General features: G+C 45.7%; 3 protein-coding genes across 3 annotated transcripts in view; 2 read left to right on the top strand and 1 right to left on the bottom strand.

The window, feature by feature from the left end:
• Positions 1-19,736, top strand: part of LOC119464495 (uncharacterized) — a gene marked incomplete at its 5' end in the record, with an annotated part of 143,195 nt that extends 123,459 nt beyond the window's left edge. The window contains 11 exon segments of the mRNA XM_049655445.1: positions 1-110; positions 1,253-1,337; positions 2,937-3,080; positions 4,060-4,137; positions 5,379-5,456; positions 8,297-8,329; positions 11,964-12,111; positions 12,113-12,270; positions 13,156-13,199; positions 13,811-13,968; positions 17,152-19,736. The exon segment at positions 1-110 is cut by the window's left edge and continues 25 nt beyond it. Coding sequence (XP_049511402.1) covers positions 1-110; positions 1,253-1,337; positions 2,937-3,080; positions 4,060-4,137; positions 5,379-5,456; positions 8,297-8,329; positions 11,964-12,111; positions 12,113-12,270; positions 13,156-13,199; positions 13,811-13,968; positions 17,152-17,872 — 1,757 coding nt within the window.
• An 8,337-nt stretch (positions 19,737-28,073) lies between these two features.
• On the bottom strand, positions 28,074-59,902 carry LOC119464494 (calmodulin-lysine N-methyltransferase-like). The gene is made up of 12 exons (XM_037725493.2): positions 59,780-59,902; positions 57,631-57,809; positions 55,803-55,864; positions 49,097-49,157; positions 48,863-48,917; positions 46,981-47,044; positions 42,142-42,202; positions 39,266-39,340; positions 35,715-35,778; positions 32,735-32,863; positions 29,831-29,915; positions 28,074-28,661 (listed from the first exon to the last, which is right to left on the bottom strand). Exons 1-11 carry the CDS (start codon positions 59,876-59,878, stop codon positions 29,832-29,834), a joined length of 933 nt encoding a protein of 310 aa, XP_037581421.1. The 5' UTR covers positions 59,879-59,902; the 3' UTR covers positions 28,074-28,661; position 29,831.
• Positions 59,903-78,001: 18,099 nt separating this feature from the next.
• On the top strand, positions 78,002-132,701 carry LOC119464493 (uncharacterized). The gene is made up of 7 exons (XM_037725492.2): positions 78,002-78,064; positions 82,626-82,727; positions 86,460-86,545; positions 102,102-102,274; positions 108,559-108,638; positions 118,261-118,359; positions 132,464-132,701. The coding sequence occupies exons 2-7, from the start codon at positions 82,688-82,690 to the stop codon at positions 132,598-132,600; spliced, it is 615 nt and encodes a 204-aa protein (XP_037581420.2). The 5' UTR covers positions 78,002-78,064; positions 82,626-82,687; the 3' UTR covers positions 132,601-132,701.
• Positions 132,702-144,179: the final 11,478 nt, after the last annotated feature.

The following is a 144,179-nucleotide window of genomic DNA, read 5'->3' as shown; positions in this document are numbered from 1 at the left end:
GTGCCGACAACGGAGGCGGCACAGTCACTATCCAGGACTTGGAACTGCGTCGAGAAAAGTCTATGGGCATCATGAGTCAGCGCTTTCTCATGCTGTTCTTGACGTCGCCGGTGAGCATTGAGCTCTGTCTGGCGAGGTTCTTTGCGGAGCCCACCAAAGAACCACCAAAGATAAAACGCCTACAGCACTGTCTTTCCGCACATCCTTCAGCAGCTGCACATTACAGACAGCAAACAGTTGCCAGTACCAGTTCTCACGTTTACCTTATAACATACGCCTTTTATTTTTCTGGAAAATGGGTCCTAGGATATCCTACACGTTATAAGTGGATACAAAACCAAAACCTCGTTAGCTGTGTTGGCAGCTGGCTACTGTCAGAGTAAACTTTGCTGCCATTGCTATTACAAGATGGCGACAACATATTTCTAAGTAGTTTCCGGGGTGCAATCCCAGCAAGCACTGCGGGACGCGCGCGCACGACCTGGCCCGATAGTTGCGGTTGCACGTAGTTGACGGAGTTAACTAGTCGAGATGTCGGCAATGAGAAAGGAAGTGCTGCTAGTGCCGAAATCGATGAGCTTTTTTCAAGTTCGTCTGACAGCGAAGACGACATGCTGATCGACCTCGTCCAAAAACAATGTGGCGAAGAGCGGCCGAAAGTGGACAGGTTCGTTGAACGGGTCGTCAGGCGCCTCGGCGACACCGGAGTAAGGATGTTATTTGGCTCCCCATCTTTGTGCTACTAGAACTTGCTGGGAGCGGGCCGCGGAAGCGCACCGCACTGTGTTGCTGACAATACGCTCGACTCCCCGCGCGTGCGTTGCTAAAAACGAATGCTTACTCGCCATAAAATCGTTCATTTCATCCACCGACATCGCCACATTATGTCTTTCGCCATTAATTACAAAATCCATTGGTGTGTGCTTGTAACCAGGTTAGTGACGATGATGCATTATATTCATTACAAAGACTGAATTCTATTTCACATGGTGTAATTTAGCTTCCCATTAGCACATGCAATGTTACAGGTGCAGTGAATGTGCCATCGGTCTCTTCATGTGTGCAATATTTTTTATGTTGTGAGTTGCTGAAATCTTCTGTGAAGTAGCTTGTGCAGTATGTACAGGAAACTGTAGCGATGTGGCTTGCCAGACATGTCATGGTGGCCTACCGGCTTTGTTTTTGGTTTGACAGAACAATGAACATGCCCATTATTCCATTCATGCAGTCATGCATCCCGCTTTCATTACAGCCAAAAACAGTAAGCCTGGACTTGGCGGCCAAGGTACTCATCGGTGACCCAACAGTCGACAAGACGCAGTCCCTAGTCTATAAGAGTGAGTAACACGACTTTTCTGCTCACTTTCTTGTGATCCATGGCTGCTAAGTCCAGAGGTTGCCTTGAAGCTGTTCGCTTGTGGTATCGTCATTGAAGAGTGCTTTATTTTTTTAAATGACAAGCTGCATCCGATGTTACGTGGGGCATAGAACAGTTCGCAATGTGAGCAATGTGTTTACTTATGGTGGTGGATGAAGGCATAGTTTCGATTTAGGTTCATAATGTTTGAGAACTGAGAGATCTTAAGTGGGGTCTGACCCAAAATTATCTTTTGTTTTCTTGTTGGATAGCTGTTCAACCTTAGTATACAGTAAAACCTCGTTGATATGATCCTGTTTTGTACGATTTCCCAGTGCCAACGTTCATGATCAAAAACGCAAAAAATGACTCAATATATATGTACGCTTCTTTTTTACCGGCTATTATGTTCCCGGAAAACACAATGTTTGAGCACCAATGCACTGTATATCGCCAAACTGCGATCGTATGATACGCTTTCTGGCCACTAGATCATGTGTAAACAAGAAATGGTGCGAGGCACGTGCGATCAAAAGCAGTATAAGGGCCCGGAACGGCAACTTCCCTGCAGTACTCGCCTGCCTGTTTCACGCGAAAATGCCGCCACGCACTCGGTTTTCTATTCCGCTGTACCAGCAATATCTCCTCGCGGGTCGTCGCACGCCGCCGTGCACAGCTCTCACCCTCAGCCCGATTGCAATGAGCATCTTCACCTATCTGTCTCACAGTGCATGTGGCATAGAAAGCGTATTGCACGCTTTTAATAGGCAATAAAACGCGCCACCATTACCTGTGGCAGGCAGTGCAAAGCGAGCGTCATGTTTTGCTCGAATCAATGTGGTTCGAAGGAACGCATGAATGAGGTTCTAGTGTAATGAGCACAAATGTAACAATGCTAATCGATAATTCTCACTAATATTATTATTTGTGGAATATATGCTTCTGACAAATATTGGATAAGACTAAATATCAAGTAATGAAGTAAATAAAAAAAATTTCACACCGATATAGGATATAACGAAGGTATTTTCATGTTGACCACGACTTTGTTGTAATGAGGCTTGACTGTCGTGCTTGAATTTGGTGTCGCTGTAAATGCAGCTGCAGGGATCATAAAGTTCAGTTAGTGAACTTTGATACCGTGGAATCTCGTTGATGCGATCTTCACGTTAACCAGAAAATAAAGCGTATCATCTGAAAATCGTATCATCCAACTTATTATCCAACCAAATCGTATTATCGGGAAAAGAAAGAGAAATGTGTTATCCCGAAAAACGTACTATGCAGAATCATATCGACATTCCACTGTATAATGAATCACTGCATATAAACAGTAAATACTGTTGGTCATACATTATTTCAATGAGTATTCTCCTATAACAGTATAACAAAGGTATTTTAGCATCAGCTGTGACAGTTACGACAAACGAGGTTCAGTTTAGTTTGGTTGGCTTTTATTTCCACGAGAATGCGTAATTATTTACTTAACAATACATTGGGCATATTCGTGCACTGCCTTTGTTTTCCTTTGGCAATGTCCTGACTGCCAACTCATATGTGGCTCTTTATTTGTCGACAGCCAAGATTCGACGGCTATACGATATCGCCAACATCCTGACCAGCCTGGGTCTCATCCGCAAAGTCACGGTGACCGAGTCCCGGGGCCGTAAAAGTGCCTTCAAGTACATAGGCCCCGACATTGGCTCAGCCAACACAGACGAAGGTTAGTGTTTCATTTGACAGCACAAGACATTTGGCAGTGCTTCGTCAATGATCTGTGGAGTCGTGTGTCGGCGATTGATTGTTCTCCTCAGCAGTGGAGAGGGTCTGGGAGAGGGTCACAGAAGTAAAGAAAGTGTACAGTTGAGAGAATGTAATTGGTGCTGGTGAATAGCGCGAACCCAGAGGTAGTTTAGGTTTGTTCATGGGTACCGTTGTCACTTTTGCTGCAGATTCGGCTGTAGACAGCCAAGCTTGTCATTAGTACGGGCAGTATTCTGTACTGGGATATTCTGTCAAGTCATCAAGTGGGAGCTGGGAAATGTTGCAAATTGTGGCCGGACCCAGAGGTGGTGTAGGCTAATTTGTGGCCACCTTAGTGCTTTCGCTGCAGATTTGGAAGTGAACAGCCATATTTGCCATTAGTGCCGACACTTTTTTGTATTAGGCACTTCTGACGAGTCGTCGTAGATTCAAAGCATGCACTGAAGGGCGAATGTGGGTGATGCAACAAATAGAAAGCAAAATGGTAGCTCTCGGCTTATGCTAGCACGTGTTGAGACATGCAAGCCGTGTTGGGACGGTAGTACACGAGTCCCTGCATGCTGGGAGCAGCTGAAAATGTAACTGTATGTACTCGGAGAGAGTGAGAGAAAAATGCAGGGGTACGAGTGGAAGCGTTTGGTAACCAAATTACTCGTTAGACTCAGCAGTGTGCTGTCATCATACCAGCATTTCATACAAAGCATTTTGTAGTTAACTGTGCAACTGTGTGCAATAAATGTACACTTGACCACATACTCTAGCCAACCAAAAGAAAAAAAAAGCAGCCTTATTTTTTCCAGGTGCTTGCTAAAAACTGAGACTTCAAAGGGTTAAATGTAGTTCGAGTTTTCTTGAGCACACACGTCTTCCGTTGCCTTGTAATACGAAATCAGCTGTTATAAATTTTCTGCTTTCTTGTTTTCCTTGTTGTGGTGCAGATGTTCAAGTCCTGACGCAGTCACGACACTCTCTTGTCGCCACTGGATTTTCGTTTAAGAAAAATGCCCTGTCAAAAGGTGAGCACCCTGCTGCTACAGAAGCGAGGTTTCCGGCATGCAAAGTTAAAGACCACTTGACTTGTTGAAGGGACACTTAAGTCGAGATTGATTGTAGATTAAGTCGAGCTAGCTACTGTACCGACGCATATTTTTTTACAATTTTCCATGTGTTGTTTGGGAAACTTGCAAATGCAATGAGCATTAGTTTATGAAGTCGCTAAAACTGCTGCATCTCGTGTATTCACTGTGGTATTTTGCCAGCAGTGAATGTGTTGGCTTGTGTTCAAAGCCAACAATCATTTGGTCAGTGGCATAACCATAATCAGTGGCAGCAGCGCTCAACGACTGCTGCTGCCACTTAAAAGGGTGCAGAGTATGGATTCTGCTGTGGACGACATTCAAGCCGAGCTCGGCCGTCATCAGTCGGAAGATCTACTTGCCGAAGTAACTTCTCGGGAGCAGATAGACAAGCAGCGGTGTGCAGTCTCTGGTAGTTCTAAGTACGCTCTAACTTTCAGAAGTTATGTTGGTTGTCTTTACACACCTGTATAGCGATGTAGATTGTAAATGAGTTTTTAGCAAGCTTAAAATTTGTGCACCCAATTCCATGCCTCTATTTAAAAAAAGACAATGGAGCAGTTGCTAGTCGCGAGATGTGCCCAGCCTCAATCGGGGAACTGCCATGAACAGGTGTTCAACAGACTTCCTCAAAAAACGCCTAAGCTGCAACAGCTGTAGAGCCAGCCCAGCCCTGAACATCTAAGGTGTAATGAGTCTGTTGTGCCGCTGTTGTGACCTGTTCGTTGTGCATTTCACCTAAGAAACCAAAGGTTTCTGAACCTAAAACGGTAGTTTAGTATTTCTTTATGCAATTGCAGTATTTTTTTGGCATCTCGTGTTCTATTTTAAGGGGTCTAGGGTTGGTAGGTATGGGCGTAATGTTAAGAGGCACAAAGACAGCAGTGTGTGTTTATAGAGTGAATGGCGGTAAACTCTAAAAAAAAAGGTTTACCCCGTTTGGTTTAAATTCTTGTAGCTGCACAATTTCATGTGCATGCGCAGCCGAGCATAGACGCAGTTTAAATCAACAAAACCATCCGTGACAGAAAGTGACTTAGTACGATACAGGGATTGTACAATAATACAGAGGATTGTGTTTAATAGCATTGCCTAACGGTGAAAAGTTTGCAATTGCATATGGCAGGAAAAACGTGTAGCAGGTTTAAACTGTTGACTGACATCAATTCTCTCTCACACAGACGAGAATTCGATGTCAAGGTCGCCGGGTTCTAATGAATGCTCTGCGCAAGTCCTGCAACTCCTGCAACAGACGCAAGGTTTGTGGCATGCAAATTTTAAAGACTTTGTGACTCATTAAGGACATTACCAAGGCAAACAGATAATGATCCCAACAGGGCTTGATAAAACATGGTGTGTTCACTCGTAAAAGAGGTGGCGCGAGGGTTGTTCTTATGTGTGTAGGCTCCCTATTACCGCGATTTTCTTGGATAATTTTTTTTTTTGCGCGACTAGGAGTAGCCAGCACCACTTTTAAGTTCGATTTCCTTTACATTCATGTAAATTAAGGAAAAAGATTCCTCCAGCCTGCTCATATTATTAATTTGAAAATTCTGGGGCCTTGCGTGCCAAAAACACAGTCTGATAATGTGGCACACCGTAGTGAAGGAGTCCAGATATAGTTTTGGCCACCTGGGGTTCTCTAACATGCACCTAAATTTAACCACACGAGCGTTTTTGCGTTCTGCCCCATCTTGATGCAGCCACCCTGGCTCCGATCGAACCTCTGACCTCGAGCTCAGCAGTCCAATGCATTGTCACTATGCTACGGCGACGGGTAATGATATTTAGCTGCTGGGGTACACTGGATATCTTGCGCTGGGATACAAAGGGTTAATAGGTTGCTCTCAAGTTGGGCCAGTCATGCCATCGCAACCTGCCATGCCATTTGTACACTCATTTCGACTGACCGCTACAGTGTTTTCCTTTGGATCTCTGACCGTATTTTGTAAGGATTCATTTCATTCCCCACTCTTAGCACAGAGTAGTCTCGCATCGCAGAGGTCTCAGCAACAATGGTGGCGCAGTGGGGTTCAAGTGTGGGGTTAAGGAAGAATCGTAAATCAAATGTATCGTTCAGAAAAAATTTGGTGGCTACTAACGATTTATTTTCTGAAGTTGTAGTGGCATCCTAAACAGGGATAACTGGTTTATTGTACTAGGCCTCCTCAGGCGTTTGGCCTTGTGTGTGTCAGCTTTCATCCTTTTCAATGTTAAACCAGAAACGATAAGGTAGACAATTGCGTTGTAACGCAAAGCTAGGTGCAAGGGGCAGTACAATGTCAATTTTCGGATACAGTAGGGTGCGCCTTGCACTGAGCAACAAATCGATATCAGTGACAATCCCATGGAGAAAGGTCACCACCAAAAGCAAAACAATGTATGTGCAATAATGTGTTGAGTGTTTAACTATTTCCTTGCCCCTGCTCTTCGGGAAAACGTATGCTTTGTGGGAGATGTGTTGCTGTGTTTTCAGCAACAAAGAAATGAAGGGGTAGGTGGTAAGGTGCGTGATAGGTAATCCAGCTTACAATTAAGGCATGTATGATGCACATGACGTCAGATTCTTTTACAGGGTTCGCACAGCCCCTTGAAATCCTTGAATATCCTTGATATTGACAGTATAAGTTCAAGGGCCCTTGAAACTACTTGAATACCCGTGGGCTCCTTGTAATCCTTGAAAATCCCGTGGGATTTGTTCCGCTAGAGGAAATTAACGATGTACCTCCGCAAGTCAAGCTGATATTTAAGGCCCTTTCGCTTACGAATGCCCATGAAAACAAGCTGTGTTGACTAAAGGGCAACATCAGGAAGTTTCGGTTTTAAATCTCGCAGCCCCTACGTCGTCTGGCAACTAATCTGCATTGGAAATCCAATCCAATGTGAGACATATCGCTCGCTCGGCTTGCGTATAGTGCCTAGAATATACTCTAGTGTGCCGTCCACCGAGAGTCTCCAACGCGGGACGGTGGCGCGGGCTGTGATGCCTGCCGCCGCGGGCCACCAGACGGCGATGCCTGTCGGCACCATGCTAAATCCTGCGGTGTTCGACTCGCGTTCGTTTGCGATGCGTTGATTGCTACGCGTCGATTGCAATGCTTAGTTCATTTCTCGCCTTGCTGCCGCTTTCGTTGCAGTCTTTTCTTATTGTGAGTGGGTTTTTTGCATCTATGTGTGCACTCGTCTGTCTAAAGAAACTTTGAACAGGTCGCGAAACCGCGATTTCCCAGAGACGCGGAAAGAAACGGCTCATCTCATTACCCAGCGCGTCCGCAGACCCCGAACGTATTGCGGATTGGGACAAGAACATAAGAGGCAGATCGCCGGGCAAATGGGGAGACTCGCGTCGTGTCTTGCCTGAAGTCCGCCCATGTCTCAGCATGGTCCGGCACAGTCTCGAAGTGCAGCGCACCAAGCGGCCGGCGGCGGCAGGCATCACACTCGGTGCTACCGCGACACCCGCTCTCGGCACACTAGTATGTGTCTTTTAGGTACTATAGTCGGGCCGTTTGTCGGCCTCGTGCGCGCCATTTCAGTGAAGTTTGCGTTGTGTGTTTACTTTGACAAGATGGCAGGCGGGAAGTGCAAGTTTCAGCCTGCGTGACTGCAACATACGGGCTATCGTCACTGGATGAGAGCGGAACCAAACGATCCTTATCGAGCAATGTGCGCATTATGTCAGAAGACGGTCGACATTGCAACGATGGGGGAATCTGCCTTGAAGAGCCACCAGAAAGGCGAAAGGCAACGAAGTTTCCGTCGAACAGCCAAAGAAAAAGAAGCGGAGATAACAGCTCTTGAAAGAGAAATTAATGCGAAAATAGGGCTCCTTTCCTAAGTCATGTGAGGAAATAAAATTACGCTAACACTCCTTGAATTCTGCCTTTTTGCATCCTTGAAATCCTTGAAATGTCCTTGAATTTCCAGCCAAATATTGTGTACGAACCCTGCTTTTAGGCGTGGCGGCAGTTGGTGACCCTTCGGATCATGTGGACTACCTGATTAATTTGTTTCTTCAGTAGCGTCAGGGTATATGTCGCCTTGATGTTGGCTTGGACGTGGAGTCCCAGTAACCTTAATTTGTTTACCTTATTTGCAGGTTCACCCTCGATAGACACCGTGATGTCACGCGGTACGTAATGTTTCCTTTGGAGCTTTTTTTCACTATAAGCAGTTCTGACTTTTGAGCTGCGCAAGTAAGTGCATATTGCTGGGTGACATCCGCTGCTGCTTGTAGTGCATCCTGTATTTCACCATCTGAGCCACTGGTGGCCCGAGTGGTGGTATCATCAGCATAAAGCGCATGCCTGATTCCCAGTATGACATCTGGTAGTTGGGGTATTCTGCTCGTAGCTATGTTAAACAGCAGGGGGAAAGCACTGTGACCCCCTGTGTCATGCCTTTTCCTGCAAGAGGGATGGAGTCCGAACGTATAGTTCCTCTACCTATTGCACTGCGATCTTTCAGAAATGCCCAGCCGTAATTGTATAATCGTCGGCCACATTTTGTTGCCGCTAGATTGGTGAGTATGAGGTCATGAGCTATGTTATCAAACGCGCCTTTCAGGTCTAATGCAAGATGGCTTTGGTTTGTTGGGTGCTGACATGGTCAATTGTCTCTTCCTTAATTTGGAGCAGTACGTCTTGAGTGGATAGCCTCGGTCGGAAACCGAACATTGTGTGCAGCAATAAGGCTTGCTCTTCTAGGTACGGCTGAAGCCTAGCCAGGACTACTTTTTAGAATAACTTTCCTATGCATGATGTTAGCGAGATGGGTCTTAGTTGGTTTAGAGAGGGCTGCTTGCCTGGTTTTGTCATCATTGTAGCATCGGCGTGCCGCCATTCTTGCGGCAGCGTGCTCTCTAGCCAGCAGTATTGAAAGTAATCCATAAGTTCTTTTATCGATCTGTCGTCGAAGTTTTTTAAAAGCCGGTACTGTATTCCGTCTGCTCTTGGGGCGGTGTTGCGTGCTATTCGGTGCAGTTGCTGCTCTAACTTCATGTTGTGTGATGCCTTTGGCTGATTCCGAAGGCTCCGCATGCGGATATCTGTGTAAGCTAGTGTGGGGCCTGTACCTATATGTCTTTTAGCTGTTCTATTATGGCCGCTTCATCCCCAGGCATCTGTCTCAAGATTTTTTTAAAGGTTTTGCTGCTGGTTGTTTTGGTTTGATTGGGGTCGATGAGATTTCCAAGCAGCACCCACGTTTTGGCAGTGCCCAAGGTACCCTGCATTTAATTGCATAAGTTTTTCCTATTGTTTCGCTTTAGTTTGGTTGCATAACTTTCCGCCTGGGCTGTTAAGGCGGCTATCCGTTGCCTGAGCTTGCAGTTGTGTTTCTGCTTTTTCCACCTTTTTTTTTTTTGCAGGCAATGGAGAACCTCCTAAAGGTGTATTGGGATATTCTGGTGACATGTCGATTTTCTTTGTCGCACGGAAGTTGTTGTCGCACGATTTTGACCTGTTAGCACGGAGAGAGAATAACTGGAGGTGAAACTATGGGCCGGCACCAGCGCGAGCACTTGTCCTAATGGGCCTGAGGATACGCGCAGCTTCCGACGTGCGATCGCAGGTGGCAAACGTTCGCAAGGCACCCCTTGCAGTGCCGCAGGGAACTACTTCCCTCGCGGTCGGTGCGGACCACCCACGGTCATGGAGTAAAAAAAAAAAATTGCTCTCCGATGGCGCCCGGCGTCGTCTGCTACTGGCCGCTTGCACTGGGTTGTCGGATGCCGCAAAAAGTTTTGCGCCAGCGCTGTTTGCACTCAAGGAATAAAAGACTTGTAGACCGTTTTGGTATAAATATTTTTTTCAAGATTTAAATTTAGGATCGAATGCTTTTTATGCAGCAGTAAGAGCAAGAAAATAGCGCACTTGAAAGATCAGACGATCTGCGATCGTAGCCAGGCGCGTATAGAAAGAGCAGACGATCTGCAACCCTAACAATGCACATATAGAAAACTGCACTTGGTGCCTTTTTCAAATTTTCTGACATAACGAAAAATGAGAATTTGTTCTACTTTAATATCATGCGCCATAAAATGTGCTGATCAGAGTATGCGATAAATTGCTATTGTGCGGGGAAATAAGATATCATTATGTTTCTGCAGTATGTTTGGAGAAACGTGGGCAGACGGAACAGCAGAGTAGAGCAGAGTCTGCCGCTCGCGTCAAACAGTCAGAATCATTCCTTCATGAGATCTGCAGTTCCTCTACTGCTCCTCTACGATGTAAGAAGCCTTTAGTTCGTCCGCGTGAGCTTCACTGTCGATCTGAGTAGCAACTCCCTCGCCGGACATGTCGGGGGCTGCCATGTATGCGTATACTTGGTACTCCTTCCCACAAAGTTGGAGGGCAGTGATTCGTCTGATGCATTCCGCCAGCTCCTCCTTTGGCGTACTCAACACTGCCAGGTTCTGTTCGTTGCGGATTCTTAGCGTGAATGCGTCAGATTCGGTTGCAGTGATGTGGGCAGCCTGACTCACCGCTCGGGTGATGCGATGAGATTGCCATTTACTGAAGTTGAGGCCGTTTCACGGACGGAAGACGATCTTGTAGTTGGACGGTGGAAGTGGTGGGAGTCGTGCTTTTTGTTTGTGTGCCTGGTTGGGCGTGCAGTCTGGTATGGGTTCTCCAGTCGTAGTTGTCGGAAGGCTGGCGCTGCATTGGTGTTTATGGGCCACCGTGTTTAAACCACTCTCCCCCGTTGTCGTCAGTATCGTTGCTTTCACCTTCTGAGGCGATTGCGGCATTGATATTCATTTTTTCTGAGGTTTGGGTGTCTTCGGGGTTTGCGTCAATCAGGGCGGTTGTGATGGAGTCCATTTTGACTTTGCCAAAGGATTATCTCTCAACAGATATTTCTCGGCTACAGCGGGCGGGCAGGCCACACCTTGGATTCTCAAGACACGATAATTTGACATAAAATTGACGCACGGATGTTTTTCGAGTATCGGTGTGATAGTAAGTCAATTGGTATCACTCACAGCACTCAGCGTAGTCTAAATCCAGCGTTGCAGGTCGATACAGCGGGAGCACATGAATCCAGCACGGGTCGTCGTCGTCTTCCATTACGAGAGCCCTGTCTACATTTACCATGTCATTTCCCGCGTACAAGTAAACTATGCTTGTACACGCTGTTTGCAGAAATGAATACGCCACAATCAGTTGGGAAACTGCCTCACAGGAAAGCTAGCTTTAAAATGATGAAATGGGTCTATGCCAAGCGCTCGTTTCATTCTTTCAGACTATGCACGCACATCTAGTGTATCGTCTATGAAAACAGCTCTGGGCCTTGCACCTCTTTTTCCGCGCAAGAAGCTGTTTCGTTTAGTTCTTTTTGATAAAACCTATTGCAATCAACAATAAAAACATGATCTTCTTCCGAAGCCATCCTACCTATCGAATAGATTTGATCATCAATGCAAAGTACATGTTCCTTTCTCCCGTACAAAATTCTTTTATTCCAATTACCTCGAATGACTGGAACCACCTGCCCACATTTATTGCCCAAGTGATTGATGTAATTGCATTTAAAGCTGCAGTTTAATGTTATTTATACTCTTAGCAGCTGCATTGTTTTGTTCTTGTTTCACTGTTTATTGTTCATATATTGTTCACTGTGTATAATTGTTGCCCACTCCCTACTGTAGTGCCTTCGGGCCTTGGAAGTATTGAATAAATAAGTGTCGACGGTACGATTGTTTTCGCCGTCTGGATTCATTATACCGAGTACAGCAACGTCCTCCTTTTTTTTGCGCTTCTCAGAACGCTTCAAACGTGGCTCTTCGCGGCTAATGCGGACGCACAGCGACGACATTTCGGCTCCCACCCGGAAAAGCCGCCGCGGATCCCAGTTGGCCGCGAAGGCGACACCCGCGTCGACTGCAAAGACCCTGGTGCGGCACGCCAGCTTCCACGACATTTGTGAGGTCGCCGAGATGGAGCGGCGGCGCCTGTACTCGGAGGAGGAAGAGAACCAACGGGACTTGTCCTGCCCAGAACTCACCTGTCGGCAACAATATTGGCGTGGCTGGCACTGACAAGTCTCCCGGCGGTGCAGAATTGGGAGTCGGTATGTTCTCTATCTTTCTCACACCGCCCTGCGATGGTTCCTATAGAGTAACGGAAACCAGTCGCGTAGGTCACGTTTCAGTGGACCGTAATTGGCAGAAATGCATCATGGCCGCTGGGTTTGGTAGGAAAACCACCTATTACCACTTGCAAGAGACGGCGTAAAACACAAAATGTTGAGAACCGGCTCATTGCCTGGATATGTCCTCCGAGATTTGTGGTTACCCATGGTGTGGTGAATATCTCGGAAGCCATGTCCTGAGGTTTTGCATTGCATCCGCTGACCAACAGGGGCCTGCGCCATCTGCCTAGGTGCTGTTGAAGAGCGATAAAAAAAAATTCTAGGCCCTGCAGCTTTGCCAAAATAACCAGTTTAAGCAAAGTAAAATTTTGTTGCAGTCTGACTTTAATTCTTGGACTTAAACTTTCAGTTAATTATCGGCCAACAGTGTAGTATTTTGTAGCAGCAGCTTGCTCGGTAGTTGGCACCATATATTTTAGCAATATAAATGCAACAATTTGCAGTGATTACGCACGCACTGCAGAAACTTATTGGCTTTCGTGCTCTTGGAAAAATTTGATTGCTTGAAAGTTGGGAAAATAGAGACCGTAATAAAGCAACAGGAGCATCCGAAGCCGAAAGTACCAAGAATAGACAAATTTGTGTATTACCCATCATTCTCATGGCAGCTGAACAAACGAAACACCAGAGTTCCTGGTGCCCGCTAAGCGCTTTAACACACTTGTAGCATCTTGCATGTGGTCTGATTTATAATTCTTACAACCAACTAACCAGTACGCCTTTTTTTGAACGTTTTTTTATGGCCAACACCAGCAGTGGTAATCTTACTCTTGAGACAGTCTCAACACACTGTTTCCATTTCAGATGGAGCTTCCCCAAGCAAGGTTACTACATCCAATGTTGAACAGGTGAGAGAACCCAACAGGGACCACTCTTTGGAGGTGACTATTAGCTTGCATTTACCAAATAATAATAATAATAATAATAATAATAATAATAATAATAATAATAATAATAATAATAATAATTAGAGAAATAATCATTAAAATGATGAAATTTTAGATGGTATTGTTTAAAAGTAAATTTCTAGTATAAAGTAGCATGCATCTCCTTGTCTGTGGTAGCTCACCATACCATCAACGTAAAATGAAGCACGAGCAGGAAATAGTTGATTACAACGCCTGTTATCCGTAATGACATGGAAGTGCGCCATTTAGGTAATTAATTGCTCTGTAGCCAGTTTTAAGCATGGAGTAGTCCCAAGATGTGCGTCTTAGAGTGTGAATTAAACCACTGCTTCAAATGCAGGTGAACCGAGAAACGAAACGACGTGTTTGAGCAGCTTTGTAATTGTTTGCATTTTTAATTTATGCTGACATTATTTGAATTTTGCATATATAATTGTTCCGTGCGTATAAATAACCTGAACCCCTCATTACAACCCATCAAAAGGACGAGGAAAAGCAACGGCCATCCCATATATAACCAGTGTTGCCGTTTCTTTTTTTTTTTTGCAAAGGCTGAAGCCAAGAAGAGTGAGCCGAATGCCGAGTCCCACGTGATCACCCTGTCCGAAGAGCAGTACACCAGTCTGCTGCAGTCGCTGAATTTGCCGATCCACTCCAAGCCAATCATCAGCATCCAGCAAGAGAAGGCAAAGAAGGCCGAGCCACCCTGGTGAGTCACTGTTTGCTACTACTTTGTTCTGGGTGTTGCATAATTAAAAGTGCCAGGTATGCAAGACTTTTCTAGCTAAACTACTGGCTCGTTTGAGCTGAAATTTCTTGTAGAGGTAGCATATTGCAGTGGGTTCTGTTTAATACCATGTTCGAGTACATTACTTTCATGTTTCACCCGCAGTAAGTCTGAAAGGCAAGTCACTTGTCTGTGGCGACGGCGCCCAATGTATTGATTTTACTGCAATGGCATGGTGGCACCATCTGTTGTAGCTACAAGGAAATGAGTGCCTTTCACCATAACAGTGACAGATTGCACCACCATCTGTTGAGCACATATTAAGACAAAGACAGAAACTGAGACTCATCTTTGTCTTTTCATCTTTGACTTCAACTTGGACTGGTAGAGTAATGTCTGAAAGTTCTATTTGCATTTCCTTAACAAAAAAAAATAAAAATAAGGAGGCTGTTTATTAGTAGAAAAAACAAAGGACTTTGGTGACAAAACTGCAATGCCAAAAACGTCAGTGTAATGTCACCGTTTTGTGCAAGTTCCTTACGACTTTGCATTTTGAATGAATGTGGCTGTGATTTCTTTTTTATAACAAATGCAACTAGCCACGAAAAAGTACTATGAAAATTATGTCTTGGAGTCGGGAGCAGCGTTGCTGCCAATCTTCTGTTTGTGCATTTTTTCTGGCTTAGCATACTTAAACTCCTCTTGCAGCATTTTGTACTCTTTGTGTTATTTTATATGCACTGTCAATAGCATCTCCTCGCTATAGGTCCTCTATTTCTAAAGCTCCCCGTTATCTTAAGGTATGCCAAGAACTGCCTGCTAGCTTTGCTGAGCCTGCTGAGCAGTCGTTTGGTTGTTTGGTGATGTTCAAGTGTGTAGTTGTGTGATTGTGAATATATCACTAGGAACTGCTTGTTTGACTCTGTTAGCCGTCTTAGTGCGAATGAGAGTTGAAAGATTGAGGAGCTTGAGGTTTTGCAAACCTGAAGTTGGGGGACGCAAACCGCTTGGCGTACAAAAGGACGCAAAAGGCGTGCAAAGGGACGCAAGGCAGGGCTTTGAGTATACGCAAGGTAGGGTGCGCTGTGTATTTCTAAACTCTCGAATTTCACCCAAGGAAACTGCATCACGCGACGGGGGCAGCACGCAATTGCGCGTGCAGCGTGATGATGTACTGCTGATCATTGGAGGGTCGACTGCGACTAATTTTACTTGAACGTCGCAAACTATCTTTACTGCGTGACATTCACGGCAAGATTTTATTTGTACAGCCAGCAACTGTGCCATCCTCTATTGAGCTTCTGTGCCGTCGTAGTGCTGTGGCGTGCAGATCAAAAGCTGTCTCTGGAAGCTGGCTTGCCCGCATCAAGAGCTTTTGTGCTTAGCTTTGTTTCAAGGAAGTATTTGCGGTAACCCTGCGATCGATGAGAATAAATGAACAAATGTAATTTGGTGCCTTTCGTGGTTGAGTTGCCCTAGCTACATCGTTCTTGTTGCAACTGCTCACCTGACACCACCAAATAGGGTATTACACTGTACAGCCTCCCGCATTTTCAGCTACATCGCGTGAGCGTCCATCACGCGTCATTTGAGCGCCTTTAAGTGGCGATAATCGGCGAGACCGGCAGAAGTACTCTCAAGTGCACTAAGCACTCTCCTGTGCAAGAGTCGGCTAATGCGATGTTCCCTTCAGGACGACGTACGACCATATTATAGTGTTCTCGCGCGATATAGTTAAAAATGCGGGAGGCTGTACATGTATCACTGAAGTGAAATGCAGCTGCCCTAAGAGCCAGCCATTTCTCACTCTACAGTAGAAACTGGTTAGATGAAAATCGCTTAAACGGAATCGCCGCCTAAACAGAACAACAATCATATTGGTTGGTTTTGTGTGAAGACAATGCAAAAAATAAGTTCGTTAAATGGAACCACATTTTTTCCAACTCCGGGTAAATGGGCCTAAAAATACCGTAAAAACCGGACTGTAGGTCGAACCGGAATATAGGTCGACCCCCCAACTAAGCAATTCTAAAAATGAAAAAAATCTTTTTCAATGGCAAAAGTACCGAAAGACAACCTTACCTTTAAACAAATGCGACTCAGCCGGTTGCACGATTGTGACAGTATTTATTTAAATGCTGCTCCGTGCCATGATGATAAGGTGCTGACAAACACGCGGGTCGATGGTCGCACTGATACGAAGCCCACGGCAACCTGGCGGGTTGCCGTAGGCTTCCGTGTACTCAATCGCCTTTTTCTTGAAGGCGACGGTGAATTGCCGTCGGCTTCCGCTCATTTTGAAACAAAATGTGAAAAGGCAGCCTGAATGCGATGGCGAAGGCAGCTGTTTATTTCATCTGCCCATTGTTGCAAGACTTTCCTAGTTTTTCCGCCAATGTCCGGTATATAAGACGAGGGTTGACTTTTCGCAATGGTTTTTTGAAAAAAAGTTCGACCTATATTCCGATTTTTACGGTATTACTGACAACGAAATTGAGTGGCCAGTCTCAGCAGCAGGCATCACTATTTGCGTCTTTCCTTTTCGGGCTTTCTTGCCGGTTCTCTACATTTTCCCCAAGGTGGCTTTTGCTTGCTTTGTTAGTGCCGTGGCTAGTCTGACTCTACCGTGGTCGTTGACTGTGGTTTCTTTTCGTTGGCAATGTTGGTGAGCTGTGATTTTGCTTAGCAATTCCGATAGGGGCACAGAAAGGGTCGCGCAATGCTCTCAGGTTGGAGACTTTGAGTCATTTGGTGACTTCGAGAGCGGTTTCTTCACTGAAATGGCTATTTTTAGCTAAATGACTGTTTTTCTTGAATTTATCTTTTCTGCTGCTAGCACTAGTTAGCGACTGCGGGCAAATAGAAACGTTGTAGGAAGCCTTGTAATAAGATCTGCAGCTCGCATTACGTGCTGTTGACAATGAAGTATCTGCATCTTTCAAAAGAGCATCTTGCACAACCTTGAGCTCACTCTCTTGGTAAATGGAACTCCTGAGAAACGGAACTTATTTCCCTGGTGCCTTGAGGTTCCGTTTGACGAGAGTCCGCTGTAGTCTTCTGATGATCCAGTTTTCAGTGTCTTCAAGCATATAAGTAACTCATATTTTTATGCAGGTTAAGGCAGTTCATCCATGCATTTAACAGTTTGCACCCCATTTTATGCAGCAAGTGTACGGGCACCCCGCAGCAGCAGCCACAGCACTTGCAGACTACTCAGCAAACGGTGTCACAGCAGACAACTGAGCAGACTACTTCGCAACAGACGGTGGTACAGCAGACGCCGGCGCAGCAGACTACCGTGCTGGCTGCAGCGGAAGTGCCAGCCATCCTGACTCCCACTTTCCGCTGGGTTATCGAGCATGATCAGCGGACGCCATCGGGAGCCAGCTGCTCCGAAGAGATGATCACGACGCTGGCGCTCCCTGCCGCAGCCCGCAAGCTGACGTACGACAGCGTTCCGACGACGCCGGTTTCGTCAGGGGCCGAGCAGGGTCTCGTTCTAAGCATAACAGCTGCGGAAGCAGCAGACGACGCGGCCCTCAAGCTGACGCCGACAACGGCAGCAGGAATGGTAACACCGCTGACGCCTAGCTACTATGCTTGCTTCGTCCGCGGCCCCTCGTCGTCACCGGAAGTGTTGCCGCTGGTCACTACAGCTGCGTCATCCTCATCTTCGCCGCAGATTCCCATCTTCTCGCCATCCAACTGCGTGCTTGCCCTGTCGCCTGTCGTTCTTGGTGCGGCCCACCACGGCCAGGCGGCCATGTCTGCCATCGCGCTTCCGGCGGGAACGAGGTTCTTGACGGCCACCACACCAGCAGCAGCGCCGGCGCCCCCCGAGAAGAAGGCCTCGACGGCTGCGCGTAAGTTGACGCTGACCAAGTGAGGAATGTTTTGAGAAAACGCTGGGTAGACTCAGCAATATCAGCCGGTGAACAATCATGAATTTGTGGTGGTGGCTATGGAAAATTTAACATTGAATGCAAGTATGTGAAAAAGACTTAAAAAAGTGACAGAAAAAAAGAAATATCCCTGGGGTGTAGTGAGGCTTGCATTTCTAAAGCTTTGTTTGTGGGGCCACCTGGTCATTCCAGAAGACTTAAACTTACGATGACTTGCAGAAGTTTGGCGATGACTAGTGGTGTCGACCGGCAGTCATGGCCAAAATGTGTGTCTACAGCACATGTTGTAACTCACGGTGCAATTTCGTCTTCTGCAACTCCGGTGCGAGGAACACCTAGCAAGAGGAGTAATGCAGAACTTCCAGTGTGGCTGGATTGTTTTTCGCTCTGCGTCCAGGCATCATCCAGCCTTCTGAAGGAAAACATGGAGTGCAGAGTGAAGTGATTCATTTGTTCCTCAACTCTTTACGCGACAGTGGGTACGGCGAGGCATCTCCTCGTGTTGTGTGCTACAATGCGTGCGTGCGTGTGCGTGTGTGTGTGCTGTACGACATGACGGATGTTCCCCCGTTCTTCACACACCTTGTGCGGCTGCTGCTGTTTGGAGGTTTGTAAAGACACGCGATTGTGACTGTGTTAGCATTAGGACATTCGACCAAAAGCTTTGCACTTTACTTTTCCATGGTGCAACTGGACGTTAACAAGAACACGCATTACTGCTGTGGGACCTGTACTGTGGTTTGTGAGACGTGAAAAAGTGACATTCTGCAGCATAGTCGCCGTTCGCCAACGTGGTAAAGCCTTTTAAGGTTCAAGGGTCAAGCATGTTCTGCTGGCTTGGCCGCAATACTTCAATCATTTTCTAGTGCCTCCCAGGTTCCCTCCTGCCTGTGTTGCGTGCTGCACGACATCGGAGCGTGACACATTCTGCTCCACAACCATCGTTAGCCCAGGAGCACTGAAGAGCTCTGAAACGCCGAACATTTCAAGATTCAAGTGCAAGAAATTATCAACAAATCCTGCCACAACATTTTCTCCAGTTTCCGACCACTCAAATGTTTTGTGCCACGTGTCAGCTTCCTCCCATTTACTGTTATGTGTAAAGCTAGCTTGCATGCTAGCTGTACTGTTGAGCTTAATTTACTTGTTGCTAGCTTTTTTTTTTTCTGGTAGTGACATTTTCATTTTCTTTCGAGTCATGTTGTCACTTGTTACATGCTTAGTATTGTTTGGGTATTGTTGGAGAGTGAGCTTAAACAAATGAGTAGCCTTAGGCTCGTCTCTTGTTGCCATCCATGACACTTTTTTTTTTTCAGCAGTTAGCGCTCTTATCATCAATCTTGTTCTCATTCATTATGTTTTCATCAAGTTCATCACATCTGGGTTTGAAAGGGTGTTTAGGGTTAATTCGTAGTCACTGTTTGGGCTTGGAAAATGGTTTAGGTTGAGGTGTAAATGCCACATGCTCACTGCCATTTTTTTTTTCTTGTGGTAATGGTTCCGGGATGAATGTGCATTCCCACTGGGCAGCACTTCAGTGTTGGCTTTTATTTATTCACACAGGCACTTGTACATAGTAGGCTTAAGATGCCCAGACGCCAATGTTCCCCCTGCCAACTTTCGTAGCGACGTCGGCGACCTTGTCATCAAAATTTCCTCCTTGCGGACATTTGTTCATAGAGACTATTTAGTTTCACCGTAAAAGGATGGACTGTTTTCATTTTTTCTGGTCGATTGGTCGCCATTGCGAAACGTTGCTCTTATCTTTGATGTAGCTTCGCAAAGAAGCAGTGAATGCAACTAAGAAATAAAGTGCTAGTATAAGTGCCACAGTGCTGGCATGGTGAATGGAAAGTGTGGGCTCTTTATTCGGTGCGAAATTCCAGGCAGGTAAGTGCATTCACCTATTTGCTCGGGGCTGTCAAAGTTAGTTGCTGCTTTTGTTGGCTTCCTTCCGTTTACAGTAGAACCTTGCTGATACAATCCCATTTCATACGAGTTCCTGGCGCCAATGTTTGCGATCGAGAACACAGAAAAGGACCCACTACAGTTGCACTTCTTTTTTTTTGCCGGTTGATGCGTTCCCAGAAAACGTGATCTTTCGGCACCAATGTTCAGTAAATTGCCAAACTGTGATTGTATGATATGTTGTCTGGCCACTATACTCCATTTAAGACATCAGGTCCAGCGCTGTGGAAGCTATGCAAGAAGTGCGCTTACGAAAATTTATCGCTCTGCGTGTTCCGTCCATGCATCGCTGCGTGCCAACAGCGTTTGCTCGCTCGAGCGTGTGTGTGAGGCTACCGCAATGGGCTGCCAATAAAAAACCCCAAAAGAAACTCAACGAAAAACAAATTGATCTAAAACGACGCAGTAGTAACCGTATACCACAGTTTGTTTCTAAGGATTACAAAATCTTTTCGTTCAATGCTGAGCCTATATAAACGACAGATTTGCACAATTCCAATCAAGAATATCGAACTATTTCTAAGGGTGGACGCAGCCACTGAAAGAAGTACCTGATGTCTGAAATTGAGTACAGATCCCACATGAACAAGAAAAGGTGCAAGTTGCCTAGGTAAGGCTGACTAACTTGGTATAGACTACTTAATTCTTTTATTATCGGTTCATTTCACATCTTCAATTATTTATTTTCCTTTAATTTTTATTTCTTATTTATTTCTAAAATAATTTATTTTAAATTTCTATCATAATACCACCCGGTTCGTGGCCTATCCCCCACAGTGGGTTGTGCCATTGATTCACCATGCTACAAACAGCCCTTGCAGTGCCTTCCTGTACCTAGCGTTCCAGCAATGTTATCAACGACAATAAACCTCGTCGCACTATATATAAAATAAAAACGTTTTACAAAAATTTTCAGGAGGATTTTACTGCTGTTTGTTAAACACAAGAATTCGTCATATGTGGGTTCGATATATCCGGGTTTGACTAATAAAATGTAACATTGTCACATTGTATTGTACCTTGTTAGCACATCACATGAAATCATTGTGCCTAATGTCGTGCATCACATGGTGTCGTCGTGCCTAACATCACGTCCATTGACACAAACCTTGTCAGTGTGTCGCATGACATCAGTCATGCCTTACCTGTGTCGCACCGTCACGCTGCATCTTTGTCAGATGGAGTAGCCTTTTGGTACAGTAGAACCTTGGTTGTAAGTTTTGAAAGAAAGAGAAAGTACTAACCAGGAAAATGCAGGATCCGAAGCTACTAAAAACTTGACAGACTCAACTGTAGTTGACAGCTGTGTAATGCGAAGCGTTGTGCAAATCGTTGTGCAAATCGTTGCAGCATGAGACTACGCACGACGAGCTGGTGGGGCCTCTGAGTGGCTCGGGATGCGCACTATCGATTTTGTGGCTTCGGCCAGATCGTGACGCGAGATGCCGATGCGCATCGTGCTAGTAGGGCATGGGCAACGCCATACGTGCTTCGTCGTTTTCCTGTTGCACATTGATGGCAACAGGAAACCGAAACTAAATATCCAATAAGCCTTTGTGCATGCTGTCCACTACAGTGGACAAATTTCGGCAATTCTTGGAGTAAGTTTAGTGCTTCCGAGAAGCTTTGGTGCATAGTGTCAACTTCAGTGGACAACAGAATTTTTCCAACAACGGAGCTGCACGAGGACTGCGTGACCAGGACCACAATAATACGCAGGAGGAGAACAGGGACCGATTACTTGCATATATTGAAGTTACGAAGCATTACTACATGAACAGAAGGGAATTCCCCAATGCCACACTCTAAGCTCATTGGAGCTCAAGCGGCGACTCTGAGATTGTTGCATACAAGAACTTATCCGAGTTCAAGCTTTATTGGTAAGCTATATCCAGAAAGAGAGGTACCAGTCGATTGCAAGAAGTGTAATGGCATCATTACTCTGGATCATATGCTTTGGTAGTGTCCTGTAGCTTTCACGAACTGTGACAAGGAAAGAGACTGGTGGCAACGAGTCCTTCACAGTGGAGTTCTTTTAGATCAAGTACAGGCCGCCCAGAAGGCCCACGACACGGCGGTAAGGTTAAACCTTACTGTCCCGACGTGGGAGCCGCCTGTGTCAACCTAAGGGTCGATCTTCAGGACCTGAATAAAATTCATCATACCATACCATATAGATGCCCTACAAGGTGCCACCAAGCACCGTTTGTACCCTACTCTGCTTCAAAGATAGCGTCCTACTGTTCCTGGGGGGAAGTCATGCGCATCCCCGCACTTATAACTCTGGTGACATTACGGTTTGGTACATATGTCTGCCTACAGAAGATAGAAGCAGCTCTCGGATGCAAGACCTGTAAATATTGTGGCAGAGTGAAGCGGAGTTCTTTATGTGGCACATATTTTCTAAAATGTCCACTGTAGTGGACACTATGCATGCTAACAACAAAACTTGCATGGGAGTATTTTCTGCACAGTGTAGTCCTGGCTCCTCTCACTTTCAATTCGATTGTTTTATTTGTCTCATGGGCTATCCCCGTTTGCTCACTGATCCACACCGCTCTCCTCCTGTCTCTTAACGTTAGGCCTAACATTTTTTGTTCCCTGTATTCGTGAATGCAGCGAGTAACTTCATCCAAAAATAACTGAAAAGCCATCGCTCTTTGTGCGGTCTTTGTTCTCGAGCTTCTAATTCTATTCTAATTGACATTAAGTGAAAAAAATGGAGCTGGGCAGGCCATGTACAATGCGTAGGATGCTGCCATGTACAATGCGCAGGGCAGGAAAGGGTTATGCGGTAGAATGTTTTTTTTTTTTGCCATTCCTTCTGCACGTTCTTGTCCGTCATTTAAGGCCGACTACTACAGCAACACAAACAGTGATTTAGGGGCTCACAGCTCCCAATATTAGGGCCATAGCAAAGGCAGTAGTGAGCGAATGTTGCTCAGCTGGCCTGGTATATCCTCCAGAGAAGGTAAGAATTGCACAACCATGTTGAAATTCCTGCAACAGCAAGTATGTTATTTAGAAGCAGAAGAAATTCCAGGTGTAAATTCTAACTGCATCTTTTTAGCGGCTTGGTGCCGTCACCTTGCATGACTTTGGAATAGCAGTTATACTTGGAATATCTGGACTGAATGAACCTGACAGCTTGTCGTGCACTTGGCAACTGTGCAGCGTGCAGAGGTCAACAATAAGTGTGTAAAACCACACCTTCTCTGTCACATCAGGTTCCAATTCTGAGAACATAGCCATGGATATGCCACTGCTAAAGCAACCATTTCCCCTGTAGGTGATATCACACACCGCTCCCTCAACTCCAGAAATCGGAGGGCAGCAGCCCTGCCTCCCTTTAAACCCCCTCTCATCATCATCATCAGCCTATATTTATGTCCACTGCAGGACGAAGGCCTCTCCCTGCAATCTCCAATTACCCCTGTCTTGCGCTAGCTGATTCCAACTTGCGCCTGCAAATTTCCTAACTTCATCATCCCATCTAGTTTTCTGCCGTCCTCGGCTGTGCTTTCCTTCTCTTCGCATCCGTTCTGTAACTCTAATGGTCCACCTACACATCCATCCTACACATTACATGGCCTGTCCAGCTCCATTTTTTCCGCTTTATGTCAACTAGAATATCGGCTATTCCCGTTCTCTGATCCACACCGCTCTCTACCCGTCTCTTAACGTTAGGCCTAACATTTTTTGTTTCATCGCTCTTTGTGCGGTCCTTAACTTGTTCTCGAGCTTCTTTGTTAACCTCCAAGTTTCTGCCCCATATGTTAGCACCGATAGAATGCAATGATTGTACACTTTTCAACGACAGTGGTAAGCTCCCAGTCAGGATTTGGCAATGCCTGCCGTATGCACCCCAACCCAATTTTATTCTTCTGTAAATTTATTTCTCATGATCAGGGTCCCCTGTGAGTAACTGACCTCACAGGGGACCCTGTGAGGTCACCCCCTCTCAGTCAGTGATTATTGAGGAAAATTGGCGTAGGCAGACTGTCTATTAAATGCATTGTAGTGGAGCAGCTCATGGCAGTTCCTAGGTACTGCCAACAAGCATCATTAAAAGCAGTGAAGCATCACTTGACAGACAAAATTTTGTAATAAACAGGGACACCTAGTGACTTACACAAATGCATTTGAGTGAGTCATACGGATCACCAGTGAGTGCTATTGAACAGCTGCATATTGTTCACTCAAGAGCGGTCAAATTTTGCAAGCAAGCCTGCCGACTGCATACCCGAATGCACAGGAGTGAAAGGGAATTTATCAAGCTATATTTCTTGCCATAGGAATTGCCAAAAAGTGATGTTGAAGAGCAGCTGTGTTCTTAACTCAAAATGGGTCAACTTTTTTACAGCGAAGCTGTTGAGGGCTCACTCTTCGATGGTCGCGTCTGGATGTAGAAAAAAACTCCCATTGGCCGTATGCTGTATGTGCGAGTGAAAGCGCACAATGTCGAAGGACGCACGCTTTCACGGGGAGCGAACGCACGGCGGAGAGCAAACGTGACTTCCCAGTGGAAGGGGAGCGCTGGGCGAGGAGGGCATCGAGGCACCCTAGACTGCGTGTGCATGCCCGCTCTCCCACTGCGGCGCATGTGCGCAGCCCTACCGACCTCTGCCGGCTGTGCCGTGGACTCTGGGCTCTCGCCTGCTCCTCCCCTAACAGTGTCCACAACGGCGTTTAGCCGTTCCGTCAGTCACGTAGACATCGTGCTAGCGCTCTTATCAGTTGCCCTTACAACTCGCCATGGCCCGGCCGCGTGCTGTTCGTTCGGAGGAACATTGCAACGAGCGACGGGGAACTGACGACTCAATCTCCCTTGCGAAAGGAGGACAGCGGGAAGGCAGCGCGGGAGGGAGGGGTTGCGGCTTCTGCTCTGCGAGCAACTTGTACTTTGCGCGGCGCCAGGCGGTCACGCGCACCGTATCTTGAAAGCGATCTGCAACACGGCTTCTACCTTTGTATGCGCTGTGCTTTCGCCGCTCAATTTCCGTTGAAGCGATAGACCCCCATGAACCTTCGACCACTGCTGCTGGCGCGCTTGCTCACGCCAGCGTTTTGACAGCGGTTGTGTGCGGTCACACAAACAACGCGCAGAACTGTTGTCGACGGCGGCGGCGTTTTGCCCGCGTTCGCACCGAACGCACGGGGCGTTGGTGACGTGTTTATGAAGAATGTGGCAACCTTTGTCGTACACCCTATGGCGGTGTACCGTAGCGACCATAAGGCCATGGTCCCTGTGGTCACTAAATAAATGAAAACCACTGGATCATATATATTTCTCATTCTTTAAAAGTTCAAATAACCAATTACACCATCACATCTTAATAGTCATAATTGGAAATACATAATTCCCACCATAGTACAGCTTCGCTGGCCTTCCATCTCCACCCCAGTGGAAGGGCTGACAGTTTTGAAGCGAAAGCTTCATTACGCTACCTCGGGCAGCCATCGGCGACTCAACAATTTTCACCTTGATAGCTAGAGGTCAAACCACAAGAAAGCATTAAGGCGCGTTTATAGCCCATCAGCACGTGGGCGAGCATCATCAGATGCCGGGCACATCGGAGCTCATTGGCCGTGCCAGTACGTCGAACCATCGGTCGAACTATAGCCGCTGTTGTTCTCACCAACATGACATAACGTGTTCGTCCAGTTCACGCTACGTCGGACTATATTTAGGCCTTTACGGAGCCCTGAAAGGAGACATTACCGCCGTTGCCTCGAGTAGTGTTAGGCCTGGCTGCGAGTTGCAACCAAGTCTCACTACTTTACTGATCACCGCAGTGTCTTCATAGGCATAAAAAATGATGAATAAACACTGTATTCATTGCAAACATGTCTGTATATCATTGCGAAACCACACCTCGGCCACAGCTCGACAATGGGCCTAGCCAGGGCAGTGAAGCTTTCGCTATCAACCAGGGTTAACCAAAGCTAAACCACAACAATTTTTTTAAAGTAGCCCCACTCAGTGTCCACCCAAATGCACTGTAATGGAAGGGTGCTCCTCAAGCAGCTTGTCATCGTAGAAACTGCCAGTGAGCATTTTAAAAGTGCAGTGTCTTCTTCAGCCAAGAGGTGGTGCTGTGCGCCCCTTGGGCATCTCTTGAAAGCCAGGGAGGCATAGAGCAAAATTAGTATTTAAGAAAGACTCGGAAACATGGATGAAACGAAATCCATCTAAATTGCACAAATGTCTACTCCTCAAAAGTGTGAAAACAACGGAGAAATGTGTCGTGAAAGTTGGTGACCGAGTATGCAGGGCAATTGCTACAGGGCAACTGCAAATACAAATAGATGAAGAAAAAAATTGAGAGAAACAGAGACGGTAAATTGAGTGCAAACAATGGAAGCAAGGAAGTCCATGGGAGATTTACAAAGATGGCAAGAAAAATCGGGAAAGAAGTTTCGTACGATAACACAAAGGGCAGTGGCTTACTATTTGAAGCCTGAGCCCACTGCCTAAGGACAAAATAACATACAAGAGCAAACATTCCCAACAGAATGAGGCATATGTCTGCTGCATCAAAAGTCCGGAGACGCCTCGGCACATTGCAATGGAATGCCAAGATAGTCACCCAGCAAGACCCATAGGAAACATTTGCCTTCCAGAAGGCTGAGATTAAATGCGGATGGAAGCAATAACTGTTCAGCAGTCAAGATAAGCAAGAGATGTTTATAGTATTAGTGGAAAAAAAAAAACAGGAAAGAGATCAATCAAAACGGTTTACATGGATATAAGTAAGAAGAAACATCCTTTAATGTTTACTTATGATCTTGCATCTCAACCCTTATCTGAAGTCGAGGAATATAAATATCTTGGTGTTACTATAACACAATACCTTAGCTAGAATAAACACATTTCTGCTACATGTTCCTCGTCGTTCAGAAAGCTTAATTTTGTCTTCTCAGACACAAATTAAAGAAAGCCCCCCAAGAAACTAAACTTTTGGCTTACTGCTCTATTAGGCCTAAACTTGAATATGCACTAATTATCTGGCACCAGTGCACAAAACAAAACATTCACGCCTTTGAAAAAAATTACCTAAGTTAAAGCTGTTCATTCTATATTCCCTAAATATCATTCAACTCCCCGACTAACTTAATGATTAAACAAGGTATTCAAACACTGCAGTTGCGCAGAAAAATTCAAAGGCTAAAGTGTTCCTTTCTGCTTAAGAATAACCAACTGTCCCTTAATCCTCAGCAATACATCCAACTTGTGACAGGATGACTGACAAGACATCGTCACGCAGTCATTAAACCTGTACTTCGCTAGGACAAGCACTTTTAAATATTCCTTGCTTCTGCGCGCAGTAACTGAGTGGAATGCGTTACCCTTATCACTTCTTAATTACTAGCACAGAATGTAACGAACATGTCGACTCCTGAGCTTGCTGCATTTGAGAATTTTATTTCTCCTGCTTTTTTACATTTTTTTTTCTCTCAGCGCTGTGTCCTTTCTGTTATTCTTTCACAGTTCCTGTTGTATTCGCAGAGCTGCACTTACTGTTCACTTCTGCACTGCATAGCTATTGTTTCTACTTTGCTATGTATCCATGCCAGCCATTGTTCCTTTTGTACATTTCCGCGTATCTTAGTTGACCTTTCTCTTTTTTTGTTCTTTTTAAACGTCTTTATTTCTGCATTTCATAGGTGAAGCCTTGCGGCAGAAAAGGGGTGCTCTATTGGGGTGTGTACCAGTGCCCCTCCTGCATGGGCCCCTACAAGGCCTGCAGTGTTCTCTCAATAAATAAAAAATAGATAAAGCTAGAACTGGAATCGTTACGGGCACAGGTAACTGTACAATATAGAGATAGAGGCTATAACAAATAAAAAAATTATTAAAAGAAAAGAGATCAAGGGGAGATAGGCAAAATGCTACACTGTAATAGATGTAGTAAAACCTGATCAGCTCAAGCAGGCTAGATGGCCCCCCCGCCCCCTTTCGAAAGGGTTGCCATTAGAAAGCATCATAATTCGAGACAGACAGACAGACAGACAGACAGACAATGAACTTTTATTGAGGTCCTGAGGGACTAGCCGGCGGAGACCCGTTGGGGCCCCCCTCTGTCTGTCGAGACAGAGTTGCAATTTCAATTTGTACACTAGGAGATGGAACTTGGATGCTCAGTTATGCATCGAGTCTGGCACAGCTTACCTGCTGCCTACTGCAGAAGAAAGTCCACACCACTGAAGCATTGATTCTTCAAAATAACAACCTTTATTCGGCCTTAATAAATACAATGATTTCTCTGCAATAAATTATTTCTGTGAACACCTTGTTTCATGCGAGATGACATTATTGGTATATAGACATCTGGCAAAAGATTGTGAGACGGCAGGATTAAATGCGCTATGGGGCCTCGCCCCGTAATGATATTTTCTTTCTCCCGAAAATAACTGTTATTTACAACATTTATTAGGTCAGGTTCCTCGCCAATAAATTGCTCTCGTTAAAACATTTCACTACATGAGATGATGTTAGATTCTTTTTTTCTTAAACATTTGGCGGCGAAACCATGAAACACGAACAACAAATACATTGCACGTACACACACACATATTTCAGATTTTTTTTTTTTATACATAAAACACGCAGCATGCGGTTGTTCCTTAAGTTCTCTTATTTTTTTTTTTATATATACAACAGTTGGTCCTGAAGTCTTTTTCCAAGATGGCGGCGGTCGGTGGCGGACGTCTGGTCAGGACTAGCGATGACTGTGTTCGCATTTTCTTTTTCTTGTTCTCGCTTTTTCTTTGAGTTTCTTCAGTGATTGCACGAAAATAATGCTGCAATGAAAAACATTTGTGCCAGCTAAATTATTTGTCAAAAAAAAGAAAACTTAGTTCTCATTATGCATAAAGAGTGAACTGTGGTTACAGCACTAGATCAAGCAAAGTGTTTTTGTTCTGAACACGAAGTCGTCGATTCGAATCCTGGCCATGCTGGCTGCATTCTGGTGGGGGTGCAATGCAAGAACATTTCTGCACTTTGATTTAGATGCATGTCCAAGAAATCCACGTGGTCTAAATTAATCCAGAGCCCAGCACTACAGCATCCTTAATAGCCCGTGTGTAGCCTTGGGGCGATAAACCCCATAATTTGGGTATTTTTTTTTTACTCTGTTCCACATTGCCGTAGCTATGCCTTCAAGCATTAGAGGCATATGATAACTGCGAATTTGCACAAAGAGGCCTCAAATTCAGATTATGTCATTTTATATCATGAAACTGTACACTGGGTTATGAGGAACACCGTAGTGAGGGGCTTCAGATTAATTTTAACAACATAGGGTTCTTTAACCCCTCAATTAAAGTGCATTCCTCCTGGGAAAGAAAATAAAAAACAAAAAATCTACCATAATGGCAAATTCTTTTTAACATTATATGCCATTACATGTGGCTAGGACACAGAAGTGCATCTGCAAATACTGTGAAAAATCTAATTCAATAAAGGCGACAGGCTGTCAAGATCCCTAAATGGATAGTAATTGTTTCCTTACCAGGTTACAGAAAGGCGATCAATTAGATCGACAGCTATTTCAAGACGTCGTTAACCATAGCCGTCGGAACATTTCCCCGATCAACACAATGCACTGTATGAAATGAAGACTGCACTTTTACTACTTGGGCAGATTTAGTGATATTTGACACACTGGGGATTCTTGAAAAATGAAACTTCAACAGGACGTGCCATCGAAGCTGGCCTCCAATGCTCCTCGCACTTCCCAAAACAAACAATTCAATATGAGCACTTTGGGCAACTTGGCTACATAACATATCAATCACAGTCACAGTGAAGATGCAGGAGCTCTTGTTGAGTTGTCTAATTTTCCGCTCCGACTTCTACAGTGCTTTAACTCTGGCCTTTGGTGCACCTTTGGTGCACCTTTAATGTAGTCATTCAATGAACAGGATGGTTCAAGCACCACAATAACTGCTGCAGACAGATCGCTTACCTCATGCCGCAAGTATCTTGCGAAGGATGAGCATCTGTGGGTAGTGAAGGTTGGCATCATAGATGTCTGGTCTTTCCTGCTGATACTGAAATCGAGCAATGATGGCCCTGATTAAGATCGAGGTATTTTTTGTTAAGCGCTTACTGCAGACACTCCAGTTTCTGGTTTCTGGCCACAACAGCAGCGCATGTCATCTATGAGCCATCAAAGCGATGATTGCTGGTCTGACATTAAAAAAAATCCAAGTGGCTGAAATGACAATGCTGAAACTCGTCTAATTAGACAGGATCGATTGATATTCCAATCCTAATCTACTCGGCAAACACGAATAAAGCATGGAAAGCAGAATACCTGTCTCACATCTTGCATATTCTATTTTTACTAGTGTTCTAAAAGAATTAAGAATCAAGAATGTTAAAATTATTGTGTGGAGTGAGAAGAAAACAGTGTTACCATTTTTGCTAATAAAGCTTTTACTAAATCTGTACTTGGAACTTCCTTGAACGCACCAAATATTTTCGTGCGTGCACTTGAAGTCCACTAAGCGAAATTTCAACTAGTAGATCAACTACATCTAACAGAATTTTTTTATAGAACTGCAACACAGTAAGCAATACAACCCTCTTGAGACACCGCAATGACACAGCACCTCGTAATGAAAGAGCTAGAAAAAAATTATGCTTAAATTGTGTAACAAATATCTTCCGACACCAGCTGATCAGAACTTTGCTGTCAAATTGCTCTTATACAACAAATGTGTTAAAATAACTGCTGAAAGACAGATATGTCTGTGCTTAATGGCAGGGCCAGTATTTTGTCATGTAGCAGGTCTTATTTTATAATTGCTTCTGACAGTAATGGTTCTCAGGTGATTATCAATGACAATGATTACAATGGGCAAACTTCTGAAATGGCTGGCGTTTCTAAGCAAACCGTATGCTTTTGGTGTTCACATATGCCACCCACATTTGTGGACAAAATGAAACCCGTTAAAGAAATATTTTCAGTTTGTTCTGGTGCTGTCTTTAATTATACTAAAGATGCAAAACAACGAGATAAAAACAGAAGCAGTAAAAAACAGTTAGGCTTCACTTGTAAGAAGAGGCAGATCATGTTGTGTAGCAGTCATGTTTAATCCCCGGCTTTTTTTCAAATTCGCAGCCATTTGTAGTACAGGATTTTTGATTAAGCAAAACTTCCTAAGCAACTTCTCAAACCATCGTGTTGTAATGCAAGAAAGCCTTTTTCTGTGCAATGTAGGTTAACAAAACTGCTGAACTGTCTGCTGCCACATAGTCTGTCTCATGAAATCCAGCATTTTTCGTCACTTTTCATAGCACAGTTCACTAGTGCACAGATTCCTGTTCTAGCAGAAATGAAAGAAAACAAGAATGCTACTGCAAAATTGGCCTTAACTCAGCAAAAACTGTGATAGCTGTAACCACATTTTAATAATCACCTGACGTTTCAGAGCTAATCAAGCTTCTCCATCAGGGGTAAGACGGCATATGAGACTTGGCAGTGCTTATGAGCATTTCATGGTTAATAACAGCATCTTGTAAGGCACGTGGCAATTATGAGCAACTAAGTATGGTGTTTCAAGGTAATTAACAGCGCCTTGTAAGGCACGTGGCTACTCAAAGTGACCATCAAAAGTGCGTGGTCCTTAACAGCACCTTGTTTGCACTTTCTTAGCAATTTTTCAGCGATTAAGAGTTTTAATAGAAAATATGCTTCCTACAGTTAGTTGATAACTGCTTCTTTTAAATGCAGCAAGTCGCATCAAAACTGGTGCAGCAGATGATGAGAACAACAATTTCTCCGTTTCCATGTACGAGGGTCGTTCAATAAAGACTGAGACTGATGCTCTGAAAACCCTGTTTGTGAAAATTATTCATCGGCACTTTTTATCCCTTTCTGTGTGGCCTCCAGTGAGTATTTCGAAATGCATGCGTCCCGCCATTTCTACCAAGCCTATTAGATAATAAGAGAGAAGCTATCTTTTGACATCGATTTCAGAATTGCCTCCGATGATCACAATTTGTTTCTCTGCAGTCGGTAGGATTATTTCTCTCTCAAATGCACTGAGTTCCATTCAAATCGGTTCATCAGTGTTCTGATGAGGGAATTCAATGTGTTTTAAATGTATTTGAACAGGCAAAATTGGAGTTGGCTTTAAGGAATAAAGCTTCCTTTCAACGTTACTCCTGCAATTTTTTGTTCCATCACTCGATGCACAGCCCTTGGTTTCTTTGCAAGTCTCTTTGTCGCCTGCCAAACTTCACTCTCATAAGTTAGCACACATTACACATGCGGCACATTACGCTTTAGTAATACCCCTGTTGCACGCATGCCTTTAACGGCATTCAAACAGCAGCAACTAAAATTTGCAAAACCCATTGGCTTCTCTCTATGAGCTTGTGCAAAGCAGCCAATTGTGCGTGGAAAATCCACCCCCAATCAGGCTCGATAACACCAGTACTTGTGATAGCGATATAACATATTGATCGCCTAATGTTGCCGTCCTTAAATTTTCAATGTGCGAATTATTGAACTGTTTTCCATACAAGGTGTGAGCAGCTATGTTCATTACCATCATGTGATCTGTGTGGAACTGTAAGTATTTAGAAGCAGTACCAGTAAAAAAATATTAAAAATAATGTTGTTCCTAAATGCTCCAGGTAAGACATGTGTAGTATAACATTGCCATGCTACAAAGTGGTCAAGCAGCTGTTGCTTAATTCATTTGGTCATTAACATGATTGGAATTTATTATAGGTTCCGATTTAAACATGTATTGCAGGGTGAGCAGCCCCTTGGTTATTATACGTTGCTTCTAAAATAAACCAGTAAGCCAAACCATAGAGGGTTAATTGGCTAAACAATGCAAGCCATAACACTCACCCGGGCATGTAGCTCCCAGACGCAGGTATCGTAGGCCATGAGTATTTCGACGTAGAACCGTGACTGCGCAAGTTCCACGAAGTGCTGGAACGTTCGTCCCCGAGTTGGTGCCAGGATCACAGCGAGGCCCTGTGATTCAGAATCATATTTTTTACGCTTCATGCAGCACCTTTGCAACAAGACAGTCTTGATAGCGCGTTGATGTCAAATTTGCTTTATGCAAAGTTAAATGTATTTACCCTTGTGCTTAAAGGGACACCAAATAGAGAAGCAGGTTAAGCTGCATTAGGAAATTACACTTAAAAAAAAAAAGAATATTGCCATCAAAGGCAGATTGGTGAGTCAGAAAAAACGCAAGAATAAAAGACAGGTGGTGATGACACCTTCATGTGCTTGCACCAGCTTGCTGCAGCTTCACGGACTTTAGACATATTATAAACTGTTAGGACCTGGTTAATTGTTTATTGGTAATAATGAACGAAACTGTATTCTAGAAAAGCTGCAGGCTTGTCACTTGCTAGAATGTTACTATGCCACAAACAGCCCAACTGCAAAAAAAAGACAAGAAAAAAAAGGAAAAATTAAATAAATGAAAACAGTAGTTTTGACATTAACAAAAAATAATTTTAGACTGATTTAATGTTTCTCTTTCGTGTCCCTTCAGAAAAAAAAAGAAGCACATTTAATTATTTACTTTTTTTCCAGTTTATTCAGAGTGTTGATAGCTGGGCTAGTTAATGTGATGCATTGATACACACTTGTCAGACAAGACAAGACACAAGGAAAGAAGGGGACGGACAAGCACAGACTTACAATTTAGTTCATTAAAAAAAAAGACAACAAGAAAACAAAAGCCTTATGTATGTCTACAGACAGAGTGTTCTGTCATCAACCGTTAGAAAGATAAATACATATGAAGGAAACATGAGTAGACAACAGCACGATTTAAGTGTAACATGTGAAGCGTAAATAAGCGTACTTCCTTGTCTGACAGAGTAATTGAAGGGTAGCTAACGCGTTTCTACGCCCTATGAATCTGCCATCTTTTGGAAGAACTGCTGCATTCTGGTAACCTAGCTGGCACCCACAATCTCGGCAATGCGCTGGCAAACGTAATCTTGACGTCCTGGAAAGAGATCGCTCGTGTTTCCTTCATCGCTGGTTAATGCATCTCCCACCATTCCTGACGTATTATTTCCCACGTGTTAAGGGCAACTGATATAACCACTCCCACTTCGCATGGTACACACCGATTACTATGCTTGACACTGCACTCACTTCGCTGCGACACGTACGGGCCTTCTTTTTTCAATACAAAGAAATTTCACTGCCACAGCAAACGTGCACCGAGGCAATGAATGCAATGGAATGGGTGCAGATGGTCAAACCGTTGAATTACAACAATGCGTGACAAAGAGTGGCTGCAGAAGCCGAGCAGCGTAGCAACGTGACCCTTGTGCCGTCAAGTTGCATACGAAGCCAGAGCCTATCGCTCCTCTCACACCGTATGCTGTTGGTGCAAGGAAAAATGGGCGACGGTAACATGGTGGCTTGATACACGCGTGCCGTGATTGGGGGCCAGGTGAGTGTGCATCTCCTCGACTAGCCCAGCCATGGCTGCACATGGCTGTCAGCCCGGCTAGAGCACATACATGACCTGAATGCCCTATCTTGCAGGTAATCATCGGTGGGCGCCAGGCCAGGACTGGCCATGGCTTCACATGCGCTGTATTCCCGCACGTTTACTGCTGGATATTGCGTAATAATGAGTTTTGGAGCCCTGTTGAAGCGAGAGGCAGAATGACGAAGCGTTCGCTCCCCTCTGCCTGCACTCTTCAATATAAGGTAGCGTTGTCCCACTGAGAGCAACACTATCAGCTACTGCGGCGGAGTTGACGTGAGTTTATAGGCTTCGCCTTATACCACCAATGTGAAGATATTGGCGATGCAGCATGAAGCCGTACCTCTGGCTGCCGACTCTCAAATTCAACAAAATGAATTTTTTTTGCTCATTGAAATTGGATTTTTACAGTTGCCCGATAATTCAGAAAGTTTTACAGCTCCTTCCATGCAAGAAAAATTAGTTGGCGACTGTACTTATTTGCAAAAAGGTTGAATTTCAATATAACGAAATTTCGATTAACGAACTAAACTGCCAATTTTACTGACTTTGTTATATCAAGGTCTAACTGTATAAGGTTTTCATTTTTTCAAGAAACTCAGTTGTAAGTCTGCGCTCGTATGTCCCCTTCTTTCCTTGTGTGCCATCTTGTTGCACAGTTCATTATTTGTTCAGCAGACAGTGAGTAGACTCCAGATAAAATACAGACAAGGGTCTCAAAGTCAAGAGATTGCAACATGACCCATGGTTAATAATAAAAATGGGGAACATATGAAGTAAGCAGCGAACTACTACAAAACTTAAAAAAAACATAAAAAAACATAAAAAAGACGTTTGCCAAGTACTACCATGCCATTTGCATTGCAGTGCTAAGATGGCAGTTTATTTTACTAAGGCGCTGTCTCTGGTATGAACGCACTGTTTTCATCAACTTGAGGAGCATTCCACACTAGTACGTGTGTTTCAACTTTGACATATGCAAACCTATAATGCCAAGATTAAAAAGTGGTGGTGTGAGAAGCTCGGCTAACTGGCTTTACTGGCAACTCGGTAATCCCCGTATAAGTCTGCGTCTTGAAGTGTTAGTGTAATTAAAACTATCTTTAGTGTATTAAAATTATGAAAGCATCTGAGCCTGAATACGTATGTGAAAAGAAGAAAAAAAAAATCTAAAACATTTCTTTTGTACTTTGCTTGCTCTGTGGCACTAGTGAGACAACAGCCATTTCTTAAGTGAGAACAAAAACAAACAAGCAAACAAACAAAAACAGTGTGCATACCCACACACACAAAAAAAGAAACAAAGTTGTTTATCATTTCAGCTGCCTGTGCACCTTTAGTGATGTGAGCGCGGCTTACCTTGTCTCCTAAAAGCTTCCAGATCGTATTGACAAGCGGCTGACGACCCTCATCAAAGAATAGGCTGCAAAAGAAATGAAATTCAGGTCATACGAATGCCAGTGTGATGTCCCATGAGGCAGTTATAGAACATTGAGCTTCATAAAATATTGGGGCATTGAGACAGCATCCTGGCTGGGTACCCAGCCATGTCAGCATACACGGTAACGAAGAGGTGGATGTATTGGCCTGGAGCTGTAGGTAAACAGAATGAATAAATCAGGACAGTCTATTTGCCCACTTTAAAACATACTTTGGCATGTGTATTCATTGAAAACTGCAAGAACTGCAAAAGGCTGAAAGTAACCAAATACACTTCATTAAACCGAGTACAGTGTAGACCGCTTGTAACGTAACTCGCCAGAGTTGCGAATATCTGCACTATAAGTGCTACCGCACTATAAACAAAACAAGGATTTTCAAGCCCTGCACGTATGCAAAACATGTAGACCAAGCATGTAGACACGCTTTGTACTATCGCGTGCACATCACGATTACGTTTTTGCCAGTGAGCTGGCGAAAACATAATCTCGATGTAGCCGGTGCTTTTCAAGCTTGACAGCTTTGCACCGAGTCAAAACGAAACAACTGTTTGCCACAACCACTGCGGAAAAACCGTGACCGCTATCGACGCGATTATGAACGGCGACTTTGTGCTGCTGAAAGCACGTACCCGACGAACGCACTGAGTCTGGATGAATTAACTACCATTCGCTGCAACAAATGGGGGGGGAGGGCAGTCGAAACTGCGGGCGCTACCTACGCAGTTTTTTAGGCACGCGGCCTACTCGTGTACTGAGTAAAATCGAAACTACTGTTTGCCGCAACCGCTGCGGAGAAAACCGCGGCCGCTATCAACGCGATCGTGGCCGGCGACTACGCAGACACGAAAGCCCGCGGCCAACGCGGTGTCATGCACAGTGGTAAACGCAAGAATACAGGCATTCTAGCCACCACAATACAGGCTTCCAAGACACAAATAGGCTCGAAGCGTTGTGGTGTTGCTTTCATCCATGTACAATTTCAACTGATGGCTGTGGTGATGCGACTCCGCCGCTTCGTTTGGGTTGGACGCTAGCGCCGTTCTTGCTCTTCTGCGTCGCACATTTGCGGCGCTCCTCGCTCACCGAGCTCCGAAAGTAGTCCGAATTAACCGATGTGCGGCCAAATAAGTCCGAATTAATGAGAGTTTGATTGCATTGAATAATGCATACGCCGGCCGGGAGCACGCACCTTGTTGAGAAGCGTGCTCGCTGCTGCCCTTGTCGGCGAGATTTTCTCGCGGAAGCCGCATTATAACGGCTATTTCGTCTCACACGGCTGCACTGTAAGCAGTATACGTATACATGGAGTTCTATGGGAGGGTAAATGGGAGTCAGGTAAGGCCACGTTGTAGCCAGTTCTGCACTATAAACGGTTACGTTATAAGTGGTCTATACTGTAGTACTAGGAATCTGGAAAAGCTGTCATCACCAGGAATGGGCTAAACATTAAAGAATTTGTTTTGAGTAATGAAGTAATGGTATGCAGGCTAAGGACACAGGTCATGCTCAGCACACGGAGATTTGCTGAAAGATGCACCAGTGAAAGGGCACAGTTGCTCTCGAAAGTTTACCGAAAGCTAGACCTCGGAAAGCATTAAATTTCCGAGCGGTATATGAGTGTTTATGCATTACATTGTTGTTCACGGGCCAGAAGCCCAAATGCTAAGCTGCATTCCTGGGCTGCAGAAATATTCAGCTTTTACTCAGATCCCATGGTCTATACATTTTTTATGCCGACTGTACAATTTACAATTTTCAGTAATCTTATAGCCATTCTCCACATATTACGGTCATGCAAACATACAGCAAAAAGCAAAGCGCAACAACACTTCAAAAATATTTCCCAAAATTCCATTCTGTTACACGCAGCTCAGCTACTCAAATCATAATCCATTGGTCCATCATGACAAGGTATTTAGTTCTGTGCAGTCGACAGGTTAAAATGAAATTTGAACAGACATACAACACAGAATAGTGCAAAATATTTGCTGACAAGATTGACAGCACGTCTTTGTACAGTGTGGCCTTGGCCAGAGCTCAAGTTGTGTCAATAAACTCCAACACATGTACAGGCCCCTGTTTTGTTGTACAATGTGTTTTAAAGTGAGCAAATAGACTGTCCTGATTTGTTCATTCTGTTTACCTACAGCTCCAGGCCAATGCACCTACCTCTTCGTTACTGTGTACACACACACACACACTGCTTTGCTGTGCGGCATGGCCAACTGTATGGCTTCTAGTTCTTTTTTTGTAGCAGAAGTAGTTTTCAAGAAAAAATTTCGACTGGCTTTATAGATAGTGAAACATTTTGTACATGTCAACATTTTTTTGCGTTCTTTCTTTTTAGATATAAGTGTATCTTTACAAGTTTTGTTCAATTTTATTATACAATCTTGTTTACATAAAAGTTGTATGCCTGAAAAGCAGACTCATTCTGCTTCGCTTTCATTTATTGCGTAAAACTTTAAGTGCAATAGTTTCATCAGAAAAACAAAATCAGTCATATTAGACATATTTCGGTGTTCTAACCATGTCATTAGTGTATATTAAAAAAAATTAACCATTATGGTAGTCTTGAAAAAATGAAATAAAAAGATTCCTTATGGGGTTAAATTCCTTGGAATAAATATGCAAGTCACAATACACTTGCAGTGGTACTTCTCTAAGTGTCAGTAATAATTAGTGTAATAACCTCCTTTTAATGTTTCTTTATTTGTCTATAACTGGTGCACTGTCCCCGTTAATGACATGATTGTACTTGTGTAAACTCTCCGTGAGTGTTTTGGACACATGATGGTGACATCATGACAACCCAACTAAGTGACATCGCACAGTAATCTCACTGTGAGGTTGACATTACTTGTAGAACAAATCACAGTGCGATGTTAGTAAATAAAAAAGCTCTGGCTAATTATTCTTTAATTATTCACCTTAGTGCACATGTCCCAAGTGCAGAATTGAAGCTGAGAGGTAATTCAAGAAACATGTGCTGAAATTCTGTGATGAAAAGCACTCATTTTCAAGGTAACATTGATCATTGCAGTGGAAAAATGCAGTGCCGTCGAAAAATGCATTGTGAAAAAAAAAAAAAAATGTCAACAGCAGCGTCAATGCATTTTGCTCCAGTTTTTTCAGGACAAAAGAAGGTTACTGGCCTCCAGACAGGGTCATGTGGTCGCTTGAGGATGTATTTCTCAAAATTGGCTCTAAACACAGAACTTCTGCAAAATGTACAGGACTTCACGGCTACTTGGCTTTGATTTTGCCATAGGAACACGTGCCCTAAGGTGCATAACGATAATTTTAATCAGCCATGCAAGTAACGTCCATCTCTTCAAGTGATTCTGGCTGATGTTACAGAAGCAGGTCATTTACTACAGGCGAGCTTTTAAAGTGTATTCCCAATAAAGAAAATCACCTGGTATAACATTATATATATAATTATCTATGCCAGAAGATGGTACACACCAGTCAGCGGATATGATGACATCAAACCGGCCCGCCAGGTCCCCAATGTCGTCGTCATCGTCCCACCTTATTCTCCTGCGAAAAGAGTACCAAAGTGCGTAGCACCAGTGAATAAGGCCATATGCTCTTTTAGCAACTCTTTGAGAGATGCTATGTTTAAACATAGCTGCCCATTGGTCTCAAACATGACATGGAGACAGTGTTTTCCCTTCCACAACTAGCTTCAATGTACTCATGCGCAACCTCTTGTGCTCCGTTTCAATTATTTCAGCGACCGCTCAATGGACTAGGAGACGTGCATTTGCGCCAACTATGTGCTGCAGTGCCGTTACATCATCTTACAGTTCTCTAAATGTTTAAACATAACATCTCTCGAACAGATGAACTCGTTCGATACATGTGTGGGAACAAGGTTGTTTTAAAACAAAAGACACGGCAGTTTCACACATGTTTAGTTGTACAGGGCTGAGCAGTGTGCAGCTGGCATTGAAGGTTTATGGGGCATGAATTGCACAAAGAAGTTTAACTTCCTAACAGTCTTTGCTACAGCTATTAAAACCATACAACGCTACAATGATCGCATGTGTTATTATAGGCTGGTAATGTGAACACAAGGAATACAAAGCTCAGTGCTCAGGCAGCGTAAATATTCGGCTCTGTCTCAGATCTTGTTAACCGGGCAGAACGCAGCGCAAGAAGACGTGGACAAAGACACAGTACAATGCGCCTTCTTTGTCCACATATTTTCGCACTGCATTGTCCCCAGTTAACTATGAACCAACTCGCCCAAATTAAAATCTTGCTTCGGATCTTGTGTTCCATAAAATTTTGACGCCAATAGTATAGAGCCTGGATAAGTTAACACAAATATGCAAGTGCATACCAGACACATGATTGACGGTACGATGTGCACCGTCAGCCCATCACCAGAGACAGGTACACACACTTGGTTTATCCTCACTCTGCGAGGATACTCACCCAAATGCAACAGTTTTGCTCCTGTTTTTTTTTATTTGAATGCGAGAAAATGAAAATGTCATCTAAGTCAAAGAAAACAGAAGCAAAACTATTGCAGTAGGGCAAGCGTCCTCGCATAACAAGGATAAACAAGGTGTGTGTACCAGTCTCTGGTGATGATGGGCCAACAATGCGCCCTGTACTTTCAGTTATGTTTCAAGCATGCGCTCACATATTATATGATATTTGGGCTCTGTAAAATGCCTTGTAGAATGAATCAAATACTACAGTTGAATCTCCATAATTCGAACTCGAAGGGGGCCGAAAATTTGTTCGAATTAAAAGAAGTTCGAATTAAAGGAAGGACGTATTTTTGAAGTATTCGAGCACCAGAGCACGATGCACGAACAGTGCGAGTTGTGAAATATCGCGGCGTGCAAGCACATAAAGAGCGCAACTGCCCACGCCGGCCAACGCTCAGTTCCGGATAACGGCAGATAACGAAACTTCAGAGAGCGGACGGCGCCGGCAAGGCGCGCGCACACGGGGACCGTGGAATGTGAGGGAGGAGGGCGGCAGGGAAGCGGATTTGGCCTCGGCAACTCCACCGCTTTGGTGGCAGTGGCTTCGGTAGCTCCCCTCCTCGCCCTCTCTCCCAACTCCCTCGCAGCTCCCTCACCTTTGACGGTCTCCACGCGCGTGCGCCCGCCGCTGTGCCGGCGCCGCCCCGGCGCCAGCATAGCCCGCTCCCTGAAGTTTTGTTTTCTGCCGTTATTGGGAAGCGAGCGCTTGCCGGTCTGGGCCTCTGCTACTGCATTGAGTCTCTCCCAAGCTTTTGCTCTGGCGGTGTCGGAGCAATGCCGGTCGGAGGCGCGCGCCGCTGCATAATTTGCCGCGCTGCTGAGAGCATTGTCGGTCTGCGATATGTTCGAATTAACCGTCGCAAATGCTTTCACGTCCGAATTACCGAGCGTTTTCGCCTATTGAAATACACATAACTTTGATGGGACCACAGCGTCAGTTCGAATAAACCGGCAGTTCGAATTAAGCGTGTTCGAATTAACGAGATTCGACTGTATAAGCAAACGGGAACAGTTGCTTGAAACCAAACTGGTAATTTGCTAACTCACTACAGTCAATACCACTCTATTCTTTGAACTGTTTTAAGAGGAAGCTTTAGGTCGGCAACTACTATCTAATTAGTGCATACGGACAAATCGTTTTTCTCAGCAACCACTGTGCCTATTTGAATGAGGTTTGTACCATTTAAAAGGAAGACTTAAAATCTAGTAACTGTAGGAAGGGAATTTTCAATCAACGCCACAAGTTTGTTTAGTAACATTCCTGAAAATTGGAAAATTTTAAGGAACTCAAATATCAAGTTTTGCAACTATGTAATTAAGCAATAAAAATATCATGATTATGTAAACTGCACCTAATAATAGATATAAGTGAACAAAATTGATCTATTATACACCACTCTGAAATAAACCGCTAATGTGCGACTAGACTTTCGCAACATCCTTGTAAACACTGTGCCAGTTTTACTTAAGCTGTAAATTTATATATAACATCAAGTTTCTTTGCTTAAGATGCTCGCAGAACTGTGGTATATCTGTTTTCAGAGCAGAGTTATGGATCTACAAACTTCATGATTCTATTTTTTAAAACTTACCGATTTTCAGCAATCTTTCATAAAAATTTGATGTCCTAAATTAAAATTCTGCTTCCTAGATTTGCTAGAATTTAACTTTCTCTCAAGTGCAACAAATTTCATTCAAACCAGTCCAGTGATTGTCTCATGTATTTGAGTAAGGAAATCGGAGTTGGCCCCGAGCGTTCCTTTTAAGGTGCCTTCAGAGAGGTAGCCAATGAAACAATGGTTCGCTAGTGTTAAAGTAAGGGACAGTATACGTTACCTTGCAACAACATTCGCATTTCCCAAGCAACCCGTATTGCGTTCGAGGATTATTTGGACATCTGAAAATGCAATTAAGGAAAAAACTTTTCTCTTCATTAAAATGTGATAGTGATGGTGGTGCCTTTCTCTCTTTTATCCATGCATCACAGGTAAGTTGCAACGCATCTGTTTCGTCTCCCTCGTAGAACACTGGAACATGCTGCCTGATCATGGCCGGTATTTTGTAGCGATGCCTTTCCGATGCTAATGCCTTTTCGCGCTTTTCGAGCTTGATCAGTGGTCACAGCGACGGTTCGCTCACGTTATCAACGGGATCAGCCAGCCGTGAGCGGTGAATGATAAGACTAGTATAAAATAAAGCATAATGCATCGCTACAAAATACCGGCCCATGTCGGATTACTATCATGTGATGAATTCATCTTGTGTATTGTGAACTAGTAAATTTTATCTTTTTGCTGATTGTGTAATGTTATGCATTGTATCTTGTGCTTTCAACCCTTTCAGGGTTGCAATTTCAAATGAAATTGAATCATATTTAGTCTCACAAAAAGTATACAAGCAGTATTCTCTGGCTAACCTAAGTGCATAGTACTTGTCTGCCAGCCAGGCAGTTGGTGTAACTTAACCTTACATGAAGAGCTCACATTACAACATCATCATCATCATCAGCCTATATTTTATGTCCACTGCAGGATGAAGGCCTCTCCCTGCGATCTCCAATTACCCCTGTCTTGCGCTAGCGTATTCCAACTTGTGCCTGCAAATTTCCTAACTTCATCATCCCATCTGGTTTTCTGCCGACCTCGACTGCGCTTCCCTTCTCTTGGTATCCATTCTGTAACCCTAATGGTCCACCGGTTATCCATCCTACGCATTACATGGCCTGCCCAGCTCCATTTCTTCCGCTTAATGTCAACTAGAATATCGGCTATCCCCGTTTGTTCTCTGATCCACACCGCTCTCTTCCTGTCTCTTAACGTGAGTCCTAAGATTTTTCGTTCCATCACTCTTTGTGCGGTCCTTAACTTGTTCTCGAGCTTCTTTGTTAACCTCCAAGTTTCTGCCCCATATGTTAGCACCGGTAGAATGCAATGATTGTACACTTTTCTTTTCAACGACAGTGGTAAGCTCCCAGTCAGGATTTGGTAATGCCTGCCGTATGCACTCCAACCCAATTTTATTCTTCTGTAAATTTCTTTCTCGTGATCAGGGTCCCCTGTGAGTAATTGACCTAGATAAACGTACTCCTTTACAGACTCCAGAGGCTGACTGGCGATCCTGAATTCTTGTTCCCTTGCCAGGCTATTGAACATTATCTTTGTCTTCTGCATATTCATCTTCAACCCAATTCTTACACTTTCTCGATTAAGGTCCTCAATCATTTGTTGTAATTCGTCTCCATTGTTGCTGAATAGGACAATGTCATCTGCAAACCGAAGGTTGCTGAGATATTCGCTGTTGATCCTCACGCCTAAGCCTTCCCAGTCCAAGAGCTTGAATACTTCTTCTAAGCATGCAGTGAATAGCATTGGAGAGATTGTGTCTCCTTGCCTGACCCCTTTCTTGATAGGTAACTTTCTACTTTTCTTGTGGAGAACCAAGGTAGCTGTGGAATCCTTGTAGATGTTTGCTAAGATATTCACGTATGCCTCCTGTACTCCTTCATTATGCAATGCCTCTATGACTGCTGGTATCTCTACTGAATCAAATGCCTTTTCATAATCTATGAAAGCCATGTAGAGAGGTTGATTGTACTCCGCAGATTTCTCGATTACCTGATTTATGACATGGATATGATCCATCGTAGAATATCCCTTCCTGAAGCCAGCCTGCTCTCTTGGTTGGCTGAAGTCAAGTGTTGCCCTGATTCTATTGGAAATTATCTTGGTGAATATTTTATATAATACTGAAAGCAAGCTAATGGGTCTATAATTCTTCAGTTCTTTAACGTCTCCCTTCTTATGGATTAGTATAATGTTGGCGTTCTTCCAGCTCTCTGGTACACATGAAGTTGTGAGGCATTGTGTATAAAGGGCCGCAAGCTTTTCAAGCATGATATCTCCTCCATCTTTGATTAAATCTACTGTTATTCCATCTTCTCCAGCAGCTTTTCCCCTGGTCATGTATTTCAAGGCCCTTATAACTTCAGCGCTAGTTATAGAAGGAGCCTCTGTGTCCGGTTCATCACTATTTTGAATGAAAGTAGCTTGGCTGTTTTGGGCACTGTACAGGTCAGTATAGAATTCTTCCGCTGCTTTTACTATGTCATCGAAATTGCTGATGATATTACCATGCTTATCTTTCAGTGCATACATCTTGCCTTGTCCTATGCCAAGCTTTCTTCTTACTGATTTAATGCTGCGTCCATATTTTACGGCTTCCTCAATCTTTCCCACGTTATAATTTCGAATATCCCTTACTTTTTTCTTGTTGATTAGTTTTGACAGTTCAGCGAATTCTATCTGATCTCTTGAGTTGGACATTTTCATCTTCTGTCGTTTCTTTATTAGGTCCTTTGTTTCTTGGGAGAGCTTACCTACTGGTTGCCTTGGTGCCCTACGTCCTACTTCAATTGCTGCTTCTGAGATCAACCTAGTTACGGTTTCATTCATTACCTCTATGTTGTCTTTATCTTCCTTTTCTAAAGCTGCATATTTGTTTGCAAGCACCAGCCTGAATTGGTCTGCTTTTACCCTTACTGCCTCTAGGTTGGCCTGTTTCCTCTTGACTAATTTCACTCTCTCTCCAAATTGAGAGAAATCCTAGACCTCACTAACCTATGGTCACTGCACTTAACCTTACCTAACACTTCTTTATCCTGCACTATGCTTGGATCGGCAGAGAGTATGAAATCTATTTCATTCCTTGTTTCTCCATTAGGGCTTTTCCAGGTCCACTTCCTGTTGCTGCGCTTCCTGAAGAAGGTATTCATTATTCGGAGCCTATTCCTTTCCGCAAATTCTACTAACATCTCTCCTCTTGCATTCCTAGAATCGATGCCGTAGTTGCCAATTGCTTGCTCACCAAGCTGCTTTTTCCCCACTTTTGCATTGAAGTCGCCCATGACTAAAGTATACTGAGTTTTCACCTTTCTCATTGCTAGTTCAACATCTTCATAAAACTGTTCTATTTCTTCACCATCGTGACTAGAGGTTGGGGCATAGGCTTGTACTACCTTCATTTTGTACCTCCTATTCAGCTTTATTACGACGACTGCTACCCTCTCATTAATGCTGTAGAATTCATCAATGTTGCCCGCTATGTTGTTATGCACTAGAAATCCTACCCCGGATTCTTTCTTATCTGGAAGACCTCTGTAGCAGAGGACGTGGCCGTTAGTCAGCACTGTGTAAGCCTCACCAGTTCTTCTAACCTCACTAAGGCCAATAATATCCCAGGAAATGCCTGATAATTCTTCAAATAGTCCTGCTAAGCTAGCTTCACTCGAGAGGGTGCGCGTATTGAACGTTGCCAGGTTCAGTTTCCATGGGCGGCCTGTCTTGACCCAGAGATTCTTAGCACCCTCTGCCGCATAGCAGGTCTGACCGCCGCCTTGGTCAGGTGCTCCACAGCCACTGGGAACTGAGGGTCATGGGTTATTTTTCGGATTCATGAGGGAGGTAGTGGCCGAATACTGCACCAGGGAGGCCAATTCCTGTTCTGGTGAGGGAGTGACTTTGATGAAGCTTAGTGGGCCTTCCTAGTTTGGTTGCACCTGAACTAGTATAGCCCCACTAGCTCTCGGCGATATATATTTTTTTCTTGCCGGTGTCTGGCACCACTCCATGCCTGAAAATGTGGTGGACTGGAGTAGGATTCGAACTTACGACCTTCAGATTTGAAGCCGGGTATTCTACCTCTGCTTCACGCCACCACCCACATTACAACATAAAAACTGTTAATCGAATGCAATGCACACAGTAAGCCAGCATATATTTCTGTTAACTATATGCAAATATAAAACAAAGTAAAAAAAAGGGGTGTCATAACCTAAGTGCTCAGAAAAAAAGTTTGACATTCACGCTGTTATAAAGAACAGTTATACACCCCTGAAACAATACTGAAATAATCAAAAATTAAATTCTGGGGTTTTACATGCAAAAACTACAAAATGATTATGAGGAAAGCCGTAGTGGTGGACTCTAGAATAATTTAAACCACTTGGGGTTCTTTAACGTGCACCAAATGCACGGTACACAGGAGTTCTTGCATTTCGCCCCCATCGAAATGCAGCTGCTGTGGCCGGGATTCGATTCCGCGCCCTCGGGCTTAGCAGCACACTTCATGACTTATGAGGTCAGGACACTTCATTACTTCCAAGTGGACAGTGCTTTTGTGTGAGCACCAGTTCCAAGCTATGCTTTCCACTGTATGAGCAAGTTTGAAAGTCACTTATGTTTGATAAGAGCTGCGTGGGAATCTCCCAATGTGACATGATGGTGGTACCAAATAACTATAGACTGTGCTTCCAGTGTTGACACCTGAGGCGACTCTAGTGTGTTTGTCACTTGATTGTATGTGTATTGTTGGTTGTTGTTATCCTGTTTTCTCTTTCCTTGTTATTTTCCGAGTAGCATGTTAGGGATTTTGGAATTACCAGCCCTAACGAGGCTTACCTTCCCACTTAATTTAATAAAAAACATGTTCTTTTAGCAACATCAGTAACAATGATGACCGCAAGAATGACAAAAATCATAACGGTGAAGTGAAAGAGATTGCTTTGTTTTGCGTGTTTCACATGTTCTATGCTCAACATACAGGCTACAGTGCAAGAACACAGTACTGTTGTAAAAAAAACAAAAAAACAAAAAAAAAACATGCTGTTCAAAAGGATACTTTGCACAGATTTGTTGTTCCCGTCCGACAGAAAGACTTCCCTTGCTCTCGTCGTGGCGGCAACCTATAACAAAGCAGAAATGGACAGACAGCATGTGAAAGAAATTTATGTTTTAAGTAGTAGTAACAGAAAGTAGTGTTTAAAAGCAGTAAACTTAAGTAAATTTTAGCAGAACACGTTTTTTGATGTTGTGCCCTGCCGACAAAGAATGAAGACTAGGTAATTGTAAGAAAACTATGTTCACTTGGTCTACTAACACTATGATAGAAACTTTTCACCATCTCACTCATCTTTCTATACAACGCGACATTGGGTCCATGAAACTTCTGCACTCCTTCTAACTTATCCTGATATGCCTCCCTGAAGCACTACTTGAAAGTGACCAATTCAGTTGTCGCCCACTAGAAACAGTCAAAACTAAAGATATTGTTATGTAAAACTTTGAGACCAACTTTTTAAGTACAGCTTTTTTTTCCCAGTCCAGAGAAATATGTTAGTGAACGCCTGGTGATATCAGGTCATTACTCGGGAAAAAATTTTTCAATGTCTTAAAAATTGTAATATTCTTTACTTGTACCTTGAACTTCGTTGTTTCTTACACATTCATTTGCTATCACACTGCTTCTTAGTAAGTACCAGGTGCCCACTCCTGCAATAAACCTGCTTAACCCCCCACTTACCGGGCCTAAAGAAATTGATGAATTCTATCTACAGTTTTTTGACACGTTTTTAAATATTGTCATTGAAAATGATGGCTTCGTGAATATTACCATGTGAAATGATGACTTCTCTTTAACAAGCACGATATACTTTACCAATTGTCAGAGTTGACAATTCTCAGCACATTGGAGAGTTTCAGAAAATTTCACTTGAACAGGAGTTATCGTAACAACTAGCCTCTAGTGCTCCTAGCACTTTCCTAATCAAACAATGCAAAATTTGTGCTTTTGTCGACTCGGCAACATACTTCTTATACAACAGCAGTAGCTGAAAACACAAAAGCTTCAGTCGGGTTGCAGAATTTTTTGATCGACATCTACGCTGTTTTAACAACATCTCAAACATCAGTACATGCTCAGGAGAACTTGTTGTTTTGATGATTGCATTCGACTAATTTCATGTGCAACTTTATTTTTTCCCACCATGGGTTGCATTTATCTATCAGGGTTTTGACAGCGTGTGTACAACTTATTACGAGCAATCCATCCTGTAGTGTGGAGTTCTCACTCTCACAAGAGCACGCAGTTGATTTTAGACCGACCTTCGGCAGAAGCTTGCCTGGCAGTCTAATCTGTTACTTTTTGAACAGTGCCTGAGCATATGGCCTTACTCATTACTGTACAATACTGCACAACACTGTACATTACTGTACAGTACTGCACAGGTGCTGTACAAGGCATGTGACAGCTTCAGCGCCAGTTAAAAGTGCAAAACTAGACCAGCTTGCTTGCACAGAAAAGCTGATCGAACATAATAATCAAGTATAAGGAGGTTTTTGCATGAACCCCAACCTGACAACCATTGCTTCGAAAGCCTAAATAATGCAGTACAAAAGGAACCATGCTGTTTGCTGCAATCAGTAAAAACCAATGCTCCCTGCACCCATAGGTGCTTACCAGTTTTCACATTTGCAAAGCCTCGACTTTCCTGCATAGCATGGGCTTTACTACGACTAATATTCACTCCACAAAATTTGCATATTATTTCCTTTTGCGAGGTTTGAAGTGTCAGGGGGCTATCATACATGAACAAAGTAATGAAAGAAGAGAAATTACATCAAGCAGTGGTTACGGTAACCTAAATGCACAGTGCACAGACCAAACCAAGTGTAACTGTAATGGAGAGATGACATATGAAAAGAGTTGCGAAATCGAGACTCACGACAAATCCGGCAAGACACGTCATTCCACCCCCCAACTCGCAAACGCTTTTGTCTCTGAAATACAAGAGTGAAAAGAAAAGAACAAGTCAAGTTCAGCATGCAAATGAATCCTGGTTCCTGACTTGTTTCATAAAAGAGTGAGACAATGAACATGCTAATGATGCCAAGTGACCCGTAAACCAGCCATTACTGGAAAAGCCTGATGTCTGAACACATGGCTTGCTGATACTTACACAAAGATCTCCTTGTTCTTCATGCAGTAGTATGCAAGGACTTCCTCCGATGGCCATATACCTTTGTACAGAAATAAAAACCAAGGCATTACACTCTACATTGTGTACACTCCTCGCACTATAGGTGTGTATCAAGAGAAAAAACACGTCTTTTGTCATTTTAAAAACCATTTTTTATAAACACTTTCTTGTATGCTCATTTTTATATATGGAACAACTCTAAGTACCACAACGTTTCTGATCCTTGAATTACTTTGAACCAATTTTCTTCCATGGATACTATGTACACGGTTACCACGAGGCACTGTGCAATGTCTAAGAACTACAGTAATCATCTAACGACAAAATTTCTTTGCAACACTGTTTCAGTTTCTAAGCCTCTTGAACCTGATAAAACTGACTGCAGCATCATTTCTTGAAATGCATAGATAGAAGCTGTTAAGAGTTGAAGGTTGACTGTTGTCATGAACATAAAAAGATAAAAATTTGCAGAACATGTTTCGAAAGCATAATGTGTTTTGCAACTGTTTCGAAAGCATAATAAACACAGTGGCATAATGTTCTTTAATCCCATTGTGCACAAAAAGAGGATAATCAAAATTCTGCAAAAGGAAATTGAATAAATGTACCAACTTTTTTACTTGTGAGTGCTTTTCACCTCTAATAACTACAGAGACTTGAGCACTCAGCTTAGCCACATGACACTAATCCAACACCCATGGCTCTCCAAGTCAACTCTGTTGCTGACACTTCCAATGCTCAAGAGTGAAATTATATTTTTAAGGCTGCTTTGCACTCACACCTGAAATAGGAAGTAACAAATTCGAGTTCACGGACATTCAGGGTTCATATCGTGATACATGTCTGCCATTTGTCAAAGCAGATTATTCTGAAGTTCACCATAACCAAAGTGCCCTTTATATTCTGTAACCAAAAAAATTTCTGAGTGTACATAATTTTTTTTTAGATATTTGGACAAAGCAAGACGCTGTCCATGGACAATACAATTTTAATAAAAAATCAGTGGGGCCAGCAGCAAGAAAAAAGAAAACTTTGATTTCAAGTGCCATCAAGATGCCTTAATGCATATTATAATCCATGTCTCAATAAGCCTGGTACAGACAAGTAGTGAATGTCTTCTGGATTGCAGAAGTTATAGAAAAATGCTTAGACAAACTGAGCTGAAAACCTCGCTTTCATTATTCCATAGCTCGTGAAAATACACTTTAACAATAATGAACTGAAGAGCATGGCTTGTTGCTTGTACAGAAATCGTTAGAGGAACCATGCAACGCACCTTACAAATCCTGTGCAGCACTGACAATGTCATCACACAGTGGCAATTTCGTGCAGCATAGGCATGTTGCCCAGCGCACATTGTTAAGGGAGGCTATGAGGATCAGGTAACAATATTATGCATAATTTATTCTCGTATAATAACATCAGTACTGTGTAAAGACAGCGCAGTTGCCTTTACAGAACCTTTCAATTGCGATATGAACCAGGAAACAAATGATACAAAAGCTTTACTAGTTGCACAAGGGGCCCTGGCTATTATTTCTGTATCACTAGTGGAAAACATGTACTTCGAAGTAGTTCTTGTATGTAGAGTCTGTTTCACACTTAGGGGAACAATTGCTTTCATCCAAAATGTGAAACAGAATGTACATATCCACCGGACAAGAAGAGACTGGTTCAGTGTGCCTACAGGGATTTCACTTCGCACCTGCTGTCTTTGCACCTGCTGTCCTTGAGAGCTCTAGTTCAGAGCACAATGTTGCCGTTACATGCTTGCTGTGCTCCTCGCCAACATTCACCTACTACCTTCTCAACTACTGTAAGTCGCCAAAATGCTATTTCCACAATGTAAGTCTTCAAAGTCACACTGACCTTGCTGAAGCTCATGTATAAGCGACACGAAGCTAAGCGATATGTCTCTTGCTTCATTACTTGCTCTCTATGACAGCATGCACCCACACTTGCAAGTGTGGAATGTGGAAGTGCATGCAAGTGTGGAATTCGGCCTAGTAAAGCTAGCACACTAAGCGTGTCTGGCCGCCCAATATGGCGCACCAATTTCCTTTGTGCATCTGTGACTGCGATGCTGCCATTTGCTACACAGGATTGTAACATCATCAGGAAAGTGAAAGCTGAGGGTGGATCCCACCAAACTTCAAGAAAATCTTTTTGTTTGTTTGCGCTTTGGAACTTGTTAGCTGAATTACTTTCATTCAAATAGAGCATGGGTTCTCAAAGTGGGTTCCGCGAGCCACTGATAAATTTTCCGTGGTCCCGCGCTAACCAAGTGGCTAAAACGGCGAAAATGAGGTGCACTCGATCTACAGAACCTCCGTTACTCATGCCTGAGTGTCCAAAAGCACTCACAGCGCATAACGGCAACGCGCGAACTGAGTAATGAATTCGCAAGCCGCTTGTAGCCACCCAACCTCCGAAAACGGGCATTACGCCTAAACTTTCGCACTTAAATCTCGGAGGCCGTAATTTACCAATATGCGCATTTCTGCCGTTTGTAGGTAGCGTAGGTGCCGATTGCGTGCGCACTGACGTATACGTTGGAGGAATAAAAAAAAAATGAAGAAAAAGAAAATGCGTGGAGCATCGCAAATACGCGCCGCAGAAGAGCAAGAACGGTGCTAGCGTCCAACCGAAACGAAGCGGCGCAGTCCGCATCGCCATGGTCCTCAGTGGCAAGCGTGCGCGGCACGTGATTGACAGCAATGCCGGAGCGCTTCGTGCCTAATTGCGCCCTTAAGCTTTTTATTCTTGCGTTTATCGCCGCGCGTAACACCGCGTTGGCGGCATGCCGCGTGCCTTCATAAGTGCGTAGTTGCCATCCATGATCGCATCGATAACCACCGCAGTTTCGTCCACAGCAGTTGAGGCAAACAGTTTCGTTTTCACTCGGTGCGCGCGTCGGCTGCGTGCCTTCACAAATGCGTAGTCACCAACCATGGTAGCGTCGACAGCGACCGCGGTTTCGTCCGCACTTCTTGCAGCGAACGGTAGTTTCGTTTTGACTTGGTGCGTGCGTCGGCCGCCTGCCTTCTGAACCGCAAGGTCGCCGTCCATGATCGCGACGATAGCGGCCGCGGTTTCGTGCGCAGCGGTTGTGGCAAGCAGTAGTTTAAAGCTGTCGAAGATTAAGAGCCCCGGCTACATCGCGATGGGCGGACAATTTGTTGGTGAGCAGCTGACTGGTGAAAAAATAATCGGGATGTACGCGCGCGAGGCCTTCGCCGCGCTGCTAGCGCAAATCAGTCATGAGATGACGAGAATTTCAGCTTCTGCACTGGTCTTGTGCTAAATAAATATAAACAGAATTTGCTGATTCATTGAGTAAATAAAAGCGTGTTGATGTAGTTAAGCATTTGTTTATTGTTTTCTTGATACCCTCGATAATTCGACATTTGGTGAATTAGGACATTTTAATTCGGTTAACTGGGGGGGGGGGGGGGTTCCTTGGCGCATCATGGAGCTTATCAGGGTTCCCTGGAACGAACATGCTTGAGAACCCCTGGAATAGAGTATTCAAATTTTCATAGCTCTTGCAACACGTTCTTTTGCATGCTGGGACTAGGAACTACAGAAAAAACAGTACCTTCAAAAAATTCTTGCAGTGCCCCTTTCAATTCATGTCATTAGTTGACACATAGGTGCCGCAGTGCTTGGCAAACTGATGGTACAACTCGACATTCAAGGTGCTTTTAGGATTTGAGCACTGTAAATTACAACTGGCATGGAACTCCTTCACAATGACCAGGAACGATTGAGAGTAACCATACACTCTAATGCGTGTACCATCTTGAAATAGGAATTTCATCAACAAAATGCAATATCCAAAGGTAGTACGTGCCAATGTTAAAAAAGATGCTGCAAAGATTGTAACATGGCTAGCTTTTTGGAAACCATCCATAAAGTTGATGAAACTTGAGGCTAGCAGTCTCAGTAATGAGTTTACTGTTCGAGGGAACTCCCACTAATTTAACCACAATGGAAGTTTTCAACCAAACAACGGAAATGCAAGGAATTCTTACAAACAAGACATTACATCATCTAAAGGTTACCACAACGGTAGTTTACCAATAAAAACTTCCATCAATAAATCAATGCATTATCCCAAGGTTATAAGAAGTATCAGCATTTGAACAGATGCTGCCATATTTGCAACACAGCTAGTTTTCTGGAATGCATCAGTAAAGCAGATGAAACTTACATTTAGCTCCCACCATTTTAACTGTAATGACCATTTTCATCAATACAACAGTGAAAACCCGAGACATTTTTATAAACAAAGCAATGCATTATCTAAAGGCAGCCTGTGTCAACATTAGAAAATACGCTGCAAAATTTGCAGCTTGAACAAGGCTTTCTGGAAAGCAACAGCAAAGCAGATGAAACCTGGGGTTAGGCAGCCCCTTAGTATGCAGTTTATGGCTACAGTGAACTTCCACTAATTTAACCAGAATACGAATATGACAGTGGTAGAATTACTGACAAGGATAAAAAGCCGGCAGATCCCACGCCCTGTGGAAATTGATGTTATGCGAAGCAGCGTGTGGGGAGCCTACCAAGTTAACTAAATGGCCATGAGAGCCCCAAGACGTAGGCGGCTGTTTCATGACCTAAATGACACGCATGTCACGAGTCGTCAGGAGTTCCTTTAGCTACCGCCTAAGAGACCTTAAGGCCTGAGTCATGCTGATGACTATGACTTTGACCATCAACCTTTAGCTTTTTCCTTCACTTAGTACCACATGCAAACCCATTCCATTGGTTTTTGAGTGTTAAGTTTTTTTTTTGCTGAATCATTGTGATTTTTGCTGAGTCATAGTCATGACTATGATTCTACCATCATCTTTTAGGGTTTCCTTCACTTAGTGCCCACGTCTGAACCCATTCCAGTGGTTTTTGAGTATTAATCTTTTTCTTCTGAGTAATTGCCATTTTTGCTGAGTCATGCTCATGACTATGACTTTTACCATCATTCTTTAGTGTTTCCTCCACTTAGTACCCATGTCTGAACCCATTTCAGTGGTTTTTGAGTGTTAATCTTTTTCTGCTGAGTCATTGCCATTTTTGCTGAGTCATGCTCATGACTATGACTTCTACCATCATTCTTTAGTGTTTCCTCCACTTAGTACCCATGTCTGAACACATTCCAGTGATTTTTGAGTCTTAATCTTTTTCTGCTGAGTCATTGCCATTTTTGCTGAGTCATGCTCATGACTATGACTTCTACGATCATTCTTTAGTGTTTCCTCCACTTAGTACCCATGTCTGAACCCATTTCAGTGGTTTTTGAGTGTTATTCTTTTTTTGGCTGAGCACCAAGATGTAGGGAGCAGTTTCATGACCTACATGGCATGCATGTCATGAGCTATCAGTTTCGTTCGTCATACTATGCCAATTTTGGTACATACCAAGTTAACGAAACAACCATGAGAGCACCAACATGTAGGCGGCTAGATACTAGATAGATACTAATGTTCACCAAGAAATGCTTCACATTTAAAACTAGGCACATGAGACAAAGTCAGCTGACATTGGTCAAGACATTTGTAACGGCTCAATTTCGAGCGAAGAATTCCCATAAATGAAAGTTAAATTGCTGGAAGTTCACCGTAACATTCTTTGAAAAAGCAGCTGTCAGATGAAGAGGTACATGCATAGTAGTTTGCACTTTCATCTCCAAGCCCTTTCTGTGCCTTACAAAGAAAGTCCCACTATGAAGAGCTGATGACAAGCTCAACATGTCGTGGGTTAGCATACATTTGGCAGGAAGCCATAAATAAGAAAGACTTGCCAATTTATCTTAAGTTTAGTTTCTTATTGTGCAAGATGTTGACTACAATATTTTCCAGACTACAGTTCACAAACAATATGCATTCAAATACTGAATTCCTATGCTGTGTGGACTAACTACTAATCCAAGCTCTACAGAAGCTCCATTTTCAAATGTGCTGGTTATACTGGTTACTGACTGCATGCCTTGGTATAGGCACTAGATACTGTTTCTATGTTCAAGAACATTGCTACGAAGCATCCTACATTAAAGAGAAAAGCACACAGCTGATGAGAGGTGCCCAACTTCTGTGACATAAGCATGTAGCTTGGCTGATAATGATAGTGGCCATCACAATATATTGTTGAACGTTACACGAGTATCACGCTGCACTTCAGATTGGGTCTCTATGAATTATGTACCATTTATGGTCAACCTACCAAAAAGACTTTATCTTCAACAGAAATTTAACCTTACAGGCTCTCTAAACTTGGTCTAAACTGTAGTCTGGAAATTGGAAATTATGGTACAGTCAAACTTTGTTATCACAAGGTCACACTTGACACAAAAATGCATTAGTTACATCAAATATTCCTCATAAGAGTAAATGTTGATATCAACAAAACAAAAAATTTCAATCGAGATTGCGAAAAAAAAGAACGCGAATTTTTGCCTTTTAAAAAGCAGCAAAGCGTAAATAAAGTTTTATGTTTACTTCAGTACATGCAATAATTCGTTATAACAAGGTTCGCCTGCACCTGTGTCATCTCTCCGTCGCAGTGTGCGGACCATGGTCACATATGTGTCAATGTCAATTTAGGTAATTTCAAGTAAGGCAGAGAAAGGGTTAGGAAAGCCTCCAAGTAACAGTGAAATCCCCGAAATGTCAAATGAGCCACTCACAGATGTTGCCGGTGTTGTCAAAGCCTTTGATGTCCTTCAGCGATATTCTGTCAGGCAGTGATCTTGTAGCAGCGAAGAGAAGCATTGTGAGTGCGACATTCGCAGTTGTGTCAATGAAGCATTTCGGCAAAAAACACGCAAGCAAGTGCGAACACACTTAGGTAGCATCACATCTCGGATTAGCTTGGGATATTGTCTATACAGTCAAACCTCAATATAACGAAGTTGTACTAGCAGTGAAAAACTTCGTTATATAGAGAGTTTCGTTACATCAAGGTTTGTTATTGAACAGAACTAAGATGGGGAAATAAAAATAGTTCGTTACATCACTAACTTCGTTAAACAGAGGTTCAATATATTGAGGCTTGACTGTACTTGTTATTAAAATGTTATTTTATACCTGTTATTACATGGCAGTCAGTACTAGATTACATTCGAAGTCAGTGGGTTAGCTTTTTCTATGTTGTGACATATTGCACACAGGGGAAAAAAAAAACCGACTTGGACAAAGATGGTTTGCAAGATAAAACATGCAGTTGCAAGGCTGGCTGAAGAGCATGTTTTGCAGGTGCATTTCTTGCTTCAATTGGCACTCCTATAGATACTGCAGCTGACACAGCTGTAGGTGAAAACAGGCAACACAGGCTATGTATTTGACTGCACAATGCAGCACTGGAAACAGTGTTAAACTACAATGTCACGACAAAAAGACAGACAGCGCACTAATTGGTACCATTTTCATGTTATGCAGGATGACTTGATTCACCAGTTACTATTTAGTCAATCTGCATTACTGCTACACCTGAAAGGTAATGTGTCATTCTGATTTGTCTCTACTGATGCCAACAATGTCACCTTTGAGAATACGGCACAGAAGTGGGGTGCACAAAGATATACAAAATGAATGCTACTGCGATTGAGAACTTTAAACCTTAAGCTGACAAAAGCACGTCTGTGACTTGCACAAAATCTTTACATAAAATGGACTGCCTACTCTCTAGCTAAATGTGACGCAAAATTAACAAGTGCTTTAACAGTTAACAAGTTCCTGTTTTGAGGAAACTTGTATTCCTAGCAGTGTTAATGGAATATGAAATACAAGAGTGCACACAACATAAAATAAATTGGAACATGTCACGGCAGTTCCAAGATGGTGAGAGTGTAAGCGAACTGTGGCATTATTCGGGCTCACATGACCAAAGTTCGGAGGCTTAGGCACATCTTCAGTGAGCATCTGAATAAGACTATCAGGAAATCGCACTGAAATCACATGCTCTCATACATTTTTCTCCATTTCTGCTTTTATTCATCTTGGTGATACTAGGAACAGGCATTTCAGAAGTAGTTGAAGTTGTACTGTAAGCCACGAAGCCAACAGACCTACGGGGATCGTGAAGAAAATGACTTCCCAGGCAACCAAGCATGACTGGTACAACCAAGATGACTGCCATAACCTGCCATCTTAAGCCTAAACTGCATCTGAGCAAGCAATTCGCTGCAACACATTTCTGTACTGCAGGCCATGACAGAGCTCCTAACTTTCCTCATGACACCCACGGTCTGAAAATATTTGCAGCACGTGAGATATAAGTTAGCCTTCAAATTTTCTAACAGATATATTATAACATTAAGTACACAAAAGTTGTGTTTCAGGTTTTGCTGCTCTGCCTGCACACATCAGCAGAGTCTTACAACAGATGAGCCTTCATCAGTTGGTCACAGGCACCACAAGGTTACTAATGAGCTAAACAATGAGAAGCACGTACAGATGCATGTGTTAAATACAGTTCATGCAAATGCGATATGAGTGAACTACCAGGTCGCTTACCGGATCCGAAGCTCGAAGTCAGGTTCTTTGAGGCAGGTACACTCATACCAAATGCCCTCATCGTTTTCGTCTGATCGCCACCGTTCCAGTGGGCTTATCTGTAGCAGCCCAAACGCACTGAATCTTCGTGTGGATCCGAAAAATAGGTCTGCCTGTGTCACTCTGCCTTCGTGTAGAGCCTGGGACAGAAACACGGGGCAAGCAAGCACTCAGATGAGGTCTATCCCTGTGGTACAATTACAAGTATGAGCACTTAGTCAGTCAGTGAACTGATGACAGCTTAACCTATTTCGTGTTTCAATGACATGAACTTTCCTAATTTGAAAATCCACTAAATTAAAGCCTGAATACTATATTCTGAAGCCACAGAACTAAAGCAGTGAAATAAAAATTTCCCTTAATGAAAAAATATTGGCTTTCCAGGACAGAGAGAGGCAGAACAGAATGCACAGCTGGTGAAGGGACATTTCTGTAACAAGAATAATGTAAACATGCCCATGTTTCATGTTTGGGCAACTACTTAGCATGACAGGTGCCACATTGGCATCTGTTGTTGGGTTACCAAGACAGCAAAAACGTTGCTGCCATTTGGAGCCAATCACAATGCGTAATGAATGATACAGGTGACAGATTTGTTAATATTAAACTACAGAAACAGCATTGTGCAACATCCAGCAGCTGCATTAATGTTACGTCATAATGTGGTTGCATATAATACACTTAATATTATTTCAGAGCAGGTGCAATGTAGCAGAGAAACTGGCCAGCCAGTGTGTGAAGAAATATGTAACAGTTGAAAGGAGGACAAAAAAAATTAATTATAGCGTTTAATTGACATAGCTGCTCAGCTCATTTATCTGTTCTGCTGTAAGTGTAAAAACCAATTAATTATATTTTGATTAAATTTTCAATAATTAAAAGAAATATGTGGCTATCATCAACATTGGATAAGAACCAATTATAAGTGCGGGTATTTCTCATGTATATTTCTACTTCCACTGTAGTACGTTTCTATACCTGTCAAACATATATAGTCTCAGAGGTAAAAAAAAAAAAAAAAGAGAAGATAATGCCACGTAGACTAGTTTGCAAATATGAAATGCGCAACTAAATATTTAACGATAAACTATACGGCTTGAAGAACTACACGGATGACGGATTTGTTAATATTAAACTACAGAAACAGCATTGTGCAACATCCAGCAGCTGCATTCATGTCACGTCACAATGTGGTTGCATACAATATGCTTAATATTAATTTATTAAATATGTATAAAACGGTGCTTGCAATTCGCTATACACGCGCAATTATTGAAACTAGGCCCGGTGCATATCGGTATGGTGCCAGCTACGCCACGCGCAATCGACAATTGAGCTTCCCCGCAACGCACGAAGGACCCCGGTGCTGCCGACGCCTCGGCCACGCGCCGCTTCGGATCACCGTTCTCCGAGCACGAGATTCCCCTTTTTTTACCCCTCCCTCCCCCCCCCCCCCTCTCCCCTCCCCGATCCATCCTTAAATGTTAGTGTGTCAATGTGTCATGGTCACGCCGAAAGCCCCGTGCATTGCAAAACCCCTGCCACGCTGCTGACAGGACGTGTTCGTCGCGCAACTTCGTGCGCGCAGCAATGCGATCGAACGGTCGGGGATACCAGGCTCGCGATAGGACAATGACGAAGCGGCAGGTGCAGCGAGATAATTTCGAAACACTCTCGCTGGGCCTTAACATCGACATTCCGCGGCCCTCGCGCGGATGAAACGGGCGAAGGATGGAGTGGGAAGAAGCGAAGGGGAAAGAGAAAACGAGGGAGATGACATTTCGCGCAGCGCGCACAGCCGCGGTTCATTTCTATATATATTTTTTTCCCGGTTCCGTTCGCGGAGATGTCTCGTTTCATAAACGCTCGTGCGTCCAAACCAAGCTTCCCAAGAGAAGCCACGGCCTGAATCGGCCAGCCAGAAGCAGATAGCAACCGACGGTGCTATCAGCGCATCAACCGCGCATCTTCTCGGTGAACCTCCTCAGCGGAGCCGCATCCAACGTTCGAAGAGCTATGCCTCCACGGCTAGGCACATTTCAATTGCTGCAAATTAACGCGTTGCATGCGAGAAGTTGTGGCCGCGGCACGTCGCCGGCAGTCTACTTACTTTTGCAAGCATCTTCCAGCGCATCTTGGCCATGGAGGAGCCGAATTTTCCCTTTGCCGAGCTGGGCTTGTTGGATTTCTTTCGGATGTCCGCCGCCATCTTAGATCGGACACGGTTGCCCGACGCGCGACCTGCCTAATTTGTAAGCTGTCAAGCGCGAGTTTCAGTTTGCTCTGGCAACGCTTTAAGAAGCAGTTTCGTTTTCGGTTCTGGTTTCGCTTTTGAGCAGAGCCAGGCGCAGGTGGGAAACATCATCATATTAATTTCGTTCCTTTGTTGCACAGTATTCAGCGGGCCCCTTGAATGTTACTACTAATGATTTCTCACGCGCTATCGATTGCGTGATAGATACGGCCTTGGCATATAGTTCTTTTGTCTCAAAATTTCCAGAAATTGTGCGGACAAAAAGGCATCTGCAGAACATATAACTAGCTCCTTTTAGATGTTCATGAATTATTTATCGCAAGAGAAGAGTAGTGTGCTGCGTATCCCAAAATAATTTAGTGCAACAATACAATTCGTGAAGGACAAGAAAACGAATTGAAAGCATCCCTATATTTTGTGCTCCTTGCTTCTCCGCTTCTTCAAATGTTTCTTTGCTTTGTAAACAAAACAACCTAACAAACCTAAAATACCGCCACCCTAATTTATCAGTTTAAATATGTGGTTACGTGGACCTTTGGAAGTTTTGGGTGTCAATTAATTGTGTCAATAGTTTCACGAATTACAGCTTTCTCTATCTCTTGCGCCGGCAACTTTCATATGAGTCTGCTGACTTAGTTTCAACGTTGGTTGGTCCGAGGTGTGACTGAACCCATTTCCATTAAAGTCGTACTTAAGAAATACGCTTCCATCAAAGGAATTCTGACACACATATTTTCGAAGTTGAAGGAACTCTATCCACGCTCCTCGCAAGTAAATGTATCACACTTAGCAATTAGTATGTCTGAGAAATTCTAAATTATAATTCAATTATACTGGAATTTGATACTGAAGTAGGTTTCTAAAGGGGGCCACTCGTCGTCGTCATTATCGTGACGGCATATGGCACGGATAAAAATTTACTGACATCGCGTCGATGGCTTAGCACAATTGTGTGGATAACAAAAATAAATAAACAAACAACATTACTGTAACTATTTCATTTGGCAGCGCTTGTGTGTAGCAGCCACTGCGATCACAGCAACGGGGCAGACACATGCATCGCTGTGTACCGAAACCAACACTTGTTAGTAGAAACAAATATTAGCGCACAATATATAGCATGTGCTAGCACTTGTCGTTATCTTTTCTAAGCTTGAGACCTCCATTTAACTAAGAAAGAGAAACGACATGTCGAAAAAAAAAAATCGAGAATCGTGACTCTAGTGGAAACTCTGCTTCTCTAAGTTCCGCTACGGTGAGGAGCAGTTATAAATGAACTCCCGACTCCTCGATACGTTGAGGGACTCCCGCGTGATCTTGAGAAGAACCCCCGATGCTCTGGGAAAATTGGGAGAATTCCAATGCCACTTGGAGAACTCCTGGAGACACCTGGGGGCTATTCTGTAAGTGTCCACCAAGCGGACTGTCCATTTCAGCGCGCGCTGAATGGATAGAGCTTGAGAGTCGGCGGTGCACGATAGGCGCCTGCCCTAGTGGCTTCGAGCTCTATATACCCAGTAAGTGCGCGCTGAAATGGGCAGTCCACTTGGTGGACACCTACAGTATAGCCCCCCCCCCCCCCCCCCCCCTCTGGACAACGCTAAGACAATCCACTTACACAAACTGAGGATGAACACAGCTTGCATGCCGAAAAAGACACTGGAGAGCAGAACACGCGAAGACACGATCGATTAGCGGGACCTGCGTGAGGTGCCCTTTACCGACTGCTTTACAATTTGCTTCTGGCGCATTCTTTCACGCCGTTGGCTTCACGAACCAAATGATCTCGTCGATTCCTGCACCCGCCGCTCAACAAAACTTACAAGGCAAAGATAATCGCGGTAACCAATCTTCCGGTTGGCGTATATTATAAGGAGTATACTTATTCCCCCACAAATTCCTCGTCAACCCGTGCTCGCGATTGTAGTATATGTAAAGGAATCACGTACCTTGGAAGCACTGGCCGAGCTTATGGGTGACCGCTACACATAGCTGACAAACCAGTGGCGCACCGACGGAGGGGTTCATGAGTTACCGCAAGCAGGCCCAAGGATCATAACATGGCGCCAGCTATTGCTTCACATTATAGGCGCAACTGAATTTTTTTTTTATGAGAAGCTGCATCATTCTAAATGATTGTTTTAAGCTAGTATCGGGTGCGAACGATAGCGCTGCGTCAACAGCTCTATACCAAACATATATACACAGTGACACCGACGAAACATTTTTAATCTTGTGAAAAGGGTCCCAAGTTTCACCATTGAAGCTGTAGGCTACAAGGCACAAACTTTCTGTCCCTTTATTTACACATTTAGCTCTGCGCGAAAAATCAGCCTTCGCTGGCGAAAGAAGCACGTCCAGGATTTAGTTCGAACTTGTCCCTCTGACATACAGAAGGAAAATCTCCGGACTGCCAGTCTATAATGCCGTAGCATAGAGACTGCATTCGGGTAAGTAGGTCTTGGTAGAACGCACGCGCCTGCTGCCTTGTCTGGTAGAGAATACCCGTTCTGCCCGCGCAAGTGTACGTATTATATCGGTAGGCCCTCGTTTTCCAGGACTGGCTCCACAAGGAGCAAGCCTTCGCGACGTCGTCGAAGTGTTGACCTTTCATCTCCGCGATGGCTTGAACCTTGCTTGGATCACACTCTTCGCTGGTAGAAACCAAGAGAGGTCGTTTGAAGAAGAGATGACAAACGTAAATCCCATTTCCCACGTCTTCCTTGTGCGTTGGAATGCTTACGTCAGTAGGCGAAGGCCATAGAGTCGTGTTACCCAGCATCTTGACTTCATGGTAAAGAAGCAAGCTGTAAGGTGCAAGCAGTACTTCGTTGAGCGCCCTGAGATTCTCGCCGTAAGCACCGTGATGGCCGGATTCGTACGGCAGCAGTAACTTGAGTGTGTAGCCGTGCTGCCGTAGCGCTTCAGACAGGCCTCGAATAACGCTCACTGCGCTCTTGTTGCTGTGCTGAGGAACGTCCTGCAAGAGTAGCGCGACGCCATTAAAGTCATAAGTCATTAAAGAACGCAGGACACTTCGAAGGAACAACGAGTGACTGCTGCTTTTCGCGTCCACCAGTCTTGAAAACACTGCCTCAGTGCCTCGCACTCCCATGATCTTCTTTCCTGTACTCTTTCCGTGACATTGCGTCGAATGTCGAAGTAACGTTCCGGCGTTTTGAGAACCGATCTTGAAAGGCAGCGCTTGTACTGTGAGATCGTGGTTGACAGCGGAACAGCAAACAACAGCTGACTCACAGCAGGGAGCAGGCGATGAAAGGAACCCGAGATTGTTGTCACGGGCACGGACATACGACTCCGCGGAACCACTTGCAAGGCAGACGCTCCACATGGTCGGTGGCAGATAAGGTGGCGCGTGCTCTACGTCGTTGAATACCTGCAAGCCTGGCCCGATGGTGGGCGGCAACATCAGCGTGGTGTTTCCGACGTGGGGAACCCTGGTTCTTTCCGGAACCTTGAAGGGCACGAACTGCAGGCCGAGCTCGTCGGTTTCATCTTCCACGGTCGAATCCAGCATTTCTCTCTGCTCGCGCAGGGCTTCGCAGAGCACGACGAACATCAGAAGCGTGATTGCGCCCAGCGCAAGCGCGAGAACGGCTAGGACGGGCACGCTGCACGGTACGTCCCACTCCTCGGTGTCCTTGGGAGGCTGGCGCAGAAGCCACGTGATTCGGTTGCCCGTACTGGGTCGGCTCCTGAAGCCCTGCTCGTCTGGGGCCACGAAAATGGGGTCCACGTCCGGCTCGTCCGTGGGAAGCATTTCCACCGCAGGCGCCGCATACAGCGCCTGCAAGGTTTCTTCTCCCGTCGGTGACGGCATGGCGCCTCGGTAGAAGTACGCCTCGTACCGTGGGTCCCAGTATAAAGAAAGTTCTGGCTCGGTTTCATTCATCGACGTGTAGTCGGTGGACATCTCGCTTGCTGTTCTTCTTCTTTCTCGACTTCAAGCAAAATGACAGACCTAAGCTGAACAGTATGGCCGCAGTCACAGGGCTGAAATTGCAATGCACTTCACAAGTTTGTAGAAGCTACCAGCAGGTTACGTTGCTAGGAGTGCTGTCTTCCCCAGCTATTTTCGTCATATGTTGATCAGGTAAGAACCGTTGCAGTGGAAAACAAGATTAGGCTTACTAGGCGCCGGGCCACAATACATTAATCTAGGGCTGTACATTATTTATTTATTCTTATAGCCTAATTATCAACGTACAAAAATATTAGTAAGATACAGCAGCATAATTATCTACAACAGGGTAAGTAAATATGGAGGAAAGTGCAGAAAGAAAGAAATAATAACAAAATTAGGAAAAACTTCTACTCGTGAAGAAGAACATAATGATCAATGGCAAATACAACGTCCTTTGCTAGCCTATATTAGAATTATATATTGCCAAAAGAAGTGGCGAATGACGCTACAGGTTAGTGCTGGCAAAAAAGGGTAGTAGGAGGTGATCTAAAATACAATGAGCTGCATTGATATGATATTCGTGGAAGAGGGATTCACTTAAGATAAAGCGCGTGAAAATATGATTACATCGTTATTAGTCGGTGACTTCGAAGAGAGGGCAATGCAAGTGATTCCTTGAGATCGTCTACACTTGTGATTTCGCGAGTATGTCTTCGTAATGAATCTTGCTGATTTATTCTCAGTGCTTCAAGTTGATCGATAAGATACATTTGATGCGAGATCCGAATACTGCAAGCGTATTCTAACTTAGAACGAGGGACAAGCGTATGGTATGCTAACAGCAGAGTGCTTTAGTTTAGTAGAAGAGCTGGCCAAGTGTAAGTTGCGTTTAACAAAGCCGAGTGTTTCGGATGCCTTACTGGTTATGGTGATAACATTCCAGGATAAATAAGACAATAAGTGAACTCCGAGATATTTGATTGTGGATACTCTTTGAACTGCGATTCCCTGAATTGCGTAGTAGCTCGGTTCCGGGTTGTGTGCTCTTGTAAACGGAATGACCGTCATTTTATAAATTTTATTTTCCATTTTTCACTGGTGACACAAAAATTCCAGTTTATCGATGTCTACCTGTTATGAGTTCTTATCTTCAGTATTAGTAATTCTTGTGTAGATACAGTGGGCTGCGAGTAATCTGACAGTGGAAAATAAAGTGTTTACTATGTTGCTAATACATATTAGAAATACGATCGGACCGAGCACTGAACCCTGCGGTAGTCTGGATTTCACATGCGAAAAATAATATTCTGCAAAGGTGTGCCATTGTGTTGCCCCCTTGACGAAACTGCAATTTAACTGCATAAACCATTTTATAGTTTTAGTACGAGCGACGTATAATTCCACGTTGAATAATTCTTCTTCCTTTCTCATCTTTTAGAGCCATGTTTTTAGCAGACGCTGTGATTTTGAATGACGGTGATGATGACGACCTACACCCACCAAGGGTCACCCACCAAGGGTCAAGAATCGAGTGGCGCAGGCAAAGACGCCATTAATCGAATAGACTTTGAAAAATTCATAAACGAATAAAGAAAATCCGGAAAAGAAATTGCGCAGAAACGGTCGACCATGACTGTCAATGTAGGCGAACGTATTCGAACGTTTCTTGAAAGCTATTCACTTTGTTAAAGGAACAATGTGCTTGAAGGCGCGTGCTCGTTGCAGTGAGAATACACCGGTAGCGTTTGTCGTTTCATTGCGTCATTCCGTAAAGAACAGAGCAGTTAACACAGGCGCACCTCTGTAGCATGCACTGCTGGAACCCTCTCCTGCAGCAGTCATAAAAGGCGGCGTGGGGATGAGTAAGGGTTTCAAGCCCAAGCGTTTCACCGCAGCGTGCAAACCTTAAGACGGCCCGACGCTCTCGCATGACAGCACGTGCAGACAGGCCCGGACTTTTTTGGTTACAGGCCCAACTATGTTAGCCTTAACCGACGATGCTATACGAAGACGCGTTTACACCAAGAGCCGAGGTCCACCTTCACATTGTCGCCCATTGCCCATTTTCACAACCTCCACAACAGCCCTCGATATGTTCATCGAGGTTTGACGGAATACTTATTTTACCTTCGCGAATGTCATCGTATCTAGAATTCATAAGCTTATGAAGACTAATTTCGAATTTAAGGTTTTTTAAAATGCATTTATATGGTTACCCAACGAGAAAACTGTCCGAGTGTCTGTCTTACGTCGATCGTCTTACGTCCTTCGCGTAAGACGATCGCTTACAAGTTCGCCAGCTGTGGAAGAAGACGACGACGAACACGCGAGCAGTGGCACGAGCGCGTCACTGTGACCATGTGACGTGTGCAGTCAGGCACGCACTAGGCACACCTTTCGTAAGCCAGAACTGTGGAGCAGCCGTGGCTTCGGATCGGAACGTCATCAGCGCACCTGGCGCCCCCACCTGCTGTAGTTTGCTTGCCTCATCAGTTCACGTTGCTCCGCCTATCACAGCAGTTAGTGTCGCCGCAGCGCTGTCGCGTTTACCGTAACGGCGCCAAGACGACCGCAGCCGCTGAGCAGTGCTAACATCACCAGCAGTGTTCAGTGTGAGCACTCAACACCACGTCGTTACCATATATGTCGTTACTACGAAATGTTTACGCATCATTCCCTGAGGAGATTCTGCTTAAATTTTTGAAAATTATGAAATACTTTTACGAGCACGGGGAAGAGGTTTATTTAGGCCTTGAACAGCAGGATACGAACAGCAGGAATAGCCGCTGCACAGTCGTTGTACTCCCTGTCTCTTTCCGATCTGCACGTCCCTCTTACGCACTTGGGCGCAACAATACATTTACTGTTGGCGTTCAGCGACCAGGCTTGGTTTCGCGAGAGCACGCGCACTTTGCATCGGGGCCCTTTGTATCAACGACTAAAGCCTAATCCCCAACCGCCGACCATGTAAACGAGCGTAAGAGTCAGACAGATGTTCGCTTTCATAGAGAATGTGATTGAGCATTCAGACACGAATGATATAATTTCTGTGTTTTCTTTGAAGGGAACAAGAGAGAGAGAGAGAGAGAGAGAGAGAGAGAGAGAGAAAACATTTATTGTTCATGAGGTGGGGCGAGTTCCTCTAGGGTGGAGCCCTTAGTTTAGGGCACCATTGGCTCGCGCCATGCACTCCGCGTGCCCGCTGGATCAGTCGTCGCTGCTCTTGCAGGTCTGAGCTGGTCAGCGCAGTCTCCCAGGAGGAACGCGAAGGTGAAGGAATAGGGTTCCCTTCAGAATGAGGCAAATAAATAAACAACGAAAATGAGAGTAACGTTAACAATTTAGTCGGCAGGGTCGCACAAATCAAGTTTTCCATGGGGTTGCATGCCTTCCTGTGCGTGTGCCCCAAAGTGGAGGTCTTCTGAAAGGTAACAGCGCAGGAACATTCTAGGAAAAGCCAAGGCTTACGCAGTGAAATTTCCAACGCACTCCATCTCAGGAAGGTGAAGCGCCGACAGGTCTGCAAAAAATGATAAATTGGTTCAATTTTGTTTCAAGACAGACACAGGAAAGAGGGCGCCAGACCTGATCTGTGCGTATAAAGATTTAGCTGTGAAATGCGACAGCGCAGCCTCATGAGCCAGGTGAGTGAGTGGCGTCACCTCCATCTGTCAAGTTTTACAGAACTTTATGTTCCAAGAGTTGATGCTTTGGAAGGAATGCCAGATTGTTTTTGTCCGTAAAAAAATATCTGCGCAACCCGGCTGTACTCAGTGGTCGGAAGTAGAGAAACCACAACAACAGGATCTCTTTTGCAGGGCTGTGATATCCTTCACCTTTCTTACGCCTTTTCGTAATTGTAAACGTCAAGCCTGCGCCTAAGTTTTTGTGAAAAGACAGAACATGAAGATGATGCCCTTCTTGTTCGAAAGGTAGCATTCACGACTAAACTACGTTTAGCTATTTGCCGTATTATTTGGGCATTCTTTTTCTCTGATCCTTCCGTCAGACCGTTCAGGCAGCCCAGCTTTTCTGAATAAATGTCTGCTCCGCCCTTGATCTTTGCGGAGACATCTAAGACCCTTACTAGGCTTTTCTTTTCTTTTTTTTTAACCAGAAGCAGCGCTCAACGATGTGTTTAAGGTAGTGTGATGTCGTCCTCTTCAAGATGCCGTCGGCACCGGGTTAGTACGAGACTTTGTTGTTCCTTGAACACTGAAAATAGCGTTTTGTTCAGTTAGAAGGCAAATTAGTTCCTACGACATCATTTTATTTAGGGGTGTGCGTACATTGGAAATTTGGAATATGAATTGAATATACACTTTCCCTATATATATATATATATATATATATATATATATATATAATAAAGTAGTATAGTAAGTAAATAAACGATAAAAATAGAAAATGAAAGTGGATTAAAACACAACTAACCGCAGGTTGGATACGAGCCCACGTCTTCACATTACGCGTGCGATGCTCTTACCAACTGAGCTGCCATGGTGCCGTCTTCCCATCCACTTGCTGGGGCATTTATGTATGTCTGCTAGAATTAACCCTGGAAGTGTTAGACAGCGCCACCACTCCCAGCCACGGCATTGGATGTAAAAAACCCTATCTACCGCAGGCGTCATGTAGTTCGCGAACTTATTTCTTAAAATTAATTGCATCACATATTCTATTTAGCTTTGTATTTTCATCGAAAGAACTCCACGCAACATTTATTTAAAAGTTTTTATTAGTTTGTTTAAAAAATCTGAAAATATTTGATATTCGATGGGATATTCGGAGATCGTTTTTCTCTCTTATGCGTCTACGACTCGATTCGAAGAAGTTCAATATTAAAACAACGCGAGATTTAAGGAAACATCGGCATTCTAGCTGTTCGAAAACGTCTCAGTTTCGCCAGAAAGGCGAAGCATGTACAGCGATAGCAAAGTGTTAAATTCATATGCAAAGAAAGGCTCGCATATTTATGGGTGCTATAAATTGAGAGTAAACATTCGCTCACTGATTGAACTAGCGGGGTGTAACGTGCCTAAAGACAGGTATGAACAGAGTTACAGAGTTCATTCAATGCCCGCAAGCACTCACGGTAAAAATGCTGGTGTGATTAGGAGAGCCAGCAACGGGGAGCGCGCGGGCTTGTCCAAATGCGGAATGCTTCTTTTGCTATCTAAAAAAAAATGCATGACAGCCCTGAAGAAGTCAAGCAGTATCACAGCACGAGGTCCTGCTAAGATTACAGACAAGCAATTACAACAGCTCACAGAGCCCCGTCTAATTCCAGTTCTAGCCATGATTCACGAAGCATGGGAGGATGGACATAACCACGAAGTGGAAGCACTCCCACGTAATACCACTTCCAAATCTACGAGTGCAAGTAACCCCCATCCCATTTACTTAAAGGGACACTAAATGAAAATACCAAGGTGAGCTAGATGGGTCGATTATTCGCTTAAAGCTGATCATCGTTTTCTTTTTTTTAGGGGGGGGGAAGGCAAAAATTACAATCTAAATTCCCGCTGCTGCTTGTAATCTCATTTCGAATCGCCCGTGCCAAAACGGACGAGTTGACGCAGTCCCAATGTCACCTCCATCTTATTCGCTTGCTATGAATCGGCCAGTGGTGACGTTTCCACGTTAGATGGGAGGTACCATAATGCACAATAGATGGTGCCTTTCTGACTTTTTCATTTTCATTTTCTCGCTTACAAAAGCTTTGTTATCGCTATGGATGATGAACTTGTCATTACGGAAGTCTAAACTTTTCAATATAGCGTGACCTAATATTATCCTTTAATGTTCCTTTTACATCAGTAATCAGCAATACCATGTAACGAGTGGTTAACAAGTGCCTGCCATGGATGTTGGAGAATGCGGAACGCTATGATTTGACTCAAATTAACTTTAAACCACATATGTCTACACAGGACATGCTCCGACACCTGCACTCGAATATACTAAAGAACACCTCACAATATTGGCCGAGTACTATAGTAGGTATTAACGTAAAGGTGCTCTTTCACAGTATACTTCGAGAGCTAGCAGAGCTTCCCGCCGGCAGGAAGCTCTACAACCATGTTCGAAGTTTTCTGCAACACCGGACTTTTGGTTTAATAATAAGCTCATTTACTGGTCAGTTACGTTCAAATGAAGTACGAGTGCTGCACGAAACTGTTATTTCCCAAACGCTGTTTAATATAGCAATGCTCCCAATTGCCTATCTTTTAAGCAAAATACAGCCCACGTCTGTGAGAATCTACAATATGGTCTAACACGTGAGATATCTCACTGCTTCACCAGCAACCCCAGCGACGAAGCCTAGACGTTATCACACATTTTGTTGACAAACAGCGCTTGCTCACGCGCTTGCTCACGCCAGCGTTTCGACAGCGAGTGAGCGCGGTCATCAAGTGTGATGCGTTCATGTTTGCTTGTGCGCGCTGACTCCATGCTTGTTAATTCACTTAGTAAAAAGCGAATGTTTCCAAGTTTACACGGCCGATAAAACTACTATTCTTACTTCGTATAGCTGTCTACTAATTTGCTATCGCAATGAACGCTTCGCCTTTCTGGCGAAACTGCGACTTTTTATAAGCCCGTTAGATGGTACTTTCGTTCAAAGCACATACAGGTAATCCTTTGGAACAGAATATACCCACAAATATATCCGTCGAGGCATCTAGCCAGCCACCATTGCCCAACCCGGGAGGGGGGAGGGGCTAGGCATATAAGGCTTCGCTTTAACCCTAAATGGTTCGACATAAAGTAGTTCACTGTATCTAATTTAATCGTTCTGAAATTTCCTGCGGAATATTCTCTCCACGGCGCCTTACGCACAAACTACTTGCCATCAATTTGCCAGGAGCGGTATATAGTAGCGATTTCATCTGCTCGATTTTATATCCCTCTAATCATCCACCGTTCACAGCCACCTGACGCCACTTGATAAAGCGGGCGGAACGCCGCTCTGACCACTCTGGATGCGCGAGAAGTAATGACATTGGCATAGAATCATTGTATTATCCGGGCCCGTGATGACGCACGTCCTAAGTGGCTGAGAGGGACGATGTGGGCTTGTTGGTTGCTCATCTAAGGGAGAGCGAGTTGCATCGCAGAGAAGGCACGCGGACAATAAAAAGTTGCACGGAACACAAGCTTGCCAGTGCTAGTTTCAACAGCAGTATTTATTTTCAAAACCAAGTCATACTATATACTTCTCACGTACGGCAATACAGGATCACGGGGAATCAGCGAGTTCTAGAAAAAATAAAGAAAGTGGCTCTCCTCGTTGTGTTATCTTAAGCGCTCGTTAATTGAGATGCGCGAAAAAGAAGAACCACGTTAAGATCATCAGAAAGCATCTAGAAAAAGCGAAAATAGTTGTGATTTAGATTTTAGCGTTACAACGCGCAAAGTTCACGTTCCTTTCAGAATAGTTGTATCTGAGAAGGGCGCATGGCAGAAGCAAATGGACGTGTACCTAACCGAGAAGCTTAAAGTACTTTGGATTCCGGCAGACCCGTTCTTAGTAAAAAGTTGTGACTAGATTTTAAATAATAGTGAACGATCACGCCGACGAGGGGCTGAAGTTCTTCTCGTTAACGTCAACGACTTGAGTTATTTTCTCCCTCACTCTAACGAGCTAAAAGTCAAAGTAATGTAGATGAGTTCAATGTGCTCAAGTTTTCTGATGAAGCTGGTATTTTCACAGGCGTTCTAGCTCATAGAACTGTCGAACTTTTACATATCCTCAACTTTAATCGTATGGAACAATATCGCATTCCTGTAAAGGCCATGGTAAAGGGGTGTTTGCATTGGCTCCTGCCTAGCTCCTATGTAAATCAATAGATCTTTAGCTAAGCTAGAGAGAGGCTTTTTGGAGCGTCTTGAGGGATGAAATGTGCAAAAAGCTTTTAAATACGTGGATGATTTTATAGTGTTTACAGCCTACATGTTTTTATGTTTTTGAAAGGGGTGTGATGGAGTTTTCTAGATTTGTCGTGGTAGTTTTCGTCCCATTGAAGTGAAGGCCGAATGGCCAGTAGATGGAATCATCAGATTCTTTGAGGTGAAGTTCATCTGCTGTGACAACTTTGCTGCGCTTGTAGTATGACCTTAGGACAAGCAAGGCATTTGTTCTATTCAATTCGAGTCATTCTAAACTAATGAAGAGAAGCACAAAGAATAAGTTCTTCAAGAATTCATCAAGGAAGTAATGTCCGCACTTAATGAACGAAAGTTCTCAGCAATAGGCGCCGCGTTTAAAGGAAGCGGGGCATTCAACCAACGTATTGGTGCAGAGATCTGAAGTCTCAAATCACACCATTTTGTATAAGAAAAAAGAATCATTGCCGTGATTACATCCACCATCATCCGCACAGTCTTTAGGAAGTAGAACTCCATGATAACATAAGCTAGGGCTGTTCTTTAGCGCCAAATAACCACGACGCCTTTGTAAGAAGGCAGATATGGCAAGAGGGGAAAAACAGAATGTGCTAAACAGCATAGAAAATATTTTGTAGACTGCAGAACATTTGTGATTGACCACCTCTCGTGTTACAGCGGGAAAAGCTCTTGGCCAAACCAGCAGATGCAATAACCAGTGGTTAAGAGAACACAACAAGGCGAACAAATTTCCATCTGATGCGTTTCTCGCACTTGATTTTCGGATATGTGGGTACCACCCAGTGTTAGACAGTACTGCTATTTTCGGAATATATGAGGACGTGGTTAGACGCTTAACCGTAGAGGCTGAGCATAGTGACGCTCTTGATGAATCGTGCATAGACAAGCCTAGGCGTTGTCATTTAAACAGCTAGGTTTCCTGCGCAAGCTAAACCATTATGGCAGCAATATTATTCAGTAATGCTGTTTTCTGGCTAGGTTCTCTTTTTTTTTTCGACGTGAAACGTCTTTCATTTCGATCAGATTAGGGGGTCGCTTGCTATAACCGGATGCCACGGAAATATGTTTTATTGTTATGGCTTATACCTTTGCAACCGTATTACTCACGCACATTACATTGATATCGCTGTGTATGGGAAAGAAGCCTGTACTCAATCACATATGGGTCTTGCACACAGATGGCACCCTTGTCGCGACATGCATGACGCAATCGAACTAACTTTAGTAAGGCTGTGAGATTCGATCTTTGAATCGAATAGTAACAATGCTTAAATACAAATATTTTTCGAATAGTTTTCGAATATTTCAAATTGCCAACTGTGCCCAATTAAACATTAAAATCGTGCAACAGTACGGTAAGTTTCCTCCCCAAGGGAGGAAATAAAACATGACATAGAACATGAAAGCTTAAGTAGAGGAGCTGGCTACATCGCTTATAGCACTTAGGAAGCCATACTTTACCGGCTACAAGCGATCATTCGCACTCACCGAAAAGTTCTGCGCATGCGAAAAACTGCTTTTCTGTTCCTAATGCTCTATTTGTGGGGCCATTGTCGAATGCGTTTTTTCGCTAGTGTGGGAACGGACCACATGTGTGCTAAAATTTTGCCGAAGCCGCTGTTTGAAGGTGGCCCCGTCCGGGAAATAAATCTCGTGGTCGAATAACCAGGTCTTCGCTACGTCCTTCAGATAGAAGGAGACGTGATGGAGCGTGAAGAGACTGTCGCAGCAGCACTGACTCAGTCGTAGTCATCCAGCCATTCCTCCGCAGTGTACATCGCATTGTTTTGATCCCACTATTCATATACCCACGGGCGATATGTAGGATCTCGGTGCATGATGATCGTTGGCGAGGCAAAGGCTCGAGCTCTCGGTGTCGAGTCGACGGCAGAGGTAGAATTACCGGTTCGCCCTTGTTGCGACGTGCCGGCGGACGTAATGGGTGCAACCGGCGACCTTAACGAAGCTCCAGGGGGCAGGCTGGGTGGGCAGAGGGCGGAGTACTAAGAAGGGCCTCCACCACGTGTGACGTGGCAGTTAGGGCTAACCTTCCACTGAGCTCGAAAGTTACAGCGAATGACCTCAAGGCTCATTGGACGCTGATGGTGCGTCTACACAGGCGATAAATAAGAAAGGCACGCGTATGATGATGATATTATACAGGTGAACAACAAGGGCATAATAAATGCACATACTTTTAATAAACAACGCTTCACAGCGCGTTATGTAATGATAGAAACTTGGAAGGGTTTGGGTGCGAGCTCGTTGGTACTGATCACACATATTTAAAACAGCGCCAAAAAATTCCCACCTCTTGTGGCTGCCCTTACATAGGGCAAACGGGACGTTGTATTAATGATCGTTTGCGTGAGCATGCGTACTGTGTCTAGATTAAGACTGGCAGTAATCTTGCTGTTCATTGTGCAAAGAGTGGGTGTTCACCACTCCTAGATAACACACGTGTGTTAAGAAGGTACAGCAATCAGATGGCCAGGGAAATTTTTGAGGCCTTTTCTATGTGTCAATTAAGAGCCACCTGTTTAAGTGCCCCATCTATAGCTCTCTGCGATAAGGAACTTAAGTTCCTCAGGAGTTAATCACGTTGGCCTGTGCCCACCATCTGTATTGTTAAATTTGTATTTTTAGTGTTTTTGACGCATGCGCAGCGGGGGTTGACTGACGATGACTCGCCCTCCCTTTCACCTTTTTTGTTCTCTTTCTGCCTGTTGCGAATTGTATATATTTGCGCAGGCTTCAATAAAGGTGTTGTTGGCCGTCAGCGCTCGTCCTGTGTTCTTTCTTGTCCTGTGTTTTTTGGCGCTGTTTTGAATATGTATAGAAACATGCTAACGTTAAATTTACTAGATTGTGAGCATCGTTTTATATTAATTGTGAAAACGTTTGTTAATTACTTGAAAACTTTTCGAAAAGTATTCGACATGTGATTCGATTGGGCACTATTCAATTCACATTGGATTCCCTTTCATTATTGCACATTGATATATAATGTCTATTGGTGTTTTGTGGCTAAAGCGCCCTTAGGCGTTGATGCACCCACGCTGACGCCTGGTGGCACGTCTCCTCCATCACGACTACCAACGTCGATGACCATGAGCAACCGTCGTGCATATGGAAGCTGCACTACGCTGCACACGCTAGCACAACGCGAAAGACGAAGCACGTAACTGACACACTAATACAACGCGCAAGACAAAGCACGTAACTGAATCGTCACCGAGTCAAATCAGCGCGTACAGCGCGTCGTAATTGCAGCCTCCGCGATCAACTTCAGAAACATTTTCAGAGCTAATTGCGGAGGCCACGCTCCGCTGTGCTGAGTACGGTGAACGCCACCTAAGTGGCGTTGGTAGTGCTTCTTGATGCCAGCGTCCCTTCGAATGCTGGCATCGAGGCGTCGTAGTGCTGAGACCACCGAAGCGTTCACTGTCGGTGCGCGTTAGTGTCATAATGCAGTACTTCTCTTTTCTGCTCGTAGGCGGCGGCACCACCCCGAGCAAGAGCGCGGGTACACGGAGGAGTGTTAGATATATAAGGCGCGTCTGTGTAGCTCTCTGCAAATGCGTTTGTGGCGCAATGGGTTAAACGTTACTATTTCCACTCCCCTAAAATTTAGCCTCTCGCTCAGCATTGTTACAGGCATAGCTTGGCAGTGCGTTTGTCAACCCGAGCGGTAGTGGTGGCGTTTGAGAGAGCTCACTTAACCTTAAAAGGTATAACCCACCAAACTGAAACCTGTGTTCATCAGGACTTATAAGGTTCACAAGCGTGCCCTTCGTTGCACAAGTTTGACGGTTGCTAAGCTATGGCGCCCCATTTCGGAGACAAATGGGACACCCACCGGACGTCCGGTTTCGGATATCCTATTATGGATGTCTTAAGGATATCACGCATTGACCTGTTTCGGATATCCCACCACGGATGTACCAAGATTATCCCGTATGAACCTTTCTCGGCATACGCGTGAATCTTCCCATTGAGTCTTCCCATTGAGACTTCGTCTTTCAGTTTCCCCAGTCAGTCAACAAACTTTATTAAGGTCCTGAGGAACTACTAAGTCGTAGTTGGGTAACCGTAACGTGTGCACAGAATGTATCTGTTCTTGATGAGTGGGCACTCTGCCCACTCGAGACATCATAATGAGTGAGAATTCTGCCCACTCATCATGATGTCTCGAGTTTGCTCGGCGGCGTGGTTAGCAGCATCCGCCCGCTGTAGCCGCTTGCGATTCTTCAAAATAAAATAAAATTTAATTAAGTTCAAATAATAATTTACATTTAAATTGCTTCAAAATTAAATATGTCCGTCACGTGAGACAGTGAATGGCTCATACCCCCTTAAGAAATGGCTGATACCACCGTAAACGCGGCCTGCCCATTACGACGACCGAAGAGAAATGAAATTCTACATTGGAATGATGAGTGGCAACGGAGCCAGCTGTGGAAGAACACGACGACGCTCGAGACATTGCTGATGATGATTGTTTCTGCGAACAGACACGGACGTTCAGGCTAGACATAAACAAGCTTCGCCTGTAAAAAGCAAACACAATGAATAAAAACAGCAAATTAGGAGAAGAAGAGTTTACATACAAGAAAACGCAAGGCAAGTAAAAAAGACAAAGAAGGAGAAATAGCAGTTGAACAATGTGTGAAACAATGAAACAGCAACGCAAAGCTCATAAAAGTGCTATGACGGTGAGTTATGACAGATATCTAGATTATAAAAATAGGCGTTATAAGAGTGAGTGAGTAAAAACTTTATTGAAAATAAATAAATAAAAGAAGGCACGCTGGTTGGGTGGGGCCCCTATTCAAGGGCTCCACTGGCACGAGCGGCTCGCTGGGCTTGGTCCAGAAGAGCCAATTGGCTCTCCCGGCCCTCGTCCGCAAGCCATGCCTCCCACTGCCTATTCCTCACGAGTGGATGTTTGAGTACTGTTGGGCTGTCTATGTGCGGAGGCCTCTTGGGACACTCCCATGTGATGTGTTTTAGTGTGGGTATTTCTGTGCCCCACGGGCACTCGTCAATGAACCTCGTGGGGTGTATTCTGTGTAGGTGGTGCAGGTTGGGGTATGTATTCGTCTGAATACGACGCTAGTCCCTCTCCTGTTGGCTGTTCAAATTCGAGCGAGGATGTCCAAAACGTCTCCGTTGCTGCCTTTGCTGTAAAAGGATGTCACTAGAATTCGGTGGAAGGTCGTCGCTGGGCCCTGCCGTTGCTCGGACATCCTCGAGCAATGCGGTCTGCCCTCGCGTTTCCTGCCAGTCCCACGTGTGCTGGACACCATAAGATAGTGTGGTGCCCTTCTAGTCGATTGCCCAAAATTCTGATTATTGACTGGGGTGCCATCCCATTTAGAAACAGGCGGCAAGCTGCTTGTGAGTCGGATAATATGACAGCCGAATTGGTTTGGCACTCGGCGTCCTGAATGGCCAAGGCGATGGCTGCAGCCTCTGCCACGCATGCCGATGAGGTTTTGAAGGATGCTGTTGTAACATTGTTCTGACACGTAGAGACTACGGTGAACGAGGCGTTATAAGAACTCAGTATTATCTGGATAGTTGAGTGTTGAGGCAGAACATGGAAAAGCCTATATTCCCTGGCGATGTTGCGTGGAATACTGCCAATTACGGCCACATAACTATAGCTATGCAAAACAAAGTGCATTCTAGAAAGTTGTTTTCAAAGGAAGCTTCTTAAACTCGAAGTCACTAACAAGCTGCCGAATTGTTCTTGTCAGGACACTATAACAAGTCACTGGGTGCTAGACAAACTAAACGTAGCGAAGAAATCGCCAAAGTGGCAACACTACAGCAAATAGATTGTCAAAGGGCCAGGTAATAAGAAAATATTGAATATATACGTTTTTAAAATACTAATGCCTTGTTTAGTATGGTCTTGACGACTCTTTGAAAGATTGCATGCAACCTTTAACTTATACCGTAAGATCACGCAGAGTCGAATATAAACCCACATATAAACGGGTACTTAAAGACTGCGGGCAATTCGAACTTTACTGCTAGCATTAAATTCAAATGCACTAAATGTTGAAAAACCATGACGTCAAATGTTTAAGGAACTATCTAAATGTCGCCAGAGCAATCGCCTTCAAGTTTTCGCAATGCAAATGCTCTTTTGAGGCGAGTGAGTCTAGAAGAATGATTGATGCAATGAGCTTTTCGAGTTACTTATATGCGGTGGGTAGGAAGGAGCTCGAAGACCTACTCGAAGACCTTGACGCAAGCTTGCAGTGTTTCGTCGTGCAACTTCCGTCTCAGAAGAGGTATACTTACCTTATATGGTTTGAAGCATTATTTTCACTTGTTGCACACCCTGGAAGCGTACTATATTTTGCATGCTTATATGATAGCTATGTACGCCGTCATTATCGCTCAGTATACGGTGTAACATGCCAGGCGATAAGCCAGGCTAGCATTTTCAGCCTGTCACATACTTTTGTATCTCTCTCTAACGCCCTGAGGCAAGAAAAAAAAAAACGGCTCGACTATAATAGAATAGCGTCAACGACTGTCCAAATTCCTGATATTGCTCGGTAGTAAATAAAACCCCCCTGACTTAATTCGTAAATATATTTCGTAATGAACACAGCCTTATGGCGATATTACAACAGATATGGCAGTCTCTTCAAAGAATTTCGATAAATAAAAGGAAAAGTAGCTTAGAGTAGCTGTTGAATAATCCTTTCCAGAAATGACGAAGGAAAACAGCTGAGGGTCTTACTGTCTCCTCTTGTGAATTCTTGTTTTACAAGAAGGAACATCTGCCAGCATCTCCAAAAAATCATGTGCTGTACGGTTCGCTACACAACACGCATAGTTTTTAAATGGTAGTTATGTTGAGAGCCACAACGGTTCCAACTACTGCGTCAAATCGTCAGATGCCACATTTGTGTTGTTTTGCTCGTTGGTTTACACCGCAGCCATCATGGCCCTCCTTTCGTGCCCTAGGCTCTAGAAATGCCTGGCGGAAAGCAAGTTTCAACCATTTGGCATTAACGTATGAGTATCTTTGGCTGAAGTCGGACACTACTAATCAACATGCCAGATGGCGATTTTTATCAATGCAGTGGGAAATACTGTGCAGGTCCACGAATTACATTTGTTTCCCCTTCCTTAAATTTCGGGCTTCGGAATCCTTGAAATGCTTGACTTTTCCCAGAATTTTAAGTCAAATGTTCTGCATGAGCCCTGCTTATCAGTACATTACAAAATACCGCAAGTGGGCATTTCCAAGGCATTGGTAAATAAATAGTGACATAGAAAGAGTGAAATATTATAGGTCTCTTACAAAGACGTATTAGTACCGCGATATGAGGTGGTGCGCTAAAGGTGTAGATATTCTTACACCGAACAGCACGTTAAACATTTGGATCAATGATAAAGCTGGCGTCTTGTCAAGTTCTATATATTGGATCGCAGGCCGCTTTCTGGCGACAACCTGCTGACCTATTACTCGATGCTTCAATGCCACATGGATCTGTGTAGTTCATTAGAATCGAGTGGCATGAACAAACCCGACAGATGTTTTCCCCTCAGACGATGTTATCCACACAGAAGAGTATTCCTACGCCTTCCTTAACCCGGTTGCCCACAAGACGACACATGCGACGATGATTTGTTCCTTTCATAAGGCGTATTTATTTTACTTGAAGGCTTCAAGCTAGTTCGAGCAGTCCACGTGATTTTCGTATGAATGGCACTACGTGATTTTATGCGCCGTTTTTTTTTTCATATGTCCTCGCATTAACGTCCTGTTTCATATCACAGACAGGATTGTCGTGCGTAGTATGCGTGCCTTCGCCCACTTCGTAAGCTGCATGATGAACTTGCAACCGTGGGTCCAGACCCTAAGGCGCGGCCGACTTAACGCTGAATTGAAACAATTAGCAGTATAATGGAAAGCTGAGGCTAACAGCATGCAAGACGACCGAAAACTGTCCAATATCCACCAGTTTCGATAACTAAACACGTTTAGTTGTTTTGTCGTTCTTTCATCTTGTACAGAAAAGCATAGCCTAAAAGCGTGTGCAGAAATAATCATCCGCAATCCCTATCAGCGTGAGCTAGTCTTAACTAGGAAAAAAAATAAAGAACTTCTCAAAACACAAAAATGACAAATTTGACAGTTGTCATGGACGGACAGCACACTTCTATTTGCTACGACCTCATATAGTATCTTGAGGATCAAAGGTCAAGCTATCGTTCACACAGAGAAGCAAAGCTTATCAGATAATAAACACAAGTTCGCCGCACAACATTACTATCACTGCCTTCCACAGCGGCGCACGCCCAATACAATTCTGCACTAAAACTGCTCAATGCTCTTCGAGATGACCAATCAATGGGCGCCACTAAAACGAAAACACGTGCCATTCTCGGCTATTAGTTGGGGCTTCTGACCAGACGGCCTCAACCGCACGTTCCATTGCCTACCAGCGACAACTCAAGTCGCGCAGGTCAGGATGATTGTGCTCGTAAGACTTCTACACCTCTATCGTAGCTGCGACAGCCATTTAGGTTGTGTGAATCGACTTACGCCTACTTTTGTGCAAGCACGGAAGTTCGCCCCTGTGCTACCGTTACATACACGCCTTTTGTCGACTACAGCATTCGTCTACAGCGATGCGGCGGACATCGTAAGCTTGATGATCTTACGTTATTACATTTGTGAATATGCTTTCTGTAATTTTTAACGCCGAATTGGTCCGTAAGTAGGCTTTGAGAATTTCACGCCTGTTTTTTTTTCTTTCGAGCAGCTGCTTGCATATTCAGCTGCTTGTAATTTCAGCTTCGCTGTAAAAGTTCTGCAGGCATTTGGAGTGCCGACGTGTGGGAAAGCGAAAGAGTTATACCGTTTGTAGACCTCGGATTGTCATGAACGCGCTCATTTTATGCACTCATGACGTGGCGCCACTTCCTTCTCATTGTCTGCGTCGTCATGTGCCCCATGACGCACGCAATAGGCCTCATCTTCAGTCAGCCACATGGATGGGACATGGCGTGTGCAATCACGCACGCACTAGGCGCACCTTTAGTAAGGCGGAACCGTGGAGCAGTCGTGGCATCGTGGCTCGTCTCTCACCCCGGAAGCCCGGGCTCGATTCCCACCTGGACCGAAATGTAACAAATCTTTTTTTTTTTACAGCGAAGGTGTTCATGGCTAGGGTTCCGTGGATTTTTCGTGTGCGTAAGGGGGCAGAAATTGGCTGTGGCTTAATTCAGTTATGCCTGGGTGTGCGTAGCGAGAGGTACGGTTAGTGTTATTGTTTAGCTCGGTGTTTCATTCCGTCGTTGATCTGCGGCCCTGGCACGAGATGCCGAACTAGACGGCGAACCATCCTCATCTGAATGCACTCGCCTGGCCGCTTCGTACATACGACGCTTCCCGAGGCGTGCGGCTCGTTCTTCCTCCGGCTCCTCGGCTCGCTGCCTCCTCTTGGATTCGTTCCGACGACGAAGCCTGGATTATTTCAGTCTCTCTGACTCACTTTTCATATCTACCGACGAATCCCACCGGGACGCCCCTTCTATATATACGATGCAACGCCGGCTCCTCACTCGCGTTTGCTCTCCGCCGTGCGTTGGCTCCCCGTGAAAGCGCGCGTCCCTCGCGCGCTCTCCGACTCACTCACGCCAGCTCTCCGGTGATGCAACGCCGGCAACGCCGATGCAACGCCGGCGGTTGCTAGGCAACGGCTCAGCTCGCGGTTAGGCCACCGACCACAGCGAAACGGCGAGAATGCGGCCAATGTAGCTCTCGCTACAAAAGTCAGGTCCCGCGCGAACGCGTTCGTGCCACTGCTCGCGCGTTCGTCGTCGTCGTCTTCTTCCACAGCTGGCTCGTCGACGTTCCTCATATGCATTTTGAGTAGATTAGTTATCTATAGGTACCATTTTCAAGATCAGTAGACTCCAAGGTAGATAATAAAGGTTTGTCAAAGATTTGCCGCTGTGCGACCCGCGTCGGCCATGCATGGGTACGCTCGCACCGCGCTCTCTTTGTCCGCGTTCCAAGCGCTTGCGCATCTAGTTTCCTTTTCTTCCGCTCTCCCACGGTGGCGGTATATAAACAAACCAGGAAAAACAAGTTGCAGTTCTCCATCTTGAATTTCACTTCTCTTCTGTCGTCGTAATGGGGAGGCCACGTACAGTGCGGACTCCCGAGGAACAACGCGCCTTTGAAGAGCGACGGCGACAGCAGATGCCGGCGGGCCGCAAACACCAATTGTCCACCAATCAAGACAATAAATCTGTGTGCGTGCCTTTCCTCACGATGACCACTGATGAAGACAACAAATGCGGTCGTACCTTTGTTCGAAATTCTATGTCATGTCTGTGTCATGTGCTAAACAGCTTCGCTGGTCATCCACCTTCCCAGAGTGGAATGGCTCATGATTTTTTTACTTGTTTTTTTTATTCTCTTTGCGCCGGCGGCCATTTTTGGTACCATCTTTCGGTGACGGCGACTACGACAGATTTTCGCGTAATGCGGCATATAATGCTTTCACATTAAAAGGAGAAGCCTTTTTAGAATTGCGCATACTACTGCCACTTGTAAATTTTCTCGCGGGCTGGTTGGCTCTTCTCTAGGAATCTTAAACTTACTGCGCGAACTTATACGTATACTGCAGTCCATTCTGTCTGTGTTTCATTACCTCCGTAGACATGCCCTTGCGCAAATTTTGTAAGACCGTGGGGATCGATCGTATGAGGGTTTTAAACTATAGGGCCTGACATCTGAGGAATTCAAATGACTGTTTGATTTAAAATAATGCGTTTTGAGTTAGTATGAATACTGCAGAATTTTGTTTCCTTTGATACTAGGAAACCACATCTACAGAAGTAGGCCCCTTGGATTCCTCACGCCTAGCCCGGAGTGGAAAGTAATGGAGTTTCGTGTTTTGGTTGGACTGTTCATCTTGGATGGTGAGTGGGTTAAGAAGACATCTGTATAAGAAATACTGCCAGGTACTGGATATTCATTGTTTGACTTGTACACTTCTCAGCAACTTTTTACAAAGTATGTCGTCCGCAGTCACTGTTATATTGCTGTATTGTTTGTTATATTCACTTTACAACTGAACATGCGAGGGTCAACATAAATATTGCTATAATAAACGCTCTTTATGGCAACTTCTGTGCACTACACAACACTCGCTTTGTTTATTCATTACATAATTATTAAAAAGACACAGTTTCACCCGAAAGGCGAAGCATCGATTGCGATAGCAAACTAGTGGACAGCTATACGAAGTAAGGAGAGTAGTTTTATCGGCCGTATAAACTTGTAAACATAGGCGTACCAACTAAAGTAACAAGCGTGGTGTCACGTGCGCACAAGCAAACATGAACAAATCTCACTCGATCACCGCGGAAACGCGTCGTCAAAACGCTGTAGTGAGTAAGCGCGGCAGCAGCAGCAGCAGCAGCGAGCGAATTGACCGATGTCCCGTCGCTCGCATCAACGTGTACTAAGCCGCGAAAACACAGCGCAGGCAGGAAGGACGCTGCCCCCGCCGCAAATGGCTTTCATAATGCAGCCGCCGGGGCGGGAGCGCGTGGCGTAGTACTCGGCGCGCCGGCAGCCGCGCGCAGTCGCTCAGGCGCGGTGGAGTAAAACGCCCCCTCCTCCTGCCTACCCTCCCTCTGGAGCGTTGCGCGCGACTGGAAGACGGCGCGCTTCCTTCCCGCTTCCCGCCCTTGCATGTACGAGATTTAGCCGCGATTGCCGGCTCACCCTCGCACGCTTGCATCCGCACATAGAGTATATGGCGCGCGACGACGATTTTCTCGAGGACTTTATAGGGAACCTCACGGTGACGACGACGGTAGAAATGCGCCTGGAGTGGCCATATAATTGCCATCGCAATAAAAATACGACCGTAGTGATTGGCATAAGTGAGCCTCCAGGAATCCGAGTTGCTGGGATCTCTCGTGAACCCCCCCTTGACTCCCTGTGAACCCGTTCACTGCGGCAAGTCACAATACTGACGTGAAGCTACGCAGCAATAAAAATATCAGTACGATGTTTTTTTTTATTCTTGGCCTATGTGCACATAATTACGAAAATCGATGATTTGTTTGATATTGAACATTTTATAGGGAATCTTAAGAAAGCAGCAGATTTACTTTGATAATTTTTTTCCAACCCTTGGCTTTCGCATCCTTAATATTTGCAGTGGCAAAGTTTGTTTCACGTACACTTTTTCTATGAAGAATGCGACAAGATTGGGACCGTATCATTGCTAATGGCAGAGGAAAGGGCTCATTTCGATAAGTTTTAGGTTCAGAAAGTTATTACAACTGAGGAAATATAAGCACGGATGGTGCCAAGTCAGGCTATATATAACAATCAGGTTTTAAAGTGTTTATAGGGAGTTTCATTTGGCGATAGATAGTGAAAACTGTAGCGTTGTCGAAATCTTAGTGGCATTCGGATCTTTCCCAGCAGCCTTCAGATACCTTGGCGGTCGAAGGTCATAAACAGTTGTTTCACGGCCAGGGAACTTCCCAGAAATCCGTGATGCCTGGCGTCATAAACCGAAGCATTTATTCGTTCTCAGAAACCTTAGAAGAGGGCTCAATGACACACAAAACCGACGTCACAATCCCCCTACCCTTTGGCTGGCATTCAACTCTTCATCAAAACGATCGGGGCACGGAATGATTGCCCTTTCGTTTTCCTTCGTTAACATCATTCCACATTCGCCACTCCTTCACCTGGAATGTTGTTGCTATAACAGGAACTTCCTTGCAGTTGTATACCCGTTGCCTCGCATTTTTCGGCGCCCTGGGTCATTTTACATTCTACCGTCTGAATAATGTGCTACTTTTTATGGAAGGTCTTTACGCATGTAAGCTTCAGGGTGCAGGGCAGAAGACTGATTCGTGCCATCTGAAAGCTTTTTTTTTGTATTTCGTTGGCTTCACTCAGAACTTTATACCAGAGATAGAGGAAAAAAAGAAGAACGCAGCTGCAGTAACCAAGTTCAGCGCACGTCACTTTTTTTTAATGTTTACTTTGTGACTTGAAGTGCTTACAGCGTCTGCAGATACCGATTTCGTCCTACTGCTTTATAAGAAGCATCCCATATTGTCTGGCTATTACACTTAACTATCATTGCAGAGTATCTCAGTTCTTCCGGTCAAAAAGGTTAGCACGAAAATTATGTGCGCAGCTTCCACAGTCACAAATCAGGACACGTGTGCCTTGAAGTCATGAAATAAATAAACACCGCCAAGGTTAGGGGAATGATTGGAACAGCCCTATTGAAAAATTAATATGCCCCATAAACCCCATGTCCAATAATCCGATATGAAACATATAGGATCCTATACAAAAACATGTTTTTCCTATATGTCATATGATGTTATTGGATATAGGAGTTATGGGTAATACGGGGGTTTTTCAGTAGGGAGGGTACAAATAAATCTTTTGAATTATTTGCTCAATTATAACATTTAAGCCAATCTGGGAATTCCACCCACCACTGCTGTGTTTCTGCAGCTGGGTGAAATTTGATGTGGAATGTATGAACTTCGTTTATTCTGAAAAGGATTATGTGACCTTAGCAGAAATGTTGCTTTTTTGTTGGAAGGAAGCGGAAAAAACAGCAAACAGCAATGTTGTGTTTTCCACGCCTAGGAAACTGATGTCACTGAGTAAGCAACATCACGCTGTCCTCGAAGAGAAGGCCCAGTGTAAAACCAAGAGCTTCACACAATGTGCCCAGCATGTCGTATATGACATGCCTATCTCATGTCGTAAAGTCTACATCGGGCGAACCGGCCGATGCATCATCCATCGGCCAAGGGAACACCACAACATTGTTAACAACACCATTCAAGGTCATCTAGGTGTGCACTGTCGTGACTGTGGGTGCAAACCTGTCTTCGAAAAATGTTAGATCGTATCTAGGAGCAAATCTAGCTTTACCGGAAAAATTATCGAGGCTGCCGCTTTATCAAAACGTGCGGGGAAAAAACTGAGTCAGTTGTTCATCGATAGCCTTTTGTGAAAAAGAGCTGACTTTCCTAGATTCAAATGCCAGGGTGTGATAGAGTTATGAGCAGGTTCTGTGCGCATGAGTGATCTTGTATTTTTGTCAAGTGTTCACTATAAAACTAGCTGTGCACTGGCAAAATAAACATTCTGGTTGAAAGTCAGCGCTGTGTCTGTGTTCTTTGTGTGCCTCGCCCTTGTCTCCGTTGGTTCCGCGCTGTAGCCTTCTACGATGTTCAACCAACAAGCCCAACTGGTTACAGTGGATTAATTCATCCATGAATGCGCTGCGGTAATTTCTGTAGCAGTGCTTTCTTTAAAAATCTTTGGGGAATATAATAATATTACTTCTAACATATTTCCAAGTGTGAAAAATGAATAAGAGAGCACATAACCGTGGTTTACAGTCAGTAAAGATCATTCAACAACCACAACAACCACAAAAAAGCAAACTACCCTTAAACAGATGTGGAAAGGGGGCGGGAAGGAGGAAGGTATTTAAAAGCTTTTTCTTTTCTTTGAACAATGACATACACATCATAGACTTGTGGAAAGAGGGTTACTGAAATAAGCTTTCTTGATTTACACCGATCATTCGACGATGAAGCCCTGCGTGGTTGAAGTGCACCTGCTAGAAGCAATTCTTATTATTGCAGCAACGTCTTTATGGCTTAATGTGAACGCGGAGCCTAAAGCTGCGGAAACGGAGGCGGCCAGCAATGCGGTCCTTCGTATTGTAACGGTAAGCAAGCACCTATTCGTATACTTTTAGATGCTTGTGTCGTGAAAAAAAAACAGTGAATCTAAACTCCTACTCCTACATTTTGAATACTGAGGAAACGTACGCGGGAGAGATATACCTCGGATTTTGTATAAGATACTAAGACTATTCAGAATCATGAAGTAGAAATGCGCCCTGGTAAAGTTGCAGTTTGTTGGAAAATAAATTGGGGAACTAAAAAAATATAGTAAGAGAAAAGGAACATGACATGCATGTCTTTGATTATGGGATAAACTTTTGGAAAATATTTTTCAGACGAACTGCGCCTTCTTTGTTTAATACACACCCAAGCTTGGCTCTCATAGTTCTGGCTGATTGTAAAAATATTACCACCTTTGAGCAATGTTCAGGATATCTAATGCGCACGTACGAATATTATTCAATGCTCGTGAGCAAGGGTTGCGAAGCGTAGGGAGAATACACACAAAACTTTCTTGAGTAGAAACGGCTCGGCAAAAGTGACACGTGATGCAGCCATCTTGCTAGAGGCAAATACTCCGAACTGCCGAGGGCATCATGGAAGAATGCGTAGTGTGTCGTCATCGTCATCGTTGTTGCACTACGGTTTATTTGATCGTGGCCTGCTTTTAAAGGCAGCCCACCACCTAAGTCACTCATAGTGAGCTTGCAGGCGTCTTTTTTATCGGCTCCAATTACATAAAGAATGCGGCTGGGGGTAACCTTCACGTGGTGTCGTCATGGATGATGAGCCGTTTTATCCAATGAAATAAGTTTAATAAAAAATTGGCTGATGTTTAGCTGTTGTAAACCTAGCTATCACGAGCGAAATGTCTATTTGGCTCGGTTTCGAAAAGACTATGCACACAGCCTGTTTCATTAATGCACGCCTCAGCGCTTGGTAAACTTCTCTATAACGTGCTAATTTGGCCTCCCTTTTTTCCGGTGTTTCAGCAGCCAGCATTGCCTTTGCTTGAGATTTCACAGCCTGCCGTCTAGCTATATCTACTGGATGATTAGGTTCAGCCTGTCGCTCGCGCTGAAGCGTACTCACAGAGTGCACGCACGCATCCATGGCGAGACTGAGCGACCAAGTGCCGGCGGAAAAGCCGTTAAACCCTCGCCTAAGTCACGTGGTGCTGAAGCGGGGAGCTGCGACGCCTCTCCTTAGCGGATCACGTGGCGTGACGACACCCCTGCCACACTTGCGCTCTGCCGGCTCACGCTCCGGCGGCTCAAGGTCATTGCGACGCGATAAATGACCTTGCGAGGCGTGGTATAGTAGATATTTCGCTCTAAAAAAACAAAAGGTGTTTGATGAAGCGGAAAAAAGCCTCCAGCAGGCTTGACTGTGTTCGTCCTCCTAGAAGTAACTAAGGAGGGTTATGTACATAACTAGAAGTAATTAAGGAGGTATAGGAACGTGAATGTATGTTCGTATATATACTCGTACTTATGTACGTACACATACTTATGTACGTGAATGTATAAGCCAGCTTATGCATTCACTAACACATTAACAGAAGGCGAAGATCGGTACAAAGGCGAGCTACCCAACAAAATCACTCAGCTATCAACAACAGATTTATTCCGGTAAATTAAGATTTTATACAGGGTGTGCCAGCTAACTTTAGACAATGTGGTAAAAAAGTGGAAAAGAAAAAAAAGTTGCAGTTTCGCCCGAAAGCCGAAGCACCGTTTGTGATAGCAAATAGTAGGTAAATATACGAAGTAAGGATAGTAGTTTTATCGGCCGTGTAAGCATGTAAACATAGGCAAACTAACTAAATTAACAAGCATGGGGTCATGCGTGCACAAGCAAACATCAACGCATCTCACTGGATGACCGCTGAAACTCGCTGTCAAAACGCTGTAATGTATAAGCACAGCAGCAGCAGCAGCAAGCGAATTGACCTTCTGGCCGCCGCTCGCATCAACGCAAAATAAGCCGCAAGCACACAGCGCAAGGCGGACTCTGCCTCCGACGCAGATGGCTTTCATGATACAGCCGTACGGGCGGAAGCGCGCTGCGTAGAACGTGCTCCCCCTCCGTACCGCCCCCCGGAGCCTTGCGGCCGGTCGGGCAGCGCGGAGTCGAATGCGCCCCCCCCCCCTCCTACCCTCCCTCCGGAGCGTTGCGCTCTACTGGAAGACAGCGCTCTTCCTTCTCGCTTCCTTGCATGCGCGAGATTGAGCCGCGATCTCCGGCTCACCCTCGCACGCTTTCACTCGCACATACAGCATACAGCGCGCGGCGATGATCTTATCGCCCGTGGAGTTTATACGGAACCTCACGGCGACGCCGACGGCAGAAATGCGCCTGGAGTGCCCATGTAATTGCTATCGCAATAATAAAATGGTCCAGTTATACGATTACGAAGCCAATGGTGTTCGGTTATCCTTTCCTGCCCTCGAGTAAAAGTTATTTGTAACAAAACCTAGGCACTTCGAGAAAATAGGTAAAACATTTACGCATGCTAGGAATTTTGTGTGGCGAAAGCGGGGTTTTCGTAATCAAGCATACCATTCATTTGTTTTCTGTGCATTATGTCCTGTGCAATTATAATTGTGAGAGCAATTACATGGACACTCCAGGCGCATTTCTGCCGTCGCCACGTTGTTCCGTGTAAAGTCCAAGGGCGATAACATCGCCGGGTGCCGTATGCTGTATGTGCGAGTGAAAGCGTGTGAGGGTGAGCCGACGATGGTGGCTCAATCTCGGACGCTCGGGACGAAAGCGGGGAGAATCACGCCGTCTTCCCTCGCGCGCTAGGCGCCGGGGAGGGGAGGGAGGGGGGTTCTATTTCGGGAGCAGCTACATATGGCGCGGCCCCCGGACCTTATCTTGAAAGCGATCAGCGATGGCAACAGAATGAGCCGAGTGCTGATAGCTTCGCGTGCTCTGTGTTCTCGCTGCTTAGTTCGCGTTGAAGCGAGAGGCAGTACGAAGGTCAATTCGCTCGCTGCTGCCGCCGCGCTTTCTCATGCCAGCGTTTCGACAGCGAGTGTGTGTGGTCATCGAGTGAGATGTGTTGGCGTTTGCTTATGCTGGCGCGACACCATGCTTGTTAATTTAGTTAGTAAGCGAATGTTTAGAAGTTTACACGGCCGATAGCGTTCAATGCTTTGATTGTAGCACGCGAAATGTGAAATGTGCCGCGTGATTACGCGCCCGTGCGCCTTGGCATCAGTGCTTCCAGGACTAACTTCACCCAATCTCTGACTAGGTTGTCGGTGCTGGTGCTAGGTTTTAGCTGATCGCAAGCAGCATGCTCCGGGTGACGATCGTAGCCTACGCAATGACTGGGCGGTTGCCGAGTCGGGCGATGAGCGGGCTTAGCCTTAGATAGAGTGTATTCAATATGTGCATTCCATAATAAAGTGCCCGAAAAAATAACTACGACATATTTGTATTCGTTTCCGATGGTCAGTTAGGTCGTTTTCATGACATGCCATGCTAAAAAGGAAATATATTTGTAAGTAAATCTTATTGAAAACACATCAACAGGCTGAGGGTCATATGCCACGGGTCACATCAAAATAGGACATTATCGACCTTATTTTGCAGTATTTGAATTTGGGCTTCGCGTGATATTTAGAGGTAAATGCGAGAATCATCAGTGTATATTCCAATATGACAAGACTAACTTTCAACAAGATAAATTATAAATAAGGGGAAAGGAAAGGGGTCCAGGACCGACCTCTGTGGAGCACCTGATGACACGAAGACTGATAAACCTCCAGCCACTTCAGTATGATAGCCGGCACGGTAAGATAAGTAAACTTTTGTATTGGCAGGCTATGAGACACAGTATGGAATGATTTTGGAAAGTTTAAAAAATTATGGGGAGATGTTAAAGGCATAGAAGAAGGGAATAAACTGAGAGAGTATTACTTGACGGATCCATCCACGAAGCCATTCTCTTGGCTTTTTCCCTCGCAATTTCGGCCGAAGACGTGACCTCTCAGATTGAGCATCTTGGCCGGGAACGTTTGGTTCCCAGTGGTTTTCAATGGATGCGCACTTGTTCGGCTTTCCTGCTTCCCTGTCGTAGCTCTGCCTGTGGCGCGGCAGCACTAAAAACTAGTACGCGCTCTGACGTGGCGTCACGTTTTGGGCCGATACGTGTGACTTCAGTCGTGTTGCACAATGCTGACGCATAATTTTTTCTTCCTCCGCGAGTCGAGACAAAGGGTTCATCTGCACTATTTGCATGAAGGAACAGAGTGGGCCACAACAACAATGATGGCGGACTGATAGACCACACCTCGTCCTATTTCTCGTCTGTTGCACTTCAAGCGCTTTCTATTCGTCAGCAGGATAAGTGCTTCATAACATTAGCCCCCGGCACTGAAATAGCTGATTCGGTGCTGTCGAACAACGGCGGGCCGAAAAAATTCACCGCAGACGATGTTAGAGGTGTCCGGGATATGATAGTGCTTCAGTCGGACAACGTGTAGGATGTTAGTACGGTGTCGAACCGATGGGTACAAAAACAGTGTAGCGATTTCATGAGTTACGTCTCTAATTTCGCGGCTAGTACAATATGGGCCGATGTACGGGAACAGTAGCTTTTCGAAAATTAAGTGTATAAACTTACGTCGGACGTATGTACACGCAAACAATCCACTTTGTCGTCTGAAAGATACCGTGGATCCATAAAGAGCAAGCTCTTCTGCAATTCGATTTCGGCGAATTTTCGCGCTACCTTCAGAGTGGAGTGGTTAGAATGCGTACGAGCTGCTTATTATACGCGCATACCTTCCCGTTAGAGTGCATACGGCAGGCATTGCCAAATGCTGACTGGGAACTTACCACTGTCGTTGAAAGGAAAAGCGTACAATCATTGCATTCTACCGGTGCTAACAAAAGGAGGAGAAACTTGGAGGTTAACAAAGAAGCTCGAGAACAAGTTAAGGACCGCACAAAGAGCGATGGGACGAAAAATCTTAGGACTAACGTTAAGAGACAGGAAGAGAGCGATGTGGATCAGAGAACAAACGGGGATAGCCGATATTCTAGTTGACATTAAGTGGAAAAAATGGAGATGGGCAGGCCATCTAATACGTAGGATAGATAACCGGTGGACCATTAGGGTTACAGAATGGATACCAAGAGAAGGGAAACGCAGTCGAGGACGGCAGAAAACCAGGTGGGGTGATGAAGTTAGGAAATTTGCAGGCGCAAGTTAGAATACAGTAGCGCAAGACAGGGGTAATTGGAGATCGCAGGGAGAGGCCTTCGTCCTGCAGTGGACATAAATATAGGCTCATGATGATGATGATGACGACCTTCCCGTCATCGAATGTGCTAGGTGGAATCCTGCGCAAGCAAGCGGGGGATGCTAGGAGCCGTAGCCCACCGCCAGGGTAATCAGTGCTAGCGCGGCGGAGGGATTGCTATTCTAACAAAAGAGGCATTTAGAAGTGGCGTTAGGTGCACGCTAACCACGTTGAAGGACAAAAGCTTAGAGCAGAATGTACATCAAATGCGCAAGAATCGGTCTTCGAAACGCCGATATCAACAAAAAATTATGCTTGATCCCTCTTTCATAGGAATTTGTGGAACACGGAAAGTGAAGCGTGTCTTCACAGAAACTGTTGCATGTTTGCTTCATTAAGTCATGGTCCGCTGTAGCGAAAGGTGCACGATTTGCGGTACGGCGACCATGTTGCATGTTTGCATCGCTCGCGGCATCCTATTAGCGTGCGGCGTTGAAACGCGCCAGGCATCTCAATGCGCTGCCTCGCCCGCGAGAAATTGATAAGGGCATTCTTAGCCGCGTGCCGGTGTATACGTCCGTGGCGTACTGGTTTCAGTATAGGGCTTCTGTGCTAGAGGTCCCGGGTTCGAATCCTGCCGTCCGACACCTTTAATAATGTTGACTTTATTGTTTATTTCACAGTAATTCTTTGAAAATGACGAGTTTACAAGGTCACGAAGCCGTTTAGACTTGGTTCTTTATTCTATGGCTACACCGCGTTGAAGCCTCCGCAGCACTGTGACTACCGGAAGCGCTCCCTGGTCGGCGCTCGTTAGTGCTACGATGCAGTACTTCACTTCACAGCTCCTAGATGGTGGCGCCGGAGCCGACATCACATCCGTTACATCCACTGCAGGAAGCCATTCGTGAAACCTTTCATAAACACTTCTGTGTTAAAAGAATGCGGCAAAAACTCGAGACGTTTTGAGGCAGTGGTAAATATGACAACGGGATAAAGCAATTCGGTAAGCTCCGCGTGTGGCTTTTCCTTTCTGCATCTTTTATTCCTCTTGGATTTTTTGTCAGGCTATTTGTCTCTCGGTTATTCTTCTCTCGTTATGTAAACTGTCCATTTCTAAGAGAGATGCCACAACTTCGCTTAATCAATCACGTTCCAGAAATAGCCGTGTCGCCATCTGCCAGACATGCACAAACGGCCACTTGGGGCTTTTGAAGGAGGTTGAAAGTTTTTACTTTCTAAAGGCTCGCTTTAGTATAGATTATATATTTTCACTGCCTCGTACAAGGAAATTTCTGCTGCACTCAGATGTTTTCGGTTCCCCTTTATCGTGCACTTTGTTTGGAATGCTATTACCTAGATATACTTAAGCGTGTCCGTCGATTGATCATTTGTCCAGGAATCGAAACTTATTTTTTATTTTACATTCAGCGGAAGTCTGTCAAAACCTGGCTCGAAAAAAGGGTCTGTTTCACACCTTGGTCGACAAACTGCCGATTGTGTCCCCATGTTGAAACGATTGATCATGTTTTTGTAGACTGTATGGATGCCGTGTTCTTATGTGACATTCTAGAAAGAACACTTAAACATGCTACAGAAATTCTGAGAACTGTCTACGAATGCATAAGCATTGTTTGGCTCAGCTGTGACTTCGTTTTTGCTTAGTTTTGCTTACTTTCTTTTCCTAGCATATGCGTGTCTACCCATGACCTTTCCGTTGGAAAATAATGCTTAACCTGTAATAGACAATTGTCAGTATTTCTCGCCCCATCCTGCCCTTCTGACTGAGCCGGAACGCCGGGCACAAGCGTGCCTCGACGGAGCAGAGTGGTCGAAAGGGTACAACAGCTACCGCAGTAGCGTGTGAGACGTTTGCGTGAGGGGAGAGTGTATTACCGCGATGCCATGTCACCTTTGCTGTCACTCTCGCAAGCCTGTGTTATGCGCGCATTCCTTGACCATGCAAGCTCTTGCCTGCATTCTGCCTGGGCCTCGGTAAGGCCGATGAAAACGCACCAGGAGTCTGAATGCGCTTGCTTGCCCGCGAGGTGTTCATAATTCGAAGTACGCTCAGCAGCATTCAATTGGACATTGGGCAACCACAAAATCTCAAGTTGGCCAACACCCAAATCCCAAATTTCAAGTTTCCCCCCAAATTTAAGTATCCCGGCCCCCAAATTTCCAGTTGGCCTACCCTCCAATTTAAGTTGGCCCACTCCCAAATACAACTTGGGCCACCCTCAAATTTGAAGTTGGCCGACCCCTAATTCAAATTGAATCATCCCAAAATTTCAAGTTGGCCCACCCCCAAAATTGCAGTTAGACCAAGGCCAAATTTCACGTTGGCCCAATCCCAAATTTCAGTTAGCCCACTCCCCAATTTATTTTGGAACATCCCCAAATTTTAGTTGGCCCATGTCTAAATGTAAGTTCTATACAGCACTCACAACTTTAAGAAGGCGAAACAACATCACGGTAGATGATTTTCACAGCGCGACAACGGTCAAAGGGCGGAAAGGCAGGACGGGGAGAAGCGCTGACTTCCAACTCGGAAGTCCCACTCGGAGCTGAAAGTCAACGCTTGTCCCCATCTTGCCTTTCCTTCCTCTGTCCGGTCTGGCGCTGTGCACATCATCATGGACTACTAACTATCCCGGTTTCACATCTTCCATCAAAGTAAATGTGCATTTAAACAGACACGGCCGAAATTGCTTTTAAACGTATGCAGTACTAAAACGTCTCATACGAAGCCGTAGCTCGAGCTACCAATTTTAAGTTCTTATTAGTGATCTGCATAGTGGTATCAATAAAGCAGTTTCCTAACGAAGCGTAAAGAAAGAACTGCTTTGAGCGACAAATCAAAGGGTACGACAAGGGTGACTCGCGCCTGTTCGCGAAGTGAAACTGAAGGTGACTTGAAGAGCGGTCGGCGGAGCTAACTGTTCGGAGAAGAGTTACGCTTCCTGCTTCGGTTAGTTACCATTTCGTTGAATTTAGGATCACAGTTTGGACTTCAACGTCTTCGTAATTGTGAAATTCTGCAAGACGGACACATTTGCACCAATCACTTAAGTGGATTAGTACCAGGCTTAACTGCATCATTGGTTCATTTGCGAGAAGCACACGTTGGCCTAGTATCACGTCGAAGGGCACTGAACGGAATGCTTACGGAATGCTTACGGAATGCTATGGAAGCAGATGCGGCAGTTGCAGCATTGGTGAGCATGCCGATCTGCGGGTGTTGCGCCGACTCAGGCACGCTGCACCACAACACACATAATGAGCGCGGTGGTGATGGCAGCATGTATTCAGCTGTTCCCCATGCTTATACCCGACGTATCTCAACGTGCAACATGCCAAAGCCAGTGAAATACGTCGGGCATGCTTGCATAAAACACTACCGGATCCATCTAACAGCTTTTCGAAAAACCCGACACGGCGTGATGGGGACTAAACGAGGACAAGTGATCCAGAGATAAAGTGTTCGGTACTGTGATGGGTATTGCAGGTGGATCTGCGACAGCGAAAATCAAGCGCGCGCCAACTGACGGGCATGGTCAGCCCAGGTAATAGCCTCTCGAGCAAGATTGGTTGGAGGGCACGCGCAAGAAGGGACCAGGGTGTCCATAGGCAACGTAGTGTTTCGACCGAAAAAGAGAAAATACGGCAAATAACCGGCTGTCTCGTGCCTGGAACCACCCGCGAATATCACAAAAAGCAACGCAGCATCTTAATCCTGGTGTCCGGTAAGCACATACATTGCTAGCGTGTTGTTAAGCGTTCGGTTCAGGAATTCCGTCAAGCCGATTGTCTTTGTTGGTAGGCCGCAGTTAACTTGTGTTACGATGAGCAAGGCTGTATTGACTTAGTAGTTACAGCGAGCTAGATGCAGGGGTATGAGAATATGTAGCAAGAAGTCTGCAACAGTGGCACAGGTAGTGAGATGTGCACGAGCCCGAGTGATGGGACACCATGTCGCATGATCAGTGGCAACAACGACTCACTTGTTTTGTAACGAAGAAGAAGCAGGTGGTTAGCCCGGCGCATCCCCAGCGTATGAAATTTAACGAAGAAATGCCAGCCCGTCAGGCGCATCACCAGCGCTTTACGCACGGGGCTGGTTTTGACTGCTCGCAGGGTTCCGATTACCACACTGAGTTCGACCTCTCACTCCTTGCACACCCTGTCAATAAACACATTGCCAATTGGTGGAGAGTGCTGGGTACGACTCCATCGACGCTGGAACTTCGAAGCCGAACCCTTCAATAATCTCGGCCCAAGCCGGACGATCCCGCCCAGCCTTCTAGGAACCATGCCTGACGATCCAGACCAACAAGCTGCAGTCACGGCACCAATTGTCATCTGTCCTGGCGTGCAGCATCAGTGGGATCCTGCGATTTTTGCGAGTACCGGTGATCAGGACGTCGAGGACTGGCTCGCCTCGTACGACAGAGTAAGCGCGCACAACCACTGGGATGATAGGGAAAAGCTCAACAACGTAATTTTCTACTTGAGAAACGTTGCACATTTGTGGTATCGTAACCACGAATCCGACATCCGGACATGGTCGGCGTTCAAGTCCAACTTCACAGAAGTCTTCGGTCGCCCTGCTGTACGTAAACTTCAGGCCGAGCAACGCCTGCGTGGACGCGCCCAGCAAACAGGTGAGAATTTCACCAGCTACATCGAAGACGTCGTTAATCTGTGCAACAGAGTCGACACAACGATGCCAGAAGCCGACAAGGTCAGGCATATCCTCAAGCGAATTGAGGAAGACGCCTTCCAAATGTTGGTCGCCCGAAACGCGACCACAGTGTCTATCGTCGTTGCGCTGTGTCAGAGTTACGACGAACTTCGAAGGCAGCGAGTAGTCACACGACATCCGTCCTCAGAATTCGCCGCTGTCTCAGGTCTGACGCTAGGTGTTGACGAGTCGCCTCTGATGCAACAGATAAAGGAATTCATACGAGAAGAAGTTGCTCGGCAGCTTTCCCTGGTGCCGAGCAACTTCCTTTTACGAAAGCGCAACCATACTCTCCATTGACACCGGGGTTACAGAGCGTCATCTAAGAGCAAGTCGCCGAGTGCCTGCCAGATACTATTCCACCGCCTACCGTCGCGGCGCCCCTGACGTACGCTGACGTCGCTGCAAGGCCTCCCTTCGCTTCACGTCCACCTCTCCAAGCTGTTGCGCGCCCGTTTCCCTTATCACCGCCTGCACCACAGCTACCACGTCAACCAAACCCTTGGCGCCCAGGGGACAACCACCCAATTTGTTACCATTGTGGTATTCCGGGACATGTTGCCTGCTTTTGTCGACGCCGTATGCTGCCTGTTTATGAGAACCGCCGACCCATGAGCCCTTACGCCCCTCGACAGCTACAATCTCCTGTGCCGCCGGATGAAACACCGGTTCTCAACAATGCTGGTCGTTCTCCCTCCCCACGCCGCCGCTCCATCTCACCGATGAGACGCCGGCCAAGCCCTCTACCTCAGGGAAACTAAGTGTCGCAGTTCCTGAGACGAGAACTGCGTCCCCTTCGATTTGTCAAAGGCCTCGAAAGAACCCCTGCAACGTCATTCAGGTATACGTCGAAGGAATTCGAAAAACGCACTGGTCGATACGGGCGCAGCAATTTTGGTGTTACGCGCAGGACTTTGCCGACGAATAGGAAAAGTAACGACGTCGCTTTCCGGAGTGTATTTGAGTACTGCGAGCGCACAGCCTGTCGAACCATTGGGAGCCTGCACTGCACGTGTTGTTATCAAGGAGTCGCTTCATGTAATTGAATTCGTTGTGCTGCCGTCCTGCTCCTACGATGTTATCCTAGGCTGGGGTTTCCTTTCGTCAAACAATGCCATTATTGACTGTGCCCGTGACGAGGTGGAGTTGTCTTTTCTTTCTGATGCCGCCATGGACCAGGATCCTGTGACGTCTACAAAAATGCTTGTGGCCGAAGTTACTCATATCCCTCCTCAGTCAGCCACCATCATCTCCGTATCTTGCGCATCAGCACGTGACGCAACCGTGCTATTCACGCCATGTAACTTCTTCGCACATCGCTGTTCCTTTCCGTTTCCCTTTGCCATCATCGCCCTCAGTGCTGGCCGTGGTGCCATGTGTGTGTGCAATGTGTCTTTTCTGCCGATTACTTTGCATCGCGGAGAGTGCCTCGGTTACGTTCAAACTGTGGATTCTTCAATGCTCTTCGATGCTCCCGACGACGCACATTCGACGTCTCTCGCCGCCCTCGGCAGTGCCAATGGACCGCCATTGGAGTGCTCCCATCCGTCAATCTCCGGTGATCTGACAACCACACAACGCGTGCAACTTATCAGCTTGCTACGCGAATTTACCACCTCCTTCGACTGTCATCAACATTTTCTCGGCCGCACCACCACAGTATCGCATAGCATCGACACCGGTTCGCACGCCCCACTCCGGCAGCGTCCTTATCGTGTCTCAGCTTCTGAACGCCGTGTCATCGACGAACAAGTGAGCGATATGCTTCGGCGTGGTGTGATTCAGCCATCCCATAGCGAGTGGGCGTCGCCAGTCGTCCTCGTAAAAAAGAAAGATGGTTCTATTCGCTTCTGCGTAGATTACAGACGCCCTAACAATATTACGCGCAAAGACGTATATCCCCTACCGCGCATAGACGATGCTCTTGACTGTTTGTAAGTAAGGTCCCTATATAAGAAAAGTACCGCCATCTACTCTTTCCTCCGCCGCCTCCTCTCCTAAAGCGCTTGCTTTTTCTTTACTTTTTGCTTGCGAAAGCCAAGTCGACGGTGGCGCACCTAGAAAGTCCACGTTGAAGCTTTCAGGCCGGGCGCGCTCCACCGCCGCCGCCGCCGGCGACTGCGGCTGCGCAGAGGACTTTCAACATGGCTCTGAGGCGGAAAAAAAGAAAATATAAAGAAGTGAGAAGCGCGCGCTGTCATCGTCCAATAAGAGATACAGGATAACACAGGAGAGAGCGAAGCGGCATTTGTCAAAGGATGGCGGTACTTTTCTTATATAGGGACTTTATTTGTAAGGTGCCGAGTTCTTTTCCTCTTTGAATTTGCGGTCTGGATATTGGCAAGTCCCCATGGCAGAGGCTGACCGCTGGAAAACCGCCTTCGTCACACCGGACGGATTATACGAATTTAATGTCATGCCATTCGGCCTATGTAATGCGCCCGCTACTTTCGAGCGTATGATGGACAGCATCTTGCGCGGTCTTAAGTGGCACACGTGTTTGTGCTACCCTAGATGATGTTGTCTTCTCACCTCATTTCCCGACTCACTTCCAACGACTAAGAGAGGTATTAAGCTGTCTTACTAAGGCTGGCCTGCAGCTTAACATAAAAAATGCTTCTTTGCTGCCCGTAAGCTTACCGTAAGCTTATTAGGTCACGTCGTATCCAAAGAAGGAGTGCTTCCGGATCCTGCAAAACTCCGCGCAGTTGCAGAGTTCCCCAAACCCACTAACCTGAAGACACTACGAAAGTTTCGTCGGCCTCTGCTCCTATTTTCGCCGCTTTGTGAAGAACTTCGCTATGATCATCGCCCCTTTGACTCAACTGCTGGCCTGGAGACAACGCCCTATCCGCCTGGTTGCAGGCATGCGATGACGCGTTCACGACCCTTCGCCATCTCCTCACCTCTCCTCCTATTTTGCGACATATTGACCCCGGTGCCCCAACTGAGGTCCATACAGACGCTAGTGGAGTCGGCCTCGGGGCGGTTCTTGCCCAACGCAATCGTGTTCTTGACGAATACGTCGTTGCTTATGCTAGCCACACGTTGACAAAGTCGGAGTTAAACTACTCTGTTACAGAAAAGGAGTGTTTAGCCATACTGTGGGCCCTTACGAAATTTCGACCTTACTTATACGGCCGCCAATTTGATGTAGTAATGGAACCACCATGCGCTGTGCTGGCTCTCCTCTTTGAAAGACCCCCCTGGCCGCCTGGCACGCTGGGCGCTCCGTTTGCAAGAGCACGACATCCGAGTCGTGTACCGCTCTAGACGCAAGCACACCGACGCCGACGCTCTCTCCCGCTCGCTCATTTCACCTGACGTCCACAGTGACCACTCAACTTTGTCCTGTCAGCACTTGCCATCGATGACATGCACTCTGAGCAGAGCAAAGACCCATGGATTTCTTCGCTTTTGGAGTTTCTCGCTGATCCTGCCACTGTTACAGCATCTAGGACGCTACGGCGGCAGGCGCATCACTTTGTTATCCACGATCAACTCATCTACCGTCGCAACTATATCTCCCCGAGGGACGGGAATGGCTCCTCGTAATACCGCGTCATCTTCGGGCTGATTTATGCGCATCGTTTCACATTGATCCCCAATGTGCACACGGTGGCGTGTTAAAGACCTACACCCGCCTTCGGCTCCGGTATTACTGGCCTGGTATGTAGAAGTTCGTTCGCAAGTACGTACGCTGCTGCCTCGACTGCCAGCGCCGAAAGTCGGTCCCTATTTCTACTGGCGCACCTTTGCAGCCGCTTCCTTGTCCGTCCCGTCCTTTTAATCGCGTCGGAATCGACCTTTACAGTCCGCTTCCCTGTACTGGGGCTGGCAACCGCTGGATTATCGTTGCAGTGGATCAACTCGCACGCTATGCAGAAACCACTGCGCTTCCATCTGCCACTGCCCAAGATGTTGGATCATTCATACTGCGGCATTTTGTTCTTCGTCACGGAGCCCTTCGGGAACTTCTTAGTGATCGAGACCGTGCTTTTATATCTGAAGTAATGACGTCGCTTCTGAAGGAGTGTCACATCATCCACAGGACCACTAGCGCATACCATCCGCAGACGAACGGGTTGACGGAGCGTTTCAAGAGTACTCTTGGCGACATGCTCGCCATGTACGTCGCGTCCGACCATCCCAACTGGGACACTGTGCTTCCGTTCGTCACGTTAGCCTATAATACTGCCTCTCAAGCCACCACTGGTTTTTCTCCGTTTTTCTTACTGTACGGCCGCGAACCTTCCTGCACCATCGATACCATTCTACCCTACGAGCCTGATTCATCGGAATGTGTTCCTGTGTCTCGAGCTGCGCAGCATGCTGAAGAATGCAACTCGCCCGCTGTCTTACCACCGCAGATCAGACACAACAGAAGCTTCGTCGTGGTGGCTCTGACCCCCCAAGCTTCCCTTCCGATTTATTGGTTTGGCTGTGGGTTCCACCATTAGCTCCCGGCCTTTCTTCTAAGCTGCTCCCACTATATCATGAACATTACCGTGTTATTGCACAAACTTCTCCCGTGAATTAGGCCGTAGAGCCTGTGTCGCCGTCTTCTGATCAGCGCCGTCGCGGTCGCAAAACTGTTCACGTAGATCGGCTCAAGCCCTTCTACGATCCCTCTATGCTACCTTAAGCTTAGATCGCCAGGATGGCGCCTTTTTCTGTGGGGGACAAATGTAACGAAGAAGAAGCGCTGGTTAGCCCGGTGCATCCCCAGCGTATGAAATGTAACGAAGAAGTGCCAGTTAGTCAGGTGGATCACCAGCGCTTTACGCACGGGGCCGGTTCTGACTACTCGCAGGGTTCCGATTACCGTACTGAGTTCGACCTCTCACTCCTTGCACATCCTGTCAATAAACGCCTTGACAGTTTGTAGAGGCGGACAGTGGAAACGGTCCAAGTAAATCAAGGCCATTGTGGTGAAAAAGTTCCTACTGAACATCAAGAAGCTGTAGAAGGTCAGCAGTCGGGAGTGTCCGCTTTTTGCGACGCTGGCACATATTTTCTCGAAAACAATACTTCAGTATTGCCGGAACAAAGTGTTATTGCAACTATTCTATCATTTGCCGTAATTTTGCAATATTACGTTATAGATACGGCGCTTAAATTGCGTGGATATTGTCGCTGGTAGACATGAAAATGTGTCAATTCATAATGATTTGTACACTTCGAGACTTCTAGCGGCTGCGTTCCGCGTTATGTTCACTCCGCATATGCCGACCTCTTGCTTTTTACAGAATGTTCCGCACTACAGCAGTATCTCATGTAGGTGGTGTGGGCACCTGTATATACACTGAATAAATAGATAAATACCGAGCTATCCATAAAACAGATATTTGTGAGAGCAGCTGTTGAAATAATTGTGATGTTGGGATGCAAGAGTGCGTCTATTTTTCTTACTCCTGTAGGTATGCTGATTCATATTGAATACTTTTCAAGGTGATGTTGTTTTTGCTTTACTGTAAGGCCGACCATACTAATGTATCGAAATATGAGTAAAATGCTGAGAAACTTAGCGTTATGTTTTCGTTATGTTTAAAGCGTTATGTTAAGCGTTATGTTCTTTTTGTACACACGCAGGTATTCAACACAAGTGAGAGGTTGTGGTTGTACCAGCAAAACTACTCAAACAATTATGAAGTTACAGAAATACCAGAACTAGACTTTACACAGAAATGCGTATTTCTTAAGAAGTATAATATTACCGAGAAGGACTACAACTTCTGGCGAAAAGTAATGGTGACTGATGAGTGGTAAGTAGGAGTTGACATGGTTCGAGTAAAATAAATGCAATGGAAATTTCAGTAAGGAGAACTTCGTTCACCAAATATCTACAGCAGTCTTTTACGTACAGAGATAGTCAATAATGACATTGTTCGCAAAGCTTAGTCAGTCGACTGTGTCTAAGAGGCATGAATCTAAGTTTCGAAAAGCTAATGTAAAAAAAGGTACTTTACGAGAAATCCAGCACATCTCTTGTCACCATGGCTATTAATAGAGCAAGCAATACTTGGGGAAGTAGCTCACTCGAATACTTGATAGGCTTAGTAGTTTCCTGAGTGAAATGAAAATAAGAAGAAATCGGGAAACCGGGATACTTGAAATGTGGTGACGAGTTTCTTTGCCAGTGAAACACATGAGCGAAGTCCGCAGCTGCCTGGAATATACTGTTCTACCAGGAGCTAGAATCCATGGTGTCTTCCTGACTAGTGGTGCAAGAGACCGACGTCAGTAAACACGGTATACGGGTTGAATAGTAGCTTCCTGTGACAGCCGCCGGCCAGCTTCCGACATGGCACGTGGGGAACACTGTCTCTACCACCTGCCGCTATGCCATGCCTGCCGGCCACTACCAGCAAGCATCGCATCCATCAGCGCCCATAACTCTGCGACGGAGACTCTGTCGATCGGACGCTACAACTTCCGTCAGAGCGTTGAGGTTTTCGTAGCTTTCGTGTAGGCTGAGGAAGCGTTACTTTTGTGTATTTCACGTCAACTGTAAGAACTCATTGAGCAGGTCATGCTAGCCGTACCATTAAATATATTTGTATCGTAAAGAAAAAAAACAGTTGAAGCAATAGCCTAAACGTAGTAAGAAAGCATAGTTCACGAGTTTCTTGTTTTCCGACAAAAAATCTTAAAGGATTTTCTGGAAACGTCGAGCTTGCTTCGTATTTAAAATATACCATCATTGAGTGGGAAAACTGAAATTTTGCGGTAACTGGCCAACATAATAGAGGACAAGCTTTTCCGAGCTGTACACACAATAAGCATGATCATTGATAACGCACAAATTTATGTTTATTACGTTGTTCAGGGTTGCGCAACATTTCTTCACAGATTGTGCCTCCGTTTCCAAAGCGCTGTCGTCGATGCGGAGAGAAATTAGATTTCTCCCGTGTGATCGAGTGTCTTTGATGTCGCGACGTAGGATCACCTGCGAGGTGAGACTTTCCCACGTCTTGCATTCGGACGGCCGGAGGCTGTTCTGAACCATTGCACAAGAGCACTTGAGTATCCGTTACCTTATTAAGAGACGCCATGAGTTCGTTATTTATCACGTCGACTTTTCAAGCCAAGCTTGTATACGCTAGCCGGCACCGGCGATGTAACGCAGAAACTATCATCATCAGCAGTGGCTCGAGCGTCGTCGTCTTCTTCCACTGCAGGCATGTTTTCGCCGTTCGTGCCATTGCGCCCGCGTTCGTTATCGTCTTCTTCCACAGCTGGCTCCGTTGCCACTCACATCATTCCAGCGTACATTTTCACTTCTCTTCTGTTGTCGTAATGGGAAGGCCGCGTTTACGGCGGCATGAGCTATTGCTTAAGGGGGAATGAGCCATTATAATGAACGTAACCACTACTATAAGACGTACGTGTGTAGATTTCACATTTGCGAACGACATGTGTGACATCGAGATGACCGAACCCCTTCCAGGGACACCGCAGCGATCGCTATTCTGCTCACTTTCACAAAATTGACCGGTCAAGTTTCCGATGTTCAATAAACATGTGTTTCACTGCCAACTTGTCTTCATTGATGTCACCAGTATACACACAATGCACATCTCGTTAATCACAAGGGCACACTCCAGTAAACATAATGTTGATGGCAAAGGAGATGGTTAGGTATACAAAGGGAGAAGCTTCGCTTATGATCCATCTTCATGGAGTGGAAGGGCCAATGATTTTTTATGCAATGCTTTAACAACTGGAACAGCTCTTTATATTGTTTCACAATAACATCTTTCAGGAGAAAGGGCAGGGTTCGAGCTCTGCGTCACCCAACAAAACATCTTAGAGACCTGAATACACTCTAAAGCTAGGCTGAACAACACCTATAGGCATTCACTGACAGCTTAAACACAATAAATTTGTAAAGTGAGGCTTCCAGGCAAGTCTTGCCGGACTTTTCTGACCGTGGATGATTGGTAAGGCTGCTGCGTACTTGTCGAATAGCCCACACAAGACAGCACTTATATGAGTAATCGGCTTAAATTTATGCACTTTACTCTGTATCACGCCTAATGTTCCAGTGGCCAGCTCTGTTCCCTATAGAAGTGAGCATTGAAAGAACAAACGGTTTCGAATTATCTCGCTAATATGTCTTTAAGGTCTTAATTGCTTTATTAAAGCAAAACTGTCTATTCCTTGTTTCTCGTGGTTTGGTACGTCTACCGGCGTGCATGGTATCTTGCCGATAAAGGTGGCCCGGTCCTAGAGATAGTGAAATACTACACTGGGCTGATCCCGGAGATGGCGTGAAGAAAAATAGGCCAGTCCCGGTGACCACGTTATCTGCAGTCGCGCTGATTCCCGACGATGCAATCAGCGCTGCTACTTTATCACGCTGATTTGCCAGGAAGGCACGTAATCGATGTGCTGTAAAACGCGTTGCAGATGAACCGCTTTATAGCGTTAAGTTTATAGCTTTCCAAAAAAGCTTCGCTGCTCATGGATTCCACAATAGGCGTTGGACTTTTTTTTTTTGCACAAGAGTTGAGGTAACGAAGGGACGCTTGAGGGAACCGTATTGTGCAGAACATATGGCAGAGGGCTGGGCTAGTTGAAATAAAGACATCTCATACATTTCCAGCGCTTAAGAGGAAACAGGAAAATCGAGAGAAGAAAAGACAACAGGGCAGAGAGGACGGTGGGAGGACAGGGAGACCGTGTTGTGACCATTGAACGGGCAAACGGACGGCTAGTTGCAGAAACAGCGCGCTGAATGTGAGTCGGCCGACTGCGTTGGCCGAGATGAATTTAGAGGGTGGCTTTCCAAAAACACTCTGATGCACGAAAGACGGGTCAGACAGCCTGACAAGGTGGACGTGCTGGCTGCCATCGGCGCGGGATGGAACAGCTTTACTGCGGTGGCACTGTGTTCCACGTGGAACAAGAGGTGTCAGCCCAGGGAAGAAAAAAAGGTGGTTTAGAGGTCGGAAAAGGCGAGGGTTCTGAATGAAAAATGTGGTTGATCCCTCTTATATAGGAATCGGTATAGAACACGAAAGTGAAACGTGTCTTCACAGAAGTAGTGTAATGTTTATTGCACATTGATATATAATGTCTATTGGTGTTTTGTGGCTAAAGCGCCCTTAGGCGTTGATGCACCCACGCTGACGCCTGGTGGCACGTCTCCTCTATCACGACTACCAACGTCGATGACCATGAGCAACCGTCGTGCATATGGAAGCTGCACTACGCTGCACACGCTAGCACAACGCGAAAGACGAAGCACGTAATTGACACACTAATACAACGCGCAAGACAAAGCACGTAACTGAATCGTCACCGAGTCAAATCAGCGCGTACAGCGCGTCGTAATTGCAGCCTCCGCGATCAACTTCAGAAACATTTTCAGAGCTAATTGCGGAGGCCACGCTCCGCTGTGCTGAGTACGGTGAACGCCACTACCAACGCCACCTAGGTGGCGTTGGTAGTGCTTCTTGATGCCAGCGTCCCTTCGAATGCTGGCATCGAGGCGTCGTAGTGCTGAGACCACCGAAGCGTTCACTGTCGGTATAGTGCCTAGAATATACTTACTAGTGTGCCGACCGCGGGCTTTCCGGTGGCACGGAGAATGATGCCTTCCGCCGGCGGCCACCAGACGGCGATAGCCGTACGGACCGTGCTATGCCGAGCGGCGTCTCTAGCCAACGCGCGCGTGTGCGACAGACGCCAATGGACTGTCCCAGCCCGTTTCGTTCTGTGGAACGTTGGTTGAGGTGCAAAGCGTAATCGAAAGAATATGATTTTGTTGCACTTACAAACGATCGTATGCACAGTTATCATTATAACGCTACACGATACGGGGTGTTTCTGCGAAAAATACCAATAAATAAATACGTGGTTTCCGAAGAAGTGTAACTTTTTTCCACAGTAAACTATTATATGCGAGACATGTCCACAAATGCTAAATTCACACCAAGTTGTATCTAATTACCATAAATTAAATTAATTACCATAAATGAAGGTAATTAAACAGGGCACATTTTCATAGGCGACACACCGTCAACTAATTTTGAACGAGCGCTCAATGTAGCAATTATTAAAGTGTTTCTCACAAGCGACAGCCGCCAGAGTTAGCCTTCGATCTGCACTCTTATATTCTTCTCCCACTCGGCAAAACGTTCTGGCCAGTCAGCAGGCGCGCTGAATAATGAGACTTGCTCGTTATTTGAGCGGTATCCAGTTATACAATAGAGAGTTTTAGAATAGGGGCCCCAAACGTTTTGGGGCCCCAAAGAAATAGCGTCGACACCACTGCGCATGCGCGAGACGCTAACTGCGTTTGGGTTTTGCGTTGGGCACGCTATTTCGCCAATTTAGCGGGAACCCCAAAAGCAGCCCCAAAAGTTTTGCGTCAACAAACATGGCGGCACCCATCGAAGCGGCGGCTCTCCGAGTACTAAACTCGGCTTGATTCTTGGTAACGCGTGAAGTTAGTTAGTAAGCTAGAAGTGACTGCGGTTATCGCTTTCTCTCAACTAACGTGTGTAATGAAGATTGATTCATTAGACGCCGCTGATTCTGAATTCGATTGTCGATTTCATGGCTCGTAGGCCTAACGTGGATTAGCTTGGCTGGTGAAGGCACGTCAAGTTGGTTACTCAAAATTAGCCGCAATAAATCGCTTGCTGCTAATAGATTAACACCTTAATTGCAATTAAACGCAAAACCACGAAAGTCAAAATTACTCTTCCTATCATAACATGGTATAGTTTATTTTAATATTTATTATAGCTTTTCTTTGACACCGTAGTGGCGCTGCAAGCGCAAGACGGTATTCGCAAACGCAAAGCCCTATTCTAAAACTCATCGCTCTTGCATGCCCCAACGCTAACACCCGCAAAGCTCTTTGGGGCCCCAAACTTTTGGGGCCCCTATTCTAAACTCGCTAATATGGGACAAAACAGGTGCTGTGTTTACGCCTCGTTTTCTGCGACGACATGTCGGTTCCGTCCGTGAACAAACACAAGTACGAACCATGCGCACAGAAAAGAACCCCAGCAATGACGTGCGGAGGCACCACACGCTACTTGCTCGAAAGCAACAACGCGCCGCAACCGACTGCGCTTACGAACGCGCATCCGAAGTGCACCCGAAGCGCAAGCGACGCGTGATGCGCAAGCGACGCGTGATGCGCCGCTCGGTTAGCACGGTCCCAAACAGTGTCGCCGTCTGGGGGCCTCCGGCGGAAGGCATCACCGGCAGTGCCAGCGTCTCCCATTGGAAACTCCCGGCGGTCGGCACACTAGTAAGTATATTCTAGGCACTATACTGTCGGTGCGCGTTAGTGTCATAATGCAGTACTTCTCTTTTCTGCTCGTAGGCGGCGGCACCGCCCCGAGCAAGAGCGCGGGTACACGGAGGAGTGTTAGATATATAATGCGCGTCTGTGTAGCTCTCTGCAAATGCGTTTGTGGCGCAATGGGTTAAACGCTCGGCTATCTATCGTCGCTGACCGAGAGGTCGTGGGTTCGAATTCCAAATTTTGCATGTTTGTGGAACTTTTTCTTCTGGTTTCTTTCTTTGTATTATGTTCGTGTATGTTCGTGTGACGTATTTCCGTGACGGAAATACGTCAGTGAAGTCTTGGTGGACCCCGGCATAAAACACTTTCGTGTTAAAAAGGAGCAGGCTTTCTTGTAGGAGACGACGACGGTCTGCAAGTAAGCAAAAAGGCTCTTCGGGCCATCACCTTGCTTCCCGTTTATTGCACAATGCTGACCTGTCTCGCATTACGCTCCGAGGCATGAGTATCCGTAACTCATGGCAGCCATTTTAGTAGAGGAAACAGCGCCTGTTTGTTCTTACATTTCATGTCAATGCTATTATCATTCCATATGATATATTTTTCAGTATGCACCATATAAGAAACTTAAAAATTAGAATAAAAAAGTGCAAGGAAGTGTACAACACAGACACAAAGTAATATAAATGCTCTTATATAGTTTAGACAGTTATGTCCTGTCATTTTCAACTTAACGTATTTGTCCTTTTTTCGATGCCGTGTTCTTTTATTACATTCCAGGCTTACTAGCCATTACTACGGAAGTTTTTTTAAAGGTGAAGGCTCAGACCTTGGCTCCATGAATGTTACCGACGTTTCAGGTAAGGTATCAGGCATCACATTCGTGAGCCGGTGACGATGCAACGGTAGCGTTATTGACAGATGTGTTGAACAAACATGAAAGCTGTGCTTACCTATTCATTCAAAATATGTCGCAAACGTAAAATGGTGTGAAGTCTGTGGCGGAGTCACTACGACTCATTAATTGGCTTTGTGGATTGTGTTTTAGATGTCACAGTTTTCATTTGTTAGGACTAGCTCTTATATATAGGCAGGCTGGGTATTTGGCAGAGCTGCAGGTACTAAATGCACCGTTTTGAATTAGGAATTGAACTGGAAAGTAGGAAATAATTTAGCTATGTAGCAGAATCTTCGCAGAATATCTTACACAGTTGCCACATCAGGGATCAATCAGCATAGTATTAAATTAATATTAATAGTACACCAACACCATATAATTCTAACAGGCGAGCGCTTTGTAAAAAATATGAATTAAGTGGTTCTTGAAGCCATTTTCTTTTATGTAGCTCACATCTATCGTTAGAAGGTATTCTTGTGAGTTCGCGCCATTTTCGCTGAAACTTGTTATGATTTCCTCATGTTTCGCTCCGGAAAAAAGAAGAGAAGCAAACAAAAAAATTGATTTGATTTTAAAAGAGACCAAATTTAGGACGTGGCTACGAAGCCAAGGCGCTGCATGCTATTATTCTGCCTTAATCTTTATAAAAGACCTAAGAAATCCTGACTCTTTCTTATCTTAGTATTTTAACAGCGGAGCTAGCTGTTTAAGCCGGCCGTAATGTGTGCTGCCTCCCGCTGCGTTGCCTAGCAACCACCCCGCGGAGTGTCGCGCTCTATGCTCGGGAGAGAGAAAGAAAGAATGAGAGCGAGAGAGAGTGAGGGAAACAAATTGTAGCAGCACCAACAAGGCAACGCGCAGAGGTGCTGCTGAAGCCATCCGCGCTTCTCCATCCGCATTAGCGCCGAAAGCTACCGGTGTCCGTGACTCCAGTTTTTGTGTTCCCAGACAAGTAAAAAAATCAAAAATAAAATGGGGAAGCCCGCACCACCAGAGAGGTACAGAAGGCGTAAGTGTCAATAGGAAAATAAATGAAAAAGGGGATGCCACAGCATCCCAAATGAATTTAAAAGAAAAGCTAATTATTAAAAGAAAGAGCGGAGGCAAGCCTGAAGTATGTGACAAAACACAAATACTCAGGCACCTTTGACACAGCTTTAAAAGCCGGAGCAAAGTCGAGGAGCTGCCTCCTGAATAAGGGTTAAAAAGGCGATGGCAGCGGCGAAGCTAGAGCAGTGAACCTAACAGCCTCCCAGGGCCACCCACCCACTGCCCCGGCAGCACCCGCGGCATGCGAATAGTTTTATTGAGAACTTGACGGCTGGTGTAATCCGTGACGGCAGCAGGTGCCTCTGGCAGCGGCTCGGCCGAGCTCCCACCAGTTGCGCGCTACTGCGCATGCGCCGTGACGTCATCCCGGCGTGTCCTCTGCTGCGCTGCTCCCGTACACTGTGCATAGGCTTTCGGCCCACTTCCGTACGTGTGCTCGGACTGCAAGTGCTTCGCGAGGTGTTCCCCAATGCCACGGTCCACAAGGAAATGCTTATACACTTCGTATAACATAGCATCACTCCGTATAGCCAGGACCAGCTAAGAACCGATCAGCTCCGTTGTGTCTTTAGCCTTGCGCCACTAGTGCAAGCTAACCCAATTTGTTTTCTTGCATTCCTGAAAACTCAAGGCAACCGTCGCAAGACCTTTTACATTTTTTTCTTATAGATATTGTTACGTGTAGCTGATGTACAAGCCTATTTACAATATATTTCCACGTATGCTAACGGTGGCCAAGATGGCGACTCTATACCAAACGGGAACACGTCGTCTGCCTCCTCTTCAATGCAGCCACATTGTGGTGGCTGTTCCGTATCATCAGCCCCGGCGGTAGAAGCACAGTCCTGGTGCTTAAGCTACACATCTACGGTGAAAGATGGGCGATAGGGCTTGAGTGTCGCTACGTGAACGATGTCACTTGCAGCTGACGACAACGCTGAGGGGTCGGCGGGGATGCTTTCATATGTAACATCAGTCACTTGTCGCACGACACGGTATGGACCGGTGTAACGCGACAGCAGCGTTTTGGATAGGGCCACACGGTGGATGGGCCATCAGAGAAGCAACAGAGAACCCAGAGAAAAGTGCACGTCGTGATGGTGGCAATCGTAGAGGCGTCTCTGATGTTCCCGTGAGGTCTCAACACGGGTGCAGGCTAGCAGCCTCGCGTGGTCGGCGCGTGCGATCGCGTCGCGGGCGTATTCCGTGGCAGAATGTGTGGGCGAGGGCAGCAATGTGTCGAAGGGCAACGCGGGTTCTCGGCCATACAGGAGGTAGAATGGTGAATAGCCCGCGGTGTCGTGGCGCGATGAATTATAAGCGAACGCCACATATAGTAAATTAACATCCCAGTCGTGGTGGTCGGCCGCAACGTATATCGAAAGCATGTCGGTGATGGTCCGGTTGAGGCGTTCCGTGAGGCCGTTGGTCTATGGATGGTCAGATGTGCTGAATTCGTGTTTTGTCGAGCTGGAGCCGAGGATGTCTTCCACGACTGCCGAGAGAAAGCTACGGCCACGATCAGTTAATAATTTGCGTGGATCATCATCATCATAATATCATCATCATCATCATCATCATCATCATCATCATCAGCCTATATTTTATGTCCACTGCAGGACGAAGGCCTCTGACTGCGATCTCCAATTACCCCTCTCTTGCGCTAGCGTATTCCAACTTGCGCCTGCAAATTTCCTAACTTCATCATCCCATCTGGTTTTCTGCCGACCTCGACTTCGCTTCCCTTCTCTTGGTATCCATTCTGTAACCCTAATGGTCCACCGGTTATCCATCCTACGCATTACATGGCCTGCCCAGCTCCATTTCTTCCGCTTAATGTCAACTAGAATATCGGCTATCACCGTTTGTTCTCTGATCCACACCGCTCTCTTCCTGTCTCTTAACGTTAGTCCTAAGATTTTTCGTTCCATCGCTCTTTGTGCGGTCCTTAACTTGTTCTCGAGCTTCTTTGTTAACCTCCAAGTTTCTGCCCCATATGTTAGCACCGGTAGAATGCAATGATTGTACACCTTTCTTTTCATCGACAGTGGTAAGCTCCCAGTCAGGATTTTGCAATGCCTGCCCTATGCACTCGAACCCAATTTTATTCTTCTGTAAATTTCTTTCTCGTGATCAGGGTCCCTTGTGAGCAATTGACCTAGATAAACGTACTCCTTCACAGACTCTAGAGGCTGACTGGCGATCCTGAATTCCTGTTCCCTTGCCTGGCTATTGAACATTATCTTTTTGTTCTGCATATTCATCTTCAACCCAATTCTTACACTTTGTCGATTAAGGTCCTCAATCATTTGTTGTAATTGCGCGGAGCACCGTGCACTAAAATGATGTCGTAGAGTATAGGAAGTCAGCGACGTCATAGCGCAACTTGTCGGGAGAGCTCTGGTGATGGCGTACCACGTAGCGGAGTCGGTAGCGACGGCGACCCATTTATTTCCGGATCTCGAGAGAGGAAACCGCCCAAGAAGGTCTAGACCAACTCAGAAAAAATAAGCGCAGCTTGCACTAGTGGTGCAAGGCTGGAGCAAACAGCGGAGCTTGTGATTGACCTAGCGTATTCAGGCGTTAGTTAGGCACAGTCAGGCGTTAGACGCACATATTATCCCTTAGCCGCCCGATGCGCTTCAAGATGAGCGGCTTCTTCTTCGGGGGTTCGGATATTCTTTGGTCGTCCCATTGTCAAGGCTACATGTACTCGGCACAGAGTCGACGAGAGTTCCGCCGCCGTCACGGCGGCTCCGAGCTTTATCTCCCCTGTGACGTCACGGCGAAGCTCCGCCTTCACACGATCATCCAACTGTCAACGCGGCAGGGCAAAGCGTGTAACTAGACGGTAGCAAAGCTTGGCGAAGCGACGACGCGGCCTGGCGAAGCGTGGACATGTCTAGGAAGCGAGGCACATGTGGTTGCTAGGCGACGTGAAGTGACGTCATGGCTAAACGAAGCAGGTGTGTGGTCGTAGCAGCTCGGCGTGGCGGTGCGGAGCGGTGGCAAAGCGAGACGCACTTGTGCCAAGTACTTGGTTGCTAGGCAACGCGCGGTGACGTCATCGCCAGGCGCAGTTTCTGGTCTACGACATACGGGATAGCCTCCGGCTTAAACAGCTCCCCTATTAAAGGGTTCGGGTGGGACGTCGATTGGTTGGAGACATCCAGGTGGAAGCGCGGAGGGCTCAGAAGCGGCAACGTAATGCCGCATGGAACGGGCGAGACCCGGCGAAAATAAGCGACGGCGCACACGATCGTATGTGCGCGAGATGCCCAAGTGTCCAGCCAAGAGAGCGTCGTGACGTTGGCGGAAGACAGCCGAACGTAGGTGTGAAGGAATGACAAGCAGAAGGTCAGGGCCATGCGGATCAATATTACAGCGGTATAATGTCCCCTCCTTGAAGAGAAACATCCGGAGAGTGGCGTCATCAGGCGTTGACTTTAGCCGGTCGATGAGGGCTCGCAACGAAGGATCGCTGCGTTACTCGTTTGCCGATTTGAAGCAACTGTGACCAAGAGAAACGGAAGCGATGGTGTGAGCATCTGCCGGTTCTTCCACGGGGTAGCGGGACAAACAGTTGGCATTCTGGTGCAAACGTCCCGTATAACATAGGTTGCACGGACGTCATCGCGGACGCCATATTGGAGTACCTGCAGGCCGAGAAGGGGCGTAAGCAAGGAACCTGACAGCATGACAGCAACAAACAGCGCGTCTTGCGTCGAACGTCAGAGCGATAACAATGATAAACCGGTGAAAAACAATCGCCATGAAAAAGCAAAACAGTTTGCGCGTGATAATACGTTGCACTGACGTTATCGTAGTCGCCATCTTAGGGTACCAGCGCGGTGAGATATGGCTGCGTGACGTCACATGAGTACTATCTATACGAGGGATAATGCATATACATGCAGGCGTAAAGTCTAGCGAGAGTCGTCCCGTGGGGAACTTGAGCGAGGATAGCCAGCAGAGAGTGTGGTGATCAGTGATGACACAGAATGGGCATCCGTACAAGTATGGACGAAACTTCGCAACTGCCCACACAAGAACGAGGCACTCGCGCTCTGTGATTGAATAATTGCGCTCGGCGGGTGTTAGGAGTCGGCTGGCAGAGGCTATAACGCGATCATGTCCGCGCTGGTGTTGTGCTAACACTGCTTCTATGCCGAGACCACTGGCATCAGTTCGAACTTCCGTTCAGGCAGACGGGTCAAAGTGGGCCAGGGTTAGAGGCGAGGTAAGGAGAGTAGTGAGATGAGAAAACGATGCGGCTTGGTCAGGACCCCAAGAAAGCAGAACGTCTTTCTTGAAGAGGTCGGTAAGGGGACGTGCAATGGTCGAAAAATCCTTTACAAAGCGCCGAAAATACGAGCATAGTCCTACGAAACTACGAACGCCCTTTGTAGATTTCGGGACAGGAAAGTTCGTAACGGCGCGAATTTTGCCCGGATCAGGTGGCACGCCTCTGGCATTCACGAGGTGTCCAAGGATAGAAGTTTGGTGGCGAGCAAAGTGACATTTCATTTAAAGAGTTCAACTGGAGACCGGCCGGCGGAACACGTCAAGAATCGCTGAAAGACGATTGAGATGCCGGTTGAATGTTAGCGAGAAAACGATGACGTCATCCAGATAGCGCAAACAGGTAGACCACTTGAACCCCTGAAGCAAAAGGTCCATCATTCGTTCGAAGGTTGCTGGCGCGTTGCAGAGACCGAAAGGTCTCACCTTGAACTGATAAAGGTCGTCAGGGTTAACAAATGCAGTCTTATCTTGGTCCATGTCGTCGACGGCAATCTGCCAATAGCCGGACCGCAGGTCAATAGAATAAAAATAGGTGGCACCATACAGGCAGTCAAGAGCGTCATCATTACGTGGAAAATGGTAAACGTACTTTTGTTTTGATTTTGTTCAGGTATAATAATCTGCAAAAGCACCAATTTCTTCAACGCATTTGTCAAATGCCTTGTTTCATAACTTCTGAAATTTCAATACGCTTTTCTCATTGAAGGGCCGGTAGGAGAAAGCTTGTATCTAGCAATTATTGCTGCGGTTTAGTTCAGCTCAGTTTTATTTCCTTAATGGCCCCTGTCATAGGACCATTACATAATGGGTGCGAATGATGACCTTCTTAATGTTCAATCTGAAAATGTTCGCTTACACCATGTAGCATAAGAAAACAGTACACATGTAACTGGCGTCAACGTTGGTGACACAGACGTATAGACACATTGCGTAATTACTAGTAAGCTTTGTTTATAGATAGAAATATTGTGTTTACACAGTAGTGGAAGTGAAGTAATGAGTCGGAAACGACCAGCCTCAGTGCATTCCGAAATGGCGTCACTGTTCAAATCACCAAGGATTATGATAGGCGTATGTGAAGGAGCCATCACGAAGCGTGCGTTATCTATAAAATCTATGAACACTCCTGTGTTGTCTGTGGGTGGCATGTCGGCAATTTATTTGGATAATTTAATTATGTTTATCTTGATTCAAGAGAACTTATACGTTATTTCATGCCAAAGACTGCCGCAAGTATAAATTGCTATGTAATTGCTTCATCCATGTTCTCTACACAAACTACACCGGTAATTGTACCGATAGGAGGGAATTATCCACATTTTTTTTTGTGCCGTACAGCGTATCACGAGACGACAAGCCACGAGTGGCCTCGTCCGCGATTTGTTCGCGAAACGCACAGATGGAAAAGTCCGAGCTCTATCTGACATATGCATTCTGGCAGCCTAACATTGGTGATTTAACCGAGAATGCTTGGAAAATTCGGTACCGAAAGTTTTTTAACACGAAAGTGTTTTATGCCGGGGTCCACCAAGACTTCACTGACGTATTTCCGTCACGGAAATACGTCATAGAACATAATACAAAGAAAGAAATCAGAAGAAAAAGTTCTACAAACATGCAAAATTTGGGAATCGAACCCACGACCTCTCGGTCCGCGACGATAGATCGCCGAGCGTTTAACCCATTGCACCACAAACGCATTTGCAGAGAGCTACACAGACGCGCCTTATATATCTAACACTCCTCTGTGTACCCGCGCTCTTGTTCGGGGCGGTGCCGCCGCCTACGAGCAGAAAAGAGAAGTACTGCATTATGACACTAACGCGCACCGACAGTGAACGCTTCGGTGGTCTCACCACTACGACGCCTCGATGCCAGCATTCGAAGGGACGCTGGCATCAAGAAGCACTACCAACGCCACCTAGGTGGCGTTGGTAGTGGCGTTCACCGTACTCAGCACAGCGGAGCGTGGCCTCCGCAATTAGCTCTGAAAATGTTTCTGAAGATGATCGCGGAGGCTGCAATTACGACGCGCTGTACGCGCTGATTTGACTCGGTGACGATTCAGTTACGTGCTTTGTCTTGCGCGTTGTATTAGTGTGTCAGTTACGTGCTTCGTCTTTCGCGTTGTGCTAGCGTGTGCAGCGTAGTGCAGCTTCCATATGCACGACGGTTGCTCATGGTCATCGACGTTGGTAGTCGTGATGGAGGAGACGTGCCACCAGGCGTCAGCGTGGGTGCATCAACGCCTAAGGGCGCTTTAGCCACAAAACACCAATAGACATTATATATCAATGTGCAATAAACATTACACTACTTCTGTGAAGACACGTTTCACTTTCGTGTTCTATACCGATTCCTATATAAGAGGGATCAACCGCATTTTTTTATACTGTTTTGCAATAAGGGAAGCGAAGTTGGTATCCATTTGTTTTCGGTGTGCGCGCTTTGCTAGGTTTTCGACGCACTCCCTAGGGGTATTCTACCAGATCAGTTTAAGATTTCCTAACATTTTCAGAGGGTGTAGGGTCTACAGTATTACTGTTTTCAGGCTACGTCATCTCTTCGCCTCGTCCAGTGGGCGGGCGGTGGAAAATATTATCAGATGAACAGTAATCCGCGAAGCTGGCCGTCTTGTGGATGCACTATAATGAACAAGTTGAGGATCCGTGTCTATTCTAGATAACTAGGTTTGAGCAAAAATGCTATAATGTCAAACGTTATTCTAAGTATTTTTAATTGAGTATCGTGGTTGCCCACGTTATTACGTGTGCATTTAATGTTTAAGTTGTAATCAAGAGCTTGGTCGAGCACTGTCTGGTCAGGTAAAAGTATTATTTGTACAGCAGGTATCTTACCGGTGTAATAAAATACAGTATTTTATGTTTCGGGATGTGCATCGATTCCTTGTTTAAAGTGAGCCGGTCATTAAACGATATATGGTTGAGCACTCAAGCACATATAAACGAATCTTGTAATGACCGGCTGGTTGTCAACAAGGGATCTATCGAGATCCACAAACGCCAACCTTGGGGATTTTTTGACATCCTTCAGTCACCTGTTGTCATTGTTCTTCTCCGAGCTTTGCGTTGTTGTGTCATAGGTTCACTGATTGTTCAACTGCATTTCCTCTCTTTTTGGAGTACTTCACATACTCCAAGCCTTGTTGTATGTACACTCTTCTTTCAAAACTGTCTTAGAGCGTAGCTCCTAGGCGCCCGTTCCTGGGTTGAGCGTCGGCGTTCCTCGGAGTAACCGCGCGAAGGCGCTCGTGCCACTGCTCACGCCTTCGTCGTCGTCTTCTTCGACAGCTGGCTCGGATTCCGCTCATCATGACAGCGTTCCCAACTACCCTCCCTCTGCGAAGGAGCTGACGGCACTGGCCCACTGACAGACTGAGCGGTGATTTCGGTCTCAAATTATGTGCCTAATTACATCGCGAAATGAAAACACTTATACAGCTGCGCTCAAATTTCGCATTAGGCAGTATCCTAATCGTCGGACAGTTTTTAAAGCGAAAGCTTTACTAACCTAGTCGAGCTGAGTTTCGCCGTCGCCAGCAAATGCCTTCATTTGGCCTCAGCTGCGCCGTAGCCTTGGCAACGCATCACGTGAATCGCCGCGCCGAGCTCCGCCGCGGGCCGCCGGCCTGGCGCATGCGCCCTCCGCAGCTGCGTCGCCGCCTGACCACGTGACTCGCCGCGCGCCTGGCTAAAACGAGCGCCGCGCTCGCCGTGGAAGAAAGCGAGGCCGAGCCGTCTTCTCTGAGCGTTGCGCGGAAGCGGGAGGCTTTGAACCGTCGTCGGCAAGCGGCGTCTGACCACTCCACGGATATCACCCTTCAAGCTGGTTCATTGAAGAGGGTCCGGAATGCCAAGCGTGCGAAGCTAGCGCCGGAGACTGAGCAAGTGCGAGTCGTTCAGCTCGCAAAATGCTTGGATTTGCCGGCTTGTAATTTATGCCTGGCTTAACAATGAGTGCATACCTAAGTATAATAATTACAACAAAGTGAAACCAAGACGTAACCTGGTTAAACCAAGCTTTCGCTTTCGCTAAGCCGCCGCCATTTTCTCATTGATTTTTCAATTTGTATTCTCGTGTATCCTTCTTTGTTTTGTATTTATTGTTTTTTTTGGCGTATGCGTGCAGCAGCACTCAGACCTTATGGTTGTTCCTGGGCACGGTAAATAAATGATTAATTTATTATTATTATTATTCTTTTTGTTCAGCAAATGAGACAAGCCCGTTCGATGTCATGACACTTATGTACGCAGAAGAAAATTGCAGCGTATTTTTCACAGCGCCCTTGGAAGATGACACTCAGTCAGGTGAGATATAAAAGCAACACCTTAAAGCTCTAATTTTTTGCTATGCACGGTGTCTACAAGCATGATTTTTCAATTCTGGTAACGTTTCAAATGAAATATCTGCAAGACCAAGAACCTCGATTTTTAAGCCCATCATCATTATTGAATCGAGGAATGCCTACAGAAAAGTAGTAACCGCTGTAATTTCTGGTGAAGCATAAGAAAGGTTCGCTTTCTGCGACAATGATTATTCTATATTCAGTTGAGTGTTTAGTACTTCCGTTGCAATTATAATTAGAAAGTGTTAAATTATGGTGACTATTTCGTACTTTTAACTATTTTAAACATAACTAAAATTTCTGAAACATTATGTAGAGTTTACATTTGCTGTCGATGGCGTTCATCTAGCAATTACGCTTATTATGCTCTCGTTCTCACCCGGCATGCACAACACGCTGGAAGAGATTGCTGAAGCGCAGGAGAGGGCGCAGTACGCCAGGCAGTCCACCACCCAAGCGGGTAGGAGCATCCTGCGGGAGCTGGGGCTTCCTCCGGCGGAAGTAGAGTCCCGCTTCTGCGGTCTCCCTCGGGAACAGCGGGAACGCATTGTCGTCGCTCCAATTCCACGCAACGTTCATCCCGAACACAACGTGGGTCGGAGACGAGCTAGGGCCAAGGCTCTCCTGGACAAGGCTGGGGAACAGGCTCGGGATTGCTGTTTTGTTGATGCTGCCCGGTACCCCGACGGGACGGCGTTCGTAGCGGTGGGCATTGATCACGATGGGAAAATCACGAACTCTTCGACGGTTCGAACGAAGTCAGCCGAGGTGGCGGAGCAGGTTTCTATAGCCCTGACCCTGCTGGACGACAGAAGGACCGCGATCTACAGCGACTCGCGGATGGCTGGCTGTCCGAGCTTTCGCCAAGGCCATCGTTTGGGAGCAGGTCCTGCGAATTCTGCGGGACAAGGACATCAACTCGCACACTATCATCCCCACACACATGGGGCAGATCGAGGGCGCCCCGCCCAACCTCAACGAGTCGGCCCACAGAGCTGCGCGAGGAGTCGTTCACCACGTAGCTACCGGGTGGCACGGCGCTGAGGTTATGGACAATCGGGACCCTCCCTCCTCATATAACGAACTTACCAAATATTTTTACATGGGACGGAGACGATATCCTCCGTCACATAGGAAACTATGCAGACCACAGGCGTTAACACTCAGGCTACTGCAGGCCGGGGCATACCCTAACCCCGCACTGTTACACAGAATCTATCCGGAGATACAATCAACCAATGTTTGCGAGCTATGCTCAGACCTAGCTTACTTGGAACATATGCTCTGGCGGTACCCCGCGTTACGCGACGGCGACGGTGTCACGTCGTCCAAATGGGAGGCTGCCCTAAGCAGCCCCGATCTTGAAGCACAGCTGTGGGCTGTCCATCAGGCCCGCGACGCAGCAGAGAGGCTCGGCCTTTCTGTACCGACGTGGGAGCGGCCCGCTACGTGCTGACGCGCGTTCCGAGGGACCTTAACAAAGTTTTATCATACCATACCATACTGTAGGTGTAAAATGAATGCTGCAGTACTTTCCTTAGTCTACGGCAGCACCACCGGCTGCTGAGTGTGCAACGATGACGCATGATTGGACAGTACTGGATCAGTGTATCTTGGTTCGACGACTGTCAACCATGTTTTCGGTTAACTTAGTTGCTGATTGGCGCTTTGTGGACATCTTCACTGGAGCTAACATTGCCGTGTTCCGTCTAAGAAGATTGAATGGCTTACTGAACTGGTTTTTCTGCTGGCGTACCTTTGATCGAGCCTACTATTGGACAAGTATTATTTTATTAAGAGGACCAGAACGATGAGACACTGGAAGCTGCCTGCCTATCACAAACTGGCTGGTATTAGGAAAGCAATGCTTCATAGGAAAATTGCTAGAAAGCTGTGCTTTATAGAGGATGACCTCCATGACTATAAACAAAGCGTGCACGCGGACATACATGCAGAACATGCAGGTAGGTGTTGAAACTGCTAAGCTGAATAAATAAGGTAAACTGATTGAAATAAAATCACATCACTTTTTTATTTATTTAAAAATACCCTCAGGGCCATATGACATTAAAGAGCGGAGTGGTTACAGAGTAGTAAAGAAAAACTAATCAAAAGAACCAGTGCAGTGAGGTCTGATAATACAATGATTCTTCTGATTATACAATGTTAGCTAATGTTTTGCGAAAAGGTTTGTTATCGGTGATGGCTACGATACTTGAGGGAAGGTGGTTCCATTCCTGAAATGTACGGGGGATGAAAGACTGAAAGAAAGACTTCGTGGGACATGAACCAATTCCTACCTTACTTCGATGATCGACGCGGTTTGAAATGTACTGAGGCCGCATTATGAAGTCGTCGTGAAGCGCGGTGTGATGAAAAATTTTATCAAATAGCGAAAGACGGGCGACTTTGTGGCGGTGGGCTAGTGGAATAAGTGCTAGGTTAGTTTTCATTGAGGTTATACTCGCGGTACGGTAATAATTAGAAAGAATGAAATGGGTAGAGTTATATTGTACTAGATCAAGTGAAGTAATGAGATTAACGTGACTGGGATCCCATATTGCAGATGCATATTCAAGTTATGAGTGTATTAGAGTCTTGTAAAGCTGTAGTTTTAAGTAGGTGGTGCTTTGGAATAGTTGCGCCGTAAGTACCCGAGCATGCGATTAGCATTGTTAATGACATACTGTATATGAATGGTCCAATTTAAGTTATTTGTAATCTATACAGCAAGATATTTACGGGACATGAAGAAATCCATGGTATCGTTGTTAAGATGATAGGTGCTAGGAGTAGAATTAGATCTGGATACGCGCATTATTTTACATTTATTAATATTTAATTCCATTAGCCACTTCCCGCACCAGTCAACTATATTATCCAGATCAGGTTGGAGTGTTAAAGCATCATCAGAGTTGTTAATTTCCCGGAAGATAACACAATCGTCTGCAAACAGATGTATGTTAGAGGATATTATTGCGATAGCAATTATATGGACACTCCAAAGCAGATTTCTGCCGTCGGCGTCGCCGTCGCCGTTGCCGTCGCCGTCGCCGTGAGGTTCCGTATGACGTCAATGGAGATGAAATAGTCGCCGCGCGCCGCCGAACGCTGTATGTGCGAGTGAAAGGGCGCGAGGGACGCGCGCTTTCACGGGGAATGAACGCACGGCGGAGAACAAACGCGCGTTCTGTGCCGTGCTCCCTTAAGGGCTGCAGAAGTAGGCGTCTCTTTCCTCCTTTACAATCACCATATATGTAGAGCAAACGCGCCTTCTTCTGACGCACGAAAGGCCGTGGGGGGGGGGGGGCAGGGAAGGGAGGCGACGTTTAGCTGCGGCACCAAGTGCCTATCCAACCTTTCCCTTTCCCTCAAGAACCACTTATCATCATCATCATCATATCAGAGGCTCCGGCAACAGTCACCAACGCCGCACGCATTTTGTGCGAACGCGGGCAAAACGCCGACGGCGTCGACAACAGTGCTGTGTGTTGCCGGTGCTGCTGCATGTCCAAGTTTGTACAGCGGATAAAACTACTATCCTTACTCCGTATAGCTCTCTACTAAGTTGCTATCGCAATTGATGCTTCGCCTTTCGGGTGAAACTGCGACAACTTTTGTAACAGTTATGTCATTAATATAGATAAGAAATAATAGTGGTCCCAGCACAGACCTTTGTGGTACACCTGATTGAACTTCAGTAAGTAGAGATTTACGGCCGTTAGCAGTGACGAATATGAAGTGGTTAGTTAGAAAATGCTCTATCCATTCTGGAAGGTTAGGGTCAATATTAAGGAAGCTTAGATTAAAGAGTAGTAGAATATCGCATACTTTATCAAATGCTTTACTAAAATCCAAGAAGATACAGTCAGCGAAGGATGAGTGATCCAGGATATATACGATGTAGCTGATGGGCGAAATATACAAGTTGAATTTCGCAGGAATATGACTTTCAAAAACCATGCTGTGTTGTAGTGAAATATGAGTTAGACTCTAGAAAGCTCGCCAGATTGGTGAACACTACATGCTCTAACAATTTACAGCCACTTGTAAGGGATATGGGTCGATAATTAAGAGGCGAGTTTCTGGAGCCGGATTTAAAGATTGGAGCCACTTTCCCAATTTTCAATTCCTTTGGAAGCTCACATGAGTTCAGGGATTGTTGCAAAATTTTATCAGTATCATGGAACTAAAGAGGCTAGTGATTTTAAGGAATTTACTGTTAATGCAATTGAAACCAGGTGATGAATGATACGGTAAGCTATCTATTAACTTGTTTATTCCAGATTCCTCAACAATCTCAGACTGCAGTGGTAAGTATTTGCATTGGTATGCGATAGGAAGTTCAACATTGCCATTTTTCGAAAATTAAATTGTAAATAAATCGTTTAGTATGGTCGCGCATATGTTCTCGGAAGCAGCATTTCCAGATGAATATTCTAATGAAATAGCATTGTTAGTTTTATTGCGATAGCAATTATATGGACACTCAAAAGCAGATTTCTGCCGTCGCCGTCGCCGTTGCCGTCGCCGTGAGGTTCCGTATGACGCCATTTGGAGATGAAATCGTCGCCGCGTGCCGAACGCTGTATGTGCGAGTGAAAGGGCGCGAGGGGCGCGTCTTTCACGGGGAGTGAACGCACGGCGGAGAACAAACGCGCGTTCTGCGCCGTGCTCGCTTAAGGGCTGCAGAAGTAGGCGTCTCGTTTCTCCTTTACAATCACCATATATGTAGAGCAAACGCGCCTTCTTCAGACGCGCGAGAGGCCGTGGGGGAGGGGGAAGGAAGGGAGGCGACGTTTAGCTGCGGCACCAAGTGCCTATTTATATCAGAGGCTCCAGCAACAGTCACCAACGCCGCGCGCATTTTGAGCTAACGCGGGCAAAACGCCGATGGCGTCGACAACAGTTCTGCGTGTTGTTGCTACCAAAGCCGCTCACCTTACTTCGTATAACATTGCTGTGTTGCTATCGCATTCATTGCTTCGCCCTTAGGGCGAAACTGTGACATTTTTAACACGAAAGTGTTTTATTCCGGGGTCCACCAAGACTTCACTGACGTATTTCCGTCACGGAAATACGTCATAGAACATAATACAAAGAAAGAAACCAGAAGAAAAAAATGTCACAGTTTCGCCCTAAGGGCGAAGCAATGAATGCGATAGCAACACAGCAATGTCATACGAAGTAAGGTGAGCGGCTTTGGTAGGAACAACACGCAGAACTGTTGTCGACGCCATCGGCGTTTTGCCCGCGTTCGCTCAAAATGCGTGCGGCGTTGGTGACTGTTGCCGGAGCCTCTGATATAAATAGGCACTGCGTGCCGCAGCTAAACGTCGCCTCCCTTCCCTCCCCCTCCCCCACGGCCTCTCGCTCGTTGGAAGAAGGCGCGTTTGCTCTACATACATGGTGATTGTGAAGGAGAACAGAGACGCCTACTTCTGCAGCCCTTAAGCGAGCACGGCGCAGAACGCGCGTTTGTTCTCCGCCGTGCGTTCACTCCCCGTGAAAGACGCGCCCCTCGCGCCCTTTCACTCGCACATACAGCGTTCGGCGCGCGGCGACGATTTCTTCTCCAAATGACGTCATACGGAACCTCACGGCGACGGCGACGGCGACGGCGACGGCGACGGCGACGCCGACGGCAGAAATCTGCTTTTGAGTGTCCATATAATTGCTATCGCAATAAAAGTTCCACAAACATGAACCCACGACCTCTCGGTCCGCGACGATAGATCGCCGAGCGTTTAACCCATTGCGCCACAAACGCATTCGCAGAGAGCTACACAGACGCGCCTTATATATCTAACACTCCTCCGTGTACCCGCGCTCTTGCTCGGGGCGGTGCCGCCGCCTATGAGCAGAAAAGAGAAGTACTGCATTATGACACTAAAGCCCGGGATACATGGAGCGAACTTTCTCGACGAACTTCACGCGTCAAGTAACGACGCGGCGACACGACGCAGGATGTTTGCTGTGTTGCAATACATGCGGCGAACGCCGCCGCGCGTTGGCCGCCGTGTTGGCGGCGGTCCCGGCCGCCCGCTTCGAACTGAATTTGGCGTTGTCCTTGTAGAATTCACTTAGTTGGAAGCAAATGACTGCGTAAACGGCTTTCGCTTAGTCTCAGGCCGCTTCGACGACAGAGTATTATGGATAACCTTGAGTAGTTTTCGAGATCGCTTCTCGTTTCGAACGCGTCTAAGCCTAGCAAAAGAAATATCCGATGCCAACGCCATCTATCGGGGAAGTCGGGAGATAGGCATGACGACAGCATGTGGCCTCTGAGATCAGAAGATTTCTGTTGAAGGTTGTTGTAGAGAGCTTGCACTGCTTGTCTGTTTCCTCGCAGATCAGCGGATATGGGATGTACAAATACAACGCGATTCCTGAGAGATCATACTAGGAACTACTCAATCGGTGCAGAGACATGCAGACACGGCAACACCAACGCGATTGCAGACGACGCGAAAAGGCGCGCGCGCGCGAAACACCAGCATGCATTGCGACCGGAACTAGTGCCTCCTGATTGGCTGTCGTCCACCGCTGCGCGCTAGACGCTTCCGGCGGCGGCGTTCGCCCGACGAAAATGTTTGGACAGGCAGATCGGCTGCGGACGGCAAATTTCTTGACGCCGGCCGTCGGACGTTCGCCGCCCGACGAAGTTCTTCGCTCGGACGCCGGTTATTCGCTCCATGTATTCCGGCCTTAACGCGCACCGACAGTGAACGCTTCGGTGGTCTCAGTACTACGACGCCTCGATGCCAGCATTCGAAGGGACGCTGGCATCAAGAAGCACTACCAACGCCACCTAGGTGGCGTTCACCGTACTCAGCACAGCGGAGCGTGGCCTCCGCAATTAGCTCTGAAAATGTTTCTGAAGTTGATCGCGGAGGCTGCAATTACGACGCGCTGTACGCGCTGATTTGACTCGGTGACGATTCAGTTACGTGCTTTGTCTTGCGCGTTGTATTAGTGTGTCAGTTACGTGCTTCGTCTTTCGCGTTGTGCTAGCGTGTGCAGCGTAGTGCAGCTTCCATATGCACGACGGTTGCTCATGGTCATCGACGTTGGTAGTCGTGATGGAGGAGACGTGCCACCAGGCGTCAGCGTGGGTGCATCAACGCCTAAGGGCGCTTTAGCCACAAAACACCAATAGACATTATATATCAATGTGCAATAAACATTACACTACTTCTGTGAAGACACGTTTCACTTTCGTGTTCTATACCGATTCCTATATAAGAGGGATCAACCACATTTTTTTTGGGGTTTATTATTTGCCAGAACTTTATAAGATTTGCTTTTAGTATTTCAGGTAGTGTGCTAGACAAGTAGTTGTCTTTAGCAGTTTTATTGCGATAGCAATTATATGGACACTCCAAAGCAGATTTCTGCCGTCGTCGTCGCCGTAGTCATCGCCGTTGCCGTCGCCGTCGCCGTGAGGTTCCGTATGACGTCAAAGGCGATGAAATTGTCGCCGATGATGATGATGATGATAAGTGGTTCTTGAGGGAAAGGGAAAGGTTGGCGCTATCTTCTGCAGCCCTTGAGGGAGCACGGCTCAGCGCCCGAACGCTGTATGTGCGAGTGAAAGGGGGCGAGGGACGCGCGCTTTCACGGCGGGTGAACGCACGGCCGAGAACAAACGCGCGTTCTGCGCCGTGCTCCCTTAAGGGCTGCAGAATTAAGCGCCTCTTTCCTCCTTTACAATCACCATATATGTAGAGCAAATGCGACTTCTTCAGACATGCGAAGGCAGTGGGGGGGGGGGGGGGGGAAGGGAGGTGACGTTTAGCTGTGGCACAAAATGCCTATTTATATAAAAACGTTGTGAGGCGAGAAGGTGGTAAAGACTTCCGACTCTGCTCGACGAGTGTCCCATTCTGATCTCGTCGAAAACCTCCGAGCCGCCCCCAGAGGCTCCGGCAACAGTCACCAACGCCGCGCGCGTTTTGTGCGAACGCGGGAAAAACGCCGACGGCGTCGACAACAGTTCTGTGTATTGCCCGTGCTGCTGCATGTCCAAGTTTGTACAGCTGATAAAACTACTATCCTTACTCCGTATAGGTCTCTTCAAATTTGCTATCGCAATTGATGCTTCGCCTTTCGGGTGAAACTGCGACAACTTTTTTAGAGCTGCTGTATCTGAAGCTGATTTATAAGCTACCCAGCGCGCATCGGAGGCGTATGATTTCGCTAAGTGATGGAAACGCTCTTTCCGGTTGGATAAGCGCTTTAGATGACTGGAATATCATGTCGCTTGTGCATTTGAAGTGATTGTGCGGTTAGGGATGTATTTTTCAGTTAATCTGTGAACTGTACGTGCAAACAAATCCCAGTTAGATTGGACTGAACGATCATCTAAATGTTTAACAAAATTATCATAGAAATGAGCCAGTTCATTATTTATTGCTACGAAGTTAGCTTTCCGATATTCGCGTATAGTTTTCCGGTGTTTGGACTTATTAGGGATATGAGCGTTAATTATAAAATTGAGCGAGAGGTGGTCACTAATTCCCTGGTAAGTATGTGATACGAGAAGCGAGGTCAGCATGTGTTGTAAGTACTAAGTTGAGGGTGTTAGCGACATTATTTGAAATCTTGGTGGCCTGAGTAAATAACTGTGTGAGAGAAAAAACGGAGCATAAATTAATAAAGCCATCAGCCTGTTGCGAGAATGGCGAAAGACGTAATGGTATGGTGTTCCACATTATGTTAGGGTAGGTAAAGTCACCTAGCGAAAACAAAGGTTGAGAAGGAAAACGAGAAGATGCTATGTTGACAGTGTCATGCAGTTCATTAATAAATGTGGGGTAGGAAGAAGGTGGCCGATAACAAGTGCCAAGAATCAGCTTAGAGTTACCTAGGGTTAATATAACCCGTGTTATTTCTAGAGCGTGTTAATTTGCATAGGTGATGATGGTACGTCTTTAGAAACCGCAAGCAGCACACCTCCTCCTCTACGCTCGGTGCGGTCACAGCGATAAACTGTAAACTAGTGCGCATCATGAAATATCTCCTAGTCAAGCACATGCGCGGGCAACCAGGTTTCAGTCAAGGCGATTATTTTCGCACCGCATGTATCTATCGCGGATGAGAGACCGTTACGTTTATTAAGAACACTTCTGGCGTTAGTGAAGAGTACCGATACTTCGGATGATTGCGACTGCGATGATATGCCACTGCCCCTCTGCCTTTCCTAAGGTGAAACACGCGAGCCAGTAGTGTCTCAGTGACTGACCCCAAACCACGCGTAGCCATCTCTTGAATGCGGTCCAGGTCAAGGCTAAATCATTTGTTGTGCATGAGCAATCTAATAAGGCGCAATCTGAACTGCGGGGAATCGGGTTGACTCTTAGCAAAATTGATTAGTTTTTTTCGAGAGATACGGGTGCTGGGGGGAAATTCCTCGCTCACTGAAATGTTCTGTTGTTTCCGCTGGTTGCGAAGTGAAAGAAGTTTTGTTTGGCCTTGAAGCTCACAAATTTGGCTTTAATGGGACGTCATTTGGTAGATGAAAACGGACCAAGACGGTGCGCGCGATGAATCAAGTCGTTGCTGAAGGATTCAAACACTCCTTTCATCGCGGTTGACAATTTATTTTTTGTTTCGCTCCAGGTTTCTTTATTTCTTTAGCGTCAGTAAGACAATGGAAGATTAAATTGTCACGCATCGATGTATCTTCAAATTCATCAAGGCGTGTTTGGAAGGAAATGCTGTGGTCTGTTAAAGTGCCAAATACGTTGTGCATTTCTGTTAATTCTTTTCCAAGATGATCGAAATTTTGCGATTTCTCTTCAAGTTGGAACAGCCTTGTTTGTATTCCGATGATTTTTGTTTCTATGCTATCTTGCGCATTTCTAATAGCCTTCACGTCAGCAGCGAGTTCAGTTTGTGCATTGGGACTTTGGAGGGAACGAGCGTGTACATCTTTTAGTTATTGAAACAGTACTTTAATCTGTTCCGCGATATTTTACAGTAAGGATTCTATTTCAGTTAAAATCTCTGAACGCGTGCTAGGTCCGGGGTTAGTTTCAACATCACCAGATTGTAAAAGCAGTAGATGTATAACACAACAGTCACATGCTATTTCCCACAACACTTGTGGGCACGGAATTAAGTATGGGTCGTCAGGCCTTTTAGCGTAAATAGTAGACTTAATACACGCCTGTATGGTGCAAAGTCGTGATTAGAAGCAGAGCGAAGTGCACTTTTTCCGTGCCCACTGAAAGGCAGGTTGACGCGCCACTTGCTTAAATGGACGGCAGGCACTGTTGACGAGGTCGATGCGGATGGAAGCCTGAAGATGAGCCTTGTAGTCGCAGCCACGCTGTAGAAATATTCTTGGTCATTTCCGTAGTCCAGGATTTGCATTGGTGGCAACGTCATTGGAACACGTGATGCATAACCGTGCGTAGGCGGTGACCAGGCGATCAGGAGCATTAGCAATATGTGCATGGTGAAAAGTCGGTGATTAGAAGCTATGCTTTCCTTTGCTAAGCTAAGCTAAGCTCGCTCTTTGTGCGGTTATTAACATGTTCTCAAACTTCTTTATTAACCTCGAAGTTTCTGCCCCATATGTAAGCAATGGTAGAATGCAATGATTCTACAATTTTCTTTTCAACGACAGTGGTAAGCTCCCAGTCAGGATTTGGCAATGCCTGCCGTATGCACTTCCGCCCAATTTTATTCTTCTGTAAATTTCCTTCTCATTATCACCCTCACTGCAACGTGGCAAATATTATTGGGACGTTCTTGACAGGACATTTGAAGTTAATGTCAGAAGGACGTCCTGCTTGTCTTCAAAAAGGTGGCAGGGATATTGGAAATTCAATTAGCTGTCCCATGGACAAAGTGCTTTCACTGGGAAGATCACATATAGCGGGCGGTGATGGGAGGTCTAGGTTTCACAAGTGCACATGTGTCGTTGAGGATTCACTCCGTAAGACAGCGCGCGTCGAGGACATTCATGTCTAACAGGGAAGTCCATGCGACATAGGCAACCTCTGTGGAATTGTCATGCCGATGAAATTGTGGGCACATATTGCCGGTGCTCTGGATGATCACCGCAACGGAGACGTCACAAAATAGACGGACCTTCCAGTCTCCGGAGGCCAACGAAGTCGAAAGGCTGCTCTTGTTATCACGAACTCAGATAGAAAATCCAGTAGATCTTGTAAGGTGGTAATCGCTACCATCCGATTGGCATACTGACGCGAGGGGGCGAATATATCTTGTCAAGATACATGCTGCGTGCTTACAATATCAATAAAACGAACCTCTCGCAAGTGCTCTGACCATATATGCTTTGAAGTTGTCTATAATGGCATCACTCATTTGCGGGCTGACTAAGGCAGTACAGTTTACGGTTCAGGTCGTCCTTTAGCCATTTGCAAGTTTTACTGTGCGTACGATTCGGGCTTAAGACTATGCACACATAGACACAGAATATGTTTAATACAAAATCTAAGCGTTGCCACAAATGAACTGTTCCTGGAAAAAAGACATACTTATTACGATTTCAGCACGGTAACGCTGTACAGCGTAACAAACAGCGGCACAAGGCGAGAAATAAGGGGACCTCGTGTCCCTGCTTTTTTCGCACTGTGTAGCGTTAATATGCATTCATACAAACTCGCCTATACGCGGTTTCGCTTTTAGGAATTCAGCACCTTGTTACAAGTAATTACATCGCTACATAAAAGAGCGGTAAGCTTATCAAGCCGCTCGGTGAGAAGGAATTGAAGGGTCAAAGTTCAATGCTGAAACTTGGAAGATTGCGATTTGGGCCCTGTCTTTATATAGCTTTTCGGTAACAATCCCGCCCAGGAGAACGAGGGAAACTGACGTCGTCGGTAGACGGCGAACTTGTCGACGCTTGTCTCCGCCATGCCGGTGCCGTCAGTTGAATGATAGAGGCAAAAGGCTCGCGGAGGCTCGCCCCACCTTCCTCCCTCGCGCGCGTGAGATTGAGCCGCGATCATCGGCCGCCGCTGGTATGCTTTCACTCGCACGTACAGCGTACGGTGCGCGGGGATGATGTTATCGTTTTTGGACTTTATACGGAACATCACGGCTACGGCGACGGCAGAAATGCGCTTGGATTGTGCGTATAATTGTTATCGCAATAAAAGAAGAACGGTTTAAGATTTCTCCGGTGCCGCACGGAACCAAAGCCACGTCACACAGGCTGCGTAGACACAGCATCCCGGCGCTTTAGCATGCTGCACCACAATTGCACGCGGGGAGGAAGGGACTCATTCTCAGTGTTAGCACGCACCAGCACGCCACCCGGGTATGTCGCCAGATGACGCCGCATGTCCAGAGGAAAGCACGAGGACTAGCCCAGCTGCAGCACGCGGCTCAATCGTGACGCTTTTCGGCGGTGGCAATACTGGTGTGTCACTAGATTGCCTCACTGCTAAACGCAATAACCTCGACATTCATCTTGAAATGAATACGGCAGGAGTTTAGGCCCTGTGGGCCGTGGTTGAACGTACAACTGTGTTCTGTTTAGGCAAATATATCGAGAATGCATGAAATTGCAGTTTGCACGAAGAGAGAACATCATTGGTGCATGTGGTGATGAATGAGCACTGAAAGGACGGATTAAAATGTGCAACTTGTTTAGGTTCCGGTGTTAGGGGCGAACAGAAGAGAGAAACAAAACGAGCGTAAAAGCAACTTTAGTTTAGGAGAATCCCTGTCGCCTTGTTGAAACGCCTGTTTCAACTATAGTGGTAGCGTCGTCTGCTACACTGTGCGGCGCATAGAAGTCGACGAGAAAGGGGCTTGGCGGAGGGCGCGTGGCACGCGGGATGTGGGGCATGAACAAGAGAAATAGAAAAAAGAAAACCCCAGAAGACGAGCTCACGCATTGCCTCTTTGTATATCAAGGCTTGTCCGTCCCCGATGACGAAGCCTACTATTTCTTTCGAAAATGGCTCTCGCCTTTACACACCTCTCGTAGCGATGACTGACACTTAGCAATGGCAGAGAGAGGCTTTCTAGCGGCGGATCGTAGTAGGTTTATCTTTTAACAGTGGTGTAGAATTTACTATACAGGCCCGTGTGTTTGGCAACTCCCATTCTGCGCTTCATTGGCAGCCCTACATTTTCATCTCCCTTTGGCCTGGTTCCTCTTTCGCTTTACTTCTATTTCCTCTGTTATCTGCTGCATGATGTTGAAGAAACACCGATTGCATCTTGCCGCCACAGAAATATACATGCGTAGACGCCAGCGCATTTCGACTCTGCGCTGCGCATGCAATAAATTGCCCCTAAACTGACTAGTCAGTGCGCCAGATGCGTGAACAGCATGTACGTTGAACTCCCAGCTTTATATGTTGCGGAGGCATCAGTATGGCTCACAGTGGCGGCGTTTTGTAGAGCTTTGTTTATTATTCTTTGCTCAATGATGTCAGGTACGCGCCAATGCTATGTAAATGGCGTGCGAGGACGAATGAGCAGTTCTCATTCTTGTCACCCCCACAAACACCACACCCTCCATTTTGTGGCCCTTGCACAGTCACCTCTCATGGAGCTGTATATTTTACCTTCATACTTTGTACATTTCACATTGGTTAATTTATTACAACCCTGCTGTATAACTCTGAGTAGGCGATGCCGGCGATATGAGTTGCGCAGTTGTGTTCGAGCCAATGACGGTGGTCGAAAGGAACTGAATGGCTAAAAGATCGCTAAAGAATACGCTAGCTGAACAGAGATACCATATATTAATTAGGGTCACTTGATTGTGTTCTATTGTCGCTCAATTCTCTCGCTAGCAACTTGGCGACAACGTTCACGATGATTTTGATACAGCAGGTGTATCTGGCGCGAGACCGATAGCTATAGGCAGGTGGCACTTTACATGAATGAATAAACGAGTAGCCATATGATGTTCTTGCTTAGAAGAAAATGGCCGCTTTAAGTGTGAAACATTAATTCTATACACATATTAATATTTGGGGAAATGAAAATGCACCACAGGGGTAAAGTAAGATAAGCTGTAACTTTGCCCTAATTCTCATGCTTTTAAACTGACTTTCTGATTCTTTCAGGGTGCGAACTTTACGTCCGACAGAAGGCCGTTTCTCAAGGTCCCACTGAGGGCTGCAGTAACTACTACAACAAAACCTGTGGGGAAAAGGTTGCAGTGTACGACTCAACGTGTCAAACCAAAGCGCAAAGTGCCTAGAACGAGCTCAAAACAAGTATACGGAAACAGAATGTGACTAAGCGCAACCCTTCAAGTCAGACACGCGCACACCCCTAAATAAAGCACCTAAACTTGGCAGACACATGGCTATCATCATATGTCTGAAAATTCAGCTTTGCAGAACATTAAACGATGTTACTAGATGACACTTTTGTGGAACAGACATTATGAATTATTATTTCTTCCTATGCAGTCCTTCGAATGTAGCTTATGGTAACGATCTCGTTGGCCATCTACAAGGCCGCATTGTCAATCATTAAGCCGCGAGAAGTTTGGGTGACGCCCTCTCGCGAGTGACGTCATGGCCATGACGGCAGTCGATCCGGCTCGCTGGGCTGCGGTGCGTGCTCATTCGTTTCGGGAATTTTCGGGGTATCGGGCGCGCCACCCGTACTTTCTTCCTTAATGATGGCTTGGCTGCTTTCTTTAACGCCTTTTTCGAAACCACGCCAATCGTAAAATTTTGTGGTTTGAATAACTCAAGCTATTGGGGGCGAGCTCCACCACTGGAAAAGCTGGCGCCACCGTCGGCGTGACGTGGTATGAGGGATCACGTGGACACAGCGGCCGCGTCGTCTGCTTCAGAAGCGCCGAAGCGAGATGAACACGAAAGTTTAGTCCCACCTGCGCTACGGTTCTGATTAAGTGGAGATGTCTTCCCGCTTCGGGTGCCTGCTTTGCAGCACCTGAAATCACTATGATAGATGGTGGCTTCCTTTGAAGGCGTCCGATATGGTAGGTTATTGCTCGGTACCACAGTGCCGGACGCGGACGTAACGCAGCCCGGTGTCAGCCTTCACACGTACCCGCAGGTCAAGAAGCTGTGTGTAGCTTGGATTGCGAAACTTAGAGCCGGCAAGCAGCCATCGGCTACAACTCGAGTGTGTAGGAAGCACTTCCGCGAGGAAGATTTCTGCTACGGCGTTGGGGCTCCGATGTTCGGTGAGTAGCAGAAAGCGCGCACTGAGAAGCTTGACCGCGCGCGCTGCCCGGTCAATGTCATGAAGATTTGGTCTATGAACTTGTCGATGCCAGATACTGGCAAGTTCATCGGAACGGAAAGGGAACGGTACAAAGCACATACAAAAAAGGCGTGGCATATGGTCATATTTGGGTTAGCACCAAACAAATAATGTACTGGATTAAGAAAGGTGCAGCTGTGGGAAATTGCTCGCTGAGAAGACCGATAAACGTACAGTGCCATTCAACTTGAAAATAATGATATTTAAACTTCTAAGAATTTAGAAATATAAAAAGTTGTCGCAGTTTCACCTGAAAGGCGAAGCATCAATTGCGATAGCAAATTTGAAGAGAGCTATACGGAGTAATGATAGCAGCTTTATCAGCTGTATAAACTTGGACATGCAGCAGCACCGGCAACACGCAGAACTGTTGTCGACGCCGTCGGCGTTTTGCCCGCGTTCGCTCAAAATGCGTGCGGCGTTGGTGTGTGTTGCCGGAGCCTCTGATATAAATAGGCACTTGGTGCCGCAGCTAAACGTCGCCTCCCTTCCCTCCCCCTCGCCCCTCCCCCACGGCCTTTCGCGCGTCGGAAGAAGGCACGTTTGCTTACATATATGGTGATTGTAGAGGAGGAAAGAGACGCCTACTTCTCCAGCCTTTAAGGGAGCACAGCGCAGAACGCGCGTTTGTTCTCCGCCGTGCGTTCACTCCCCATGAAAGCGCGCGTCCCTCGCGCCCTTTCACTCGCACATACAGCGTTCGGCGCGCGGCGACGATTTCATCTCCATTGACGTCATACGGAACCTCACGGCGACGGCGACGGCGACGGCAGAAATCTGCTTTTGAGTGTCCATATAGTTACTATCGCAATAAAAAATTGAATCGTTGCGACGGCACATCACAAGGCGCCGTAGGCGTCGAAGTCTCAGTTATAACGAAATTATGTTGAACAGATCTAATGGCGTCCACGCAACAATGGTTGCTTGTGTACTGTCAAATGCTCATATGCGGTGGCCTAAAGTTCACGGCACGGTGCGAAAACGCGCTCGCAGCGAACGAGAAACATTGTGCGCGGACATGCACGCAGACGCGCAGTCGGTCGTTGCGAACCCGTCCGATCGCTGCATTGAGGCTTGATTCTGTGATGCTCCATTGGTTATACGGACCACACACTACAAAAGCACATTTCACATAGCTCTCAGCGATTGCCTACCTTTCACGCACGAAGCTGGTTCGGGGGACTCAATCGCGTCGACCGCGCGCAATGGGCGTTCACTGTATACGTGTTCGGTAAAGAGCTAGATATCGCCTGTAAACTATTCTGCGCTTTCGGTTTGCCCAAGATTATTATTTTGACATTAAGAAACTTCCCTCGTTGGGAGAGTACACTTACAGAAATGGCCAGGAGGGCTCCCGCGTGGTGTTTTTATTGAGCGCCGACGGCCAAACCCATCAGGAGCGCGCCGCGTTCTCCCTCATACTACGCAAGCGAGGCGCTTCCGACAGATGGCGACTCCGTAACTCGTCGCCCCCCATATACAGATTAAGGCGTCTAGTGCTTTTGCAATGCATAGGCGTGCCGTGTGTGCCAATAAGTTTAGCGTAAAAAGAACGTCTAGAAAATTTTGAATATTGTTTCGCTCGAAACATAACCATTCCCTTAATACTTAATACGGTAGAGCTTTCATTTTACACGAAACAGCATTCTGGATGCTATTTGGTGTCAACGGTTTATACCCGTACGCTAGAATGAAACTACTTGCGAAGCATTAATCAAGATTGTTACTGCTCTCGTCAGTTGTTTGCGTAAAGTGTGGACACTGTAATACTGTGTAGAAAGAAGCGTTAGGCTCGCATTTTGTATGAAAAATTGTCCGACTACTTCCAATATGCTGCAAACCAAGCACTTGAAAAAGCATTGTTCATGGCTGTTAACAAGACTGCCCGTCATGTATAATATATCCTTCACGAATACCATAAGGGCAACCACCTGAAATAAAGGTTTCGTGGTTAAGACGGAGAGCCAAGCCAATGCTTCCCAGTGACCTGCAGCATCACTCATCGACAATATTGCACATCTGTCCCACGACATAAGCAACAGATTTACGTTATGGCTAAGTACGCATTGTTCGCAAAACCATTCTTTTGGCTACAACATTAAGTTGAAGCATTGAAGCAGTTGTTTACAGCGCCTATAGTAATGCCTAAAGTACACTGCTGTAGGCTTTGAGCGTACCTTAGGCTGCCTTTAAAGGGGAAATCCAAGGACCTTCTTTATCAGAATGTCTGAAACCTCCGTCGTTTAATTATACTATTTCGATATCATCGAAAGATGTTCAAGAGACGAGCCGCCGTGAAAAAGACGATGAAGTGTGTCTGTGCTCTTGGTGCGAGCGAGTGTGGGCCTGGCTGTCTGGATCCAGTGTAAATAGCCTGTAAATATGCTGTTTCGTCTGTGTCGTTCCACACGTAACATTTTGGTGGAGGTTAGTGGTCCCCGTCCTCCCCACGGAACTCCGAAGTGGTCGGTACATCGAGCTTGTCACCATGCCCCCTGGTGACGAGACCGCCTCTGCAACGGCTTCGGCTCGTCCGACTACTCCTATCGTCACGGTTGCCCAACAAAGTGACCCTGGTGTGTGTTCTGGCCTGGAGGGACAGGACGTTGACGAATGGATCAAGCTCTATGAACACGCCAGTGCGAATAACAGGTGGGACGCAACGAATATGCTCGCCAATGTCATCTTTTATTTCGGCGGCACCCCACGCGTGTGGCACCAAACGCATGACGACAAGATGGCCAGTTGGGACAGTTTCAAAGAAAAGCTACGGGAACTGTTCGGTGACCCTATTGGGCGCAAGGTTGCCGCGAGAAAGGCTCTCGTGTCTCGTGTTCAGACCTCTACAGAGCCGTACGTTTCATACATCCTCTACGTCTTGGCTCTATGCCGCAAAGCTGACGATACGTCTGAAGCAGATAAAGTGGCCCATGTGCTAAAAAGCATTCCCGACGCCGCTTTCAATTTGCTTGTTTTCGGCAAAGTCTCGACTATCGACGCCATCATAAAAGAATGCTGTCGCCTTGAACACGCAAACAGCCGCCGTATCACACCCCACATTACGCGGCTACCCAACACTGCTGCTACGTCGACATGTCAGGGTCGACCGCGTCAGGCCACCACCTGTGACGACATAACCTCTATTGTCCGCCGCGAGGTCGAGGCCGCCTGTTCCTCAGCTTTCTCCGCGACGCCTCCCGATCCGCCACCTACCACGATTGCGATGATTCAGGCCGTCGTCAGACAGGAATTTGAGAACATGGGTCTGAACTCCGCGTGTTCAACGTCTCAACCTAGCGTTCCCCATTTCTCTAGTTGCCTTCCTCCCCCTCGGCATTCCTTTTCTGCCACATCTCGCCACAACCCGTCCGAATGGCGTACCGCCGATCTGCTTCCACTGCTGTCGCATCGGACACGTCGCTCGTCACTGCCGCAACCGATGGCCACCTCCTCCTCGCACATACGCCACCGTTTATTCCCGCACCTTTGGTCCTTCTGTTCACTATGCCACTCGCCATGAACCCACTGCCGCTGATGCCCCTGCTCCGGGCCATCGCTACAGCCGCTCGCCCTCACCTCGACGCCATCATTCTCGTTCGCCCCAACCCCGTCGCTTTTCTTCGCCGCCTATCGCCTCCCGGATGTCGCCGGAAAACTAGCCACTGCAGCTTCTGGAGGTGAAGCTGCGTTGTCAACCCTGCCCTCAAATCCTCTGCTCACGTTGCCTACGAACCAAAACCTTCTTGACGTTGGCGTCGACGGCTATCCTGACACTGCACTTATCGATACAGGGGCGCATCTTTTTATTATGAGTGCTGCCTTCCGACGACGACTCATAAAGCTCCTGACCCCAGTGTCGGTACGCGTCGTCCGCGTTGCGGATGGCGGTACTGTCCCTATCGTCGGCATGTGTACGGCACGTGTCAGCATCGCCGGCCGCCACACTCCTGTCCTCTTCACCGTGCTTGCTCATTGCCCCCACGACCTAATTCTCAGCCTCGATTTTCTCTCTGCGCATTCCGCTCTTATTGACTGCTCTGCCAGTACCCTTCGCCTTGAGTTGCCGATTCTCGCAGAACCTCCCGATGAACCCCAGTGCCGCTTACGCCCCATCGGCTTTATTCGCCTACCACCAAAGTCAATAGCCTATATTGAACTGTTGTCTTCCCCATGTGTTCCTGATGGCGATTACCTCGTAACTCCTCAGCCCGACATTCCACTACAGTATGACGTCACCGTGCCTCACAGTATTCTTACTATTACTAATAACTGCACTCGCATGCCTATCTTTAACTTTGGATCGGGAAAACAAGTTCTCCCGCAAGATATTTGCCTTGCCAACGTTGATTGCCTTGGCGACCATCAAGTGGCAGCTTTATCAACCGATGGTTCTTCTGAGCTTGGCGTGCCCCTCGCACCAGCCTCGGGCGCTGATCCGAACAAAAAGAAAATGGTTGCGGCGGACCTGTCCTCTACACAGGCTGAAGACCTTTGCAAAGTGTTATCGGCCTACCGAGATATTTTCGACTTAGACGATCGCCCTTTAGGCCAGACGCTCGCGGTCAAGCATCGAATTCCTACTGGCGATTCCTACTGGCGATGCCTATTCACCGACGACCATATCGCGTTTCTGCGTCGGAACGCCGAGTAATTCAAAATGAAGTGGCCAAAATGCTAGATAAAGACATCATTGAGCCTTCTTCGAGTCCCTGGGCGTCACTTGTGGTATTGGTTAAGAAGAAGGACGGCACGTGGCGCTTCTGTGTAGACTTACGTCATTTGAACCAAATTACTACGAAGGACGTCTACCCGCTCCCTCGTATCGACGACGCCTATGACTGCCTTCACGGTTCCCGCTACTTCTCTTCTATTGATCTTCGCTCAGGATACTGACAGATTGCTGTTGACGATATGGACGGAGAAAAAAACCGCGTTCATAACACCTGATGGCCTATACCAATTTAAAGTAATGCGGTTTGGGTTACGCAATGCCACTGCCATCTTTGAGCGTACGATGGACTCCTTGCTCCAAGGTTTTGGTTTTAAATGGTCCACGTATCTCTGTTACCTCGATGACATCATAGTCTTCTTGCCAACGTTCGACGCTCACCTTGAGCGCCTAACCGCTATACTTGATATATTTCGAAAGGCGAAGCTGCCAGTGAACTCATTCAAATGTCATTTGACCGCCGCAAAATTACTGTTCTGTTCCATCTCATCGACGATTCCGGAGTGCAGCCTGATCCCGAAAAAACTCGCGCCATCCGAGACTTTCCGGCTCCGAAGACAGCCTAAAAAACACCTCACATTATTGGACGAGTACTATAGTAGCCATAAACGTAAAGGTGCTCTTTCACAGTACACTTCGAGAGCTTGCAGAGCTACCTGCAGGCAGGAAGCTCTACAACCATGTTCGAAGTTTTCTGCAACACCAGACGTTTTGTTTAATAATAAGCTCATTTACCGGTCACTTACGTTCAAATGAAGTACGAGTGCTGCAGGGAACTGTTATTTCCCGAACGCTGTTTAATATAGAAATGCGCCCACCTGCCTATCTTTCAAACGAAATACAGCCCACGTCTGTGGGAATCTACAATATGGTCTAACACGTGAGATATCTCACTGCTACACCAGCAACCCCAGCGACGAAGCCGAGACGACACATTTCGTTGACAAACAGGGTCTTCAAATTTCGACTGAAAAGCCAGAGCTTGCAGTGATTATAAAGCTTACAACCTACGGAAAATTAAGCGATTTATCCGACACAAAATCCCACTTACCGTTTGTGAGGACATCAAGCAAAGAGAACATATCAAGCTTCTAAGTATCATATACCAACAAAACAGGAAGTCAGCCCAATGGGCAAAGAGAACACTACACACAACACAGACAGCACGTGCACTACAAAAGCGGATGAACAGTGCCTAGGGCCTCTACGAAAATGAAATTAAGAGTAACACAGAAGCGCTGATTCACAACAAAGCGTGCATTTGCATCGCTACAGAGTTACCGAGGTCCGCCAATGTCCAAGACCTATGCGGAACAGCCCTGCTGCTTACCATTGGCTACTACATGGAACCTGCACTTCGAGACAGAAATGAGCGCGCCAAACTGAGTCATGCGGGAAGAGCCACCAGAGACAAAAGACTGTAACGACGACTTTCCGCAAATCCTACCTACTACTTCGCCATCGGAAGATATCAAATTGACAGATGACCAGCCACTTCTAAAACATATGAACCAAGCCTCTGATCAACAGAGGATATAAGGCCATGTTCAGTGGCAGACGCAGTAGCTGAGAAGATTACTCAATGAAGAAGAAATTATCCACATGGACGCCTCGTGCGCACAAGAATGGCCCAACACGGGTGCATTTTTAAATTTCAGAACAGGAGTATTCACCGCCACCAACAAGCTTCCTACTACGAAGTGACCGAGGTGTACGCCATAACGGAAGCCTTAGCCCACTACATCTAAACAGACTAATCACCACAAACTGTTCACGTCTTCATAGACTTTACAGATAGTAGAATGAGTGCATAAGTGTGAGGGAAACAACAATCGAAGCAGAAAATGCAACATACAAAATAAGTATCAATAAAAGACATTTCGTAGTATTCAGCGCTATGAAAAAGTGTGCTAGAGGTATTATACATGAAACTTTCTTTATGGCTGCCTACTGTGTTTTATATTTTCATAGTTGTCGCTAAATATAGCAGTAAAGTTAACCTCGTAGAATTCACTTCGATCTTTTCTCAAGGTTTCAATTATGTTCATTTATAATATTAAAAAATAAATTATGGGGTTTTACGTGCCAATACCAGTTCTGATTATGAGGCACGTCGTAGTGGGGGACTCCGGAAATTTAGACCACCTGGGGTTCTTTAACGTGCACCTAAACCTAAGTACACGGGTGTTTTCGCATTGCGCCCCCATCGAAATGCGGTTTTATAATATTATAACATGAACGTAGCACTGTAAGGTTGTTGAAAAAAGTCCGTGTATAAATTGTTCTTTGATTTCTTAACTCTGGGATTTCACGTCACTAGAGTGATTTCGTGTGCGTTTGCATTCGCGTCCAAGGAAAAGCATCACGTTAAAAAAATCGAATTATCTGAGGAAAACGAGTACCGAAAACATCGGTGACGTCTTCCTTGTAGATGTCAGCAGATAAATGAACTTAGTCATTGAAAGAAAAGCATGCAGGCAATCTATCCACATCAACATTCCTGCGGTTAACGAACGCGCTTACATTTTTTTTCTTGAAGGTGAGCGAGTGAAATTTTGGCCTACCAAAATTGTGCTGAATATTCTCACAATAATTCTTGAGCTCACAAATTTTTATTAAGGTTAATAAAGGTCACTATCTGCGTCATTCTGCTAGCAAGCAAATGACGTTGGTAGAGTTAAACGATTCGATTATTAAAAAAAAGTTATCGGTATGAACGAGCTGTAAACTCGATGTTAAAATCAGTAACATAATCTACTTACACATAAACAACAGTTGCATATTGAAGGACGTCATATTGCGTCAAAAAAGAGGCATATTCAGAAATCGAGTTAAAATTGGCCCAAGAAAATATTAAGGACTTGCCCCGTTTTAGAAGATACAACCGTTAGGGTAAATGACGTGCTAAAATTTCTAGATCACAAGCAGCCTTTTCTGTGTGCCTGATAGGTACGTAACCTTCATCACTAACACCAGAAATGGAAGAAAGCCGTGCCTCTGCAGAAAAAATCTCCACAAAATCGAAAGACCTCGAAGCCATTTTGTTATTACAAGTATTGCTTTTCCCGCTCATATTATATCCAGAAGAACTCGACATTTTCCATTTTACTACAAAGTAAGGACTTCGAATAGAACTCAAGAAGGATTGCCACATCCATTGATTTACATAATTCAGGCACCTGTGAAAAATGAAGTGACAATAAAAAAATGCAGACCCGACACACATGTTAGAATGTATGCGAAGCGAAACTTTAGTGAAGCGGTTAATTAAATGCTGTGCAAATAATTTGCTGTGCCTACAATTTTGTTTAGTTTCGTCCAATGCGACGTGCAATTCCTTGTAATGTTTATATATTTCGCTCGTTAATTCAGATGCACGAAAAAGAAGAACCCCAATAAGATCACCAGAAAGCATCTAGAAAAAGCGAAAATAGTTTTACGTTTTAGCGCTACAACACGCAAAGTTCACGTTCCATTCAGAGTAGTTGTTGCTCAGAATGACGCATGGCAGAAGCAAATGGACGTGTACCTAACCGAGAAGCTAGCTTAAAGTACTTAAGATTCCAGACCCGTTCTTAGTAAAAAGTTGTGACTAGGATTTTAAATAATGTCGTCGTTAATATTATAAATGTGTGGTAAATAAATGTATAAATAAATGTGTCGTATTATAAATGTATTATAAATGTGTTACAAATTTTAATAATGTGTCGTTAATATTATAAATGAACATAATTGAAACCTTGAGAAAAGATCGAAGTGAATTCTACGAGGTTATTCACGCCGATCACGCCGACGAGGGGCTGAAGGCCTTCTCGTCGACGTCAACGACTTGTGTTATTTTCTCCCACACCCTAACGTGCTAAAAGTCAAAGTAGTGTAGATGAGTTCAATGTGCTCAAGTTTTCAGATGAAGCTAGTATTTTCGCAGGTGCTCTAGCTCATAGAACTGTTGAACTTTTACTTATCCTCTATCCCCCACCCCAGTGTAGGGTAGCAAACCGGAAACTGACTTCTGGTTAACCTCCCTGCCTTTCCTCTCTCGCTGGCTCTCTCTCTCTCTCTCTACTTATCCTCAACTTTCATCGTATGGAACAATATCGCATTCCTGTCAAAAAAAGGGTGTTTGCATTGGCTACTGCCTAGCTCCTATGTAAATCAATCCATTTTTAGCTACGCTAGAGAGATGCTTGTTAGAGCGTCTTGAGGGATGAAGTGTGTAAAAAGCTTTTAGTTACGTGGATGATTTTATAGTGTTTACTGGCTACATGTTTCAATGTTTTTGAAAGGAGAGTGATGAAATTTTCTAGATTTGTCGTGGTAGTTTTCGTCCCATTGAAGTGACGGTTGAATGGCCAGTAGATGGAATCATCATATTCTTTGACGTGAAGTTCATCTGCTCTGTCAACTTTGTTGTGCTTGTGCTATGACCTTAGAAATCAACGCATTTTTTTTCTAGTCTATTCTAGCAATTCTAAACTTGTGAAGAGAAGCATAGTGAATATGTGCTTCGAGAATGCATTTAAGGAAGTAATGTCCGCACTTAATGAGCGAAAGTTCTTAGCAATAGGCGTCGCGTTTAAAGGAAGCCGTCCATCCAACCAACGTATTGGTGCCAGTAGCAGGAAAAGACGCTTAAGACAGTGGGCCAGATCTGAAGTCCCAAACACACCGTTTTGTATAAGAAAAAAGAATCACTGCCGTGATTACATCCCCTAGCATCCGCACAGTCTTTATAAAGTAGAACTCCATGATAACATAACAACTCTTTTTTTGAACGCCAAGTCAGCTAGGAAGCCTTTCTAAGAAGTCAGATATGGCAAGAGGGGAAAACAGAATGTGCTAAACAGCATAGAAAACATTTTATAGACTGCGGAACATTTGTGATTTACCGTCTCTCGTTGTACTGCGGGATAAGGTGTTGGCCAGACGAGCAGATGCAATAACCAGTGGTGAAGAGAACACAACAAGGTGAACAAATCTCCGCCTGATGAATTTCGCGCACTTGATTTTCGGATATGTGGATGCCACACAGTGTTTGACAATACTGCTATTTAGGAAGGCATGAGTACTTTGATATCCGCCTCATAGAGAGACTGAGCATCTGAGCGTCGTGCATAGACAAGCTTAGGCGTTTTCATTTAAACAGCTAGGTTTCCTGCGCAAGCTAAACCATTACGGTATCAATAATATTCAGTAATTTTGTTTTCTGGCTAGGTTCTCTCTTTTTTTTCGACGTGAAACGTGTTTCATTTCGATCAAAATAGGGGGTCGCTTGCGATAACCGGATGCCACGGAAATATGTAATATTGTTATCGTTTATACCTTTGCAAACGTATTACCCACGCACATTACATTGATATCGCTGTGTAGGGGAAATAAGTCTTTACTCAACCATATATGAGTCTTGTACACAGAAGGCGCCATTGTCACAGAATGCATGACGCAATCGAACTAAATTTAGTAGGACTGTGAGATTTGATTTTTGAATCGAATAGTAGCAATGCGAAAATACAAATATTTTTCGAATAGTTTTTGAACATTTCAAATTGCCAACTTTGCCCAATTAAACATAAAAATGTGCAAAAGTACGGAAAATTTCATCCCTAAGGGCATAATACAAGACATGACATAGAACATGAAAACTTAAGTAGATTAGCTGGCTACATCATTTAGGAAGTCATACCTTAAACTGAAACCTGTGCTCATCAGGAGTTATAAGGCCCACAAGCATGCACTTCGTTGCATAAGTTTGACGGTTGCTCGGCTATGGCTCCTCATTTCGGAGACAAATAGGAGATCCACCGGAC

Source organism: Dermacentor silvarum, chromosome 9, assembly GCF_013339745.2.
Source record: "Dermacentor silvarum isolate Dsil-2018 chromosome 9, BIME_Dsil_1.4, whole genome shotgun sequence".
In the NCBI taxonomy this organism is placed as follows: Eukaryota; Metazoa; Arthropoda; class Arachnida; order Ixodida; family Ixodidae; genus Dermacentor; species Dermacentor silvarum.
Note: the sequence above shows the minus strand (reverse complement) of the source record. Positions and strands in the feature narration are given on the sequence as shown.

Excerpts from the sequence above, each read along its gene's own strand:
- LOC119464494 (XM_037725493.2), bottom strand. The coding sequence starts at position 59,878 with ATGGCGGCGGACATCCGAAAGAAATCCAACAAGCCCAGCTCGGCAAAG. Across the intron at positions 42,203-46,980 it reads GAACAACAAATCTGTGCAAA|ATGTCCAAATAATCCTCGAA; the intron begins GTATCCTTTTGA and ends TTGCATTTTCAG. Across the intron at positions 35,779-39,265 it reads GTCATCATATCCGCTGACTG|CCTATTCTTTGATGAGGGTC; the intron begins GTGTGTACCATC and ends TTTCTTTTGCAG.
- LOC119464493 (XM_037725492.2), top strand. The coding sequence starts at position 82,688 with ATGGAGTTTCGTGTTTTGGTTGGACTGTTCATCTTGGATG. Across the intron at positions 86,546-102,101 it reads CGGTCCTTCGTATTGTAACG|GTATTCAACACAAGTGAGAG; the intron begins GTAAGCAAGCAC and ends GTACACACGCAG. Across the intron at positions 102,275-108,558 it reads GTAATGGTGACTGATGAGTG|GCTTACTAGCCATTACTACG; the intron begins GTAAGTAGGAGT and ends ATTACATTCCAG.